We start from the raw sequence: 132764 nt of genomic DNA on the forward strand, positions 1-132764 counted from the left end.
CAAGGCGTTTTTTTGTTTCATCCACTGATTTTGATTGGTTTTTGTTTGTTTTTTGAGGCTGGTCGTTTTTTTCTAACTTTCATGAATATGCTTACAAATGGATATGGGAAAGGCCAGTACGTTCATGAACCTCCATCTAATCCATTTTTTCCTCTGGCACAGGTCTGTATAAATTGAATTCAAATTCGTTGTTCATTTCCAACGACAGTAGAATAAGTGAATAAACATAAATAACTGTTTAATTTTTACACTCAATTTTTTTAAGCTTGCACACACTTAAACTGCACTTTAACTATCTTAATCTATAACATGTATAATGAAATGAGATGACTAACAACTACTGCCCCTTCAAAGGGGCCAAGGTCCCCACTCAGGGGCCTCGGAACGGCTTTCAAAGTGGGGGGGGGGGGCTGACCATGCAAAAAATCACAATCATATGGTCATTTTTACGTTTTTGTACATGGTTTATGGAAAAAAAAGTGTGGGGGGTAAAGCCCCCTCTTCCCGCTTCCACGGCCCCAGCCACTCTCTGCTTAAATTGACCGATGAAAAGAACGTTTATTTACAATAAGATATAGTGAAATGGTCGTGAAAACTCACTTATCGCTTACTCAGTGTTGCAACCTTCCCCTCTCACTCTTCGATTATATAAACTAATTAATAACCTCCCCTTGCATTACAACATGCGTGCACCTGTTCGAGGACCCTGGATCAGTCTTTCTTGTAAATGGTGAGAGGGGTACTGATCGGAACGAGGGTTTATTAAATCATGGACCTACTAGCAGGTCCATGATTAAATAGAGAAAATGCAGTTATAATAATTTACTTTTAAATAAATATAATCTCGGTCATTTTTCGTTGATAGATTCGAAATATCTCTATTCTATAACGACAGGGATAAATTCATGTCAGTATCGTATTTACCTGGTGTTGAGAGTGCAGTATGGATGAATTTATTGCTGAAAGAAATCAATTCTGAATATCAAGCCTACATGTTCATACATGACCACTAGCGTACCTACGGGGGGGGGCAGAGGGGACAGACTGCCCCCCTGACGAGTCACAACCCATGCAAGGGACCTATCCCTGCCCCCCCCCCTGACGAGATTTTCGTCTGGTACGAAACCCTATATTTGTGGTTGAAGACCTTTTTTTTTGGCTTGTCATAATTTTGGGCGGACGAATTTGCCCCCCTCTGGAAAATCCAAGGTACGCCACTGTACATGACACATAAAGGATGACTGCACTATGCCAATAAATAGTACTGTTTTTAGGGGCGCTTTTATAAAAATAGGAATTGGAGTCTCGATGGGCGACATTTATCGTTTAAAGGCCCGCGAAATAGATCAACAAACAGCAAAAAAAAATATGCAGAAATCATAACCTTTTCACCGTTTTAAGTCAGAATAAGATCAGCGGACTAGGTTTTTTATTCTTACTTCATCATGTCTGGTGCCCGCAAAGCTGAACCGGTGTTGGCCCAGTGGTTGAGTCGCTGACCCTGGCATGCACTCAGCAGACGTCAGATCCAAATCTCGTTGGTTCTAATATTTTGTTGGACTTATTTCATTCGATCTAATTACTGGATGCAACCCAGAAATGCATTTACGTTACCAAACTTCCACCCCCTTTAGTATTGAACATTGCTGTGTGTTTTGATTATTACCCTTACAAACTGAATTTCTTTTTCAAAGCTGGATGAGGCGTTTCGTTGCTCAAATATTGGAACGCGCTCATTGATAATGTGACAAAAATATTGGTTTAAGTAAATCAGCAGCTACGGTCTGCAACTCACAGGTAAGTGCGAGAAACATCAGCATGGTTTGGCGATCAAGCATATCGCTCTGTCGTGTAATTTCATGCACGGAGGGCTGGATAACAATAATTTCGACAGTGGTGTATAAATTATAACAAAAAATTAGACCGAGTTAAGTTGTACTCAACTATGAATCGTGCCTTTGGTTTCTCTCACTTTCAAATTGCCTGATGTGTAATGTATCGAAACAACTGCATGGGAACGACTGATTTAATAAGAATGAAATGTTGTTGAATACGTTAACAATATTTTCTGCCGATCATTCAAATGACATTCTATCAATATATACTGTCTGTACAATTATAATTTTTTAAACATCGGTTGGGGGCCTGCGCTCGCATCCTGACAATTCATAATCCAGTCGCTCACTAAGTCCTTCATAACTTCATTAAACACTCAATAGAACGGTGAATGTAGGCACCAAGTGATATGAACGAATTGGCGTATAGATCAATAATTGTTATTGCATTTCAAGTTTTTGTATGTGACATCCTCTTAAACAGACAGACGCAAAAGAATAAGATATCAAATATTAGAAAGGCAAACACGGTGACATGACAGTTCTAATCATGATTTAGGTCATGAATGTGATACTTTACTGCGGCAGCGAAAATAGCCAGATTTTCTAATTATTGTGACGGTTGAATCAAAGAAATTGCAAGAAAACACATGACTTAACAAATCGGTTGGCGCCTGCATTTCTGTTTCGACACAACGACAATCAAAATATCATTCGTGCTTTTTTTTTTTTTACAATAGAGGAATCTAAATTTATTTGAAAGGCACTATGGAACGCCTCCAAGACAGCTCAGCACGGCGCTTTCCTTAAGCGATCCACATAATCCCCTTTCAGAAACATGATTACTCAGTAATGAAGAAGGATATTTCCTCTTCCATTGTCGGGGATAAGCATTCAATGACATTCAACCATTCAATATTTCACACGTGATTTCAAAGCTAAATCCCCTGACAAACGAATCAATTTCTGTGATCCCTTTTAGCTGCTTTTCCGGATAAACAGAGTACCTTTTCAAAACGTGGCGCGTTTCACTCGGCAGGTCCTCTTCTTAAAAAATACATTGCCCGGCGCCAACACGTCTTTTCATTAATTTTGTACATTTTGAAAGCAATACCCAAGAAATAAAGGGAATTAGATAAATAAATAGAGGAGAGAAAATAGCTATAGACATCAACACATCTTAAAAGATAAACAGACAGATAGATGAATAAATGTATAGAAAGGCAGAAATTATAAAGATATATAGATATATTGGTGTATATAGATGAAGAGAGGGAGAGAGAGAGAGGGAGAGAGAGCGAGAGCGAGAGAGTGTGGCGAGTGAATGAAGAGATATAAAAACAAATTGGAACATGTTGTAAAATAAACAGATAAGGGTGAGAGGGATAAATAAGAGAGAAAATAAGAGATCAAATAAGAGATAGAATATATAGAAATACATGTATAACAAGATATTTAAAAGAACAAAACGACAGACAGATAAATGAATGAAAAGGTGGATAATATAAAAGGAAGTTAAATAGATTAGGATAAGAAAAGCGAAGAGAGAGGGAGAGAGAGAAATGAGATAAATGTGCGTTTTCGGAAGTGTACGTCTGTATGCCCGAGGAAGAGAATTAATGTGTGTGTGGGGGGGGGGGGTGCGGCAATGCGCTTCGGAACTCGGCTCTGACAAAGTGCGGCAAATATTGACCGAGATTCACACACATGATTTCAGCCTTGATTGTCTGTTCCACTTGACCTTGTGTACATAGTATTCTTACCCCAGAATTCATATTTGATCGCGGAATAGATGATCAAAGGATTTAAAAAATATGTATGTTATTTATGAATGGGACGTGCGTGTGACGTCATTTTTGTCATCTCCAAGGCTCTGATGTGTTTGTAAAAGTTTGATTAAAGAACTTTTGAAGAAGAAGAATAACCGATTGTACCAGTTAAAAATTGAATTGTCATTTTTTTTTCATAATCATCATCATTGTCACTACTGTTATCGAAGTTATTGTCATTTTTCCGCATCAATAAAGTAATAGAATCATCATTTCATTCAGCAAATCATACAACAGAAAAATGAGGACAAAATCAGGTTTAGCTGGACCGTCGAGATGTGGAAATGTCAACCCCAAATAACTGTGATTCACAGCAAACTTTCCTTCCCGAACCACACCAGATGTTTCTTGTGGAGAAAAAAAGTAATGTAACAAGGTAAATTGAAGTGCTCAGTGGAATAAATTATGATTTCGCAAATAATTTCATGGATCTCTTGTCATAGAAATACGTAATTGTTATGGGAACATGGCAATGAGAATAAACAAACTAATGGAGCACGTGTTACATTCCAATACACACTCAATTCAATTTGTCATAAAGTGTTTACATCTCGAGAGCAAACAATACATTTCCTCAAGTCGTGTTGGTATTTCTGATATCGCCTCAAACATTTTTTTTTTTTTGCAATAAAGGGGTCTCCTCGCACATGTAAGAGACGATGGTATTGCCAGAATGGTTAAAAATAACAATAAGCGATACATTTTGGATCGAATAATACTGAGATATTACGTTCTCACAAAAGAGTAATATATCCATTCATGATATAAGCAATATTTCCACTGGACATTCAGCGAATTTATGTACAGAGCTATCGCTAGCAATATAGTGTCACATGTCTACCGCAATTCTGTCGGTTTTGATATTGTGGAAATATATATGGTAATTTACGATGAAAATAAATCTTGAGATTGTCTATACTATTTCACCTGGATATAGAAAAAAAATCCCCAGCTTTCCACCTAGCTTTCGCTCGTACTTGACTCCAAACTTGGACGTATGAAAAAAAGCGTACAAGTTAACAATTTTGGAAGATTTGTTTGACTGTGACGTGAATGTTAACTGATGTCCCACGGCCAGTCAGTCAGATCCGTCAGGAAAGGCAACCGTTATCAACTTTGCACCTATTATCATATGATACAAAAGGCTAATCAAAATAGCGATCCTCGGTTACAAAGAAATTACTCAGCTGAAGCATCAGTGAAGTTACGCCATGATTTCAACATTTCGTATTCTGAAATTAAACAGGTTAAAGCCACCTAGCTTCTGTGGCGTAATCGGCTAGCGCGTTCGGCTGTTAACCGAAAGGTTGGTGGTTCGAGCCCACCCAGGAGCGGTATTTTTTTTTTCAAATACCTTTTTTTATAATCTACCCCTTCCGAAGATAAAATTAATCTAAAATGAAAAAAAAAACGACTCGCATGTTATATTTATGTTTTTGTTAAAACACAGTGCGTGTAAAAAGGAAATCCAATTTCGAGGGTTTATTATAGTTAGAAATTACTGCGTAATTATGATGCATTTTGAATTTAATACAAGAATATGAGAGACACCTTACGAGTAACTCAAACACCACTCATGACCCATCCGATTAATGTTGAAGACATGAGACACAAATAACATTTTCCAAAGGTTTAATATCTTTTGTAAAAGGGATTTTCTCAGCATTCGTCGAATTCGTCACGCCATTTAGGGTTGCTGATTTGGTCGAAGTGACATTTAGTGGTCGGGTGCAATTTAACATTAATTTTGTTCATTAGGAAAATAATTTATGAATGGTCGAGTTCTATTTTAGCCTCTAGAAGTGAATTCACTTCTTGTCGAGTATTAAATTAGTCAATTTCCCTGCTCACGTTACTTAGGTTGGCCTATCTCTTTTGTTTCACCATCTTCGTGGTGTTGGATTAATAATCAACCAGTATATTTCACCCGGTGATCGCAATAAACCCATACCTCCCTGCACAGTCCAACTCCTTACAAAGACAGATGTCATATCTCTCACGTAAATTGTATTACGTTATCAATTCTCTTGTCATTATTCACGCCCCAATCAACAATACCACAGACTTGATACAAAACTATACCTGCTCACATTATTATTCAAGCAGCTTCTGTGGCGCAATTGGTTAGCGCGTTCGGCTGTTAACCGAAAGGTTGGTGGTTCAAGCCCACCCAGGAGCGATCGGATTTTTGTTGTTGTTTTTTCTGAAGCGATCAAATTTGTAAAAGAAATTCAACGGAGCTTTCGAATCTGTAGAGAAATCTTTGCATGGCAAAGAAACACGTTGACGTGTATTTGCTTCATAATTTTAACAAAAAGTTGGTTAAAAAAAATCGTCAAACCATTGCAAGTTTCTATTTTTCTTATTTTTGTTTTCATTACTGCAACACTGCTGTACTTAAAACAATACTTTGAAAATTTATCCAACAGTCTGCTCGAAACTGTTGTTGACGAAGCTGTAGTTAATGAAAAATGGTGGTGATTTTTTACCTGATAGCTAGGAAAGCGTGAATGCTTGTAAGCAAGCAACAAGAGGATCGACGGTTTAAGGTCCTCACCGAGGGACCTGGTAATGAGGATAAATGCCTAACCAAAGGGCACTAGCGCAGCAAGTGCATGGGAATCGAACCCAGGTCACCGGAATCCGAATCCCCTATACCGACTGAGCTATCACGCGGAAGGGGGATCTAAAACTTATCATATGGTAATTTTGGCATGTTATTGGTTTCATTCATGTCCATTCCATTTACTGGACCGACAAGTATTGTTGATCGGGGGGGGGGGGGTGAAGGGAGCCCCCATTTCTTCGCCAAAAGTCCCGTTCAGAGTGTTTGGACAGTGGGCGGCTGAGACAAATCTGGGGGATGAACGTGCCAAAAAAAGATCCCATTTAGATGAATATTTCCTCCCTTTTTTACATTTATACTGAAAAATATGGAGATATAGAGGCTGAAGCCCCCGGCACCAGATGCCACGCCCCCTGCTGTGTTGTTGTGATAAGTGTATTTTGGGATGATAGTAAACCAGCTACACTATGCAGTGTGAGTCAATGTGAGTGTGTCTTCTTATATTACGAGCGTGTGTGGGTGTGTGAAGATGGCCTGTTCTCGTCAAAACTTGAGGCGTGTCCGTCAAAAAATGCATCCAGCGTGGAGCAACGCTCCGTGGCAAAAGGCGTGAAGGGTATACTCCGACAACCTTGACAGATGATTTGAGGATGAAGATCAAGGGTATTTGAAGAGGACAATTTAAAACGATTAATAAAGAAAATGGCATCGATAATGCTGTAATGCATTGTATAGGACTTACAAACGAATCAAAATTAATCTGCAACTCAAAACAATCAAAATTATAGAAATACCGGGTAATTATAATTTGGTTTAATTTGGAATTACGTTATTTGAATATTGCTTCAAATTATCATTTTTTTCAAAGGGCTTCGAAATTGCATGTGTTTCCGACCATTTTGGTTACAACGGGTATCTGATCGTGATCGCAGTGGTCGTACAAAAGTCGCTTGGTCAATAGTGCGAAGGCCCTGGTTATGGGAACCTTTTTTTATGACGAGCTATAATTGATCTCAATGCAATCCTAAATGGAGATTTAGGATTAGTGAGTGATATAACCATCATCAAAATGAGTTAACTATCGGAAGGCTCTAGGATTTAAGAAAAAAAAAACAGTGCAATCTAACTTTACACTCGATCGTTTCGTTTTGGAGGTTAAATGGAAGATAAGCTCATTACGAGTTTGCTGGCATTGATGAAGGTGCGAAACTTTCATTGATGGAGGATTTAGGATTATTGTTGCCATATCTCGATTTTTGGGGCGGGAGGAAGGATGGAATGTGGGGATGAAGGTGTAACTTCCCGTAACCAGTTTCCGATCAGATACATTATTGAATCCAAGGAATGTGTAAAATATGCAATAAGTCTAAGTCCCTAAAACTCTTTAAATGGTTATAAGATCACGCTACACGTAAACAACATTATCATAAAAGGAGCACATACCGTAAACATATTTTTTGGATCATCAAAACGGGGGCATCTGTAGAAAATGTAAACGAAAAATATTGCTTCTCTTGCAAAGATACAGGCCGGGGTGTGTCCGAAAACACAACACCTGCCATTTTCATAAATAATGAAATGCGAAGAATGCGTTGTAAAGATATATTAATCATCGTATAACTACATTTGGTGCGATAAATGTTTGGGAAATGAATATGAACATTTTTTTTTAAATTACAGCATCCGTAAGAACATGCGACGGGGGAAGTTAATGGGGAGGGGGGGGGGGGGGTAGGGGTAGAGTTTCTCAAACTATTTTCGTATCTGTTCATTTAACTCGTGATGCAGATGTAGATCCCAACACATTAAGATAATACAGAGCTTAAAATATCCGGCAATTTCCTAAGTTCGACCATGAATAATTTCTTCGTTACGGAATGGAAATAAGGCCCGGCCTAAACTAAACTATTTAGAGCCGACACCTTGACGTGGATGGGACAGAAAACTACTTGAGAATGAAGCTGTAGCATCCTTTGTCCCCAGATTCGACAGATGGTAGTCCATGGTCTGAAACACAACATTTTGTGATTGATCGTAAAGCACAATTAAATTAAAGATTGATTTCATGGATGAGATTTAACTATATAATCAGTCAGTCGAAGTGCTCTGTGTAACCATAGTAACGGGACTCTGGTCAGTAAAACTTCGTACCTAATTTAATCGTCTGCATCATTACCTGAATATCCATCAAATCTTCTTAAGGGAACAAATCGTCAATGGCATAGCAAATATTTTTATCTGAAGGGGAGAAAGGGAGGGGGGTGGGGAGGTGGTTGGTCAAAAATCTACTTGTCGTCGTTATGGACAATTCCGGTTCCAGTACCCAATGGGTTGCTGTTGTTGCTGTTAGTGGTGGTGGTGGGGTGGGGAGGGGGGGGGGGTCTTCTGCCCATTCGCACCCGCGAATAAACTTATGGATGGGATCGATTTATACCATATCAATTTAATAATAGCTTAGTTCTTACCTTGGCATGTTTGATAATAGTCCCCGCAGCAGTCCTGTGAATATGTACAAGCCGCATCGCAGTAACACGACCGGTAATAAGGGTGGTATCCATTGGCAAAACATGTAACATCTTTACCCTCGCAACAAAGACGCTCCCCGTTTATCCCTCCCGTAAGACATCCGTTACCATACACCACAACGGGGAGCAGCGAAATGTACAGAGTTGATATGATGAAAAATGATGACGATCCCATCTTTGTTTAAATGCAATATTTCAAAATCAGCCAAGAAACGTATATGCAATTAGATGATATAAGTGTCGTATTCCTTGATCAAGTGCGATATATTCCGAAAAGTAAAGACTCCCAGATTATCACGGTACGACATACGAAGCTCAAACTTCATGCATGGGAAACACAAAATATACTTGAAGAAAGGAAAAGGTCATTCGTTAAGATACTAAATCAGCAACACCTGTAGCTCTCTATCCATCTGAAGTCACACCTATACTGCTGAGGTGCGAAATTCGAAATAAGATACAAACAGAAAAAAAAGTATACAACAAACTTTTCGATGTCCCACCACGGAGTAAATAAAGAACTGCACTAAAAATAAATTACTCAATAAATATCCAAGGGCTCCATGCAAGAAAATATGACATTTCTCTGTTCATCCAAAAAGCGTCTTTAAAAATGTTTCAGATTTGGATCCACCTCTGTTTAGACTCTATCACTAGGATTAAAACTTTTTTCCCAGGGATGCTATAGAGAGAGAGGCAAGCGATCACAAACGGACGCACAGGATATCAACCGCGCTGAGGTAGAGTGATAAATGCTCCAGATCGTCTGCTCGCCCCAACTGTCAAACGCTCGACTCTGATTTCGTCGAGACGCCAAAAAAACTTGACGTCAATGTTTGTGAGCGCGCCTCCATCGGTTGATGTTAGAACATGTTAATCATTTGCTGCGCTGTCGTCTCCTGGTGGAGTCTTTGCGGAGTCTTTGAAAATAGGGGAAATGGGGTCAGTTCAACAGTAATCACGGAGGGGGTAGGTTAGGTCATCATGTGTGTGAGTGTGGGGGGGGGGTAGGTTCATATCATCCACATAGTTCCTTGATTTTCATAGCTTGGATTGTTTATTTTCTTTAAATATTTGATATACATGCTATCATATCCAGAGTGGCAGTGGTTTTGGTAATTTTTATTTTATTTCCATATCTCTTTTGTGTCTATAAAATTAATGACATCAAACATCGAAACCATCTACAAGTAGATCAAAATGTCTCCAGCGGTCCTTAATGATGTTAGATCTGAAATTGTGTGGTCTGAATTAGGCCTATATGCTTCTGGCAAATAGAGAAGGGGGCACATTTTCATGAAGGCCTACATTAATTTCGTTTGTAAGCTTAAATCTACACATTTCACAAAAAGTTTATCCCAAAAATGAATATTTTGAGCACCTTTTCTGCGGGGGTTCTTTGATATTACACAAGAATAATTTTTAGGCTAATTTTCGCCCTATGCGTACATAAGCTCAAAATGTCATCACTAGAAAATGCCAAAGAGTTATAAGAGTTTTAGTGAAAAAAGAGGATGAAATTGAAATCGAAAAGGGGTATTGAGCAGAAAGAGGTGATAGGGTAAAAATAATAGAATAATGCTGATCATGTCCTTCTATTCTAAGATGCCGCCAGATTGACTCATCTTCCTCATCTACCTCACCACCGTGCACGGATCCAGGGGGGGGGGGGCACAGGGGGCACGTGCCCCTTCTGAGAAGCATAATTAAAACAATTTAATGTGAAACTATGCCATAAAAACGGAAGTGTGCCCCCACTTTTGAAATTGAAGACCTTCTTTTTTTTTGCTTGTCAATTTTTTTCGGGGACGAAAATTTGCCCCCCCCCCATTTTGGATCCGCCCCTGCTCACCACAGACATGCTAACTATCCGCGTCAATATGGTTATGGCCTACGAAGAAATAACATCAAGATTTTAGAACAAAATGTAATTGAACGCGATCTTACATATTTTCAGTTTACATCCAAAGGAGTTATCTGATGCAGAATGAAATTGGAATAGTAACGAGATTGAAATGGGCAAAGCAAAATCACGTTAAAATAATAACGGTCACATTTTCCCCCCATTATCTCGTCATGTGTTAATTTAGGAGCCCGTATAACAGTTTTGACGAAGCCATATTTCACATAAATGTTATTCCACGATGAACTGAAGACATGAGGAGCCGCTCCATGTCAAAATGCCACCACCATCACATCCATATTTCATGGGAAGTGTCGCCAGCCATTTTACAACCTATATGTGGTGCCGAAGAAAAAAACCGATGACTCGGGCAGAAGACGATCATGATTGTGTTTATTGGCGAATAGACAGTTTGAAGTTTACGATCGTAGTATAGAATCGAAGACGTGTGAATGAGCTAGCCACAACAAACCATATTTCTTCTTTCCCTCTCAATCTATTGTTACAATTGTACTGTGCTTCGATTTAGACGTTGATATGGCAACAGTACTGGCGGATGGGGGGGGGGCAAAGCCGGTCCGTGCCCCCCCCCCCTTGAGAGGCACAATTTAAAATTGGATATGTCAATATGCCATTAAAACACAATGTGCCCCCTTGAAAGTAAGGGGTTTTTTTGCTCGTCAAACTTTCCTCAAATGTGCCACCCCCCCCCTTTTTGAAAATCCTTGATCCGCCCCTGGTCATCTTATCATATCAGTTATGAAAATTATATATAACATGAAAATTAAACTAGTGTCATTTTGGAGGGCATCGATCTACATCTGCCTCTCTTAACCCAGGTGAAGTTCCTTTTTGGCAACTGTAACATCGGGGAGACCAGTTCTGAGCGTCATTATTGATACAATCAGAAATGAGCGAGCTCTGTATAAGAAGCGAATGGGTGAAATGAATTAATATAACCCCATTAACTGATACAAATAAATGAGGGAATGATTAATTAATTTATTTATTGATTCATTTATCTTGCAATCTATAGGCCTATTCATTTATTGATTAGTGAGTTGCCGATATCGATTCATGTGTTCATTTATTCATTTATTACTTTATTTATTCATATTGTCATTCTTTCATTCATTTGTTTTTGTATCCCCCCATTCATAGATAGATTGTGGCATTGATTCATTCATCCATTCATTTATTAATAAATTCATTTAACATTAAAAAATCTTCTGTCACGGTAGTCGATTCATTAATAATTATTATTTTAATGCGTATGAAGGCCTGAACATGCTAAATATAAATGCATATACATGTTTACATTCAATGCGTAACATATAGGTTGAAATTAAATATAAAATTATTATTAAGCATATTCCATTTGAATAATTCGAAGAGGCAAACTTATGCCAGTCAGTTATGAAATAATTTGAATGGAGCATGCAAAGAGTAATGGAATGACGATTATGAAAAACTGATAGACATTAACGAAAAGTTGGGGAATATATGGAATACTATGTAAAAAGGGACAGATAGGGCTGTAGGAATAGCATTAAAACGGGAAATACATTTTAGATAATGAAATATATAGTAGTATCCAAGAAACATTATCTGAAGCTGACCTAGACCAAAATGACACTCACATACACATATTGAAGAATTTGTCCGTTATGGTATTTGTGAAATATTGACCATGGTATCAGAGTAGAGGTGAAAAATATGGGCTAAACTTTGAAAACCGATTCGTCAGCCGAAAGATTAGAGCCGAAAGTAGGTCAAGAGGTCACGTTCATAGAAGGAGGTAGGCCTAAATAGACCCACGAAAGTTGAACAAGAGAGATTACAAATTTGTAGAAATAGTTCAGATGTAATAATCTTTTCAATGGTATGCACACTTGACCTTGTATACTATTTTAAAGGTACAGTTATACTTTTCAGGGGAAATTGATTTTCCTTTCTTCCCAAATGAGATTCCATTACATGGTTTTAACATGGATCTTCCAAGCATTAAGAGAAATAATACACCTAGACTAAAAAGATATGACTGAAAGAGTAGAAAAGATGCTTGTGATACGAACTTTAAATTGATAATAAAAATAAAATGCGAGAGGAAAAAAAACCATAACTAAAGTCAAATCTAAATGTATAAAAATTGAAAGAATCAAATTTCATTTAAGAAAAGTACAGTTTTATTCTTAAATATAATTTTAAAATTCCATCATTTTTTCTCGAAATATTGATTTATTTTCGTTCTTTCAAAGGTGTCACAATATTCATTACCAATCTTTAAAATGCACCAAGTTGATTTTGAACTTGAATCGGGTTTAACGAACAGAAACTGATAACCGCATTCCATAGTCTTGATAGGCCCAATGTAAGCAGAGAATAGATTTTTCTTATACATGCATACTTCAGCGGATTTAGATCTCAAAATATTATTTTCATATTATACTATGTACAACGGAATGTTATACATTGACGGTTGGACCTAACTGGGCGTTGGTACATTCTTTAAAAAAAAGGTTAAGTGAAAAGATGCCAATATTGACTCTTAAAAATTTTGGGAAACATACTGTCCACACAACAATTTGTTAAAACTTTTTCCAAATCTGGGTAATTTTCAACCAATAATGTGTGTTTTTGGTGAAAACTACACAGTATTGGTTGAAAACTACCAAGAGTTGGATAATTTTTCTATCCAATTGTTGTGTGGACAGTATGTTGCCCAACATTTTAAGAGTGTTGGGTTAAAAGGGAACATGCAAGTTTGTGGCGTACCTGTTTCATCTGTCATTTTTTCATAAAATGCATAAAATTTAAAGGTCAAGTCCACCCCAGGAAAATTATGACTTGAATAAATAGAGAAAAATTAAAGTATTATAGTGCTGAAAATTTCATTAAAATCGGATGTAAAATAAGAAAGTTATGACATTTTTAAGTTTCGCTTATTTTTCACAAAACAGTTATACGCACAACTCAGTGACATGCAAAGGAGAGAGTCGATGGTGTCCATCACTCACTATTTCTTTTGTTTTTTATTGTTTGAATTATACAATATTTCAATTTTCCCCAATTTGATATTAAGGACCAACTTAACTGAGCCGTAAGATGTTATAACAATGGTAATACCACATGTTTAGGGAGTAATAAAACTTTGTCTCACTGGACAATGTGGAGAAAATTAGAATAATTCATATTTCATGTAATAAAATACAAAAGAAATAGTGAGTGATGTCATTAGTTCCCTCATTTGCCTACCAAACAGGGTGTAGGGGAAGGCGGAGTAAGTTGTGACACTTTTTGCATTTTGCATGATAGAATTGATATGACTAATAATATTGTAGAAATAAATACCTTGCCTTTAAATTTGATTCTTGGGAAATCTTTTTCACCTATATACAACTTTCTACCCCCACACTGAAAGTCGCTGTGACCTTTGAAAAAAACGATGTCAAGTGGCACAACTTGCCCCATCTGTGGGGTAAGTTGTGCCACCTTCTGGGGTAAGTTGAGCCACAAAAACTACAAAACAAAATGTATGCGGGAGAACCAGGATGTCAATTTTTCATTTAAAGTCTTTTCACTTGCTAATTCTCTATAAATACTAACATTCTCTAAAAGTAAAAGAACTGTCACATGAATTTGCTCTTTTCTGCCTGCATATCAATGGCTTTTAAAGGTTTTTTTTATTTTCATTTACATTACCATAAGAATTACCATGGCTCAACTTGCCCCATGTTGTTTGGCACAACTTACCCCAGTCCAAACTTAATGCAATATTTTCACATCCACACATTTTTTATGTATCCATCTTGTAAAAGACCATGACAAGAATGAGAATCTATACCTGGACGAACAATATTGTTCTTATTTCTTTATTATATTTAAAGACATGTGTGTGTAAAAAGCAATGATCTATTTCACACCCTTTTTTACTTTTTTGGCTGAAATTTGTATTTTTCCCTCTAAAAAAGTACTTTTTGTTTCAAAGTTAAAAACAATGTGGTGGGGTTAAGGGTTATGTAATGGGTCATCGATACATAACACCACCATAATGTCTGACTCGTTCAGTATTGGCCTGGGGGTGGTGGCTCAACTTGCCCCTATGCTCAACTTACCCCGCCTTCCCCTACATATAATTGTTTTGTGAAATTAAGCGAAACTTAAAAATGGTCATAACTTTCTTATTTTACATCTGATTTTGATGACATTTTCGGTGTTATGCTTGTTAGATTTTTCTCTTATTATTCAAATCAAATTTCTGCTGGGATGGACTTGTCCTTTAAACAGCAGTAAAGGTTAGTTAACCCACCCAACAAGTATATTCCCTGAGAGTGGGTAAACCGTTTTGTAATATAAAAAATAAATCACTTTCAAATAAATCTACTTATATCATTTTTCTTTCTATTGAACTATCCAGTAAGAAAAGATTTGACGAGACACTCAGATTAGGTCGAAATTGTTTAGACCGTTGAAAATTCGCAATTCAATTCGAAATGCAGGGTCAATAAATAAAGGTTACTGTTTTCGTGATATGTGGGGTAATATAATAAAATAAATTTCAGAACTTGGCAAGTTTTAATACAATATTGTGATTTGTTAAATCTCAAGACCAAACAGAAATTTCCATTTGAATAAAAGGCAATTTCATGATGAATCTTGGAATATTATATTATATTATTGAGAAGTCGATGAAACGAAGAGTTAGTATACGAAAAATTGGATGTGGCAGCTGGCTAATGGACGCTGGGTCCAGCTTGTGCCCCCAGCAGCGTCCGGCGTTGAGTAGCCGGACCTTCTGTGGTCGACTATTGAGGAAGGGTGCCTGTATATCACGGGCTAAGTGAACAATAATAAAATAGGGACCAGTGGTGGTCGTGCGTCTCTAATATCAGGGACCAAGGATCCATTTCGCTGATAAGCCAAAGTCTTCAATGACAACCACCAGTTAGTTTGGGGCATCTTTGACATTTTCGTTATTATATCAGTACTGGTTTTTAACATGCTTTGTAGAAATACATTTTATTAAAAATGATTCAGTTTTAATGTCACATTTCATGAATATCTGTGTTATTCTTATTTATTTATTCATTTATTTACTGTTTTATTCGTCTAGAACAACAATACGATTCACCACCACTACCAACACCACCACCACTATACCAACACCACCACCACTACCACCAACACTACCATTACCACCACCACTGCCACCACCACCACCATTACCACCACTACCATTACCACCACCACTACCACCACCACCATTACCACCACCGCCACCACTACCACCATCACCACCACTACCACCAGGCAATATCACAACCTTCATTGTCATTCCATTGACCATCGGTAGCATCGTCCAACTATATATATATATATATATAATAACTATTAAATACCGCTATCATATCCACTATCCACCACCATCATCAAATACTAACAAGATCCCCATATAGTTATCACCAATAATATCATCATCGTCATCATCATCATGATTAGCATTGTTATGAATGTTGTTGCCATAATTTTTGAGAAATATTTCAATTATGGTTCATTTTCCCTTTTCTGAGAACCTCCATAAGAATATTAGGAAATATCTAATTATTTCCACCAATACCCCTTTCTTTTCTCGTTTTGCTGATCGAATATTCACCGTGATGAAAACATCCTCGTTTCATAGGAAAGTACAACACATATCCTTTTCGCCTCGAACATTTGGCAACAAACAATCTCGCTCTCAATGCAGTAGGTCAAAATGTGTTAATTCGTCACGCTGTTTTTTGACCGTTCACAAATCAGTTTTCTTCTATCAGCAATTATTGCTAAATTGTGTCCTCTCAGGATTCATATTACCATCGTAATCAGTCTATTATTCTGAATTTATTCACTTAACAGCAGAATTCACTGCCTTAGGATAAAATAAGTAGGAATTTGAGACGTTGAACGGTTCTTGTTCATGTAATCATAATTATAATGTAATTAGAATTATCGCATTAGCACTTCTAGCGAAAGACAGACACCTCAAGGGTTATTGGTATATTAGAACAGTGAAAGGGAGAGGGAGAGGGGGATTTTTCGTTTATTAGAGGACTAATGTTCACAAATTTTCTCTTAATTTAGAAACTTCTATGACTAATTTATGTTACTTTTATTGTTGAAATAATCAGTTGAACTTGAAAAGGGGAAAGAAATAAAGAAAAGGGGTCGGGGAGGGGAGGAGGGGCACCATCACCATGACTCTACATTCTGGTATGAAATGCAGTAGTTTCGTAGACAACCCAAGTTACTTCCGTTACTGAATATACATTTATCGTGTTTAATTGATAGACAAAGGAATCATTTGCGTAGGACTATGGTCGTGCTTTTATAATTATTATTATAATTATTTACAAGTTTTAATTCAACTTTGACTAGTAAGCCCCTTTAAGATTTAGTACCCCCCCCCCGAAAAAAGTGACCGTCACACTCCAAGTTTGTTGCTACATCATTATTTCTATTGTATATGTCTTAAAACGGTTGTATTGTGAAAGGTATAGAACGGAAACATGGTTGGGCGAATGTATTTGTCATGTACATTAATTTTGTTCCGGCGGCCGATCAAAATGTATATATCTGCATATTTTTCCACTTAACAATATATAAAACCACTTCTTAATGACAGAATGTTCTGAAAATGTTCTGAAGTATACTTGTGTGTAGCATCTGATAACCAATCTCTAAAGTTTTGAGATAAGTGATCAAATTGTCCTTTCACAGAAAACTTAAAACATTACAGAGAGAGTGCGCTATATACATGAATAAAAAACAACAACTAATTTTCACTAATAATCAACGACTGAAACACACAAACCCACACACAAAGCCTCTATAGCTTACTTTTGTAAAATTGGAATGTTGGATGATACTCCAGTATTATTCAAGCTATTGTGACCAACCAAACTATATGATGACCAAGGCTTAATGAAATAGTTTAATATCGGTCCCGAAGTATGCGTTATTTTTTTAATGTTTAAAACAAAATACAATGAACGACATCGTTAGTTCGTGGTTGTCCGGGATTAACCCACGTTCAAGTCCGTCTTTTCCCCATAAAAAATGAATTATCATTATTTTCCAGTACGTGTATCCAGCATGTAACATAATAATCCTGAATAATTGAGTCTACGAAATACAAATGACTATGTATCAATATCAATTTTCATTCAAAACATAATATTTCATTCAATTGCATACGAATTATTTCATGTTCATTAGGCCTGATTACTCCTTGCAGTGCTAAAAACTTAATTTACTGTAAGATTTAGAAGCAGAAGTCATTGATCTCAGAAAGTTTCAGGTAGCTAATATGTTCCTTCACTCATTTTGAGTAAGAAATTAGAATTTCGATCTTATTCGACGGGGCACGTGAAATGTTCGTCGCCAGTCGCATGGGGTGAACACCGGGCACCAATTAGCCCCACACTGCCGCAAAGTATAGAACCCGATAAAATGTTGGGGGGGGGGGGTGTTTTAGTTTTAAAGACATTATAATGTAGTAATGAGAATTTGATATTGCCACTTTAAAACACAATGATGATAATAAGGGCAAAACGGAGTAACAATACAAAAGAGACGAATATGAAAAATTAAAATATAATATTAACTATTTTAATGATTACATATCGTGAATTTGAAATGCATTATTGATGGGGGGGGGGGGGGAATAAAGACAAAAGTAAACTATTATCTGGGGAATAAAAAAAGGAAATGTCGTAAATTGAAGAGAAGGAAAATGAACGAATATGCTTACTTTAAATAGTATATAAAAAATGGTAACAGGTCCGATTTTGACAAATGATTGATCCTTCTCTCTTATTTTTCTTTTTTTTTCTTGGTTGTGAGAACATTTTTTTTTGGGGGGGGGGTGGGGTGGGAAGCGCCCAAGCCTCCCATCTGTACGCAATTGCAACACAAGGCAGGAGCGGCGCCAATGAGGGGTGGCAGGGGTGCCGCCCATTATGACTTTTCAAGTAGTGATTTAAAAGTAACTTACTGTAGGCCCTAGTAACTTATTGTATAGGCCTATACTTTTATAACTTCAAAAGGTGGTATTTACATATTAAGAAAGTGAATATTTGAATGAATGGTGGTGATCGCAGTAATGTCTTATCCTTCGATTTGATTTCATCTTTGGTCAAACTGATTTCATTTTTTACATATTATTTAAGAACGTGCTTGGACAGGGATCGCTGAATGCAAAGTTACCGCAATTTTATTAGATTTCACAGGATTTGTGGGAAAGCTGGCGACTTCTATGTTGACCTATGGGTGCAGAAAAATGGCGATGTTTAATCTTGAACACCAGCTCCAGAATTGAGAATGTCATTTCATCCGCAAATGGATACGCGAGTCTAAACAATGGATTGATTTCAAGTTCATGATCTACAGTCCCACGTGTAGAGGAATATGTTGTAATCTTAACTGGGGTATAATTTGTCATGTCACTATGTTTGTCTCGAGGGGGCAGCACGGATCAGTGTGCCCACCCATGGTGAGATGAAGGCCAAGAGCAGAGATCTTTCAGAAATGATTAACACCCCGATAACTTCACACGGAAAAAATAGATAGCCTAACTCTTTAAGTCAAGAGATCGTAAAGTAAACGTGCTTAGTGGAGGAATTGTTGGAAACCCTTCCTCCTTTGAAAAAAAATGTAATTTATGACCATCTACAATCCTGCAAACAAATTGTTCATTCGAAATTATAAAGTAGTAAATCCTATTGCAAGGGCGGAGCTAGAGTATTTGGAGAGAGAGAGAGAGAGGGGGGGGGGCAGATCAATCTAATTATGTACTAGTACCCTATACATTTTCTTAAATTGAATAATGTATTTTTTTTAGATTTATTGAATCAGGGGCGGCGTTATATGGGTGAGCAAGGGCGACCGATCCCTGTGTTTTTTTTATGATAAAAAAATAGGAGAAAAAGACAGAAAAGGGATGTTTCATACAACGTTCCTATACCGCCCTTTTTCCATACACTTGATTTTTATCTACCTTGTCTTATCTGTCTTCTATTTTTACTTGTTGAAAAATAATTGGGAGGGGGGCAGGCCTCTGGTGTTGCTCCTACTATATTAAATTGGGGGGGATATTGGAAAAAATTATGTCGGGTAAAGAAAAAGAAGTGGAGGATAGAAAATTAAAGGAGGAGTTGGAGGACGAAAGAAAGAGGAAGAATAACAAAGTATAAAAATTTGAAAAAACAAGGAAAAGATCCAAAAAAGATTAAGAACGGGTAGCAGATGATGGGTATAAGAAAAGAATGATGAGGATAAACAAGAAAAGTCTGAGCGAGAACTCAGACAACGAGGTACTAGTAGATTGTTGCACAGAAAGAAATGTTTTCATCTTCGAAAGATGTTGATGCATCTAACAGAAATAAAGAAGACAGTATTGCAGTCTGAACTTATACAGCAACGTCAAAATTCAATCAGTCATTTTGATAACGAGCTGCCGGAAGGGAATTTTGTAAATGGACTATTTTCTTCGCATTTTGAATTTGGCAACCCTTTCACATATAATAGTTTTGATGATTTCAAGGGAGAAAAACTGTTTTGCACACCTAAAATAATAATAGATTAATATAATGATTACGGTTATTCAGATATGAGGATGTGTCTTTATGATGAAACCATTTGAAATTGTTTTTGATATTTTGTTTCTCAACGTTAAAGCTCCCGAACGACTGCTGTTTATCCTCCGTTTCATGTCTTGTTTGCACTGGACATATTAGGTTGATATAAAATTTGTGACAATTTTCAGGTCAAGTGTGGTCCTTTTCAAACTATCTATCATCAATCTGTCTAACTACGGAAGCCAAGCGCTATTTTACTTGACGAGATGGGGAAGTACACTATAAATAATATTTGGTAAAAATGCTCCATGACGATATTTATGTGTCCAACCAACATTGGGCATTTCTATTTATCCAATGTGATGAATATTTTGCCCATTCTAAAGTAATTGCTTATTTTTTTTAACCTTACTGGACAAAATGGTTCCCGCATTGGGTAAAATACTGCCCCAAATTGGTCAGACATATAATCACCCTCGAGTTGGTTAAAAATTACCCAATGTCTTTTACAGTACATTTTACCTTGTATAAAGCCTTATCTTGTCGACTAAATTACGTTGTAAGTCGCCATGACACCATGTACATGTTTAAGAGTCAATTTGGTGAGGTAACTTATATGCGACCATGTCGAATAACAAATTAATAAGTCTAAATGATAAGAATATTAAGTCGACTTGAAAAGATAATACAAATCACATTATTCATCATACTGTATGTGTATTGGCAGTTTTAAGCATTAGTGCATGGCTGTCTTCTTTTCTGGTAGTCATGTAATATATACAATCAGTAAACTAAAAACATAAACGAGTCTCAGTGGGGTAGCACTTATTTGCGCCAATTCAAATATATACAACACATACATATCAATAATGGTGAGGTAAATGTAACTGTGAAACTGAAAATATATGAGAGGAGGGGGGGGGGGGGGGGGTCGAGAACACATTGAGTATTCAGGAATAAAAGCGCGCAGCCAGCATTTTATGACATATGAAAATGAGTTTTTGGTGCCTTCCCCTCCTTTCTCATGTTTTTTTTTATTCTTCAAAAAAGACACGTAATGAATTTTCATTTGATTTTACCTCCAACTCAGCTGCAAGAACAAACTTATCTATTCCACCCAGATTATCAAAATCCTTAAAAAACTAAATATTCTCTGCCTCATCCCATAATCATATATAGATACAATCTTTACGAGCTCCTCACTTGAACCAGGCATCAGACCCGACTTATAATTTTCGTATCTCGTTAAAGAAACAACCAAACAAAGGATTTTGCTCTCCCAAAGTCATTCATAAATCATCTTTTTTTTAAGGCACGCGACTTTATTTTGATCATCTTACGATAAGACCTCTCCATTCGCGAGAGTGATGGTTTGAAAGACCGTTTTGACGTACCCGACATAACCGTGGATCTTTATTTAGAACTGTAAATATACGAATGGCTCCCCAAATTGAAGACCAGAAAGTAGGCCACATATTTCTTCCAAGCTTGTTGATGGCCGTATGGTTTGACCTGTCAGGGACCAAAGATGATATCACTATATAGATAGTTCACTAAATGTAGAGTCATAACTAAAATCTGAATTTAAAAAAAGAAGATAAGAATATGGAAAAATATGAAATTGAAATTTGGTTTGAATATATTTTTTTCATATTGATATATCGTTAAAAAATAACACATTTTAAACAATACAAACATTGAGAAACTTTGAGAAGTATAAGTATCAGGCTTGATTTATGAGTTACACGATATTTTACGCCTCGTAAAGGAAAACGAAAAAAAAAATCGATTATAATAAATCAAACTAGCTTTAAAAACACACGGTATTCCTATCTCTTTACACAAATTATTAATCTAATTATATCAATTACATTTTCAACTCATTAATTATATCTTTCTTCTTATCATAATACTCAGGGGCCGCGGAAGCAGGGGGGCTGAAGCCCCCACTTTTTTCCAAAACCGTGTACAAAAACGTAAAAATTACAATATGACTGTGATTTTTTGCATGGTCAGCCCCCAACTTTGGGCCATGCCCCCCGCTTTGAAAACCGTTCCGCGGCCCCTGCTATTCTATAATGCAGGATTCATACCCCTTCATATCTCCCTGATTTTTATTCTCTCATGCTTTAATTCGTTTCCCTTCATTAATTTAGTGATTGGTGAATTTTCTTGTTCATATTCATTTAATTCAGTTTCTCTTTACATCTTTCTCAATGAAAGATGATAACGTGTCGTCTTTGATAGTCTAAATCTACTAGGATTAATCATGCACCTATTGTCATGATTGTCAGACGACATTTTGTTGATAGGTCGACCATCATATTTATTTATTAAGACACTGACAGAAACTAAAGGCCTAGATGGTCGCAATCAGTCACTTCAGTCAGTATTCATTCAGTCAATATTTTCAATTATCAGGATCAAAATATCGCGAAATTATATAGCTTTCCATAAAAATTTAAAGATGGCTGCCGATAATGTCAATTTGGACCCCATTAAGACTCAAATTTCGTGATGGAAAGATGAATATAAATCAACTAGACGAGACCTGAACTTGACACTTAACACTGTAAATTCTAAAATGTCGAATATGACAAGCTCTTGACATAAGCTTTGCATCACTTATATAATATAGATATAAAATATAGCTTTTGAAGGATAGTAGACAAATATAATCTCAACATTTTGGACATGTACATAAGAAAGTTAATCCAAAGAAGAATCTCTAAGATAACCCCTTTCCGTGAATTTTCAGTACTGAAATATCAGTATTTTCGTAAGTTTCAACAGGAATACGTCCACAAAATGGGTATCATGTTGTAAAGGACAAGTCCAACCAAACAGAAGTTTATTTGAATAAAAAGAGAAAAAATCAAAGAAGCATAACACTGAAAAACATATCAAAATTGGATGTAAAATAAGAAAGTTATGACATTTTGAAATTTTGCTTCATTTCACAAAATAGTTATATTCACATCCAGATCGGTATACAAATGAAGAGACTGATGACACCATCCACTCACTATTTCTTTTGTATTTCATACATGAAATATTCTAATTTTACCCTAATTGTCATGTAAAACGAAGTTTTATTCATTTCTGAACATGTGTATATATCATTGTTTTAACATTTTGTGATTCAAACAAGAGGGCCCTTATTGTTAAATCTATAAATTTGAAATATTGTATAATTCAAACAATAAAAAACAAAAGAAATAGTGAGTGAGGGACATCGACTCTCGCATTTGCATATCACCGAGTTGTGCATGTAAAGGTTTTATGAAAAAAATGGGCGAAAGTTTAAAATTTCATAACTTTCTCATTTTACATCCGATCTTGATGACATTATCAGTGTTATGCTTGTTTGATTTTTCTCTTTTTATTCAAATCAACTTTTTTTCTTGGATGGACTTGATTCTTTTTATGTCGGTGATATCAATAACTGTGCCTATAGTTAAGATGTAAATCTTTGATAACAGTTTCTCCAACAAAGGTACGGCGACCGCTCTTGGCTTAAATCAAACTACTGCAACCTAGGAAAAGATACAAGGAACATTTGAGTGTTTTGGGTATTTAGTTTCTGCTATACAAAGTTAGAGTGGCATATTGGCTTTGAAATTACATTATTAATAAGGCCATTCTCTCGTTTATTATTTTGTTCTTTTTACTCACATTTCATTAGTTTTTTTTTAATGAAAAAATATATCACAATGAAAAGACAAATGAAACTGGAAACTTTTATCGCTAATGTCTGGGACAATTTATATTCCAGTACCCGCTGATAGTAGTTTCGTTACTAATAATAGGAGATAAATGATACAAACGTGAATCACCTTGGTGAAATTAATCACTTTAATCAGTACTTATAATCATTCTGCAACACAATTGCGGTTTCGCTACATGGAGACAAGCCTTAATATTTGAGCATTTGTTAAAGCGTTTCATTCTATCGTTTGTGTCCCATGCTTATATATTTCGTGCTCCGAATGTATCTTTGTCTCTTCTATCCGATTCTTTCATGCAGACATTTGCAGCTTTGTTGCATATATCTTCCTCAAGAGAAATACATTGTTATTGAACTGTAAAAGACTAAGCATTTTTTTTCATCTGGTTATCCTGCGTTACTTAGAGATACTATGTTCATGCATTCCTCAAGAAAACGATCAGTCGTTCCAAGCAAAATGCAGTTCATTGTTATACTTTTGATATCAGCCTTAAAAGGAGGAACATCGAGTGTTGCTTTTGCTGAAGAGGTGGGTCATTATTGCCACCTAAGCACCGCAATTTCTGGGGTCAAAGCCGACTGCTCGCATCTATCACTTTCTGGGATCCCAACCGATCTACCTCATGAAACTACTACTCTGGATGCTTCCTTCAACGAACTGAAAGTCCTCCATAACAGTTCATTTACAGGTCTTCATCAACTTATTACTTTAAAAGTGGTAAAAAGCCACATTTACCACTTGGAGGTTGGAACATTCACTCCTCTTACCCACCTACAAACTTTGGTTTTGACTGGAAACTCACTGGCTCGCTTACCTGATAACATCTTTGAATCAAAGCAGTTCTTGACAACTGTGCTGCTATCCAGGAACAATCTTTCATCGGTACCCACTCGTGCACTAAACTCACTCCAGCTACGAAAAATACGTCTTGATTATAATTTGATCAAGAAGGTAGACTTCACTGCTTTCTCTCATACAAATAACAGAGCAAACATCACTTTAAAAGGGAATTCTATTTCTTCACTGCAGCCAATAGACTTTGAGCCCCTACAAAATGTTTCCCTACACAAACTGGACCTGTCTTCGAACCAGCTCCGTGATATATCAAAACTGATCTTTTCATACCTCAATAATGTCTATGATCTCATTGATCTTAATTCAAACAAATTACGAGAATTCAACCTGGACTCTTTTCTTGGAAATGTGACAATCGGTACCCTGTCACTCGCCGATTGTGGAATATATCTTATCATTCCACTGAAAAACTATAGTTTCATCAACGTCACTTTCCCTAAAATTGATCAGGTAATCTTGCGTGGTAATACAATTCGCGAAATCCCAAGCTCTGCATTTTGGGGATTGAGCCAGACGAGAAAACTAAATATTGCTTCAAACAAGATTTCTAAAGTTAACAATGAATCCTTTTGTGGTCTTGATTCCTTGACTAACCTATACCTTTCTTACAATAGAATATATAACTTACCTAATCAAATGTTTTCTTGTAATCCAGAATTGCAAATATTATTGATTGCACACAACAGCATACATAAACTAAATCCAATATTTTTCAGTGGTCTCTTGGCACTTCAGCAACTTGATATATCAAGAAATGGAGCAGAAGTTCTTGGCACGAAATGGAACAACCCAGCACTCTGTATTCTTGACATTTCTGGAAACGAAATTACACGTCTAAATGATAAAAAATTTGAGGGAAATTTGTCAAGCCTTCAAAAATTGTATCTATCGGGCAATAAATTAGATAAACTATCCCCCACGACATTCCAAAATGTACAGCTACTTCAAGAGATTTACCTTGGGTCACAACATGGAGGGAAACTACATCTCAATGGAGTATTCAGTAAAATGAAGAGTCTCATCAAATTGGATCTTTCTAAAACCAACATTACGTTAACCTCCACTTGCCAATTCAATGAAACAATGAATCTAGAAGAGCTACATCTTAATTTTACGAGACTCAATAGTACTAACCTCTTTGATATTGAAAGGCAATCATCCCTTTTTGATGGACTTGTTTCTCTATCAAAGCTTTACCTCCGGGGAAACAACCTAAACAATTTGGAACAGGGGACGTTCAAGTCTCTCTCCAAACTCTCTTTACTGGATATGTCTAAAGCACGCATTGTAGTCATAAAGTCTGGTTTATTCCATGGATTGAGTTCTTTGACATGGCTGAACCTTGATTCTAACAACATAAACAAAATATCTGCAAATGTTCTTTCTGGGTTGAATTGCCTGGAGTTCCTTTACTTCGGCTACAACAGAATAGAAGTGATCGAGAAAGACTCATTCAAGATGACTCCTAATCTGCATAAGCTCTCTCTTTCAAGTAATCGATTGACTAAAGTTGAGAAGGATACGTTCTTCCCTACCAACAGGACATTAAATCTTGATATTCATGATAACCCTTTCTCGTGCACCTGTGATTTAGCCTGGTTTATATCGTGGCTTGGTGAAAGCAACGTACATCTCAAGAATCCTTCTCAAACAGTGTGTTACAGTACGCCCATTGACAAATTTGTTGGCTTACCTATACTATCATTTGATCCAAAACTCTGTGCTGCTAATTTTGAGCTTCTGATAATTCCATTATCTGGCCTCATGGTTGGATTTCTGATCGTTCTGGCATATATCAATCGCAACCGGGTCAAAGATAAACTGTCCCCTCTCAAACTAGCAATTATTGATTACCTTCAAGTGGTGGAAAGCCTTGATGCAGATAACCATGCGTTTCATCTAAACCTCATGTTCCACGAGTCACAAGAGGAATGGGTCGACCAGATTCTTAAACCAGCAATTGAAGAGAGGTTACCGCATCTGCAGAATATCGTCTATGGAGACAAAGATCTCTGCCCTGGAATGTTCTATGTGAATGCCATCCAACATGCCATCGAGAACAGCTTCAAAACTGTCCTGTTGGTAAGCAACAGTTCAGTTGATGATGTTTGGATCAGAACCAAACTCCGTATGGCCCTGGAGCATGTCAATGACACAGGATTCGAAAAGGTCCTCCTGATCTTCTTGGAGGACATTGAGGAAGACCAACTGCCATACCTTGCCAGGTTGTTTGTGAGAAGAAACAGACCTCATATATTCTGGACAGAGGATGAAGACGGTCAGAAACTATTCTGGGCTACTTTCAAGAGAAGCATGAGAGTGAACAAAGCGATAAATAGTTCCATTCCATTTTAGAAAAGACGACAGTACCAGTTGGGTATATTTAGGAAGTTGGTTTGTGAGCAAGGGCCAAACTTGTGCCCTAGCTTCCAACATTTCTTCTTTTTTTTTGCATCAAACACATTATTTGGAGAACGCTCTTAAAGGGGAATGAAACCTTTGAAACAAGTAGGTTTCTGTCGAAACAGAAAAATCAAAGAAAAGGGACAAAGAAAGTTTGAGAAAAATCGGACAAATATTGACAAAGTTATGAACAATCACTAATGCTATGCCTTTGATGAACTACAAAATACCCCCAAAATGTATCTTTTGCTCTTTCGCATGATGATACAAACTCTTTATTCATGATGTATTCTTTAAAAATCTGTATCACATGCCCTCCTATAGAAAGAACACGGATCTACAGAAAGATGTGATAAAATAGGCAGTTTAAGTAAGATATATACTAAAGTAATGAGGAGAGTTGTTAATAAGTGACATCACACATATTTGTCGCATTGCCAATGTGAGGATCTCCATAACATTAGTGATCACAATTTTCAAATGCTCATAACTTTCTCATTATTTGTCAGAATTTTCTCACACTTTCGTTGATCTGTTTTTATGATTTTTCTGATTTTACACAAGCTATCTTGTTCCAATGGTTTCATTGTGTGGAAACATGTCCTTTTTTCTTTAAAAAGCTGTGCCCTGTGTTTTATAGCCCTTGTATGATCTTTCATCAGCTTCACTTCAGAAAGATCCTCCACAAACCCTTACATCTGCTAACTAAACAAACTTATTTATTGATAGGATATATAACCACTTCTTGTATCAGCAAAAGTTTTATGCAATGTGTTCTATTCAGTAAGTGTATTGCACAGTATATTATACTCTATGCATGATGACAGATCACTAACAGTTGTTAATCAGGTAAATTGCCAATTCGTCTACTGCCAACTCGTCCACTCACCACATGGTCTACTTTCATTTAGTCTAATGCCACTCTGTCAATCAACATTTCGTCTTACAACCATTTGGTCCATTAACCCATTTGGTCCAATCATCACTTTGTCTAATCACCATTTCGTCTATTACCATTTCGCCTCATAACCAGTTGGTTTAATATCCATTTCATTTTCAGTCACTCTGTACAATTTAACACTTAGTCCAATTAGACCACATGGTATATGGACTAACTGGTTATCAGATGGAATGGCATTACACTAAATGAAATGATGATAGACCAAATGATGGTAGACGAGTTGGCAATTGGACGAATTGGCATTAGACGAATTGCTTACTAAACAAAATTGATCAGGTACATAAACATTTTCTGTACAAGAGAAGTATGTTTATTTAATAGATTATAACTTTAGCTTTATTTTATGTTTATTTTCACTTGTATTTATGTATATATTATTACCATGTTTATGTTCTATTTTCTGTTTGTAAAGGATAGGGCTTCGTTGTAAGGCAGCTTTATTACTGAACCGAACTACCCTCTACTTTATTTATCATTCGTTATCATTTGTTATAAATAAATATAATGTATACATAGGTCTTCTCTGAATGGAGATGAGAAAGACTGTTATTATAGGTCAAGTCCACCTCATAAAAATGTTGATTTGAATCAATAGGGAAAAATCAGACTAGCATGATGCTGAAAATTTCATCAAATCAGATGTAAAAACGGAAAGTTATGACATTTCAAAGTTTTGCTTATTTTTCATAAAAAGTCATTTACACGATTTAGTCACATGCAAACGAAAGAATAAATGATGTCCCTCACTCACTATTTCTTTTGGTTTTTTTTTAATTCATTAATATTTCACTTTTTGCATTTTTTACAATAAGAACCAACTTGACTGAACCATAAAATGTTAAGCAATGGTAAATAAAACTTTGTTTCACAGGACAATGAGGAGAAAATTAGAATATTTCATATCTCATATATAAAATACAAAGAAATATTAAGTGAGTGATGTCATCAGTTCCTTCATTTGCATACCAACGGGATGTACATGTACCTGTTTTGTGAAATTAAGCAAACTTCAAAATGTCATAACTTCTTAATCTATATCCGATTTTGATGAAATTTTCAGTGTTATGCTTGTTGGATTTTTCTCTTTTTAGTAAAATCTAATTTTTGTGGGGGTGGACTTGTCCTTTAATGAGCATGCATTTTTAGGCAGGTTACAGTAGGGCAAGGAAACCAAACTTGTGATCTTTATAGACCGTTGGTATTTTTATACAGGTTATGACAAAAAATGAATATATGTTTCTTACTCGTAAAATAAATTGTCAATAACAACAAATATCAATGAGATAATCATAATACCATTAATATATTCAATTGACAAGGTACGATGAATTTGATAAAGTCTACACATAAAAAAGCAGAAAGAATGATGCCAAGGCTCATCTTCATAAACGTTTATTATCGATTCACATCAATCACAGATTATATAGCGATTTCTTTAAAGGCTGCAACTCAAACTTGAATTTAATCCAAGGGAGTCACTTCCATTGACTAGTGATATCATACATGACCCCAAAACCACGTAAAAAGGATCTCTTTTTCAAGATAGGGCATGTTACGTACGTAACGTAATAAGGGTGTCCAATACACTAAAATAATGAAAAAAAGGTATATATTTCGCTAGGAAAACTATGTGTTTACGGTCCAATTTGTGAGCGTATAAAAAAGACTCAAATATCTTATTTCCCCAACACTACGTGTTTAAGGTCCGATTTGAGTAAGGTCCGTGATCACGTCTGTGACGTAAACCCTCCTTGTTTAGGGGTCAAATCAGGGAATACTTGTCAATAGGTACCCTTTTTGTTTCCAATACTTGTTAAGGGTAGGGTTTCACACATCAATATTTGTTAGGGGGTGCATTTTCAGAACATGGAAAATACTTGTTTACGGTGCTTTTTGAAACACCCTGGTATCCATTCGTCAATGGAAGTGCCCCCCCCGCAGACTAAATCTAAAGTTGATTTTAGATGAATTGTTTGTAAAATAGGTTCATAGACCAAAGTGTCTCTATGTTAATTTAGAAACATTCAGCAAAATTACATATGGTGCACATTCACAAGAGGCAAAAATCAGGAAGGGGTGCAATACCATTTACGACACAACGGTGCAGATTCATAGTGTAACTCAGCACATAAACTGAGAAAGTACGATGAAAAAATTTGCAATTTTTTTCAAATGGTGCATGATATCTGCACAGTCCACGGATTTGTACCCTCCTGGTATGAAGCCCTTTGTGCAAATCAAGGTAAAGTGTTTTTGTTTCTTTACAAACATATTGTGGTATTGTAGTTATACATCAATTTACAATGCACATGCCATTGAACAAAGTGTAGAAGATCTTGATCAAGTCTCACAGCCTATAAACATAGAAAAAACATAAGTATTGCTGGAGCGAGCACATAATACACCCGCCTGTACACGGAAAATGGAGTTATTTGTCAGGCAAGAAAAGGGAAAGGTAGCGACTTGACCTTTTGACCTCAAAATCAATAGAAATCCTGGGATTCATGCTAGTATCATACAAACCAAAGTATATGAGCCTAGGTTAAGTTTAACTAAAGTTATCTCATTTACAAGGACTGCAGAAGTGTAAGATGTAAACACATCACTGTGACCTTGACCTTTGAACTTTTGACCTCAAAATCCATAATTTCTTGGGATCTATGCTAGTATGATACACACCAAATTATGTGATCCTAGGTTAAGTCAACTGAAGTTATTGCGTTTACAAAGAAAAGTTAACGGACGAACGGACACGGAGTGAGATATCATAATACATCCTGTCTAGGACGGGCATATAAACACACCTGTAAAACTTCTCTTTACATAATGAGAGCTGTGATTGCGGTAGGCCTGTATATTTCACAGTCGTAATAATCAATATGTTAAAAGTAAATCAAAAAGATAAGTTGACCTAATTGTGGGGCCGGAACACCTTGATCAGACAAATGGTTGGAGGGGCATAAAGGCATTGTGTATTTTTGCAAGTGTTTGATTCTCCATTTGTTTTTTTACCTGATCAGAATGTTATGGTGCTGCTAGCATGCTACCTAGTCTGCTGGGCAAACCCTTCGCTCGAGTTAAGGGTCTGAATGTGCAGCCTACTCATGCCTTGTGCACAGAAGGCTCTCGCGAACAGCAAGTTTTGTATGTGCTAGTCTTTGCGTGGAGGCATGCTTGTTAATCAAAGTTCCAATGAGGGTCTGTGCCTGCAGACTACATGCTACCCATGCATAATGTGTTTGCAATGGACAGTCCACTTGGGGAAAATGGTGGTACAAAAAAAGTAGCACAGGGCCCTTTTTCACAAATACTGGTTTATGTTGCACCAATGTTTATAACAAATTTACTGTCGGGCAACCATATTGAATGTTTTCAGTAGCTTAAAACTGTTATTATACATTTGATGTTATAACAAGCTTTATGCAACAGGTCACTGCACTCCTTTGCAGAAGATACAACAATTTTAAATAGAGAGCCACCATTTATTTTGGCTGGTCTGTTAGTAGCATGCTCCTACTCATTTAAACTTAAATTTGTCAGACTATTTAACGAAAATTGCATTGATTCAAACCAGGTGGAACATTATATCTCTAAGCAAAAATAAATGCAAGTACACCATTTATTGCACAATATTCTATAGAATTTGTACTTTTGTTCTCTTTATGACCTGATTCATACAGAATAACTCTGCTTATACATGTAGACAGTGATATAATTCATGACAAGGAGATGAGATAAGGTCTTGTACGTCAACCTAGTCAGGATGAGAAGATGGGGAAGACAAGAATACAAAATCCTGGATCTCATCAAGTAAGATTTTTCAGGATAAAAAGACAAGGAGACATGATCTGGGATCTTGTTGGGTTGACCATTTGGTTTGGATGGGCAGACAAAGTGAGAAAATCCAAGATCTTGCTTATGACTTTGTCACAAAGATAATACAATAAGAGGCTGTTCTAACTACGTTCCTAAAACTAGTTTAGTGGAAACTAGTTTAACGCGTAGTGAGAACGGTCAAAGCGGTCTTGGAAGCGATCTTCCAAACCAGTTTGGAAAACCACCTCGCGATGTAGTTTTCAAGATCGCTTTGCCTCGTTAAACTGGTTTTAGCGTAAGTGAGGACACAACCGTTCTTCGGGAAGCGATCTTCGCACATTTTGAGCGTGCTACTCCACACGACAGGTGTAGAATGCCTATGCTGCGGTTTCGAATTTCGCGCGAAACGTGTCACCCCACTGAGAGCGTTTCCATAGCAACAAGAGCGCTTTTCGTGAAGTGATTTTGAAAACCACTTTCATGTGATCAAGTGAGAACGCTAGCAAAGCGATCTTCCAAAGTGGTTTCCTGAATCGGTTTCCAGTAAAGTAGTTTTAGGAACGTAGTGAGAACAGCCTCTAAGACAAGGTGATAGATCTTAACAAATAGACTTTTTTGCTGGGAAGACAATAAATTTGTCAGGATGAGAAGACAAGAATGTAAGATGGATGATCGTAAAGTTGACTTGTCAAATTTGAAACATGAGGAGACAAATAGAAAAGATTCTGGAAAATGTCATGTTGACATTTTTTCAAGATGGTAAGAAAAGGAGACAACTGCCCTGTTGCATAAAAGTTACTATTACAGTAACTTTGCCATCCAATGATAACTACAATGGTAATAATACTGATTAGCCAATCAAGATCAAGATTTCAGGAAAGTTACAATTTGATGGCAAAGTTACTATTATAGTAACTTTATGCAACACGACGAAGATCCACAAACTTGTCAACTTGACTCAATAAATGTAAAAGTGAAAGGACAAAAAAAAACAAGATCTTGTATATTGCCATTTTGATTTTTTTTAAGAAGGTATGGCAAGGAGACAAGATCCAAGATCTTTTTAATCTAACTTGTCAAATGTGATAGGCGAGAATGAAAATAACAAAACTTTCAGGATGGTAATACAAGGCGACAAGATCATGGACCTTTTTAAGGTCATCTTTCCTGGGAGAAGAATAAAAGATATCCTGGAGCTTGCTTACTCATCTTTTCATGCTCATCATACAATCAATAATAGTTCATTAATAAATAAAGGTGAGGAGATAAGGGTGAGGAGAAAAGAAGAATAAGGAATGAGTGATAGAGAGGTACATTGAACATAAAACTGCATAAATGAGAGACTTTTTTTTCCTTGTCTCACTTCTTGTCTTTCGGCTTTACTCGTCTGTAGATAGTTTCTTTCTTTCCTTCTTCCTGGGCAACGTATCTAGCAGCTGTGAACAAGTAGTCACTTAACCTAAAGTTGAGAGGGGGAGAAAGAGAGCATGATTCAGTCATGAACAATATAGAGCAAAAAAGGAAGATAGACAGAAAGATTTACAGAGAGAAAAGGAGGGGTGGACAGACAAGACGATTCTGAGCAATCAAGAAAGAGAGAGAAAATAGAAAAAAAAAAACAAAGATAGAGAGCAATAAACAATAAACGCTAATCCAATAACAAGTGGAATGCCTCTGGCCGTCTCACCTGCATCACGCGGTTCAATATAGCAGCAGTGCTGACTTTGAAAACTACTTTAACTCGCACAAGATGTTCAGTGATACATGGTTACTCCTATGTCCACTTTTTATGAACTAGACCAATAAACTTACAGAGATATGATGGTTATTCAACAAAAATCCCAACATGGCCAAAGTTCATTGACCTTACATGACCTTTGACCTCGATCATGTGACCTGAAACTCGCACAGGATGTTCAGTGATACTTGATTACTCTTATGTACAAGTTTCATGAATCAGATCCATAAACTTTCAAAGTTATGATGGTAATTCAACAGTTACATCCAATTCGGAGAAAGTTCATTGACCTTTGACCTTGGTCATGTGACCTGAAACGCGCACAGGATGTTCAGTGATACTTGATTACTCTAATGTCCAAGTTTAATGAACTAGACCAATAAACTTTCAAAGTTATGATGGTACTTCAAAAGACACCCCCGATTCGGCCAAAGTTCATTGACCCTAAATGACCTTTGACCTTAATCATGAGACCTGAAACTTGCACAAAATGTTCAGTGATGCTTGATTACTATTATGTCCAAGTTTCATGAATCAGATCCATAAACTTTCAAAGTTATGATGGGAATTCAACAGATATCCCCAATTCGGCCAAAGTTCATTGACCCTAAATGACCTTTGACCTTGGTCATGTGACGTGAAAATCATGCAGGATGTTCAGTGATACTTGATTAACCTTATGTCCAAGTTTCATGAACTAAGTCCATATATTTTCTAAGTTATGATGACATTTCAAAAACTTAACCTCAGGTTAAGATTTCGATGTTGATTCCTCAAACATGGTCTAAGTTCATTGACCCTAAATGACCTTTGACCTTGGTCATGTGACATGAAACTCTGATAGGATGTTAAGTAATACTTGATTAACCTTATGGCCAAGTTTTATTAACTAGGTCCATATACTTTCTAAGTTATGACATCATTTCAAAAACTTAACCTCAGGTTAAGATTTGATGTTGACGCCGCCGCCGCCGCCGTCGCCGCCGGAATAGCGGCGCCTATAGTCTCACTCTGCTATGCAGGTGAGACAAAAATCAGAGAAAGAGAGAGACAGATTAAGAAATCTCAAGTGAAATCATAACAAAACAAAGAGATTAGAAAGAAAATGTCACAATTGCACTTTAATGCATTCTATGCTGATATGTTAAATATTTGTAAACCCCCCCAAAAAAAAAAAAAAATCTTGATCAAACTTCTGAAATTTACAAACTGCATAATTGATATTCTTGTTAAACCAGCAATACTTAATGGTCAAATCAAAATCATTTAGGTCAGACTGGAAAAGGTAAAGCCCTAAAGTGGTCAGTTATTCACCAAGATATCTAGAATTTCCTGATAAAGATGCACCATACCGTTCAGAATTCTTCTAGCAGGCATGGTCTCTGTGTCTCGCATGCTGCTGTGCTGGACTACCAATGCAATTAACCTGATGGGTGTTCTCAAGCATGGGGTATACAGTGCGTCCCACAAAAAACGAAACCGAGATTTATCGATGATTTATCATAACTTAGTCACAAATACAATAGACAAATGACCTACCATTTTAAAGCTTAGAATCTGCTCTTTCATCTGAAATTACTTAGGTTATTTCTCATTCACGCATGAGTGAGCAAAAAAATTTGAAAAGGGGATACCAAAAAGTCACTTGGCGGGCCGTATCTGGTTTTAAAAAGAAAACCACATTTCTAAAAAGTAATATCTGCTCTTTAATGTAATACCACAATTACAGAAAATGGTCAAGAAATAAAAAAGTTCTGGTCATTTGAAATAAGGCTTGTATTTCCATAATTTCATGAGATAAACGTGTTTTCACCGGTTTCCCACAGAAGCTTTCGCATGGTGAACAAAAGATTTAATGCATGGCTGATCGTCAACAAAACGGAGTGTCGAGAGAGTTTGAACGCCAGCCTGGAGAACCTCTTCATTCATCTAAGTAATATCAGATGAAAGAGGGGATTCTAAGCTTTAAATTGGTAGGTCATTTGTCTATTTTATTTATGATTAAGTAATGATAAATGATCGCTAAATCTCGGTTTCGTTTTTTCTGGGACGCACTGTATATTGATTCTTGATAGGCTTTTTAGATTCTAAAAAATTATGCCCAAAATCAAATACCACAGAATATTGATAATAATATTTCGCATTTATCTAGCGCTTAACACATCGGAACAACCTCTCTAAGCGCTTTACAGATACATTACCCCAGTCATCGGATCCTTGCATGCCTGCATACAATGTATGCACCTTCTCCACTCCCTGAGGAGCATTCCAACAAGAGTTCCAAGACTAATTGCTGGGCATTCTACATATAGGCTTTCACATCCTACCAGGTACCCTTTTAACACCTGGGTGGAGAGTGGCAAATTGTGAACTGACATCTTGCCAAAGGATGCTAGACCATGGTGGACTGATTCGAACACATGACCCTCTGATTACAAGGCGAGAGTCAGAACCACTACACCACGACGCTTCCACAATAAATACAAGACAATCAAAATGAATCAACTCAGACCCCGATCCGTTTTCCTAGTCTGGAGTACCACCTCTTCAAATTTGGGCTTCTTTAATTTCAAGGTCTCTGGATGGAGATCACCATTTTTCCCATGGTAAATTAAAAATTGTGACGTCAGTGACAAACTCCATCTCTAATGCGTTTGCCTATCAAAGATTCTATTTCACCATCAAAAAATCAAATATTCACATAAAACTCTTTAAAATATTGTTCCAAATATGTTGGATATTATATTCTATTTTCAAAATATGATTTGATGAATTTTAAACCCATATCTACATTTTCAAAATTGGTAATTAGCTATTATTTGCCAAATTTGAATATGTAAATAAGGGTGCAAAATCAATCTTTCAAAATTCATTAATTCGTATTTTGAGAATATAATATGAGTATATTTGATTTTTAATGGTAAAATAGAATATATTATAAGCATATTAGAGATGTAGTTCATCACTGATGTTACAGTTTTGAATTAACCCCGCAAAAATGGCCATCTCTATCAAACTTCGAAACTAGAGAGGTCAAACTTTGGAGAGGTGGTACTCCATACTAGGAAAACAGATTGGGGTCTAAGTGGATTTATTTTGATTGCCCTGTATTTTTCAGTGGTGATATATGGTATTTGAATTTGGGTTTCATTTTCCTTTAATGATTTCATCTAAACATTCAGATATTCTTTATTCAACAATAGGAAGTGAAAAAATTATACCTCTCATCCGTCAGAACTAAATTTCATCTTGCTAAAAAGTTTATTCATCCCTTTTGTTCAAAATCCAAGTACCAATAACTGAGATACAGTTGTAACATACATACCTGTTGATGAATCTACCAACTGCAGGATCAATTTCATCACTTGTGCAAAGAGGTGAAATGCTTCAAAAATAAAAAAAAAAGAGAGAAAATGATGACAAAATATAAATATGGTAAGTAAAATACACAAAATGCTAATCAAATTGATGTTTATCACTTGAAATATGACTCAAATGTTCACAGCAAAAACTGTGGTGTTAACCGGTGTACATAGAGGACCACATCAGTTATTTTACACCGGTGTTAAATTGGTGGTGTTAGTTTTACACCTATAGGTGTTATTACAACACCTTTTGTTGTTACATTTACACTCTTTGGTGTTATGTTTAATCTGTAGGGTGTAATTTTAACACCTCAGGGTGTGGTCCTCTATTAACACCAATTGGTGTCAGTTTTGACACCGCAGTTTTTACAGTGTTCTGAACGTCACCTGAATGCTAAGGTTTTGTTAGGAATCTGCTCCACTGAATGTTACAGATGGCACCATACCATTGCTAAAATTACAATCATCATACAAGGACCTCTCTCATGATATGGTAAATACCCAATAAACTATCAGTCACTATTCCAGTTTTCACTATATGTATGTAAAAAGCAGCCAAGGTGTGAACGATATATATTTTATTGGAAATGTATTACGTGGTTTTACTTGAAATTCATTTTGGTCAGGATCTCAATCCTTTTGTTGTTAACCAATATGTCATGCACTGTATAGGCCAATAACGTCAGGATATAGTCTGTAAATAGCTTTCTTATATGCAACAACTAATATTATCAAGAGGGTGCTAACTGCTAAATATCCTCAAATATGAAATTCATATTTTAAAAACAGGTCACATTTGCAAGATGGGAATGCTACTGGGATAGTACTCCAATATATGAATTATTAAACCTTTATCAAAACTTATGGCGGGGCATTAACATCATGGTGTTAAGAGTATTTTTGGCCACATCCAATTTACTTTCAGACAGAATCATTTCCCTCACAGACCTAGATTTCAAAAGGAAGTGGCTCCAAATTCTGCAATACATGGGGGGGGGGGGCAAAGGATATATTGTTTCATCGCCATACTACAGGCAATGCAGAATCTTTATAAACCTATACCTTCTCTCCTCCCCTTTCCCTCCATACACTATGAAATTAAGATACCCATCACCAAGTGACTTTTTAAAGCCTTTCTTCAAAGTGTTTTTACTCGCTCATGTGTGAATGGAGAATCGTCTGATTTATACCAGGTGAACAGGGAGATTCTAAGCTTTACTATCATAAATAATTTGTCTATTGTATTTTTGATTAAGTTATGATAAGTCTTTGATCATTCTTGGATTTATGTTTTTCTGGGACGCACTGTATAAGTATAATAATTTACTAGATTATTTTCTGGGACCTGTAAATCTCAAAATACCAACATGGAGTATGGATTACATGGTAATAAAACTGTGGCTAAATTTAGAAAAATTCCCCGTTCAGATCAGTCTACCAAAGGTTCCTTAATGCTTTATGACGACAGATATGAGACATATGCTGAGAAAAAAAAACAGCCTCAATTCAAACTGTTCTTTGGAATATTTCTTCATAATCTCTTTATACAGTGCGTATAAAAAAAGGGACAGATTTGAAAAGTCTATTTGTTTCAAATTATGATCTCTATATTTTGGTTTCAATAGGTGCTCTGAGTTCTTATCTTTTAAATGCCATTAAAATAATGGTATTAATAATACTAGTTTGTTCATGCTTGAGCGAACATGAAATGTTTTTGTCTGGGGTTAAAAAAGAGACTTGCGACAAAATGGCATAAAATGATAAGATGGTCGGACCCTAAATAAAAAATCATGACCAAGAAAAAAAGGGGGAAAGGAAAATACCAAAAAACATAAAAATTGAAATATGATATAATTTACTGAATATTATGTTAAAATCACAAAATTTGATATTTTAATGAAAAAGTGGAAATTTTTGGTTGCTCGCTTCACAACTTTTTTTGTACATTTTACCCAATCTGCCATATCTTGCTCCTTCAAAACTGACTCAATACACCATTGCCATTGAAAGACCTGAATCCTTTCCTGTTTGTCCTGTCAAGCATAAAATTAAACTTGGTGAAGGATTCAATAACCCCTTGAAAATAGGATTAATGTCTTTTATAGGTACCATAACATAATTTTGTTTCACAAACCAGTAATAAAAGGATTTGAATGATTACACATTCTCCCAATTAATAATGCAAATCTTCTTACTAGGGTGACAAAAAGTCTTCTCATCTTACTTATAAAGGAAAATAATTCAGGTAAATAAATAACTTTTTAAATGAAATTTGACAACATAATTCTTAAGGGATAGCAAAGATAATAAAAATATCAAGAGTAAGTCTGCCGATTAGCCAAAAGTCTTATCAAATTTCTCATTTCTGCCATCTTGGCGCAAGCCTCTTTTTAACCCCCCGACAAAAACTTCCCGTGTTCGCTCAAGCATGAACAAAATTTATATTTTAAAACAGCATTTCAAAGATAAGATATCAGAGCATCTATTAACACCAAAATATAGATATAGTGATTAGAAACAATTTTTTTATAGACTTTTCAAAACTGTCCATTTTTTTTTAATATGCACTGTATAGCACATATACCAATATTGCATGATCTTTCTTTGTATTTTGATTGATGCTGAAGAGAGGGAAGAGATTTCAGCAGAAAATAGACATCACATTGAGGGCTGTTTCACAGGGAATGACCTGCAATCATGCTTACATACCCTGTGCATATGACAATTAACTGTAATTTAATAAATGTTAATAGCCTACTGGTACACTTTGAAGCCTGTCTTATCAGGACAGATTTAGTGATTGCATATACAAAAGAAAAGTAAGAATTCGAATATTTATAACAATTTTTCAATATAATGCTTTCTGTTTGATGTGTTTAATGCGGCCTGATGCAGGCCAAACCAATCACGTAATTGTCATATAATTGGGAAACAAGTTCAACTCCTTTAATATTTCATGTAATTATAAATGTGAGGCACGTAAATAACTGCATAGATGCGTGCATGCATGGTGCTGTAATATTCATTTTATATGATTTTTGTTTCATTTCAAACATTTCCAAAGAACTTTAAAGTACTTTAAAGTAGTAAATTCAAACACACTTAATTAATCATTTCCTCTCACTGTTTGATATCTTAACTTTATTTACGAGTCAACTTTATGCATCTAAGAAAGTTTCTAGAAATTTTATTTTTCATGATCATCTACTTCATAAAAATAGTCTTCATTGGTTACATTCAGTGGCTGCTCAGGTCAAGGGGGTCTGACTAAAGGTCAATGAACTTGCCTCAGATGCAATTCTTGCTTTGAGGGGGCCCATAAATCAGTTAGTGCTATACACAATAGAAATAGATGATCTACTGAAGGATCATATCCAGTTACATTCAGTTCAAATTTCAGGGACTTCTGACAAGAAAATTGAGGATGATTATAAATAGGAATATTATGAGAGAAAAAAAGATTACTTCAGTGAAAATCGACACCAAAACAAAATGAGGAAAGCCTCGAGAAATATTTTATGTATGGATGCATACTACATGTACACAATCTTTCTTTAAAAAAAAGAAGAAAGGTTGCATTTTCAGTTTAAACTTAATTAAATTATAATTCAGCTGGGGGGGACAAGACAACCCTCACCAATATAATAGTTGAATATTCCTTTTAAATAATAAATTCAGGTGGTTCTCTTTGTCGTTTGTCTATTTTTGTTAAAAGACTTAGAGTTTGAAGAGATAATTTATAGGTAAATTGTATGATCACAAAAATAATAAGTTTTAGGCAAATGATTTACAATGCCATTGTTGACAGAGTTTTTTCATACTTGATAACAATAACTTTTGTTTTTGGTGCTGAATATTACGGGTACTAACAGCAGGGAATGCCACTTACAATTCCCTTCTACAGGTACCTTTCTTTAAAAGTAATATCCATGATGTAAGACATATTGACAAGGGTGTCCAAAACATTCCATTTGTAAACTTATACTATCACTTAACAGCTTCTGACTAAAGAATTTATGGACTTAGGAATCTTAACAATATAAATTTGATCTTTATTCACTCCACATGATGACATTTTGATGACTGTCACTGGCCTCATAATGTCTTCTAGTATTCCGCCTGATAACTTTTGACATCTGAACTTTGACCCCTAGTTGGGTGGCAACAGTGGCATGATGGGTAATTAAAATGGTCAATGTTTTATAAGTTGCAATTGTATTCACCTATCAGCAACCGATTCCAATAACATCACATACTTCTTAAGATAATGGTGATAGAGCACATAAATCCATGACAGATGTACTCATAAAATCAATGATATATTGAGGGAAAGAGAGTACAGAATGGAATGACCTACTTTTTTTTTATTTTGAACCACATTATGAATGGTATTTCTCCAAATTCCTCTCTATTCATATTCGGGAAATGTGATCACTACTAAACCAACATTCTGATATTGGATTTAGCTTTCTTTGAATAAGTTAACATATACATTAGATAAATAAAATGATATCAATTAGCAATTGCATGGCAATAAGATTCAGGGGGGGGTCAAAAGGTTTTCTTCATACAAAACGAAGGAAAGGATGAGCAAAGAATAAATGAAGATATGAATGGAGAAGAATGACACCCAGAAAACTGAAATGCAAATGAACACTGATGAAAGAACACACTCAATAAAAAATGAAATTATAATACAGGAGTAAATCATACAGAATCAAGGAATGAAAACAAAAACCTTAGTCAAATAGATATTCATCATCAAAGCAATATAAAAATAAGTCTTATAATATTTATAGCCATTCTGAATTTAGGACCATTGTTCTCTTCATTTATTTCTTTCAAAACACAATTTGAATACAAGAGTTGCTAAAGCTGTTGTACATGTATAATTTCTCACACATACATACATACATGTATATATAGAAAGTTTAGATAGCACTTGGAAATTAACTTTTGTTAGAACTGAATGCATTACCACTCAAAGATGCTCTCTTTGTCTCTGTTAATGTCCATATATATTTAGCTACTTTAATTTGAACTATTTTTCTGTAATTAAGTAAGGGAGGCAATACATGGAGAGTATTAATGATTTATCTGGGTATCAACACTCACCTTCTCTCTGCTCTTCGACATACTGATCTTGCGACATGGAGAGTGCTGCTAGCCTTCCCTCCCGACTGATGAAACACAGAAACAAAGACAAGAAACACATTGAATGACATGTTTCTTTTATTGCTCGGTTGTGTGTCCAACTAACTGTCAATATCCATTACACATACCCTCAAACTCGAACTTTACATAAAACATGCATGGGAGGTGTTATTGTTTTTGCACTAACTGCAGCAAATATATTGACTTTGCTTTTTTCTTGCATAATCATCATCTCCAATCAATAAGAGTAAAATAGTAGAGAAAATACTGGATAAGGATAGAAGAATGACAAACAATCTTGGCTGCAGTGGCTTATCTGTAAACTCTGTTAAGAGTAAAACCAAGAATGATAAAAAGGATAGTCACTTAACCATAAAAACTTTGTCGTTTGTCAGAAGGGAAAAATATATTCCAACAACTAAAAAAAGTTGCCAAAGATCTTTGCCATTTACAGAAGCATGTTTCCAATTCTGAGCACTCTACCCCCTTCCCCTTGCCCCTCAGGTATGCATTTGGGTAGATACCAACTCATGGTTAAGTATTTAGAACAGAAAAGCTTTCTGTAAATTTATTCCTAATCCATGGCAAGTTAATGATTATAAATTTTTTACCATATTTTCCTGCAATACAATACAAACATTCTGGCTTGATGCTTTCTCACACGGAAAGAGTTATGGATCAAGTGTTTGTTTTTTATCAGTTGGCATGCAACATGCTCTAAAGTCAGAGGTTTCCCATCAAGTACATAAATGTTTATGATGATGAACACCAGGCCACAAGCACCGATGGGGGTGGGGGATACTCAGAGGGTTGAGTGTGCCCTTTTTTGGTACCAAGTTGCACATTGTTTCATCCTTTTACAATAAATGTCCTTGTTTGGAGGATGTTAAAGAAATAGGTCCTTTTCTGGGTGATGGGCTATTTCTGTATATTTTAAACATGAAAACTTGATCTGTTTGGGAGTGAGAGCCGTCTACAAATTTCTCCAAAAGTTTTTGTGTCTCCCATTTATTCAAATCCTGGTTCCACCTCTGACATCAGTGTTGACATAATTCATCCTGGTGAATACATTCCTATTCAAGTACCATGACGTTCCACTTATGATAATGACTACACTCTAAGGCCATGTTCACATGGCACTGAGGAATAGCTTCAGTTGATATTCCACTTATAATGACCACACTCTAAGGCCATGTTCAGATGGCAGTGAGAAACAGGTCTAGTTCAACAAAATCACAAAGTGTGATGTAGCCTTCGATTCCATACACCGCTATTTATCAAATATAGGTATACTTAGTGAGTAAAAAGAATCTTGACACACCCAAAATGATTATTTCATCACTATAAAATGCCATGTAACTAAAATCCTCAGGTAAATTGGTTTGGTTTTGAACATAGAAAATGCTAGTTAGAATTCACTGTTCACACCGTAAATTAAATACCAGTATTCATATTTGATATCAGATCAGACTGTGATATTTCAAAAGTTAAGAAGCACAACGGTAAAATCAGTTTGGAAAAATGTCTAAATAAATGAGCTTTATATGTAAACAATGTTGATCAAATACAAATGTAATCATTAAATATTGCACATTCCTCATGGAAATGAATGTGGAAAAAGATCAAATGATTTAGGAAATGTAATTTTTTCCCTATATTCTCACCGGAAGGATGAAGTTTCTTAGTGGAGGCAGAGACGTCGTCATTTCATCTATCCAAGTCTCCAACATCTCTACGGTGTCACTGTTGAACTCCGTCATCGCTGGAACAAATAAATCACAACATAGTGAGCTATTGATATAGTGTGAACTGGACAAGAGAAAAAGAACAAAGATCATTAAATTTCCAAACCCAATATATAAAAACTTTGCCTTCCCCTACCTACCCTCTTTCTTGAAGAAAGATTGCTTATTTGTTTACAGGGGAGGATCCATGATTTAATAGGAGGGGAGGGGGCACTTTTAGAGAAAAGAAAAAAAAAAGACTCCTGGTGAGCATTTTCATTTGAAAAAAAGTCCCTTACAGGGGGTGGGGGAATGTACAGTGCCGCCTCTGCCCTCCCCCTCTCTGGATCCATGCCTGCTTAATGGTGTATATATCCTACCCACATCACATAGCTGAACTTAATAGATACCGAGCAGTATACAGTCCTTAAATGCACTGAGCAACTGAAAGGGCAGCTCGAGCTAAAGCTGGAGAAATAATGATTAATGATTGTACACTTTGGATTACTTGTCATGACCATAACTCTTTCAACCTTCCTACATGTATAAACGATTATCATTGTAAAGCTGATTAAATAAAGCACTGGTCAGTGGCATAATAGGCGGGGGGGGGGGAGGCTGCCCCCCTGGCAGATTTCACCGGGAAAATGAAAAAAAAAAGGGGACAAAAAAAAGAAAAGCGAGGGAAAAAGGAAGGGAAAGGGAAAGTAGGTTAGGAAAGGAGGAAAAGGAGGGGAAAAGGGAAGGGAAAATGGAAAAGAGAACAAAGAAGAGGGAGGAAATAGGGACGAAAGGTTCGAGAAAGGACAAATCATTTGATATAGGCCTATGTAATGCAATAGCATAATGGGAAATAAATTAAAAGATGACAAAATGGCAAACAATAGCGGGAAAAATGAAGGTAGAATGGAATTTGTCAAAAGCTAAATTGGAAAACAAAGAAAAGTGACAAGAAAAAAAAACTTAATAACATGACCGGGCTGCCGAGGATAGAAAATAAAGAGCGGGAAGAAAGATGGACTGCATACAACATTGTGCTATAAGCTTGCTAAATATTATGTAAATAAGCTACCGGGGCTTTGCCCCAGACCCCACTATAACGCCCCCCTGGAGGGACCTTTCCCACATTAAGCTTTACGTTCAATCACTGGCGTACAGGCCCGGGGGGGTCTTGGTTCCACACCCAAGAGAAAATAAAAGAAATTATAGGAGACAACATAGGAAACAATGAAATGTGTTATATGGGTATCTATCACATAATCAAAATTTAATTTCAATAGGCATTTTTTTCCAGCTCGCTTTGCTCCCTAGCGACTTTTTACAAATTTTCCCACATTGCTATATTTTACCCCCTCAAAATATTTGGTTCAACTGGGTTGAATAAATGTGTTGAGTAAAAGCTATACTCTGTATATACCCTCGATTTGATTAAAAATAGCGGCAGTCTGCGAGGTTTAAATGGCATTGATATCAAGAAGTTCCGGAGGCTCCAGATGGACCCCAACCGCATAGCACTGCTGTATATGAGTATGGAAGGGTTGGCCATGGTCCCCAAAAGTTCTACAACCAAGAAAAAAAGGAGGAAAGAACAGCAAAGGAAAAGCGTAGGAAATGATTTTATTTACTAAATATAACGTCCAAAATATCTCAAAGTTAAATTCTCATGAAGATGTGATTTTTATTCTCGCTCGCCTCGCTCACTCCGGACTTATATTAAGCAGCTTTTTAGCACATGCGCCATACTGCGCCTCTCATTTTTTTACTCTTCACACTACTGCCGCAAAGAATCTTCTTCACAGTGGCATACTAACCACAAAAAAAGAATGGAAAGACAGAAAAGTGAAATATATTATTCTCTGGATATCATGTCAAAATCTATCACAAAATTGGATTTTTTGTATTAAAAAAGTCAAAATTTTTGCTCGCACACAACTTTTTATTTAAAGATAAATTCTGCCTGATACGCAATGTTTGGCCCTCTCAAAATTGTCACCTCATTACACCATTACGCCTGTTCATACCATGAGATGACCGGGAAATTTGTGTCTCTTGCCCCCCCCCCTGGCCACCGACCCCTGTTACGCTGCTGGCACTGGTTTACATTGACTTGGACTACAAGCAGCTGGCCTACTTCTCGGATATTCTAATACCACACAGACTAAAATCTGTTTGGTCTTTGGTCTAATTGCTGTTCAGTCTACACTACATTCGGCCTAATACCCACTTAGTCTAATTCTCATTTGGTCATTTGCCCAGCTGGTCTAATTTTCACCCAGTCATTTGCCCAGTACATATTAGGCTACTTCTTTTACTTTGTGAAATGAATATCTGGTTCATGAACAGTTCATCTAGCAATATTGATGAAGCGGTATTGGAAAAAGCAGATATCAGATGAGATGGGTATGGCCTAACCAAAAAATAGACAAAATAGTGAATAGGCTAAATGACGATGAGATTATGATAAGTAGACCAACTAAGAGTAGAAAAGAAAAAAGAATGCGTGAGGGATTGCATGAAATGGAAAGTAGATGAAGCAAGTGTTGACAGATAGGCAATTTACAGAAGCACTTACCCAGCTGATTCTTGGAAGCTAAACTCTTAGGAGTGGCAATGTTGGAACCTGCATCTTGAAGAATGCATTGAATCTGAAACGATGAAAGCAGCATCGGTATAAAGTCCACCGCACTCAACCAGTTTATGACTGTTCTGTGACTGAGTGAGTGGAGAAGAATTGCAAGGTAGTCATAAGCCTTGACAATGCACACCTTGCGATCCGACTACCCTGCTGTCTGCGACTAACGCCATAGCAACTGAGAAAATTACGCTTATTACTGCGTGTTGCATATCATGTACGCGTCGAGACTCTGCTGTCTGATTGGATGGAAGTTGGAATGAGCTTGCGATCCAGTTGTAAGGATTCAACATGTCAAATCCTTGCATGATGTCTCTGACCGGTCTGCGACTCTCAAGCTGACAAGAGCTGTGACGTCACATTTCCCCTCACTCAGTCGCAGACCAGTCGGGTCGTAAGGTGTGCAGAGGCCTTAAGAATGCATGATGGTATGAACATGTGTTGAGGAGGCATGCTTTTAAGGAGAAGGGCTTTTGAGGTTGATGTGGACCGTTCATGGAGAAACGGATGACCAAAGAAGATGTGGAAGAAGAAAGTGGAGAAAAATAGGAGGGTTGGGCTGAGGATGGAGGATTAACTGAATAAGCCAGTTCGTAGTTCTATTCTGCGCATGATGAGAAGATTCTGCGTATGATTAGAAGGACATTTGTACCAAAGTGATATGGTGGTTTACTATTTAATGAGATAAGAACCAACTTTGATGTCTTGATTATTCATACATTCTTTTGAATTGTGATTTTTTATTAGATCCACAAACAGCAACAATGCGTCCACTAGCGACTGGTATTTCACAGTTGGCCAAGCACATTGTTTTAACAACAAGCTATTTGATTCAAAGTAGAAATGCAACATAGAGTGTTCATTGGTGTGCTATTCTAGTCACCTGGGGAGCGTTTCATCAACATTTTTGTCCAACAAGTTGTCAGATCTGACAATTTTTCTGGATTTTGATTGGCTGAGAAGCACTGTTACTTTGGTAACTGTCGGATAAAATGTCTGACAAGTCCTTTCATGAAAGGCTCCCCAGGTCTATTCAATTTTCTTCATCCTGCTATGTAAGGGCCTGATAATGTACCCTCTAAAATGCTCAATTGTATATCTCGCTCAATTGCACCCCCTTTGACTTATATCATTAATCAGTCTATACTTTCAAGCACTGTCCCTAGTCAATGGAAGTTAGCGAGAGTTACACCAATTTTTAAAGGAGGTAGTAAATCATGTTTTGATAACTATCGTCCGATTTCCGTTATTTCAGTCTTGGGCAAAGTTATGGAAAAAGTAGTACACGACCAATTGATGCATTTTATAACTAAAAATAATATTCTAACTCCGTTTCAATCCGGCTTTAGACCCAAACACTCAACGCAAACTGCATTGATAAATGTAACTGATCAATGGCTTTCTTCAATTGACAAAGGGGAATTAACTGGCTTGGTTATGATTGATCTAAAAAAGGCCTTCGACACGGTGGACCATTCGATCCTGTTGGATAAAATGAAAATGTATGGATTTGACCATCACACCACTGAATGGTTTCAGAATTATTTATTTCAAAGACAACAGTTTACGTGTATTAATGGTATATCATCTCTTACAAGGCAGGTAAACTGCGGTGTGCCACAAGGCTCATTGTTAGGGCCCGTATTATTCTCATTATATATAAATGACCTACCTGATAAATTACACTGTAAAGTGTCTCTCTACGCGGACGATACATGTATATTTTATTCTTCAAAAAATCCCGAAGTCATAAATAATAAGCTGAATGAAGATTTATCGATTATTTCATCTTGGCTAAAAGATAACAAATTAATCATTAACACCACAAAATGTGAAACCATGTTTATTGGTTCAGCCCAGAGGCTTAAGAAAAATGAAACCGAACTTAATAAATGCAAAGTATGTATTGATGACTGTGAAATAAAAAGAGTTCGTGTTTGTAAATATTTAGGCATATATATTGACGAGTCTCTACTCTGGAACGATCATGTCCAGTCTCTATGTAAAAAAGTTATAAAAAGCCTATATCTCCTTAGAAGAATTCGTTACTACATTGATAAAAAAACTGCTCTCTTATATTACAAAAGTATCATCCAGTCTCAATTTGATTACTGTAGCACGGTTTGGGGTAACACGGGTAAAAACAATTCTAAACAACTCCAAATTTTGCAAAATAGGTCCCTTCGATCTGTTCTTAAAGTGGACCATATGTATCCCACTAAAGTATTATATAACACCCTAAAACTTGATAATCTTGAAGACCGTAGATCAAAACAGTTGGCTCTTTCTATGTATCGTGCCGTCTACAAACTTGCTCCTGATTATATTTGCAATACATTTTCCATTCGTAACACACCCTATAATACCAGATCTGGAAAAACCCAATTAAGGTTAACGCATCCAAAGACGAATTATGGTAAAAGATGCTTCGTCTACCGAGGTGCCCAAATATGGAACTCTATTGAAAAGAAAATCCCTCCTTGTATCACTATACATTCCTTTAAAACACATCTTAAAAACATGCTCATCCTGATTATTGATGTTAAAAGCTCCTGCATCATCCCCCCCCCCCTCATTTCAATCCCTTAGCCCCTGCTTGAGTTTAGTTTATCTTTAAGTTATTTCTCTATTGTTTTACATTTATTCCTTGCTTTTAGTCCCCCTATTGTTTTTATATATATTTTGCTTTTATTATCATATTGTATTTTGTTTCTTTCGCCTTTTATTGTATGTTCTTATGATTTATGTCATATGATTTTGTGTTTTTGTAATTATCATGTTTGATTGTTTATTGTACATTTTTATTGTTGTGTGTATGGACCCCTACGAAAAACAGCATGTGCTGATAGGGTGTTCCATCCCACAAGTGGTAAATAAATAAATTAAAAAAAAAAAATGCTCACATAATATCTTGCTTTGAAATCTGCCTATCAAAACGAAAGAAATGAAAGGTCATTTGACCAAAATTGACCATGAAGTAACTACGAACTGGTATATTGTATAAGGTAAAGGTTGTTGAAGGGAGTGTGAGGGTTTTTTTTTCAAACTTTGGACAACTGACTGAGTGTTGTAGTTGTTATGAGGGTAAAAGTGGCAGTGCTAAAAAAGGTGCTTGAATGACTGAAATAACTTTGTTCTGCTAAAAAATGCACAATTCTAAATGGACACACAAATATCATGAGATGGCGCTAGACTAAAAAGGTATAAACAAGAAAGGGTTCTGGTTTCTTTAGAAGTAGGCTCCCATGTGTTTGGAATAGAAAAAGACCCATCTTTTACACAAAAGGAGTGACATTATTGTGATAATTGGTGATGTTAGGTGGAATGGTGAATATATATCACTTATTATAATAAATATTATTCAAATGGAGGTATGCTCATAAGGCTGTCCAAGCCAAAACTTCTTTTAGTTGGTAGATCAACCATTAACGCTTTCCACTTAAACAAAAATTAATAGAGCAAAAACATAATGTAAGTGACACTAATCATTGTAAATTCATCACTGTGAATCTGACTTAAATGAATGCATATTCAAGCAAAAAATTAGAATAAAAATGAAAAGTTAATGGCTTCTAAATTGATGAGATAAAACTTGAATTCCATCAGGCAACCTCATTTTCCTTATACTGAAGAGTAGTTGGACTATGTGCGAGAGTATAATTTAACTCCAAATCACAATCACTGTAAAAGGAAATTACTCAAAATTTAAATCTCCATTTCAAAAAATTAATTTGTATCCATTTGTCCTTTTTTATTGTTAAGCACTTACAGATTAATTACTATCAATATAAGCACTATATAAGCTAAAAAGAAATATATATTTAATTAATTACCTCCTCTAGCTGTAGATTTGTCGCTTCTAAATTTGATTCCAGCACAAACTCTCTTGCAAGCCTGTGAGAGAGAAAAATAAAAACAAAAATACTAGAAATTGAGAAGAGTAGCAAAAAGGGAAGAAAAACATAAATCTATGGCAGTATAACAAGAATTGCTGTGCATTCACCAATGCTCGCATGTGTTCTGCTACAAAAGAGGGGGTGAAATAACTGGTGAAAATGGGAAGTCAAGCAAGCAGTAGAGAGGGAGAGCGAGAGAGATATATATATATATATATATATATAAAGGGGGGGGGGTGAAGGGTCGCATTTAGAACGAGAAAGAAAGGAAAGAATTTAAAGTACACTGGTAAAAGGCAGAGCAAGAAACCAAACATATTGTACATATATAGCAAAAGTTTACATATTTCTATTTGTTATCGATTCCTTACCCTATCTGTGAGGAAAGTTCATCTGTGGCCCCAAGAGCTTCAAAGACTTGATCATTCTTTGGCCTCCTGTCCCCAGCTATCGTAACAGATGTACCTAGCACAAATCAAAATGAAATCAAGAATAAACTGATCAATACCACTTCGTACAAAATCATTATTGCAGCATCAGTACAGGACTGAACCACTTCCCAGATCACTTCTATCAAGTTCTACATAAACAATATTTTGTTTCTATCCTGGCTAAGAAGGTGCATCTAACCAGTCTTCCACAAACCAGTCATCTGTCTCCTGTCCCTCTTATTTATTCATCTTCATCCTGTATGCGTGGGGAGCATTCATCTTCCATAAGCCCCAAGAGCCTCAAAGTCATAGTCATTACCAAAGTCATAGTAAGTCATTAACTGTATTATTAAAGGGGAAGTTCACCTTGACAAAAAGTTTATTGTAAAAAAAGCAGAAAAAGTGATAAAAAATATTGCCGAAGGTTTGAGAAAAATTCATCAAAAGTTATTAGAATTTCAATTATTTGATTTGTGACGTCATATCCGAGCAGCATTCCTACATAGCGAATGGTAAAAATCAATGAAATGTCATTTTCTCAGAAAATTGAAAATGGTTTTCACTGTACCTTTTGTATATCAATAGATCATTTCACACCTGATCATGAATAGGAAACAAAATTAAGTCATCAGGAACCATACAAAATTTGAAATTCATGCATTTTATATTTATACATAACACATGGAGCAGCTGCTCGTTTATGACGTCACAATTCCAAAACTTTGAACTCTAATAACTTTCTTACTCTTAACAGATTTTCCTCAAACCTTCAATATTTTTTTACAATTTTTGGGGCTATTTTTACAACAAAGTTTTCTTCAGGGTGAACTTCCCCTTTAATACTCAAGGGAATAACCCTTTTCTCATGCACTACCATTGACAACCATCACTCCACACTCAAACAAAAGAAACACTTCTAAAAGAAAACCATTTCATCTTTGCACTTTTTTCTTTTACTTTTGAAGAAATGGTTTATGGAATATGATATGAATCAAAATCACCTAAGAGTTTAAAGAAACCATTAAGAAAAATCTATTTTCTGCATCCTGTTGTTAAGAAACAGCATGGTTACATTTGAAATGATATGAACATACATGTAGGCTATATGTAATTTCATAGAGAGGAATAACACTTGTAATTGATCCTAAAGTGATTGTACAAATAACTACCAGTTATATTTAAAATCCTGAAAATATTAGAGAACCCCCCCCCCCCACAAATCTTGTTCCCACACATATATTAATTTTGATAAATAGATCTTTCATTTACTTATCTATCTATTCATTCATTCATTTATTTATTCATTTATTTATCTATTTATTTATTCATTTATTTATTTATATATTTATTCATTTATTTATTTATCTATTTATTTATTTATTTGATTGATTGATTTTATTCATATATATACATCATTTTCAACATTACATGATATTCATATTAATATAATCATTTATATTATATATATACATGATTGGAGCATCTTAAGCTCTATGAGCTTGATAATGATGTTCCATGAGAAAAAAAAATACAAAGATACATAATTATACATTGGCTTAAATAATATATTCAATGATGCAAACATCAACAAAGAGTAAAAAGAAGAGCGAGAGAGTTAGAGTGAGGGGTGATAGGAACAGAGTGGGAAAGAAAGAACTGAATAGAAAGAGAGAAACATGAAGAGAGTTTTAACAAGATATATAACAAGTCATCATGTTTGATAACAAAGACTTATTTACTTATTTATTTATTTACTTATTTATTTATTTTCTATCTATCTTTCTATCTATCTATCTATCTATTTGTTTAACTAATGTATGTGATGTTATTATTTACCGTATTTACTTATTCATTCATTCATTTATTTGTATCCATTCATCCATCCGTCCATCCATCCACCCACCCATCCATCCATCCATCCACCCACCCACTCACCCACCCATCCATCCATCCAAATGCACACCCACCCATCTACCCACTGATCCATCCATCCACCCATCCATCCACCCATCCACCCACCAATCCATCCACCCACCCATCCATCCATCCATCCACCCACCAACCAATCCATCCACCCAACAACCAACCCATCCATCCATCGATCCATCCATCCATCCACCCACCCACCCACCAACCCACCCACCCATCCATCCATCCATCCACCCACCCATCCATCCATCTAAAATTACAAAAAAATCAAAGTTAAGAGATAAAGGAAAATAAAATTGGGAACAAATCAAAGTGGAGTTTGAGAAAAGATGAATAAATAATAAGAATGTTATGAGCATTTGAAACTTGAGACCACCAATAGTAGACATCATCCCATTGGCAATGCGACCAACATATATGTGTGATGTCAGAATTTTATAAATCCCCAATTACTTAATAAGTTACATATTGTCACTTTTATCAAGTCTATCCATAGATCAAAAAATTTTATAAAATATATAATGGACAAAAAGTTTGTAATATCATTAGAATGACCAAACATATATGCTTTTGTTTATATTTTCAAATTTCAATGTACAAGGGGAGAGTTGTACTTCTGTGACATCATTATTCTTGATTGCATTGCCAATGGGAGCATCTCCATAACAGCATTAGTGATTTCGACATTCAAATGCTCATAACTTTCTTACTGTATTTCCAATTACTCTAAAAATTTCATTTATTTGTTTGATTTGTCTGTTTTCATACTTGTAAGCTAACTTGTTCCAAGGTATTCAATCTCCTTCAATCTCCTTTTCTCCTGAAGATTGATTATATACAATATGTACATGTACTCACCCTTATCACCAGTTCTTGTATAGATTTTAGGTACTTTACTCTCTGACCTTTTGTCAGTTGATGATCCACTATCACAAGAAAAAAAATATATTGAGAAGAAAAAAATTAGGATCTTACTTGTGAAGCTGCGAGGCTTGATGCACTAGCAGATCCGGAGGGGGGGGGGGGGGGGTGGGGCATGGCGCCCCCCCCCCCTTTTGAGAGGCATAATCAAAATTTGTAATGCAAAAATGCTGTTTAAACAGAAGTTTGCCTCCTGCCCCCTTTTGAAAGTAAAGACATTTTTTAATTTTTTTTTTATTTCTATTTGTGTTTGCTTGTCAATTTTTTCCTCAGGAAAATGTGCCCCCCCCCCCCCTGGAAACTTCTCGATCTGCACCTGGCTTGATGGATTGTGTTGGGCAAGGAAAATGATTTAAAATAGGAAAAAAAATCTTCAAATTAATAATGCATGTGCTCTTCAACAATAATTTAGGCCCACTTGTAGGCTATCCATTAATTCTTTCTGATTTTAAAGCTGCAAGTAATTTTTTTCAAGATTTTTTCTTACAGTAGCGGTGCTCGCTCGAGTGGAAACTTTTGTTGATATTCATTAGTGTAATTTACTTTCAAGAAACTATTGAATACCAATAGCACAAAATGTAGCACTAAATTAAGGCATGACTGCAATGAATGAATCCAGATGTCATTGATGTCATAATCCTAAAAGGATTCCATTAAAATGCATTTCAAAACACATTTTCACTAAGTTTCATCATAATCTTTTAATAAAAACATTTTTAGTATAAATCCTCACGTTAATTCCATTGAAAAAACATATTCACTTACTCATGTAAGATTATGACATCAATGGCACCTTTTTTCATTAATTGCAGTCATGGCTTACTGTGGCGCAAGTCAAAATTTATAATATTACTGCAAAGAATACCTACTGTTTATCCAAGCATGAAGACATACAACATACATGTAATTTGGTATCAAATTATTTGAGAGAAGATACTCTGTCCAGCCATATAGTCCTATAATAATTATATGTCCATGACATTTTCTTCCTTAAATTGTGGATTTGTGAGGTGTCAAGGTTTTTTTTTTACTCACATGGTAGAAATGTTGATAAAAAAAATCACTTCAAATTGAAATGGCTACAATACAGGAATAATGGTAGCCAAACTCATTCCGCTACTTACTAGGGCTTTTTCAGGTGACGGGCGTTCCATTTTCAATTTTTGGTGAAGGCTAGTGACAGTGTAGATCTAGTATGTAGTCAAATGCGACACGATGAGAACAAAACAATTTAGATCTAGAAAGTGTGTATATTTGAGTTTTGTCAGACGTGTATCAATCAAATATGATTATTTACGTCTGGGACCGACCTTTAACGTCACCATCCGAAAGACGTGACCAGGGCTCGAACCTCTGCATCAATTTGTAACTTCCTCACAGCTTGGATTACAGGCGCACGCCACAACGCCCAGAGAATTACAATTAGGGATGGTATTTATAATAACACAACAAAATTTAAAGTGCATTTCTAACATTCCCAATCAGACAATACAAATATTATCATTTGTGCTTTAGCTTAGGTTAATATTTTAGCAACTGAGTGAGGAATTGTTTTAATGTTAATCAAAATCAATTTGACTTTGAGGACAATTCTAAATCCAATGATGCAGACAAACTAATATCTAATTCAAAGTAAAATAAGTCATAAAAATTAGGCACTTCTGAGCTGACTGAACTTAATAAGACATAGTCATCATAGGATGGGGTTCGGGTGTCCGGACACTTTATATTTTTGAAGCCTTTTTTTTGTCATTGGATTACACTAAATTATATCAACATGATCAACTCAATAGTTCATCTTCTATTTTGTTGTCTATAATACTTCCTAACATTTTGTACTAAAAATTGATGAAACTTTGCCTGTAAATTTTTCCAAATGACTTTCTAAAATTGATCGTCCTACACACAACCTGAACCTGTCCGGACACACAACAGCTAGGATTATAGTGTAACGCCACGGCTAGATCTAGACATCTATATATTGCAAATGATATTCATTGAGACAGAAAAAGTTTGGGCTAAATATTTCTCCAAGGCCAAGCCCGAAATTCCCACCTGTTGCAAGTGGCCGTAGAACACAACAATCTATGCAGCTGGCGCGGGAGCAGTTGAGTTTTAGCCGGGCTTCGACAATTATTACGCCGACAGTTCAGGCGGGAACAGCTCTCATCACTCCGATAAAAGAAGCTACAAATAAAATCTGTCGCGTTTCTCCTTGGTAACATATAAATGCTTCGACTTTGAACACTCAATGATGTGATATGAACTGTTTTCAAAGTCCGCATGAAGGCAGTCATATTTCTGGCTCTTGGATTAATTTTGAAAGGAAATTTATAAAATTACCAAATTAACCTGCACAAGTTTCTTAACACATGGGACTGTATCATTTATTCCGAATTGGAGTGCTTCCCTTTTTTTCAATCAATAATATGTATTTTACATAATAAAAGTATTAATTAAAATTGTTTGACATATACAATCTGAGTTAAAAATAAATATTCATTAAAAATTGGATTTATAATAATTTTCAAAATATTAAATTCAATTTGGATTTTCAGATAACATCATTTTTTACTTGAAGCAGACAAATTGGACACTATTTTGGAGGTGTCCACTAGTAGATCTGGCCTGCCACGGGAATAAAAAAAATATATTTCCGTGCATATCGCTTTATCCTGCTGCTGACAAAATTCTACGCGATACACAGGGGCCGTCTCTTCAAATTATAGCAGTTACATCTTAAGTGAAAATAAACAAACGAAGTTAATCATTTGATATTGGTGAGTATAGAGCTAGAGTCATGAGTGATGAGATTAGCTTATTAGATGTTGTGAACTTGTGGAATCGGACATGGGACTTTGGCTGTGTGTTGTTAGCGTTAGTGTTATTGTTACTTAATTTTTTCTTAAAATCAAATCAATGAATGTCCTGCCGTTTATCAATGAACTTCGAAGTTCAATTAACTTCTTGCCTGGGCTTGGCTTGCTTTTTTTATGTGGTATTCATGGTATTGGAAATTACAGATTAACAGGGGCCTAAGATGCTAATAATAGGGTTACCAAAAGGAAAATCTAAGTTTTTAAATCTATGTTAAAAAGCATTGAAAAGTACCTCACCTGAATCAGCATACTCAAAAACCCCAAGTGAATGACTTTTGGTATATCAAAGAGATCTAATTATCTGTTAATCTGAGGCTAAATTAGGTCCGAATTGTGACAGTTTTTGTGTACAAATTTGTAGTTGAAATTTCGTCGACACGCATGCACAAAGCTCGGCACTGAACGAGGGATTGTGGGCGTGTCCTTTCTCGCCTCGGCCTATTGTTACCCAAATAACGAAAGTACGTTCATCGTCCCAGTTAGTCTCGGATCCGAGCTTATCCAAATACACAATGATTAAAAAACAACCCAAAAATAAAAAGAGAAAAGAAGAAATAAACGGCTCAAATGCAGTCGTTTGGTGACGGATAGTATGCTCTGACATCTCGCTGATATAAGGATTAGACATGGCATAAGTTTTATGCTATGATAACTAAAGCATGGGGGGGGGGGGCGAGGGCACTCTGACTTTCAAAATTATTAATTCTTTAAACATCTATATCTAGACAAGGGAGGGTCCAGGATTTTCCAAAGGGGGGAGCATTATTATCTACGGCAGTCAAAAAAATTTAGGGGGGGCACCAACATTTTTGACAAAAAAAGGTTATCAAAGGGGGGGGCGAAAAAAAAAATTGCCCAAAAAAAGTAACGTCCCCCCATAGGCAGCGCGGGGGGGGGGGGGGTCGTGCCCCCCCTCTAATTTTGAGGTGGGGGACGATCGCCCCCCTAATTTTTTTGTTGATAACCTTTTCTTTTTTGCTTGTCAATTTTTTTTTCGTGCGTGCCCCCTAAATTCCAGTGGACCCCCCTAAAAAAATCATGTGGTTTCCCCTAAAATTTGTGCTGATAAACTTTTTTGGGGGGATAGGGCTTGTCACTAAAGTTTGGTGCCCCCCCCCCTCCCAAAATTTTGCTTTCCGCTGCCAATGGTCCCCACTTGAAATTTAGGGGGATAAGGCCTATGGAGGGCACATTTTCCCGATACAAATTTGATATGCCTTAAAAAATGTTTTTACCAAAAATGGAAAGTCCTTTCGTCCCTAAAAATTGACAAGCAAAAAATAGGGCCTATTAACAAATTACAATATTGGCTCTCGATAATTATGCCCCTTGGATCCACCAGTAATCTAAGGGGAATTTTTTATAGTTTTGATATGGCTACCTTCTCGGAGGGCGTCCTCGCCGCGGTAGCTGGATAGTGCTGCAAAAGAGTAGGCTTTATACTTCTTTTGCAGCATTAACTGACACTCCGAGACTTATAATTTTACCTTATACTTAAAAAATGAATGATACAAAATAAAACATAAACACTTGTTTTTAGAGTAAGTTGATGTAAAAATATATTCAGTCTGGGGCCATTGGCGTAGCAACGGTGGGCCGGGGGCATCTGCCCCCCTGAGATTTGGGGCCCCTCCCCAGGTCCCCCCCAGAAAAAATTGGAAGAGAAAAAAAAAGTAAAGAAAAAAGGGAGAAAGAAGAAATAAAAAGGAAAAGAAGTAGAAAGACAGAAGAAAAAAGAAGAGAAAAATAAGGAGGAAGACGAGTGAATGAAATAATGTGAGGGGAAGACTTGCAATTTTTAAAAAATCTTTTCATGTTACTATATAAAATTTTTGCTGGCGCTTTGCGCCATAATTGCCTGTTCGATGGGATTCATATCTTTCTCAATAGGCTGATGTGGAGCAAGTTTTGAAGTCAATATGCAACACATATTTTAGCTCGGACATCGAGCTTTCATTATTTTTTTTCATTTACAAATTTAATTGCTCTGTAAAATGTCCGTTTTATGGTCTACATTATCAGCATTTTAAGCTCATGCTGCGTGGTCACATTGTTTGATTTGCCAAGTTCATATTGTCTACGGGTATTCCATAATGTTCATTCCATTCAACAATTCAGAATGCCCAGAATTTAGGTCTGAATATAAAACATGCGCGATAGCGTGCACGTTCTTTATTTAAAATGTACTTAAATTATTCAGTTTTACATCAGAATATCAATAATTGTCTGCTCACGCTTCACGATCGCATTATTAATGATACCCAATTGACTATATCCTATTTATGACTTACAAAATATGAATAGAGTGTCCCGCTTTTAGGTCTAAAATCTCAGTTATCTTTCTCTCGCGCTTCGCGCTCGCATCAATTGTTTAGTTAAATACCTATCAGCTATCCCATTAATTAATACAAAAAGTGCTCAGAATGATCACGTTTTTTTAGGTCGGAATGTCAAAAAATTTGCTCGCGCTTCGAGCTCGCATTATTGAAATATATACCGTCTTCATGGGTAACTGTAAGCAGTCCTTAACAGGTCTCTTTTCGATAAGGCTAGAACAGTTGATAAAAATTTATGTTCAAGCTTGGGGGTACATACGAATCTTGTTGAGGATCACACATAACATTGCCCAGAAAATTAAATTTCAGGAAAAATACATTAAAGTATAAAAAAAAAATCGCTCGCGCTTCGCGCTCGCACTTTTATGAGATTATTTTATGTTTATGTTGTTTTATAAGAATAAAACTAACAAGTGACTGATATAGGTGAAGATAATTTCGGGCCCAATCCCCTATTGGCGAAATTCGGATCTCTTGTGGACACATACACACCCCCTGAAAAAGCAAGGACCCTGGAAAAAAATCCTAGCTACACCACTGTCTGGGGCATGGAGACTTGGAACTCTGCCCCATATCACTGTGCTTGCCTCGCTCGATTTGTATCATAAAAAAAATGTTTCCACATTAAAATACAGATCTAAGTACAATGGCCAGAAATGTTAGTACGAATAAGCTAGCAGAATTTGTATCATACCACCCATATAATTGAACGCCAACGAAGGCGTTTCTAAAACCTGTTTGTTTTATCCTACTTAGTCTCTACTTTTCCGCTAAGATCTATCCCTTTTGCGTGTCACATGAAAGTAGTTTTGTGTGCAGATCTAGCGTACCGGTAGGACCACATGCAGTCATTAATAGGTCTCTATTTTTTTTCAACAAATGATGTCTCACTCACGCTTTCTTTAAAATTAATAAATTAGAGTCCTTGTATATGGTCCTGGGAAGTGGGGTGCTCGGGTTGTGACCCCCAAGATTTTTTTTTTTTTAGCTGGTGGTGCGTTTTTTTTTGTACACGTACGACAGGGGGAGTGGAGCAAAGTTGAAAGTGGGGAAACAGAAAAGGGGCACTTTTTAGTGATTTTTTAAAGTGGGGGCATTGAGCTCCCACCTATCCCCAGGATCGCCGCCCCTGAACCAGAAGCACCATCCCCTGGAAATCAGTTTAGTATGATATTCGACCAAAATCAACTTATCTTTAGAGAGATAATTTCTTTCCCTTGGCTTTTTTTTCAAAGCCAGCAACCCCTTTAAAAGATATCTCCTCGGGCAATCCTCATGATTATCTAAAAAAATAGTGACGGATGTATACCTGGTAATCATATTACTAGCAGTGGCGGTATTGCCACCCCCTCCCAGTTTTTTTTTTTCAAGTAGTTTAAAACAGAAAGAAGAATGACATTGATTTTTGTACCGCATTATATTTCATTAATAATTTCATTGGTAGAAACACACACACAAAATTCAAAATTTCATGTTTAGCCCCTTTTTCAAAACTATTCCGCGGCTCCTTGAAGAATGGAGAGATGGATGAAAGGAGAGAAACAAATAGGATGAAGGGGTTGATTCAGCTTTCGTCAAGGGGGGGGGGGCGAATTCTTTTTTCACCCGTATTTTTCCCCAAGCGGCCGCGCGAAGATGATTTATATTTGTTTCTTTGAAGAAATGTTACTTTTTAGCTTTTGTCTTATAAATCAACATAGATATATAACCCTTTTTATTTAGTGCCAGCGCAAAGCGCGAGCTAATTCATTGAAATAATTATTTTTTGATCCACAAACTTTGAAATTTCTGGGCAATGTTTATCATGAAATAAAATGTTTATGCAACTAAACAATTACTAAGAACGCAAAGCGCAAGCAGAATTGACATCATATATAGGCACTTTTTGTAACTTAAACAGGATAGGTACGCAACTCAGCAACTGATGCGAAGCGCGATCACAAAATTTGAAGATTTAGACCTAAAAACGAGACATGTCTATTCGTGTCTTTTTACATCATGCAAGGAAAGGATTTTTTGCCCGGGGATTTTTGTATACGTTTCGAACTGATCAAAAAGGTACCTGTTAAGGACTATTTCACTTAATGGAGACGTTACTTCAACAATAAAATAATGCAAGCGCGAAGGGCGAGCCCGGCGATTTTTTTTGGACTCTTCTAAATAAAAAATGGAAAATTTAAATCAGTTATTGTGACCATGAACAGGATCGTCGCTATAAAACAATTAATGCGAGCGCCAAGCCCGAGCAGAAAAAAAATCGAGATTTAGACCTAAAAAATGGGACACTCGATTCATGTGTTGTACATCATGAAAAGGATGAGTAATAGGGGTTCCTCCTACATTAAAAATGCGAGCACAAAGCGCTAACATAATTTTGTTTTTCTGAAACTGGATAATAATTATTGAAATACTAACAAGTTGAGTATCTGGATAAACATGCGCGCGCGTGTTTCCGATTTATGCCTACAATCTAGGCATTCTGAATATATATTTAATATACGAAAATCCAAGCGAGCACGAAGCGCGTCCTTAAAATATTTGATATTCCGATCTGAAAAAAGGATAGATTTCAGATCAAGTACTTTGTGAGGTGCATTTGGATCGCACTTAATAAAGAGCTGATATAGATTTGACAAAGGATCGGACCTGAAAGTGATGAATATTTTTCTATTCCTCTTGTTAAGCGCGAGATGAAACAAAATGGACAATTTAACCATTAAAATTAATATCTGATCTATTAATGCCTAACGACTTACCTATTCAAGCACGCACGCTCAATGCTAACTGATATAAGATTTTGAGAAATTTATGAAATAGGGCCTTCATGAAGAGTGTAGGTAGTCCACAAATGAAATAATGCTCTAGGGCACAGCGTGAGCTAAAAATGTTGATACTCAGATCATAAGACAAATATTTTACAAAGCACTTTTTTATTGATTCGTGATACCTCGGTCACATTTTTTTCTAAGGTGAGTAGAAAACAGTTGTATTAAACATTTTTTGTGTGTGCCAGCTAAATATTGGTGGTTTCAATAAAAAAGAATGAAATGGCTGTTTCGACTTTCTAGTCAGGCAGCATATGTCATGATTTACCGGCTACTTCGACAAATTGGCTAAGTCTGATTTTTCACTTTTATGTGATTGGTGACATCACAAGGAACAACTTCCAACTTGGTGACAAATTTCTAATGGTCATCTTGACCATGTTAGGGGTCAAAATGTGGTCAATAGGGGTCAATTTTTTAAATTGCCCCAATTCTGTCAAATGACACATCAAATTGTTTGTCTTGTTATACTGAACAAAAAAGTGTACACAATCATATACTCTTGACCTCCCGTTAAAAAGTTATGACCGGAAATGTCAAAGGTCAACGAACTTTTGTTCAATGGCAAATTACACTGAAGGTGTTAAGAAAGCTCATTTTTTCCGTGTTTTTATGCATGTGTGTACTTTTTTATTTTCGATTTTGATAAGTCCATCGTCAGAAGTCCTTATCCAGAAGGTATAATAAAGGGTCAAAACAAGGTCAGGGAAAGGTCAAAAGGTCAACAAACTTTCATTGGAGGCCAAAATACACGTCTAATATAGCGGTTAGAAGTTTAGAAGTCTTATTTTTCGTGGGTTTTTTTATTTTGAGTCTATATCTAAGAAGATATTTTATATACAAAGGGGTCAAATATGCTTATTTAGGAACAATATAGATAAACAGAGATAGACGTCGAATACATTCAGTGTGGTATGGTATTGCAGGAATACTTTGAAAAGACTTGACAAACCCTTATGCCCTTAAAATCTTATGATCTTCAAGATGTGATGAGTGCAACCAGGGTGTTTTTTATTTAGGAATTCAATTCAAGTTCAGTTCACTTTCCATTTTCTAATCTTTGATATGTAAAGAAGTATTTCCTTCATTTGCTTTGTACAGAATATCTTAATTAACAGAAATTATTGTAATGTATTGGGGTATAAGTATAATACTATGTTAACAGAAAAAACACATCGATTGATCAGTGCTCCCAGCTCCTCAGAAAGATGCCCAACATTTTATTTGGATTATCTTGCAAATAAGATAATGAGGTTAGGATTGAGGATGATAAGTTGGGCTTCAATTGCTCCTCAATTCATTCTAATGTCTGACGGTCATATTGTTTCTGACAAAGAAGCAACATCGTGTATGCATGCTCATTGTAGTCATGGATGTCCATTATGCTGATGTAATATATTCTGACCATTACTCGATCTCTGGAGTCAAGAAGGACTATATTCACATTTATGGTTCATGTGCTGTTCTAAGCTTATCATTGGGCCCTTTTGCATTTTGTAAAGTGAAAATTTATAAGGATTTCGTGCATACTTTTGGTCAATTGCATTTATTTTTTAGTAAAAATGCAAGTCTTCACAATTTCTGGGGGCAGCTGCCCCCCCCCCCTTCCCGCTGCGGTATGGCTGTGGTTTACTTCAATTATATAATTATTCTTTCTAGTAACATGCAGGTAATTCAGCAAGTAGGAAAAAAACAAGAGCGATTAAGTTTAGTTTCACGTTGTATGCTCTGGAAACACACACTTGATAAAATAGTACAAGCCGCGTTAATGTCAGCACATAATCAGGAATGTGTAGTCGTTGGCTCCAGAGATCGAGTAATGGTCAGAACATATCACATCAGCATGATGGATACCCATGACTACAACGATCATGCATACACGATGTTGCCTCTTTGTCAGAAATAATATAACAGTCACACATTAGAATTAATAGCAATTTGAGTCCAACTTATATCATATCATCCTCATTCCTTACCTCATTATCTTATTCGTAAGTTAATCCAAATAAGATGTTAGGCATCTTTCTTAGGAGCTGGGAGCACTGATCAATCGATGTGTCTGTTAACATAGTGCACATAATTATATTCCCCAATACATTACAATACACTCTCTATTGATTAAAATATTATGTACAAAGCAAACTAAGTATTAAATGTATCTTTACATGCAAAGACGAGTAAATTGAAAATGAACTGAACTTAAATTGAAGTCCTAAATCCAGAAACTCGGAAAGAGCTGGTTGCACTTATAACATCATGAAGATGATTTTAAGGGCATAAGAGTTTTTCAAGTCGTTTCAAAGTACCACACTGAATGTATTCGACGTCTATTTCTGTTTATCTATTTTAAATAAGCATATTTGACCCCTTTGTATATAAAATATCTTCTTAGATATAGACTCAAAATAGAAAAACCCACGAAAAATAAGACTTCTAAACTTCTAACCGCTATATAAGACGTGTATTTTGGCCTCCAATGAAAGTTTGTTGACCTTTTGACCTTTCCCTGACCTTGTCTTGACCCTTTATATCTTCTGGATAAGGATTTCTGACGATGGACTTATCAAAATCGAGAATAAAAAAGTACACACATGCATAAAAACACGGAAAAAATGAGCTTTCTTAACACCTTCAGTGTAATTTGCCATTGAACGAAAGTTCATTGACCTTTGACATTTCCGGTCATAACTTTTTAACGGGAGGTCAAGAGTATATGATTGTGTACACTTTTTTGTTCAGTATAACAAGACAAACAATTTGATGTGTCATTTGACAGAATTGGGGCAATTTAAAAAATTGACCCCTATTGACCACATTTTGACCCCTAACATGGTCAAGATGACCATTAGAAATTTGTCACCAAGTTGGAAGTTGTTCCTTGTGATGTCACCAATCACATAAAAGTGAAAAATCAGACTTAGCCAATTTGTCGAGGTAAATGACATATGCTGCCTGACTATTCCGCACGGCCGCGGTACAAGCAAATGTGACCGAGGTATAAATAAAAAAAATAATAATGAAAGTTCAATGTTCTATAGCTGACTGTAGAGTATATGTTTTGTATTTTGACTGCAAAGCTTGAAATGTCAAGCTGATATATATCAGCTATTGAGCAATATGTACTCATCGAAAATGAGCAATGCGAGTGCGAAGCGCGAGCGAAAATGTCAATTTTGCATGTTTTTTTTTTAAATCATCAAAGTCTATCCCCTCCCTAATTTTATTCACTTTTCTCCCTCCCATTCCCCTCTTCCTTTTCCCCTCTCTTTTCCTTCTGTTTCTTCTTCCTTTCTTAATTTTTTGGCCAACGGGGTGGGGGGTGACCGGCCCCCTGATCCCTTCTTTGGTAGCGATTGTGAAAGCATTTGAATTATTCACCTCACAGTGCATGTTAAACGGGGAAAATAGGAAATGGCTAATTTTGAAAATCATTAATGTGATGGAGCCCTATTCAAGTTTATTTTCATTTATATACACCTTGACAGGGGCTGATCCAGGATTTTCAAAAGTTGAGGCATTCAATACAAAAAAATAAACAAGACCTAGTATACTAGACCCCCCCCCCTTTAATAGGTGAAATTTGCTAGGAAAAAAATCATCAAAAGTTGAAAAATAAGTCCTCACTTGAGAATGAACGACAAAATCCACTAACAAATATTTGATATATTACGGGAGGGGGCACCTTTATTTTTCTCCCCTTTCCTTATTCCTCATCCATTCCATAGGCAGATCCAGGTGCCGGACCCAATTATGGGCGGCGGCACCCCCTCCTACTGGCGGTGCGAAAAATAAAAAGAAAGGTATATCATGCTGTTTTGTTAAAGAAAAAAAAATCGGTTTTTTAACGGCGCCGATCGGGGAGAAAAATTGTAGCCACCCCCCATTAGCAAAATTTTGATCTACACTGGGTATTTGTCTGTCGTACCTCTGAGTAAATGAAACAAAAAAATCAACAAATCACCGTTGCACTATAGTACTAAAATTTTTGCGAGTCTTTATTTTTTAAATATTTTTGTTTATTAATAATGGAGGTTCGCATCCCGAGAATGTGAAATGAAAAAAAAAAGAAAAAAAGTGCACTTAATAGGAAACACTAAACGTCCTTTTCAATTCCAATTAACTTAAAGTCCTTTAAATAAAAAAAAAACAAGCATCATTTTTTATACCTTAACTTGTTCATCACGAATACAATGAAACCGATAATTATTTGCTTTGTTTTCGATTAATCTTTATATCATTAATTCACTTAAAATAAAATTCAAACATAAACAGGAAAACAGCACAGAAAATAATATAAAAAATGAATTGCAGTTGTATAAAACATCAGAGAAAATAACATGACAGCTAAATTCTATCTCGACAGGCACACTGTTCATTCGACCATAAAACAATCGCGCTGTTCCACTCTTTGTATACCCACAACTCTATCAGTATTGTTTCATCTTCATATGTCCTCAATGGCAAGGACACCAGCATAATAAATTCACTTCAAATAACATTCATACATACATATACAGGAAAATATCAAAGAAAATAATATAACAAATCAATTGCAGTTGTATAAAACATGGAAGAAAATAACATGGCAGATGAATTTTATCTCGACAGGCACACTAATTCATTCGATCATGAAACGATCGCGCTGTTTCACTCATTGTACACGCGCAACTCTATCTGAATTGTTTCATCTGTCCTCAGTGCGGCAAACACTAGCAGTGATGATAAGTGCACAAGTTGCAGTTGGACGTGCGCGGAGAATGAATTAAATTCGGCGGCTGAGTCAAGTCTACAAGTCACCAACGAACTTCACGATAGACCACGCCTACTTGCCGAGGTAACCAACGTTGATTGACGGCCCATTTAGTTTTTTGAGTAGTAGGAAAAAGTGCAGGCATGTATAAACTTCATTTTAATTTGAATTCATTCAAAAAAAGCATTTTTCTTCTAATATAGATGTTTCCAAAATATTCCATGTGTAAAACATAATTTTTAAAACATTTATTGCTATATTTTTGTAATGAAAAAAGGATTTCTTACGCAACAACAAGTATGATATGTGTGGGCAAGAGAACTACCGTTTTAGTCATAAACCATATTTTTTATGATTTTATTGTGAGCCTACTCAAAGGATTTTCGTTTATTTTTTATGAATTTCTAGACCATGTTCAACAGCGCCATCTCGAGCTTGCAATAATGCATGCGATCGCACGCATTTTTCTCCATAGCGAATACACGCGACGATAATCGTGGATTTCTCGTGGATTTAACCTCCAAACGTCACTTTCGATACCACATGAAGGTAAGACACTTCATCCCACATTAGTCAAATTTAATATAGACAACAACGAGCCTAAAATTTGTAACTAAGATGAACTAATTTGCTGAGGAAAAGCATTTCAATGCTCATTTTTGCCATCGAGAACAGACGATGGGTGGCAATGCGCACGATTTACGCACTTGCAATTGGCTTTTCATTTGCCCATAGGCTTTTTGCTCATTGGATCGGCCGACCTTTTGGTAACCCTACTAATAAAATGACTGCATCGTATTGTAATGAGCAGTGATGAGTGTAGAGTGTAGACAGCTGGCAGCCGTCTGCTTCGAGGAGTTTTTAAAATTTTTTTTTTTTTTTAATTTCTCCTCGTACACAGACGGCTCGCTATCGTGCAGCCAATTTTACAATGCAAAATCCCCCCGTCGGGGCTCTTCAATTTTTGTCTTTAATCAATCAAAATTTTCAAAATTAACGCAACCGAAATGCAAATTAAGATTCCCTCTTGGAATTAATTGCCAAAAAATGGGGGGAAAATCAGGTTGAAAGGAACAAAACAGTGACTAACCTTGGCTGTCGTGCAACTTCACTTCCTGTTTTATCCGAACTTATAATACATAAATATATGGCCATTGAGTCCCCTGTACAGATCGTGCTAGAACTTCGGTCTCTGTATTTGGTGAGTGAAGCCAACGGAGTTCAGCTAAACAACCAACATAACAGAGACCAAAGCTTTTGGTCTATGATGAGTGTGGCATGATTATTGTGACTTGACATTGGGATTGTGTCTGACTGTCCGTCAGTAGGCCTAACTTTAGTTACTAATCATATTCATGACATAAGTGACTGTGGCTGAACAAGATTTCTGCACATTTTGTACTAGGATTCTATCTAGGCCTTTTCCCTAATTTCTTCTTGTGTCAGCATTTTTAGATCTGAAAAAGTTAGACCTAACTGTTACAGTTGTACATGTAAGCATAGGCGGCAGAAGCGGGGGGATGGGGGGGGACATGTGTCCATCACAAAAATTTCAGATAGACCCCCTCTAATTTTTTTGGCTTCCTCCCCCAATGTATGTAAGTTAGGCCTAGGCTAACCCTTTTCCTTTCCAAATCATGCATGGGGCCCTAAATCTAAAGCTACGCACCAGCGAAAAAAATACACGGGGGTGGCGGGCGAATTCGCCCCGGAAATGCCTAAAGTCACCCTCGAATTCACCCAAAATCATGCTTTGGGGGGCGAGATGAAATCTTAATGTCGCCCCCAAATTATTGCCAGGCGATAACAACTCACTGGCCCACAAGCGCCAGAGCGACGAACGATTCCTATTCTGTATTAAATTTTTTCTCAGAGGCTGGAGTAAAATCTCTAAATGCAGAGAAAACCCACATCAGTTTGTAATTTTACAGTTATATTCGCTTTAATTTCATATTAATATCCTAAAATAATGTGAACATATTTTAGAAATTGGGGCACAGCCACTGGAAGTACTATTTTTTTGATGATCATAAATCAAGTGGGTAGCTTTAGGACCCCTCCTACAAAGTACATCGGGTGGCAAAATCAAGAGGCGTTTCGAATACATGGCAGGATTTTCATGTTAATGAGTTTTGTGATATTTTCTTCTTGGTTAATGATCTTTAGAATGTCTGCCACCAAAGTGAAAGATGCATGTAATTTGTTCAAATATTTAAATTAACATATTTTTTATCATTTGTAAACAAAGCGTGTAGCTTTAGCCCTCCCCCCCCCCCCCCCATCATAGATCTAGACCATATGCAATTGTGTGTAGGGAGTCTATTACATGTACATGTAGATCTATAAGTGATTGTATTTATACCTACATGTACTGGCTTTGTATTACCAAATGCTCGTTTTTATGAATCAGAAATTAATTTCAATACGCTCAAAACTTTGCAACATCCTTCCAGATGGAACTAGAGTAGAAAGATGATGAAATTGGTCAAAAACACATTTTTCAATATCATATAAAAATAGCTCAGATATCAGTGATTTTTGTTGTTTTTCAATTATTTCCACAGAAAACACACATGTGGTCAATACCATTTTCAAGTGACCGAAATATATCACATGCAAAGAGGGTTGTGATTGGAAGCTGATATAATAATAATACATAAGATTTATATCGCGCACTTTCCATCTTGATTAGATGCTCAAGGCGCTTCAGAGCAGAACAACAAAAACTATTTACATATACATGTCTGAACAATAAGTCAATGTCTATCAAAAAACACTTTTATATAGGTATGTTTTCAGGTTGCCCTTGAAGGTGGTCACTGAAGTCTGGGTTTTCAAACTGTGTGGGAGAGAATTCCACAGGCTAGGTCCTGCATGAGCAAAGGCCCACTCCCCGCATGATTTGTTAGCAACTGGAATTTGTAAGAGATTAGATGATGAGGATATCATAAGGATTTCGGCAAAACTTTTTAAAAATGAAATTTGCTGGGTATACAATCCACTACCATACAATACACTATTGTGATTTAGTAGTTTACTGTAAATTATGGTAATGACATTTCTGGTACACTTGGGGCTAACTTCAATTAGCACCTTGCTATAATTACCAAATTTTTTTGTTCATATGTGATGTATTATTTCATGTTATTGTACCCGACAGTGAGATTTGGTAATAACTTCAATCAATTCCATGCAATATAGATCTACATTGTAGGCTAGTTGTCTTGTCTTTCTGTTAATGCCCACATTCCACAATTATCACAATTTAGCGCTTGAAGATTGACTTTACCTTTTGAAGATTTTTGGCAGGTGCAATACACTGGATAAACAGTTACACTGTACATGTACAGTGTACACTAGTCTTTGACGAATAGTCTTTGAGGAATGAATCACTGTTTCACTTGACAATGAGGAGAAAATCAGAATATTTCATATAATAAAATACAAAAGAAATAGTGAGTGGATGACATCATCAGTCTCCTCATTCGCATACATATGTGAAATTAAGAAAAAACTTTAAAATGCCATTTAACTTTATTATTTTACATCTGATTTTGATGAAATTTTCAGTGTTGTACTTGTTGGATTTTTCTGTCTTAAATATTCAAATCAATTTTTTGTTGGGGTGGACTTGTCCTTAAATTCTACACTGTACTTCAGATTCCTGTCAGAAAGTGCCTTATAGTGTTCAATGTTCACTATTAAAAAAAAATAACTTTTGATCATGGCATAGCTGATTGGATGGCTTCCTTCATGGTAATTTTCTTGTCTTGGTTGCCCACCTGCTCGGCTTCCCTTTACTATAAACAGTGATTCTACGGGGGGGGGGGGGGGGCTCTCAAATTATATTTTCATGGGGATGTGCCTCACAAATCCCTGAAATGGGGGTATAAAGAACTGACTATGTACAAGGGTAAAATACGGGCTCTTGGGAACTAAAAATATACTGGGCGGTGTGAAAAAGGGTCAACAGGATCGCGGTACTATTAGGGACAGCACACGCAAGTGCTGTGCAACTGGGCACTAGCCATGCTTGGTGCGGGTAAAGCTGTGCTCGTGGTGGACAATTTAGGCAGGGCTGAGGTATTTTGTGAGTGGGGCGGGGCGGCCGCTGAATAGAACTTTTGTGATTCGGAGTATCTAGGGAACTGAAAATTAGGTCTGAAAAAAGGGGGTCTTCAAAGGGGCATGTCCCTGTATCACCAATGTATGTGAGTGCCCCCTTCCCCACCCCTACCCCGATTGTACATGTTGTATGATGATTTTCACCTGAGCTTTCCAGTATACATGTTGTGTATGTACACAAATCTTGTTAGAAAATCAGGATTTCCTGTTCTGTCAATTTCCTGTGAAACCTTGTTTTTGTATGCTGTGTGTATTAAATATGCAACATGTTCATATAATGATTATACTCTGTGCCTGTGAATTGTGAAATTTTTTGTTGTCTTTGCTAGAATGTGATTCTGTCCCAATTGTGCCATCATATACTATATCATTAGTCCAACATTAATTCAAATTTCCAGAAATTGATTTTTCAGAGCCAAGAAAGAAGAAAATACTTCATATTTCCTTTGGGCTAGCTTTTGGGTATATGACAGAAGTAAAAGACATTTGAATTTGGAGTAAACAGCAAATTTTTGAGAAGTTTTTTTGTCTGCTATACGGTCAAATGCTTAACAAATGGCAAAATGGTTACCTTGTATTCTTGAAAATAATCATAGAAAATCTAAACAAAGCTTGTGAGGTAGGTAGGACACTCGGACCCCCAAATGGTTTATTTGGCACTTGGCAGGGGATTATGTGAAGGAGGTTGTGTTAAAGGAGTGTCCCATAACAACAGTTTAGGACTTTTAACAAATTTATTTTGCAGAATGCAATTCTTGCTATGTTGCAGCTCTAGAAAGTTCTAGTTAATTGAGTATGAAAATATGATGGAACAAAAAGTAAAAAAAAATGTAATTTGCTTTTTAATGTAAAGTTGTTTATGGGATATTTGTTTCCAATGTCAATAGAGAAAAAGATATCAAATTTGTGTACAAAGTGAATCTAGAATATGACTTTGAAGAATGCTCTATAAATTGATTTATTCACCTTTTCCAGAGTTAAAGACTGCTTTGATCAGTAAAAAGAATGTAAAGCTAATAAATTGCTGTAAATGGAGGAATAAAACAAATTTTAAAAAAATCAAGAGAAATACTATGAAATGCCTGTATCATGATGTTGAAACGTTGAAACAGTTAATTTCTTTTATCATTCTATGTTTCAATAGAATATTTCAAAAAGAAAGAAACTCTTTATTCCTATATTTGAAATCATTTGAAATTTAAAAATAATGGAAAAATTGTGTGTACTTTGGGGTTATCCTAGGTCAAAAGGTCAAAGGTTAAAATATACGTTTCATTATTAGGAATTGTCAGAAGTTTTATCCAATCAAAATCAAGGATAGTTGTCAGACAAAAATTTTGATGAAACACTCCCCTGAATGTATCTTGTTCTCGTGATGCTTAGGAAGTGTCTCATGATTCAAGTTCAAACTTGCCTCATGTGTGCATACATGTATGGGACTAATGGGAGCAACAATAATGTGATCATGTGATTATTGTGGGGCCATGAGGTTGAAATTCACAGAGGTCATTTCATATTCCTGAAAATATATTGTTCTCACAATAACTAAAGAACTATTTGAGGTTCAACCTCAGACTTGGCTCATGATTTTATTTTGCATATGAGAGTGGCAGTCATCTGATTAGACTTTATTAGGGTGATTAGGTCAAAGGTTAAACAGATAATTTAAGAGACTTCTTAGGGATCACTTTTGATTTTGTTTTAGAATGAAGATGACCTGAGTGGATTTGAAGGTTTTTAGAAGTTCGATGCAGCTGTGCATGTAGGAGGCCTACATGTATACCCTTGGTCTGGCAATCTAGGCATACATTTCGACTGCATGCAATCAAGAAACCATCTACATGTAGTTTCAAACCTCAGGACCAGGTTTTGTATAATTTGTAGAAGAGTAGAAGGTTTGGTTGGGCTATTTGGAGCAACATACTCATATGCAATGTATTTAATTGTATAATTTATTATGATGAAAGTGATAGCTATCTTGTAAATTTACACATATTTTTAATTTCATTATTGTTTTTTGTAGAACTTCCTGATGTGAATAGCTCTTATTGGAATCTTGATGATCGGACACTTCCTGTTGGCAGCTGCAGTTCTCTCTCGCGGAGGAGACGGGAATCTCGGCCCTAATGTGCAAAATCGCTCGTTGCCTAATATCTGCAGAATAACGGTCATTTCCTCTTGAGTGGGCTTGTTGCCAGTTTTGACAACAGGCTGTAAATAGTGTATTGCTGTGTAAACCAGCTACGTATGTATGAGGTTGAGTCCATGGCATGCTGTGCTTACTGTGGACAGCGAAGAACAAGTGCATTGGAACAATACATCAAGAGGCTTGTATTAGGTCAGTGAGTTAAAGTTACTGATCCTTCCACTTGATCTTGGTCATGAACAAGGATCGTCCACATTTGGTAAAGGAAGAAATGATGAACAGGAATGTGTAACCTATTGAAATATACAGACACAGCATTTGGCGAAGAGCTGCGGTGTGTTTTGATCGGTTGATTCGTGCGGAGCTGCAGACGTCAGGATGAAATTCAACGAGAAGAATGTATCTTACTTTGCATCATGCAATTCGCCAGTCGATAAGACTGGATCTTTACTCAAGAAAGCGGATAATCACCGCAACTTTCAAAAGCGCTGGTTTGTGCTGAAAGGCAATTTGCTCTTCTACTATGACAAGGAAGGGGACAAGGAACCCCAAGGGGTCATTATCCTGGAAGGATGTCGAGTGGAGCTTGCTGACCTGGAGGACTGCCTGTACTGCTTTCAGATTTCTTTCTCTCTGAAGGATTCACGGACGTATGTCATGGCAGCCACCAGCCAGGAAGAGATGGAGTCTTGGATGAAGGCCTTGTCTTGCTCCAGCTATGACTACATGAAAGCCATGGTGGACGAGCTTCAGAAACAGCTCGACGATCTTTCACATGGAAATAGTGAAAACTCTCCCGCTATGGTTATCCGGACATCGGTCATTCAGAGTTCTGAGGTCCCTGAGGCAGATGGTGCAACAGGCAGATCGGCACCTAGTTCTATTCCTGCAATACCCGAACATGTCTTGGAATTACCCCCGAAGCAAAACATGAGCACGTACGAGCGGGGCAAGACGGAATCACTTGCTCATAAGGGGGCTCCTCGTCAGAGTGCCTATCAAAGAAATTCATTGCCATTTAACAATTACAGTAACCCCTCTTATGACATTTGGGACCCCCTTGTTTCTTCAAGCAAAAATCCACCTGAACAATCAAATGGAGCTGCAAAGCCGATACCCCAATTTGTAGTCGAGCAAGATAGCAGTGATAGTGAGGATGACGAAGTAAAGCCATCAGATTCTGCAAACAACTCTAACAAGAATGCCCAAACAGACTATAAGGCTGACCAGACCGACGGTCAGCATGTGTCTAGGTTAGCATCAAAAGGTCGCAAGGTCATGTCTGTATTCTATGAAAATCTCAACATGCCTCTCATGTCGGGGTCCAGCGATACCAGTCCCAGACTCACCAGGAAGAGTGTGTTTGGCCGGGGAGGCAACGCCGCTGCACAGGGTCCCAAGCAGGCCCAGGCTGGACAGTCCGTCTTCCATGTCCACAACGAAAATGTCAGAACTTTCTCAGACATGCACGAGGAGTTTGGAATGCTTATTGTGAGAAAGATGAATTTGTTCCGTCAGAGGAAAACTTCAGGATCATCTTGAACTTAGGTGACTAATAGTTGACTTGGAAGCTTCAAAAGTTCCAGTTTCTATCATTTATATGTATTCTTGTGAATGGACGAAGTCCAGTAGAACATGAGCTGTGTCGTTGTCTTGACCATTTCAAATCCGATGTCGACTCTGTGTTTAGACCATTGATATAAAAAAACCTGGATAGAGCAACAACACACTATTTTCTCTTGTGTGTGCTTGTGCATGTTGTTTCTTACGTGTTGGTATGGCCCCCACATACTGTTAATTGTGTCATGGAGTATTTTTTATTCAGCTTCAAGGTTGTTTGTGCAGCAGCATACACAGAGCTCTATCTAATTGTTTTATATCAATGGTTTAGATCTGTTATGTCTGCCAGGGCAGTGTTTCACAATGTTGTAATAGTTGCACTCTACACTTGTTTTCCTTTCTTAGATCCTACATTAGATTTTTAATTATTTTGTTTCCCATCAGCTTAAGTTGAAATCTGATATTTGTTGATTATAATTCTAATTTTTTATCTGATTGGATAAGTTCAATCATTTTCAAGGTTTGATGAGGATTACAGTATTAAAAAAGAAAGAGAAAATAAGGGTATATGTACATCTCATTTTGTACAAGGAAGGGTTATTAGTCATACATTTTTGTGTAACTTTCAAACAGGTTTCTGAAACCACCCTGGGTCAGCTTCTAATAATAGACCTACATGTATTCATAACATGTAGCCTATATTCAAATTTACATAATTAAAACAAATGTATTGTTCTTGGCAAGCTAAAAGCTTGCAAGACAAAGCAACTTGTAAGTGACGTGGAGCATTTGCCACATTAAACCCTTGAAAAATACACTGCTTCCTTACATAAAGTATATAGAAAAAAGTCTGACATTTTTATTTGAAGTAAAAAGAAAATAGATGACTTGTTTAAGATACATGTAGAAGTATATTTTGTGATATGTGTGTATGAGGTTGTTGAACAAGATACATTTGGCTAAGTGTATAAGTTTATATTGATTAGAATGTGAATTTCTAAGAGGCAAGATCAGAGCAACATAATACAAAATGGCCTTGCACTGGATTGGTTTTGGCCATGAGGGGGGGTGAATTTTAAGCAGGAATTCTTACTTCAGGAATAGTTTTGTACCCCCCTTCCCCTTCTGTCTATTACGACCATGTTTACAAAGATAACTGTATACAACATGCTACTGTACGCATTATATTCAGCACTTTGGCTGTTATTTCTGGCTTGTGTAAAAGACATATATTCAAACAAGACTGTGTGCTAGAACACCCTGGAGTTTAGTTATGTACCTTGAACATCATTGGAATCTCATCATTTGTTTTTCATCTCGGTCTGAAAGTCTTTCCCCAGTACACGTACCTGTATTGAAAACTTAATCAGTTTAAATACACAGAACAACAGGTAAAATGCAGAGTAAAAGCTCTGTATTTAAAGTTTTTAATGATACATGTAGTTTTGTTATGGCAATTTTTATCCTAGATCATCAATTTATATCATTTACATGTATCTCCCGATATAAAGATATTTTCTGCAATGTTCATGAAATAGATTTTCAGTAACGTAATTTTGTTGATTTGTACATTTTCAAGAGTGTTGAGACCTAGTGGTTGATCACTCACTGGACTTGAAACAGAAGGTCACGGGTCCGAATTCCAGCCATTGCATAGTTTTCTTCAGTTAGAAATTGATTCACATTTTGTTGCACTGAGTTCAGGTGAGGTAAATGCATACCTGGCAGGAATTCATTCCTTGGATGTGTGCTGTAAAGGCCACAAGACTTAGGCAAGAATGAGTCTTTTGGAAGCTCATAGAGATATAATAATCATAGCTGATATGCGCAATTGTTATTACTGTTTTTTAGGAGTATTCTTTGCATTTGTTTTGACCATTGAGATTTGCTTTTATGTACAATAAATAAATCCTAAACTCAAAAGTAAAATTTTGAGAAATGTTACGTTTGTGTTCTAGCAAGCAAATGTTTTGAAATGTATTATTTTTTAGCTTAAATATGTAAATGTATGATATACGTGTAGGCAAGAGAAAGTTTATTTGATTAAGAGCTTAATAGCTTCATGACCTGAATTTACAAAGATGTATAGCCTGAATTCATTCAGAATCTATGCATTATGTATGATCAATTTAGCCTTTATTAATGAGAAAGGTTTAACAATAAACAAAGAGATTTTGTTACAAAGGCTAGAATTGTATGTGGCTATGGTTTAGCAGTAACGAGCTTTTTATTATGAATAAATCAGCCCATTGTTTATGTTTCGGAATTTACATAAATAGTGGCATATATTCCTTATAGCAACAATTGAAACAAAACATGCAGGAGGGGGGGGGGGGGTTCTGCCAGTGGTTAGAGCAATATTCGTACATTGCAACATGTATACTTCATATCACTGTTCAGAAATCTAAACTCAACTGTCTTGCCTTAACCACCTTGGCATTTCCAACAATTATCGGGTTTATTTTCATTTTGTCCAATGCCAATTTTTCCAATCGCCAACTCGTCTACTATCATTTGGTCTATCATCAGTTCATCTAATATCCACATGGTCTAATTGCAATTTCATCCACTCACCACTTTGTCTAATAACCAGTTGGTCAAATATACCATTTAGTCTAATTAGACTACATGTAAGTGTTAAATGGGCAAAATGAATTAAAATAAAATGAATATTAGACCAACTGGTTATGAGACGAATTGGTCATAGATGAAGTGATGATTGGACCAAATGTTTATTGGACCAAATGGTTGTTAGACAAAATGTTGATGTACGGAATGGCATTAGACTAAATGAAGGTAGACCATGTGGTGAGTGGAATTGGCAATTTACCATTATTGGTCTGCTTTCACCAATGAATCGATCCCCCTTCAATCCAAATTGTGCCAAAATAAAGCACAAATAAGTAGTTTACTGTACTATAAATGACATAATTATTATTTGTTGTTGTCTTTTTTTTTTAGATTTAAGGATGTAGGAGTAACAAGCCACTACACATAGATAACTAGCATGGCCTACAGTATAAAAAGTCATCTTGATATGTACTTGATAAGGGATTTGTTATTTTGTTTTATGGTGTCAGCCTGAATGTTCCCAATAAATGCGTAAAACTGTTTTCAGTTTGCTTGGCTGAACTTCATTCATTGAAATAAATGAGCAAATTGCAAACTTTCTTTTCAGATTTATTAGGCATGGCTGTAGCCGAATGTGTGTGAGTCCATTTAGATTTTTTTTTAAGTATGATGGAAAAATATTGATAATGTTGATTTCAAAATGATATTTTGCTGTGGTACATGTATATAAAACAAGTATTTATCAGAGCTTTATATTCATACATACTGATGATTCTATTCATGAAAGTGAGACGATACATTTAATGGGATTTATTACCAAACATTGTTTAACCAAAAATAATTGGAGTACATACATGTACATGGTGCTTTTAGGGAAAGAGTATACTTATCACATGCAATTCATTATACTAACAATTTCGTAAAACATTATAGGCAAGGCTTAAGTAAATAATAAAACTGCAGCTTTAACTTTTTTTATTTTTACTTTGTAGTAGCTATTTGTTTAGAAGTAAGAAAAGGCCAAAAATTGCTTATCGATTTGTCAGTGTGCAAATTGATCTACATCTTTGTGCACCATGCAATGTGTTGCAAGAAAATATTTACAATCAGTTGCAATTGCAGTTGCAAGTTACAATTGATGGATCAATTTTAACTAGAATTCTTTTCAATTATTGTAATTTAAAAGAAAACATGCAGATTAGGCAGTGAGTGCAAATTTGTAGTAAAATGTAATTTCTTACAATACCCTATAGAGTGAACTGTACATGTAGGATGCAACTCATAGAGGGGGATTAGACATACATTGTTTACATGAATTGTTTACTGTTAGATTCATACAGTATTTGTAAGAGGAGTGGGAGGGGAAATTCCTGACCAAAGTAAATTACATTTGATGTATGTTGACAAGTCATAACAAAAGTCATCGTTCAAATGCGGAAATTGGAGAGCGTTTGAAACTGTAATAATTTACAAGCCCCCCCCCACCCCCCCCAAAAAAAAATAAAAAATGGAAACAAACTCCCCAAAAGAAATAAAACTTATACATTACCACTGCAAGTCAGATTTATGGAATGAATTAAAGATAGGATATTGGTATTATTCCCCTTTTTAAAAATTTCAAAGCACATATTGCATTCAGAGAATGGGAATGGGGTTATTTGAATTTCACGTGTTAGTATTATTTTTATTATTATTATTATGTTATTATTATTGTTATATGATATTAATATCATCATCATTAATAGCAGTAGAATGTCATTATGATCACTTATTTTCATAAGTGTTTTTATTCAGTAAGCATTTACTTATAAGTAGTTTATTTCTCTGAACATCTTAAGGAAGGTGTGGTTTTTCTCTGAAGAATAAAACTCTTTGAAGTGTACAGGAAACTCCAATTTCCCCCTGAAGTGACCAAAACAGTTTCCCTTTCTATTTGCACTTTGCTGTACACTTGTTCCATTTTTAGATTGATGTAGTGTGGCAACCATAATTTCTATGTAGTCTGAAGAAAAAACAGCCCATTTGACTTGATAATTGCTTGGTCTCACATTAATGTTGGGATCAATCAGTCCAATTGTGATTGTTGACCATTTATTTTGAATATTGAAAAATTTCCTCAGAAGTTAATGTATTTGATTTTCCTTAGTAATCTATTCCCTATTTTGTCTTTGACACAAATGTTATCTTATTCATGTATTGTGCATGTTATATTTTTGTTTGTAGCACTTCAAGCTCTTCATGTTTAGTCTTTAAGATTATGTGATGAAGATGATGATATATGGACTTTTTCTTCTTTCAAGCACTATTGTACATTTTATAGTCGAGGGCCCTCAAAGAGCAGCTTCATCACCTTGGTTTCCATTCCAGGGGGGGGCATTTCACAAAGCCGTTCATAAGTTAAGGGTGACAATAAGAACGACTGGTGATCCATTCTTGTGGTAAATGATATTCACCATTTAATGTTCATTGGTGAATATTTAGCACGTAAGAAAGGATTACCGGTCATTCTTAAAGTCGCTCTTATCTTATTGCCCCTTTCACAATTGACGGTGCGACTGCTTACAACTGTTGCGATTCTGTGCAACATATATTGTGACCAAATGATCGCAAACGATCAATTGTGAAAGCCCCTTTACGAACAGCTATATGAAACACCCACCAGGAACCCACAACAAAAAGCCCAACAACAATCCTATAATGTAATTTTAAAATTAGTTGTACAGCGTGATCATTGCAGCTACAAAAAATGTGTCTTATGGTCAATTTTAACTACTGTACTGCCACAACTGTAGGCATATTGGTGAAAGATAATGACACTTTAATTATCGTGACATTATTATGTTCCTGCTCTCTTTGTTCATTCATAAAATGCAGTGATACAAGTCTCAAAGTGCAAATACTGGTAATGAATTCACATATGTTGTACATCCAGGGACTGAGTAAAATTGATTTTGCCAATTTTTTTTTACTCATGGGAAATCTGTGATATTGGAAGAAAAAGTAGTATGTGTACTTACATGTACATGTGATATGAATTTACAATGAATGACCACTCGGACACAATTGCCCTTTATTGAGCATTCAGACATTATAAATGTCTTGAATTGAAACAAAATATCAGTATCAGAGCATTTTGACGAAAAAATATCCAGCATGTGCATGTGTGTCCTGTATCTTCATGCTGTGTATGTGTGATACACAAGATTTTGAATGATGACAAAGCCGCCTTTTCTAAGTAAAGAAAATATGAATTTTCATGTACTATAGACATTATGGAATTGAAGTAATAATTGGATTTGAAATTAATCCAGATCAGCTGAGTAAGATTTAGATTTAAATCTTTTAAGACTTAGTAATAAGTCCATAGGATTGAAATCTAAATCCAGGAGGCAGTGGTCATTCTTGACAGCTGTTCGGTTCCATGATATTTGCTCTGGCGACAATTTCTCCGCTCTACATCTAAATTCCACACACTAATCGAATGACCAACTTCAACCCTGGGTTAAAACGCTATACCCTACCCTAAACCTTACATGAAACCCTGTTGCAACCCTAACCCTATTCTTACATCTCAGATGAAATTAAGCTCGGAACAATTGTTGCAGGAGCAAATGTTGTGTCACCAGCTGTTCTACATTCGATGACAGTAAATACAATTTAGATATTTTTTTCATTTCCCATATATAGGATCGTGAAGATGAATGTAAACAAAACTTTGAAGGAAAACCAAGAAATAAAGGGAATAAGAAATGTAGATAAGCTGTTTGAATGCATACAACTCTGTATTTTTATGTGATTGTAAAATGTTTATTATACCAAATCAATTTATATGAAGCATGATTACAAATATTGAATTAAATAGTCTTATAGCAATTTATCTCTTATTCATGACTCTAGTCATTTATTTGTTTGTTTTGCCCACTTTTATACATGAGGGGAACCCAAATGTTTATTAAATGGAGTAAAGAATTAAATAAGAGACCGTAGAATCTCTTCTAGTCAAAGAAAAAGTGATGATGCAGCCCTTTCAGTGAAATTCTGCACGGTTTCAAGAAGAAGTGGCATGTATCCAATTCGAAATATCTGATATGTATTATGGTCATTGTTATGTATTTTCAGATGTATTCTCATCCAATCATCATTTAACTTTCAATTGAATTAAAGGGGAATCCAACCCAAATAAAAACTTGTTTTTATAAGGAAAAGAAAAATCAGACAAGTTGATAGGTGAAAGTTCGAACAATATTGGACAAACAAAAAGAAAGATATGAATTTTTAAAATTTGTAAAAATTGGTAATCACTATACCCATGGAGATTTCAAATTGGCCGCATATTGGATGTCAAAGTGATTTAAGGCAAGGACTACTCTTCCATGTACTCCAATACATATTATGGCTAAAATGTCATTTTCCCCAAAGTTTTATTTCAAATTATATTTTTCTTTCATGAGGACATAAAACAATATACTACATGGGTTATATTTAGATTACTGCCCCAGGGGAATGGGTACTTAGGAGAAAACCACAAATCCCTGATAATAAAGTACATGGCCTATGGGAAAGTTGTCCTTGCCCCTTGTCATAAATTACTTACCCAGTTGCCAATTTAAAATCTACATATCTCAATTTTAAAGCAGCTACAACTTATTATTTTTGTCCAATTTCTTTCAAACTTTCACCATTCTGTTTAATTTATTTTTCTCCTTCCCAACACAACATTTTATGGCCAAGGCTGGATTCCCCTTTAACACTGAATCGTGAGTGGGCAAGCCTATATGTAGTCAATCCTTTGTGTGGTGATGGGAAGGGGGGAGGGTAGGAAGATGAATGTAAATTTGCCCCCCCCCCAAAAAAAAAAAAAAAAAAAAATGGAAGATAGGACCAGTGCAGGGACGAGGTACACAAATCGATGGACTTTAGACGACACTTTCTGGACCTAGATCATGAAACTTGGACATAAATAGTAGTAGTAGTAGTAGTAGTAGTAGTAGTAGTAGTAGTAGTAGTAGAAGTAGTAGTAGTATAGTAGTAGTAGTAGTAGTAGTAGTAGTAGTAGTAGTAGTAGTAGTAGTAGTAGTAGTAGTAAACTACTTTGCAAAATGCCCTTGAATCAATTAAATTGACATGATAGTGGCTGAAAATTATTTATAAATTAAACAAGAATTTTCCGGTGAATTTTACTGCTTACTATCCAGGTGTAACGGTATCAAATAAGCATGAGAAAATACTCTATCTACATGTAAAGTAGCGAATTCAGTATTTTCTAAATTTCTAAAATCTTTTTTTTACTGACTCGGTATTCTGCTCACGATCATTGGATCATTTCAATAACATCTTATCAATAGCGCCACCATCATGACCATTAGATCCACCACCTAGATCTACCTAATATGATATATCCTAATATATTATCGAAAACTGGTGCATCTCTATTAATATAATTCAGTGTCATAAATTCTCAATGTTTTATACCTCAGTCACATTTTCCCGACGGTGTCCGTACGGGGCGAGTCGAAAAACAGCCGTTCAAGCATTTTTTAATAGCTACACATACTAGGTGGTTTGAAAAAAAAAATGAAATTGCCGTTTTCGACTCACCGTACGGCTGCCGTAGAGCAAATGTGACTGAAGTATTAATCTCATGAACTTTCCTCTCGTCTCCCGTGAAAATTTATAAATTGAACCTCTAATTGACATGGTGGTTCTTGGTCTCGCTTGATGTGGATCAACAACCGATTTTCATGATTTTCATCAGCTAAAGCAATTTTGATTAAAAAAAATCATACTGCGAAAAATCAAATAATGCAGCCATTTGATAAAATTAATATTTGCCTTTGACAAACTCTTCCAAATCATGTATCCCTGTGAGGGACGACATGGGGTGGGATTAAGGCTGCATGGGACCCCCCCATGATTTTTCAAGGACAAGTAGTGAAAAAAGGGGGGGGGGGAAGAAAAAGAGGATGGAAAGGGGCAAAAAGGGCGAACCTTAGTAAAAAGTATATACTCTAAATAAGGCTGTCACTCGGAGGCAAAAGACATACAAAAGGGCATTTTCCCGCCTTCTCCTGTCGCTCGCGGCCCCTTTGTTTCATTTTTAAAGTTCCCGGCTCCTCTTTTCTCGTGTTTCGTTAAAAAGTTTGAAAGTATTTATTTCTTTTACTAATTTTTCAGTAGAAAATAAGTTTCTATTTTTATTTCTTTTTATTCATTTATTCGTTTCTGCATGTCATGATAATGTACATAGTGTAACCATCACAAAATTGATTACATTGAATTTTACATAATAATATTGTATAATTATGATGATTAACATATGATTAACATAACATTAACATAACTGATTATAACAAGGTTGCAGACATGCAGTGGTATGAAAAAATAAGCAGATGCTTGAGCTGTTGTCAGACCTTTGGATATATGAAATGCATACATAAATATGAAAACAATACTGAAAAGTCAAAACTAATGATTACACAAAGAAGGAAAAGAAAAAGAAAACACAAAAAACAACAAATAAACAAATTATTATGTTCTAGAAAATGATAACTTTCCCCTCCTTTAGTACTGAAATACCGCTCACTGTAGAGACCTCGCGAAACTGCAATATAACGGTGAAAATTCCATAACTTAAAGAAATACCAATTTAAATAAACTTCATCAATATCAATTTACGAAATATGATATTTATGATGGAAAACATGCAACAAGGTGGCAGGAAAGTATTGTTAAAATGTAGTAAATTTCTGGCAACATGCCACAATACTTTCCAGCGTTACTGTTTTATATTAACACTTAATTTCATTGGGATTTTTTTCAATATGTTTACCTTATTTGGCTGACCGTAAAAATCAAGTGATTATTTTTATGGTTTCTCCGTTATTTATTTTTTACAGTGCCGGCGTCCACGATACCATAACTGCTTCTTTTATCATACACATCCAAGGCTGTAGCCAGAAGCATTATTATTATTTTTCTTTTTTTTGGGGGGGATATACAATCAATTTGCCAACTAAATTTGGTGCGACAGCGCCAACGTACGTGCGTGCACACAGGGGAAGCCTGATGGGGGTGTGGCCCCCTCAGATAATGAAAGATTTTGAATTTATATAGAAATGAATTCGTAGCATTTGTTAATTATTTTAAGTTGAATTCCAGATATTTGCAATATAAAAATACACATTTTGGATCAAAATGGAAAGGCTACTGTGCCTAAGTTGGTAACTTGCAGGTAGTCGTCAGAAAACATGGCTCCACAAACTTTACAATGAAGTTTGACCCACTTCCGTTTCTGAAGTTGCTCAGGTTGATCCATTGTTGACAATGGTCAAACCTGCGGCGGAACGTATTTTCGTATTTTTCAAATTTTTAATTCTTTTGTTTTTCGGGGGGGGGGAGATAAAAAGGGCACTGATATGTCAGAATTTTGATGCAAGCAGATATTTCCACCATGAGATTATCATTTGTGTGAAGTAGTTGCGTGTTTTGTAGAATTCAGTTGAGCAAAGCGTTTTAGAAGTGATTTCTGATTGATAAAAAATATATAGGCTTTATTTTTCGGAAGAATTTTCAAATCTGAAGTTGTGAAACTCGCCTTTTTTCAATTATCGCCCTGATTAATGATTATTGTTAATTGCATCTTCGCGAGATGTTGCGAGCGCAAATTGCAAGCCCAATTTTTTGGACATTTAATAAGACATTAAAATTTAACATTCCAAGCAGTTTTTGTAATCATGAAAAAGATGTGTATCTAACTAAAGAATTTACGCGAGCTAGACCTGATTAGGACTGCATTTTAGTCACTGGTTAATAGGATACATACATCTCACCACTCGAATAATGCGAGCGCGCAACGCGAGCCCAAAAAATATATTCTAACATGAAACTGGACATTCTAAGCATTTTTGTAACCAATTAAGGACAGAATGAGGATCTTACTAAACAATAATTGATGAGAACGCGATGCGCGAGCAAAAAAAATTGATTTTCTTATCTGAGAAAATCTGTTTTACTTCAAAAAGGTATTTCATTTTTTAAATAGGGCACATTTCATTTCAAAAAAGGAGAAATCCCATTTTGAAAAGGGGCATTTTTTCCTACGAGGAATTTAGGAGGGCAAGTACCCTTCCCCCCGGTTCCGCCGCTCATGCAAACCTGTTTCAACGTTCAGGATCATAATCAAACAATTTTAACGGTATCTATTATTATCAGGTTAGATGATTAGCAGCAACCTTCTACAGCAAAATTTCGTAAAAACTGGAGGCCTTGTGTTTTTTTCCAACTGCAAACTTGTTCATTGTCATCATGAATTTGCTAACAGCAGATTACATGGCTGAACATGAGTTACCAGTCTAGGTCTTGTTTTCTGTTCTTTTCAGATCTGCATTTTGCCGACTGGGCAGTAATTGTACAACACTTTACCGACTGGTAGAGACTAGTGTTTTGCCACTTTAATAGGCCTACTCCATAATTTGCAAACTATACTACGGCTTTAATTATTTAAAGCTCAACTTTGCAAATTCACCACACCTCATTCTTTACCTACTCTTGCTTCTCCTTATTTTGCAAAACTACTGTGTACGTCAAATTGTCTTTAGTAGTGGTATAATAGACCATTTCGTAGTTACTTCATGGGCAATATTGGTCAAATGACCTTTCATTTCTTCCATCATGATAGGCAGATTTCAAAGCAAGATATTACGTAAGCTTGCCTTACATAGCAGGATGAAGAAATTGAATAGACCAGGTGACTAGAATAGCACACCAATGAACACTTAATGAAGGTATTTGTTGCATCCCTACTTTGAATGCATATCTTAGCATGTTGCACAATGTACTTGACAAACTGTGAAATACCAGTCGTTCGTGGAAGCATTGTTGTTTTTTGTGGATGTAAATGAAAACGACAATTCAAAAGAATATATGAATAATCAAGACATCAAAGTTGGTGCTTATCTCATTAGATTGTAAAGCACCATGTCACTTTAGTACAAATGACCTTCTTCTGTTCATGCGTAGAATCTCTTGATCATGCGCAGAAAGGAACTACGAACTGGCTTATTTGCAAACTCCTAACCTTTTTTTTTGTTGTGGCTTACTTTGCATCTTAAAGCTCCATTTTTTTGTCCTTTGTATTTTCTGACAGGTAGGGCCCTATAAGCCTGCCTACATGGACTTGGATTTACCATCTGGTAGTCTTTACTCTATAGTCTACTTTCTGTAACATTCTTCGAAGATAGTACCACTATCAGGTTTATTTTCTTTCTTTCTCTCTCTCTCTTTCTTTCTTTCTTTTGTTTCTTTTTCTCTCTCTCTTTTTTCTCCCCTTCTTCCATTTTGCCAACTGATAATATGATTTTGCCTACTGCAAGGAATGTGTGTGTGGGGGGGATGTCATACCCCCACCCCCTCTCTAGCTACAGCCCTGCATACATCTATTTATAAACAAAATAACGATACTCCAGAGAATAGACAGAAAAGCAAAATTAATTGATTTTTATGTTTTCTTAATAGTTTATTGGAACGTTGTGATCTAATGTTTACATTCTTGTGTAGTTTTTTTTCCGCGCGACAAACAGCATATTCATGCGCTGTTTGTATTCATTATCACAGGTTTTGAAAACGAATGGAGACAAATATCGTTCACAATGAAAGTACACACGTATAAAACACTTTCATGCATGGAGCAATACTTGGTTTCCAAAACTTTTCCAAGGTTATATAGTACTCGATAAGCTTCATCTCAGATTTTCATGACGTCATCTTTACTTGGTTGACGTCGCTTTTTTTTATAACGGAGCACGTGATAAACAGACGACTCATGGTTGCGTCATTATAGTTTGTGATATTTCGCCTAATATTGTGTTAAGGAATCAAGAATGCGGTCGGTTTTCTTTTTTTATATAAAAAATGACAGAGCATTCCAATAGAGAATGGTGACAGTTTAGCATAAAATCGCAAAATATCAATAACATATACTAAGCAAAAGATGAAAGAAACAATGGTTCTTTACTTAAAACAGCGTGTCATCTCATAAAACTCCATACTTCTTCAAGTACCTGTTGATGGCATGCGTGACAATATCTGCAGTTATCACACATTATGTACACATTCTAACAGATTTACACAAATCGACGCCGTCTAATAAAATGCTCAATGAATACGACTGCTCTATTTCCATTTCCCCCATTCAACCATAATACCTATTTGATATCGAATGAGCTGGGTTAATACTACTTTTTCTGTCTTTTACACAATGTTAGAGGTCGGCAACTGTCTTTAAGAAGCAGTGAAATATGATCTTAAAGGTAAAACAGTTAAGACAACACTTCCAATCTGTTTTTTTTGTTTAAGTTGTAATATACATGTCACACCTATTAAATAAATGTACCAGGGGCTCGTTGCAGAAATTGTTGCGATCAAACGTAACTAAAAAAAATCTTACGCAGCTTGATTTTCAGCCAATAAAGCACCTGTATTCGGGACTTATACGCTTGATATTTTGACTTGCGTTTAAACGCAACTCTTTCTGCAACAGGCCCCCTGATCTGTCCTTTGAACCATTGCACATCTCAATTAAAAACAATATATATAGATAGAAATTAATATATACACAACATGCCACTGAAATAGAAATCCATTTCATATCTATAAGCGATTGAATTCGAAGACTTTCCTAACAACATGAACTATGAGTCTAGAGGCACGATGAAATTAGATTTGATCAAACGCCACTCACGCCAAAAATAAAATCAATTTATCAAAATGCGCATTATTACATAATGTTCGCGCGTAGTCTTCCCCATGATGACGTACGACAAAACATACAAAGAAAGGAAGCCAAGTTTGCAGGATTCTGGCTAAAGGAGACTTATACAAAAATAAAGTTTGAACAGACTCGGGAATGAAGAAAGACGAGGAAGGGTTAATAGATTTAAATATTTCTATAGTAAACGGCAGACGACGCCCATCAATGCAGAAAGGACGAGGAAAAGATTTACAGAGATGATGTTTCCAGAGTTGTTGTCTGCACTGTATCCCATACCGGGTTGCGAGGGATTCGGGTAGCCGTTCCTCAGGACCTGTCGACCGTTCAGGAGCTGTACGGGTCGGAAGTTGTCTTCGATGTGCATCATTTCAAGTTGACCGCTTGGTTCCATAAAGAATCCTTGGTAGAGTTCACGGAACATGTCAAGCTGAGGAAAAAGAAAAAAAAAAGAAATTAAATTGTATAAACTTTATGGGATACATTTATCGTTTTTAAATGTAGGAAGAGAAAAAATAGGCCTTATTTTATGCACTCTCTTAAAGCAGCTTAGCCTTCAAACACATTTGTCTTGTTGGGAAATATTGAAAAAAAAATCCCATCTTTCCCTCACCTGATTATGTGAGAGATGAATGACGTCACATCCGACGGTCCACGTTACACTTTCCCAGCACTTGGGAACTGTCAGAGAGCCGTTGTATCTGTAGTAACATGAAAGGTCGCTTGGCAACATATCACGGAGGGGTAGGTGTGCGTAGTATTCTACCTTGGTATCTGTATATGAACGACAATTATAGAAGAGTTAAAAACCAAATATGTAAAGTCAGTAAACATTATGTATGCGACTATCTTTCACAAGGACTTGATTTTTATTTCATAGGAACCTAATTGACCAGACCCAGTAGGTGTTTCATAAAGCTTATAGTAAGTACGAGCCCCGGGTATGAGCAACCTTACGTACGAGTGGTGATCCTTGTGGTAAATGATATACTCCAAATTTCCATTGATGTTTTATTTAGCGTCTTAGAAAGGATCACCAGTCGTTTGTTAAGCCGCTTGTAACTTACGAACAGTTTTATGAAACACCTACCCGATCAGGGCTCCTCACACCGCACTGATCTGTTGAAGTAGTCGGTCAAGATCAGCAAGGAATCCGGGCCGAACTACCATTATCGGCTAGGTCTATCTTGATCTTCATCTTGATCGCTCTTGTTACCTTTTTGAATTTTTTGAATATTTCCAAAACATTCAGGTAGTTATCCAGGCCGTTGTCGTCGACAACGTTGTCGACCCGACCGTAGACATGATAGATGATTGATCCGGATTAGATTCCAGAGCTCGACCGACCACTCCTACACAAAGGTTCACGAACCGATGACCTGATCTGATCTAATCATGTTGGGGGTATCAACAGTGGCAAGCAAGCTGACATGGCAAAGATATCTGTGATCTAGACCTTGAATTCGCTCTTTCGAGCAATGGTCGGGTCGACAGCTTTTCTTTATTTCAGGTCTTTCGCTGAAATTTTTTCCGAGTTCTGTAATAAGATGGGAAGTGTGTTGAAAACGCCAAAATTCAGGAAGGATGATTGTGCATACATAAATGCCGAACATCGGGGATAGTTTTTGTACGGTCAGAATATAATTCAGAGAATTACAGTTGTTTGGCGGATTAAAATTTACAAAGCAAGCACGCCGACCAGTTTAGTTTTGTACCAAAAGTTGTTTTGAAAACCTGGAGTTAATGCGTGTGCTCTGTAATGAGCCGAATGAGCCATGAGATCTGCAATTCACAGTCAGTTCGGCCATCTTTGAACGCAAATTCTTGGTATTTTAGGAGCTTACTTTATTCCCTTAAAAGGTGTTGGAGGGTTCATATAAATGTAATTTACGATTTGTTACCCGTGTGTTAATTACGCATTAGTTTTTATCATTTGCTTCTCCTCCTGTCGTGTTAAAGGCCCCCTCACACCTAACCGAATTGCCTGAAATATGCATTGCGATGGCTGGTGAAAGGCATTTATTTAAGAAATCGCTTTCAATGGTAACTGATAGTAAATCATATTACCCTTCGTGTTTGAGTTCGTACACCTTCTGAACTGACAGTTGCAATTTATTCGAATTCGAGCGGAAATTGTGAACATGTTTAAAATTTCCCGACGAATTGAGAAATCGTTGGTCATCTGTTTGAATTCGCATCTCTTATTTAGTCTGCGGTAATCGTTAGTTTAGCGTTCGTGTTTTATTGTCGGACATAGTCCCTCATCGCGCTCTTGCCAAAGTGGACCGATCTCGAAAGAACCCGTAACGAAGAAACACGATGACACAACGAACAAGATTGCCCGATCTATTCCCTCGTCTTCGTTTCTAATCGCACGCCGTATCAAACCATTGCTCACTGTTTGTTCGTCTTATTGGGTTTAATCAACCCTTCGCTCGCCTTCGGCCGCAATTTTTCTACAAAAAAATCGATATCCTTCGCATGTCATATTTATCATTCGCTTACCATTCGTTGATAAAATTTGACAATAGTTACTGATCGCATGATTTGACTGATATTTTATTTGAATTCGTTGAATTCGCGTGCATTTCGTTCATTTTCTCCATTCGTCACCCTTCGTCCGCTTACGTTCGGTCAGGTGTGAGGGGGCTTTAACTGCGGCATGAAGCGACTGTACACTGTTAAAATCATTTAAACAACGCTGTTTACTATGTGAATCGCACAGTAGTTGTTTAAACATTTAAACAAGTGTTCAAAATCTTAAACAACACAGTTTAAATTCAAATATTTGACTATGAATAATTTAAGCATGGTTGTTTAAGATTTTAAACACTTGTTTAAAATGTTTAAACAACTACTGTGCGATTCACATAGTAAACAGCGTTGTTTGAATTGTTTTTAACAATATGCAGATATATTATAGATTATATTTCTATTTTCAACGACTTCTAGCCAAAGCTAAGATGACGAGGAGAGTATCCAGACACTGGCTTGTAGTTTCTCGGTCAACTTTTTGTCATGTTAGTAAACAGTTATTGTTATTATTTTAAATAATATCTTCTTTCAACGTGAAGTCCACCCTGACACCATGGTTCTAAAAGCAGAACAATTATAGAAAATATTAACCAAAGTTCTATACGAACATCCATCGAAAGAATTAATAGCAAAGAAATTAATATTGAAAGTTTTTCATTTTTGTGTCATCTCAGGCAAGGAGCTGTCCAGGAAGTCATATAACGTAAATTAGATACATTTAATTTGTTACTGATTCATTTATAAAGACTAAAATAGTTTCTTTTTAATCTATAGACGTATGAGTGAAATAGGTCTAATAAATGTTTCTTTTCATACAAATGTAAAAATAAAATGTAAAAAATTCAATTTTCTGACGAATGACATTATGACGTCACAAACTTAGAAATTTAAGAATGCATAACTCGGTTAATCTCTGATGGATCATTTCCGAACCTTTTGTCAGTGTGTTCCTGTACGTTTTTTGCATTTATTAAAATCAACTTAATGTCAGTCATGGGCGGAAATTCCAAGGGGACGCGTTCCCCTACCATTTGGAAAGGTGACACGACATGAAATGTGCCCCCTACTGGTCTTTGTGAAAATTTGTGATAGAAAAAAGTTTTTTCCCAATTTCATCTTTATCTTTGTTTTACTTGTCAAATTTATTTTGGACGAAATGACCTTACATTTTGGACGATAACTTTTTTTTGCTGGTCAAATTTCCAGGGGGAAATATGCCCCCTCCCCCTTGGAAAATCCTGAATCGGTCCCTGGTTCTTCCTACCGTTTGGGAGGGATTTCCGCCCATGATGTCACTGTTGGCTTACCCTTACAGACGGAAAGAATTATATCTATTTCTAAAAATAGGATTTTATGACATTCTTTATGAAGGAGTAACTAGATCATACATGCTGAGAAGCCAGGAGTTCGTACAAAATAAAGGCGAAGCCATAAGCACAAAAATACGATTTTAAGGGAGAACAAACTTTATTTACTGTAAACTGCGATTGGATGTATTCTACTGCATTCCAGTGCACTATACTTAGGGATGGTTAAAAAGCAAGGGAAAACTCTAAATGCAAAGAAGTTGGGCTACAAACAAGTCGAAGGTATATAAGGTTGAAGGTAACGTTAAAAAAGGATTGTATGTAGTATGTGGAACACACTTAGAATTTTTTACAAAAAATATCAAATTTGAAACTTTTTCTGCAACAACGGGAACTTCTTCACGGGTTAGGTTCATGCTGCTGAACTGATTAACCCGATCAAACCCAAATCAACCTTATCAAGCAGAATGAGACTGATAAATAGGGTCGGAAGAACTGGCCTGATTGGGTTTATTCAAGTTTACAGATCGGCAGTGCATCTGAGCACCCTTCTTTTGCGTTGTACCTTAAAGGAAACTCCTGGGGAGCATTTCATCAACATTTTTCTCCGAAAAGTTGTCAGACCTGACATCTTTCCTTGATTCTGATTGGCTAGAGTTACTGTTACTATGGTAATTGTCGGATAAAACAGAACTTGTCGGACAAAAACCCTTCATAAAACGCTCCCCTGTTGTTGCGTTTGGGGTGCAAATTTGTAGATTTTTTAAAAATTCTTAATGTATAAAGGATTTGGGCTCTGAAGATGAGATTATTTTGGGGGCATAAAATGTTTGCCAGTGGTCATTTTGGAGAGTGCATAAAAGAGTGAAGCTGTATGAGATGGGTGACATAAGTAGCTTTGATAAAATGTGATTTTTATATCGTGCTGATTAATGATTTAATTTGCGATGAAATGGTTAATATTCAACAGGTATTTGTTTACTAATTAAACTTAATTAAAGCCTGGTAATGCGACCATGCTACACAGCGTTAGGTGATTAAAAGCATGTTAAAATACCGCGTCCATTATAATGACGCTTTTGTATGAAGCAGGGTTACAATATTAAAACTATCTATAATATTATATTAATCAGTGTTATTTTCTCAGTTATTCGATAAGAGTTTTGATAGTAAAGACATTCCAACAAACCGATTATTAACCAGACAAAATAATCGAATGTGTAATAAACTCATTCAATAAAAAGATCTTTAGACAAAAAAATCATAGTGAAGATTTTTGCATGAAAGAAAAACACATATTTGTGGTCAACATACGACGTTGCAGATGCGGACGCGGAGCTCAGCCACGCGGTTCGACGCATTCAATGATTTTATCGACAATCTTTTTAAGATATTAGACTTTGCGTTAAAAAAGCTCAAATTGCTTGCATTGCGAATGCTGACGTTACTGCGAACTATATCACGAAATATTAGAATTTCCATAGTACCCATTGTAACCCAAAATTGTAGTTCTTTTGTTCATATATATATATATTTCTAAATCTTCTCGATGAGAAATTGCGTATCAAATTTTTCGGAAATAAACTCTTATAATATGCATGACATACCGCGATTCTTATTATGAAACAAAGTCAGACGTTTTTTTTATCAAATTTGCAGAAGACGCAGACAGCTTTGGAAAAAATGAAGAGAGCGATATATCAAAATACTATAGTCTTTTAATGACTACGTGAGCATCTTCGTACAATAATTGCATACATGACGCAAAAAGAAACGGGCATAATATCAAAATTTACGATTTGTTTCTTCTCCTCCGAAAGAAGTTGGCATTGCGTTTGTGGTTGCCTTGCGATGCAATTAAAACGTGGTTGAACCATTTCCGTCTCATCCTTTCGGGAAGAGACAATGGAATGTTTCGAAGCCCCTAGCTCATATTTTTTTTGGAAATAATAGGGTAGTCGGGGATAAACGAATAAATGATGAAGAAGCGAAAAGCTGGAGAGTGTATATTGCTTCATGCAATCATATAGGGATAATTGCCGGAGAAGCGAATGACAGGATCAGCTGGATACACGGATGGGTTGCCATGGGAACGAAATCCATCGCAATACTCACCTCGGAACTTAACATTTTCTGTGATATCAAGGAGTGGATCAAAGGCAGGGTTATCAAAATTGCCACTGTCCTGTAATCAATGAACAAAGAGGTAAAGTGTAAACTGCGTGTTTAATCGTAAAACAAATATGTCAGGTGCAAGTACTTACTTTTTCTTCTCACGCCTGCCGTGTAATCTAATATAGCATCGTAAGCAGTATTTGGAATATCTGTGGCCTAAATGGATGAAATACGAAGAATGGGAAAACATGATGGCGCCACTGATGAAAACAAATTATGGCTACATCCAGAAATATTACACAGTAAAAAAGAATTACACTTTGTTTAAGCCTGTCACTCTGACAAGTTGTTTAAACTTTTTAAACAACTGTTTAAAAAGTTTAAACAGTTGTTTAAAAATTTTAAACCAAAGTGATGGGCTTAAACAACGTGCTTAAAATTTCAGACAGCGTTTTTACAGTGTAGTACTACGACCATAACTGCTGCTGCTGCTGCTACTACTACTACTACTACTACTACTACTATTACTGTAATACTACTACTACTTCTGTCATATTATTACTGTTGCTGCTGCACCACGCACAGTAAAAACGCTGTTTACATTTTTCTACAATCTTGTTTACTACATGAACCTTACATTAGTTGTTTAATAGTTTAAACAACCAAGCACAATGTATTAAGAATAAAAATATACAATATTTAACTTTGTTGTTTCAGAATTTAAAAAACTTTTAAACAACTACTGCAAGACTTTTCAATAAGGTAAACAGCGTTGTAGAAAAATTTAAAACAACATTTCTAATGTTTGCTGCTTCATAATATCTTACTACTACAACGACCATCGACTACTTCTAGAACCCCCCCCCCCCCCATCACCCCCTCCTTCTACCACTACGTGCTGTTGTTGATATACCCTTCCTTCATCACCGCATCCTCAATAAAATTTCGCCAAATTTGCCACACCGCGGAACTTTGATGATAACGCAGAATTGGCTGACAACGATTGCATAATACAGATAAATGTCCCCAAATTAAAAGAATCCGCGTCATGGATGATAATAAGAGAGTTTTCGCATTTACCACGGAGCCATTCTTTGCACAACGAATCAATTCCTTTGAAAATGCAAGTCATATCACAAAGGAGAGCTGAGAGGCCTTTGTCGAAGCCCCGGCCCCCCGGGGGGGGGGGCACCTACGTTGACGAGTGGATACCATGCGCGACCAAAAAAACACGTAAAAAGGATGTCTTTTTCACGATAGGGCACGTTACGTACGTAACGTGATAAGGGTGTCAAAAACACAAAAATAATGAAAAAAGGGTATCTTTTTCTCTAGGAAAATTACGTGTTTAGGGTCGATTTTGCAGGGATGATAAAACAAAATTAAAATATTTTATAAAGGATGTCCTTTTTGCCCCAACACTAGTCGTGTTTAGAGTCCGATTTGCGCGAGGTGTAGAAGGTGGGGTCATACTAAACCAAATAAGGTAAAGCCGACGACCGAAGGACCCGTAACAATAAAACATTTCTGTACTTGTTTAGGGGTTCATTTCGGGAAATATTTGCCAAGAGTATCGTTTTGTTTCCAATACTTGTTAAGGGTAGGGTTTCACACGCCAGTACTTGTTAAGGGGTGCATTTTCAGAATATGAAAATTGCGTGTTTAGGGTGCTTTTCGAGACCCCATGGTCGCGCATGATATCCACTCGTGAATGGAAGTGCCCCCCCCCTCCCGGGGTCGAAACTTGGTGGACCAGGACAGCAACGCAGTCTCTTGACTCTGGACAATGACAAATTATTTGCAATAGTTCGTCCGGATGATCTGCTGTTCCGGTCCACCAACTTTCGACAAAAGCCTTTCAGCCCTCCAATGTGATTTGACTTGCATTTTCAAAGGGACTGGTGCGTTGCAGAGAGTGGCTCCGTAGTAAATGCGAAAACTCTCTATGAACTTCCCTCAGCAGGTGAAAGGTCTCATTGTAGTCTATTCAACTTTGTCTTCAGAGCTCCTTTCACATTTTTCTTGGTGTGAATAGACAAAAGAACGTCTGTGTGTGTGTTACAAACACTTATTACATAAGTTTCGGTTTCTTTGCTCTAATTCAATATGAAGTAATGTATTCACTAATCAAGATTCATTCAATACTTTTCATGCATCAGAAATAGGGTTTAGTTGACACTCTTCATTTGTATTTTTCAGACTGTGCTTATAGTTCATGATTACCTTTTCAAACATTATTTTGATGATTATATCTTCAACTAAAATTCCAACTACTTCTACGTGCATGACGAATTCTGATTCCTAAGCAATATAACCTTATTGTGATGCGATCGACACTGGGTCTTTTTTTCGAAGCTGTTTTAATGTCAACGAATGTCTTATAACTACAAGAAATGGTAATAAAGTAATTACAATTTGTAATGATTTTACTCCAGTTTGATATTACGGAATATTAATTCTATAAGCGATTTATAAGTGAAAGATTTCGCTAGTCACTGGATATAACCATATAAGGCGACAAACCTGAATAAAGTATCCGAGAACTGCTAAGCCATCTGGTTGCTTCATTGCTTCAGCTATACTCCTGTATTTAACGTTGTAATGAACAAGATGAAGCTATACAATGAAAAAAAAAATAAGAAGATCGTATAAAATTAGATTCAAAATTAGATTTGTCTGTGCCTGTAACTATGTCAAGTACTCTTATTATCATCATCAGTAAAAAAAAATAGGCTCTTTTTTCTTTAAAAAAAAGAAAAGAAAGAAAACATATCAGCAAAAAAATATTTGAAATTATTGAAAGTCGAAACTATGCGGCCCGAAAGCATAAAAATATGTCTCTCTATATTTTTAGAAGTATTTGTGTGTGTGTGCTAAATTGCGGATTTTTCAAAGAGCATCAATAGTACAAAACTGTCAAGTTCTACATTTAAAGTGTCCCAGTATTCTTGTGCTCTGCATATTTTCCTGAGTAGATGTGTATAGGTTCGAAGATAGACCTCCATATCAGGAGCAGTCATTCGTTGACGGGGGAAAAAAAGGTTAAACTGGTACTTTTACGGGGTAAAATCTTAATCGAAAATCACTGGGAGTCTACTCTATCCTAATCAGATAAACCTGTTCCTAGTCACCTTTTGTCTCTGATCTACTTAAGTTCTCAGCTGATTATACGACATTCTAATTGTTATCAATAAGGCAATCTGAGTCAATTGAAATATAGCAGACTCTACGGTTACAGCGTTCCAAATCAAGTTTGAATAGACGCAGAAATAAGAATGGACACTCAGACTGCCTCTGCACGATTGCGACGAAGCAGATTCTACAACATAGAAATATTGTCAAAAGCCTTTCTTGACAAAGCAATCTTTCTCGAAAATCGGTAAATCAAAGCAGCAGTTTTGTCCTGGACACTGGACAAACGACATATTTGCATTTTTTTTCATCAGCTAAGAATCTTGTGACGATCAGCTGCCCCGGGTCACCAATTTTCGTCAACAACCTCTAAGCTGTCCTTTGTGATTTGACAGGCATTTCCAATATATTTACTACGTTTGTAGAATCCGCGTCCCCATCGCAATTGCAAGAAAAACTTGTTTATCTATTTATCATCTCCTTTAAATACAAACAGTATATTATTTGCTTACAAGCAAACGCATCATCGAACCACATCAAAGGCATTATATATGATTTTACCATGACGTACTTTTTGAACAGTTTGAACGACATTGCCGAGGTTGATTAGACTGTTTCGATGATGAAAAATGATGCTTTTTTTAAGGATGCTGATCTGAATCCTTGTTAATTGATAAACCATCTCAAAACCATGGCCGGTCATTATACTTTAAAAATAACCGTTGATTAGTGGTCATTAAGGCTTTTTTTGTCGAAAGTTGGCGGACTGGACAGCAGATCGTCTTTTAATGGTCTTTCAGTGGTCTTTCGATGAAGTTTCAAAGTTCTTATTAGTCTTTGACTGATCTTTCGACAGTCTCTCGAGATTTTTGCGGAGATCACTGTAAGGCCTATGAGAGATCATTGAAAGGTCAGTGAATTATCATTGAAAGACCGGGCAAGGTTCATGGAACGAATTCTCAAAGATCACTTTTTGCATAAACGATCTCTTAAAGACCACTGGAAGATCTCTATAGGAAAAGTCTCAGACCAGTAAGACAAGAAACATCCTTGAGTCTTTTAGAGTTCATTGATGGGGTCTTTCTGAGCTATTCCACAGAAATGAAAAATTTCAGTGATCTTGAAGACTGCTGCAATACCTTGCCAATGTTTGGTCTTTCAAAGGCCCTTCAAGGGTCTCACCTCTGTGGAATAGGGGCCTAATAAAAGCGTCTGCGTAGTTATTGCGAGAACTCCCAATTAGTAAATCTACCCGTCGTGTCAATGACCGGTCCAGACGATTCTTACCTCGGCAGAAAATGGTCTTCCGTCGATGGTATGTTCTGATCCTTTTTCATGAGAGGCTCCCCAGTGGAAATGAAGTTGAGCTGGTTTAGCATCGAATGGAAGTCCTCCGCCTCTCAGTACGTACATATTTTCTGTACTTACTTTCACTATGAAACGAAATCAACGAAAGGTTTAGTACATTCAGATTAATAAATGACACTGATTACTCATGATAATAAGTTTCAGGTAATGCAGATTGACAGTTTCTGATTTGTCTCCTTCTCCCGTTCGTTTTGTGTTTGAAACGTGATAAGGTAAACTTTACTGCGATCATGGCTATTTCATATCATAATTTAAATTCACTTTGGCCTATTCATATCCTGCTCACTTGTTTAAATTCTAAATAAGTATGAAATTAGTATGTGAAATGTCGAACAAGATGCAGAAACGCTATTAGGCCTATACTCAGAGAAATACTTACAAGTATGTCCATCGTTTGAAACCTCTACTTTGGTCGTAGGAGCTCTGTTGTACCCATGGAGTGACCGAGGACCGTAATTATTGACATGGTTGTCCGTGGTGAACATATGTTCCGGTCCGTTCATACCAAAAGGCTGCAATGGATTTCGTGTTGGTTTAGGCCCCATGCGAAGGTTTCCGAAAGGATTGCTCCACTGTGGATGTTCGGTTCCGACGTTGGGTTGCACTCCTCCGTTGCCGCCTCCCCATCCGTTACCGCCTCCCCAACCGTTTCCACCCCACCAGCTGCTAAACCAGCCGTTACCGCCACCAAAGCCCTGACCGCCGTGGCCACCGCCACCTCCACCGCCACCACCACCTGGCTGTCCCCCGTTGAAACCATGGTGTCTCCTACGGGTTGGTCGACCGTAATCCGTTTGAAGACCCTCGAAGATGAATTCCCCGAGGTTAGACTGGATGGCATCTTGGGATACGATATTGATGGGTGATTGTTTTTTACCACCGCAATGCGATCCAGGTATACTCGCCCAGTGATCAGGTCCTGGAATAGAATTAGTGAAGATAGTGAGAAATGGGAATATAGAATTATGAGCCTTACACAAAATAGGCAAATACATGTAAGGAGGAAAGGGTGTATAGAGATTTCAGCAAATGAAAATTAACAATTATATTTTTTCTACTTAAGGATTGTGCTACATTTTCTGCCCTTTTTTCTGTTCTATAGACCTAATTGATCCCAGGATCTGTAGGATGGGTACAATATTATTCTAATAAAAGTAATTTTCATATATGAATGCATGAATGACTGAAGCCTGCATTGTGTGTAAACGTGACCCTCCCCTGTTCCATAGATGCAGGCTATGCTACAATGGAAACACTCCGTCCCTCGGATATGACGATAAATGGAGTCCCCTTGTAGAGGAAAGTCACCACCATTGCACAATAAGAACCCACTGCACTATTCCGATAAGAGTAGGGGGAAACCCCGCTATAGTGGCCCACCTGCACCCCCACCAGTTATACAGGGAGTAGAGACCTGCGGGTCAAAGTCATTCATTTTACTTTTCGCCTCCCATGCACAGGTGACGCCAAAAAATTATTATTATCAATAATAAGAATAATAATATTTATAATAATAATGACAATAATAGTAATAATGATGATGAGGATGAAAATAATGACAAAAATAATAATAATCATTATCATCAACGTCACCACCATCATCATCATTTGATCGTCAAAATGGATATGATCTAACGGAAAGGAGAGATCTAACAACTTACCCAGTGGGCTGTGGTGATGGTAGTTCCAGTTTGCACCTGTCATTGAAAGAGAAATGAAAATAAAGATTGAATCGTAACATTATGGACAAATCAATGAAGCAGAGCATTCATCATACTGTCTCCCCATACATCACATGTAAATGACTATACTTCTAAGATATGTACATGCTATCATATCCGAGGTTTCAAATACCAAGCCCTAGCTAATTTAGTGATATTCAATGAAAATATTAGCTCTGTAAATACCACGTAACAAACAACGGTACGTCAAATGTTCGAAGAATCTGACGATTATGTTTGGCAAAACATATATTTACCTATATTGGGTACTACGATGCCCTTCATGTAAAATGAATTGTTCCAGGAAAGAAATTTTGTATTAAAAGACCCCAGATGATTTGATCATTCTTTTATAGTACCCTCTAATATTTTACAAAATACCTTAGTGTCCTTTATAATATGATTGAACGTTTAACATTAATATACTTCGTAAACTACCATGCATTTACATAAATAAAGATATTAAGTTCTGGGGGCCGTTTCATACAGCTGTTCGTAAGTTAAGAGCGACTTTAAGAACGACTGGTGATCTTTTTTTACGCGCTCAACCATCGCCAATTAATATATCGTATACCACAAGAAAGGATCACCAGTTGTTCTTAAAGTCGCTCTTAACTTACGAACAGCTTTATGAAACACCCACCTGGTATACTAGGAAGAGGGTGTTATGAAGGACAAAGAATAACAAACGTTGATCTGAGCAATATGACTGCGTTCATGGTGTGCATGGTGTGAGGAGTGTGATAAGCAGATTGAGAAATGATGTATTAAACGAGTGATTCAATCGATGATTAAATCACTGATTTGAAAGCTGATTGGCTTGGCTTGTGGTTGTAAACATTAATAACGTATACAAATCAAATTTGGCAAGCATGTAGACAAACAAAACTAAAAATGGTTCTAATTATTAGTCCAAACGAATTTGTCATCCAATTTATTTTTGTCAGTTACACGTGGTGATATAGGTGATGTAATCAATCAAGAGAATGTTCTAATTCTCGGCCTTTCCTTGGATTTGTGGCTTGTTACTTGTATTAAACGTTGTGACATTCTAGCATTTAGATTGGTTAAGCGTCATGAACAGAAGGTGGTTAGGATAATTATCAGTAAGAATTTGAACGTGACAGTTCGTCAGACTTTACGGTCATCTCATCACGGAGCTGACTCATTTAGCCCTTGAGTCCAAAGAAATAATGACCGGCCTTTTCTCATTTCTACGAGGTCACTTCTTCTTCTTTTTCTTCTTCTTAATTCGCCTCCTTTTCTCCTTCTTCTTTGTCTTCTTCTTAATTATCCTCCTTTTCTCCTTCTTCTTTGTCTTCTTCTTAATTCTCCTCCTTTTCTCCTTCTTTTTCTTCTTCTTCTTTTTCTTCTTCTTCTTCATCGTCTTCTCCCTTTCTTCCTATCACCCCCTCTTCCCTCTCATTGGTAAGATTGCAAATACAGAATGACGTCAAGAAATTCTCTTGACATTTCTCAGGAGCTGACTGCGGAACCGATCCCCTGATCTTGTCGATAGGCCTAGCCGGCTGTATCCATTTTCTTATTTTGCCGATCAAAATCAAGCCATCCCCCATTTTTCATAGTTCAGTTTGTGAGGTTTGAGTATCATAAGTTGCAGTCATGTTCGTAGTTAATTTTGTGTCTCAGTTATTTTGGCCACTTTGCGACATGGATATGATAACTTAAGTTTAGATCAATTCATCACATAGAGCACTCTATAAAATATTAAAAAGAACTCAAAATCATGTAACAAAGACAAACATCATATCTTTCGGCAACGAACGTTTGCCTAGAATGCCAGCCGTTACATATAGAGGAAGATCGTCGACGACTCTTGAGTACGATCATCTTTCGTAACTTAAGGAATCCATTAATTTATATCTCTTACGTGCCTAATGACCTAACTTCTCAACAGTCACAAAGTCTTGTACATTAACAGGGGATTTCACCTCGGATTCCTAATATCTCTTCTCAAATACAACGGGTTAGGATTATCAGCAAAGGCAGCTGAAATCGGGTTAGTCAACGACATGACAGATGTGTAAAAGCCTCAAGTCGTGACTTTGTAAGGGGCTGCAGAAAGTTGGATAGTGGATAATACTAAAGATCCATCATCGGTCATTACCGGATTAATTTGGAGGAAAAGGGGATACCTTGACGTGCTCCGGTGAAAAATTATATCACATTTCTACACGTGGCCGGGTAATAAGGGTCCATGAGGCTGTATGACTCATTCTTATCAAGTATATGGTTAATTGGAACATGGAGGTCTTTCTACCTCCATGACTTGAACTTCACCCGCAACGCTTGTACACAGTCATGTCGGACAAGTAGTTCTTTTAAGTGTCTGTAACAGTAAAATAAATGAATAAACATTATCCAGACCATGTAGTCCAAGCTTTCTGACATTCCGAAATATGTAAATTTCAATTTCTATTTCTTAAAAATCACTTTATCTAAATATGTCCAGGGGTATGAGGGTAAAACAAAAAACGATAAACTCTTTACCTTGATAAGCAAGCGAAATCATAATACTCAGAGAGTACTTTATATTTTTCTATTTGTGGTCTCCATGTACTCAACATATTCAATGCTTACATTAACCATTAACTAAGAAGGTGCAAACGGGCACTCGTTTAATCTATAAGAAAAACTGCAGCATCATGCTTGTTTCCTGTGGGACAGCGGCGTTACGGACTTTCTAACTTCCTTCCCATTGACATTACATGCTATCAAGGACTTTCTTGTAGTAGGTCCATGATGTTATCAAGTAATGATGTACGAAAATGCACGACACCTACTTGTAGACATGTGACCTTTCATTGCCAAAGCAATCCGTGGCATGTGTGACAGATTGAAGCAAGAGGATGCCTCCATTTACAGGGATGACGGGAAGTCCGTCAGCATGGTCAGTATGGCCTAGGTGAAACTCTGTGAGAAGACCTCCATTGGTATGCATGCATTGGTTAAAGGGTTTTCTCTGTTTGGCATCGCCTGGGTGACTTACAACGGTGTCACTTCAAGAAACCTCTTTGCTTATCTTGAAAAAAACAAATCACTGTACGTGTCGGAGAACTTGGATAGGCAAGCGGACAAATTACCCCCAAGATAGTCCCTTGGTCATGGAGAAGAATCCAAAAATACCTCTACTACATTGGCTCACCCTAAACCCATTTTAAAAGTGACTAAACCTCACGTGGCTCTCGATCAAGGAATCATATGCTTGATTCCCATTCCACATATATCACTTTCCTACTATTTTTAGAAGTTGCAATTTATGTTTGAAGTAAGTGTCTCCGATGTTCACACGCAACCAATAAAGAGATGGTGTTATATCATTTATATCATAGTAGAGAAAAAATATGCAATTATATTTTTAAATCAAAAGCCTAGATTCTGTCAGCAATTTTTCCATAACTCCAAACTCTCTCTTTAAATGCACATAATCGGAGGCAAACATTGGGGTTTAGGCCTTCAATTTCAAATTACATGAGTCTGTACCATAGAGATACTGAGGTCAAGTAGATCACTTTAATTTAAGCTGTAAAGGGGTCGTTTCACTTTGTGAGCAGCAGAATTGAACAATTCTAAAACTAAGATGAAACATTGTATGAGTACACGTTTTGTCCTCAAAAACCATAAAACACCCACAATTTTAATACTCAAAAAACGATAAATTTGACTCAAATAACGATTTATTAACCTGAGTTTGATAGCCGTCTCCGAGACGCATTTAACTTATGCCCAGTTTTCTCAAACTCATTGTGCTGACTGCCTTCTGTACAATGTAACATTTACGGACAGAGCATAGAGCTATAGCCTATGGACAGAGTAGCCTTTTTTTTTACACTGTACATTAATGCATACTGGCTTCATCCAGAGTTCATTGAAACCATTAACCTTTATAAACCAACCCTCATCCAGTGTTAAACTTTGGTTTCCATATCCAGTGTTTAAAATAGCTCCTGTGGATGATTCTGATAATTTGAGGATTTTGGACTGGTATTATACACTCTATAAACTTTTTGTTTAGCCCATTTTCAAGAACTAAAATGAATATCTATAAAATCAGCCGTTTAGGACCGAAAGAAACATGGGCTCCTATACAACTGGCCGATGGAATGTTGTTGAAATAATACAACAGATCTTTGTCCGGCTTTGAAGTCGACTTTGTCGGTGTGACGAGACTGTGATTTAACAATACATTTGTACTTGATACTGGGAAGGTCAATCCAATTTATGTTAATACTACCTCTAATGAAATTGGAGATATTCTATAATTTTCATCATGTTGCAAGCTTGAAGTTTAATTTCCGTCCTCGACACACCTATAATTGTCTGTTAAGATTTTTTATCCTGCAATATCACGTTCTTCCTGTCCAATTTCGTTTGTAGCATGATAAGTTTGTTTTACTGCATATTTAAAAAATGAAACCCAACAGGTGTTCTAAGCAGAAAGAAAACGACGGGATAAAAAACTGAATATTGGTGAGTATTACGAGAAGATTAGATACGGCTTAATATTTATAGTTCATTATCAGGTACGCTTATTAGATTATTGCATTATCTTTTTTTTCGTTGATTATCGTTATCGTCATGATGGCCCAAAATGTTTGACATCTGTTTACTTCATAACTAGAGTCAGTTTATAAGACAGAGGGTGAGAATGCAAACAATATTTTCACAATACTTCCATAATGAAATTACATAAGTCATTTTCCGTAAATATAAATTGCTTTTGGCGGGAAAACTTCCACACAACATGCATATTATCCCGAATTTGGGTGTTGTCGTCAGGAGACATATCGTGGTGCCGGAGTTTAGACTGAATAGGGGTTATCATGACAAGAAGCAGACGGGTTGATTGCATCATCGGGTGTGTCCCATAGCCCTTGTTAAGTGAGGGGACTAAGGGGGAAACCCTAACAGACAAATTGACGCGCTCTTTCCTATCAATATTTCTAATATAGTAATCAAACTGAATGTAAGAAAATTCAAGACAACGTCCACCTTACCTAACACATACCCAATTATTTAAAATGTCATCGGCACTCCTTGTGCAGGTCTGTAGGTTTATAATGTTGTTGATTCATTTAACCATTGGTAGATATGTTTGTCACAATGGATACATTATTTGAAAATTCATCAGCAACTGTAACTATGCTGATGATATTGGAAACATCCTAATTAAAGTAAAATTGGCTCTAAATTGTATAACTCAATTAAAAAATCACATGTCTATTGTTTTGGAAGTCACCATGAAGCCATAATTGTGTTTCGTTAGAGAATCAAGGCCCCATTTCGTTGTAGAGCTGATCACATCCCGAAGATGGGGCACACGATATTGTGACTCTAGAAAATTCATTGGCATCAACTGTGGAATATCCATTCCTGACTTGAATGTATTACCAAACAATGCCATGAATTTCTAAATCGGAATACGAAGACAAATGCATTCACCTTCTGTTTAAGTCATCACTTAACTAACTTACAATGACGTCGATGAAAAATTGTATACTTATGTCATCTAAACTGCTTACCTAATCTAGTGCATTAATCCTAGAAGGGATCTTAAAGAAACATGCTCGTAGGCGATAACTTCCTTTTAACATGTAGAAGAACTATTCCCTGGGATGTGCCTTTTATAGAATGTTTCATGATCATCTGTTTATCTTGTTTGTCAAGTAAAAATATTGTCGCATAATACTAAACATCTGATTTACTCTTACTGATTATGTGCACATTAACCCTTTAAAATTAGTAGATGAATATAGGACTTCATATTGTTGGAGAGTTTTACCAGCGAGGTTGAATTTCAAAAAGTCTTTATATTTTTGTCCATTTTATTTCATTTTATTTAAAATAAGTTTCAATAGAAAGTAAACATTTATATCCATCCTCTTTTGCTATGCAAATGTCAGAAATCAAATTACGATTATCTGCGACAAAAGTTTAATAATTGATTACTCAGAAAATGATCTCAATAACAAATACATCTATAAAGCTGTTCTTAGTACTGCTTGTCCTTACATTACAAGCCATGTTGATTCATTCTAGACGATACTTTGACAAATTTTGACAAATCCCAAATAAAGTCCTGAAGACAAGTGCATGCAGTCGGGCACGGTGTCACTTTTATAAACCGCCCATTTTAATGTCATATCACTCAACAGACAGCCGAAGCGGCCATGGTCACTTAATTCCTGCAACCCTTGGATGCGCAGAAACTCTTAAAGTAGAACCGTCTTTGACAAAGTTTTAGGCTATATTTAGTTTGTTTTCAACTTCTCCAGGGACTACAGAATCCGTAGGAAAAAGGCGTCCTTGCGTATACATCCTTATAAGCATGGACAGGCGTTTCCTTAGCAGCAGAGTGGCTCCCTCTGAACAGTGTATGTGTTCCTTGAAACAGACTCTCCCCCTTTTAGCAGAGTGAATCACTCAACTTGTCTGGTTAAAGGAATACACGTGCATCATACTGGAAAAGGTCCAAGGTTTCAATTCAATATCATGAAGGCGAACCTTTTTCAAAACCTGTAAAACCGTGCGACATGACCGTTTAATGACAGGTTTCGGGGTCTATATCGGTTTGAGCTCTTATCTTACCCCATCCCCATATATCCTGGTCCAAGTTGTCAAATCATACTTAAAACAGCCCAATGTAATGTTCAAATATTCCTTCCAAAAATACCGATGCCCATATCTATATAGATGTGTGCAAATAACCTAATCTTGGTAACCAAATCATTTGTGTAAAAAGCAGAAACCCCCATGGTGGTGGAAATAAGAAAAAGTTTCAGACAAGAAGTACGAGATGGTTAGATAGTATTATCATTGACCTGAAATCTATGTAGGATCTACAGGTAAGTCTCAATTGGCGACTGTTTTGAAACATAACTGTAAAATGATTATTAGTATTATGAGATTTACTTTTTGTCATGTTTGCCTAATTAACCCTAATTACTTGACGAATTTATCCGCCATTCCAATCATAGTAAAAATACATTTATAACATAAATAGTATATGAAAATGTCGATCCACATGGAAATAGAAAAATACATTTGTGGTATGTAATGGAATAAATTGCTTCTACCCTATACCTATTCGGCCTATAGCGTTCCTATTATGTCTGAGTGAGACTTTGATAAACAAAAATTTGCTATTTGCTTGAAAAATTGCCAATATTCTTTTCCAATAAATTTCTACGTTATTTTAAAAGAATTGCTATTTGCATTGAATTCCCCTTGGAAGACAGTTGGACATCAAAACTTCCAAGAAGTGGTATAGGAATGTTGGAATTCAACTCTTCAGGCATGGCCATTGGATGTGTCGAAGTATTACTCATAAGACTTAATCATCAAAATGAGATAACAGCCGGACCAGTAGCCCATCATTTCCCGCCAATCAACAATGCGATATTAGTAAGGATAAAAACTCATAACAGGGAAAGTCATCACCAGAAAGGGTTTCATTAGGAGTTCCGCTCAAGGGTCGAATCCTAATGGACAAACGAACAGTTCCTACAATGACCTCGATGTGTTACTAATTGCACTTTGGTCGAAATTCCACTTCTTAAACTTTCTCAGAAATGTTCATTGACTTCACCATTTTTCATTAAACAGATGCGGCCTTTCATTTTTTTAAATTTCAGAAGTCAGTACAAAAAAATACTTAAATCTCCACAATTCATAAGATATATTATTCAAAACGTTCCAAGGTAATTATTGAGGCATGCGATAAGTCTAGAATGTGTTTTTTTTTAACAGTGTGATTTCATTATTTGTTTTCTTATAGTAATTAATCGTTCGTAAATTGCAGTACCTCAAAATATTGACTGAAATATAAAGTTGCTACTCGGTATCATATTCATTATTCATTGAAAAGATATTGAATATGCAGCAAATAACTAATGTTGCCGAAACAGGAAAGCCACAAGAAGTAAAAGGGTATCGGGTGTATATAACTATGATTAACAAAAACAAAATCACTTTTTCAGAAGAGAAGGGTAAAACCTGAAATGGATCCCTTGACATTTTGAAGAAAGTTCTTGAGACCTTTGGGTTTAGCCTACTGAGAAACCCAGAACATGGGACTGGAAAGAAAGAGAGCTCGGGTTTCCCCCTGCTAATCATTGCCGGATACTAATCATTTTCAGGGGATATCTTTGTTGTCCATATAGAGATTCTACATTAGCAGCTGCACAGCTATAACATTATCGAGTTCTATATTGGCTTCACGGATAATTTAATTCAGGGAGGTCCCTGTATGACGAACTGCTACTTTGCAGGGAACGTATTGAACTAGTTTTTTCATGCACAATGGAAAGAGCATCCAAATTGACAGTCTGAAGATCGTTTGCTTTCAAACTCAACAGATAAGAATCCATTAGCTTAGATTTTAAAGAGTACAAGCGAAAGGTTTAAAACAAATCAAGATAAAAGAAAAATCTGCAACATAAAAAAAGGAAGCCACGAAGAAAAGGAAGAAGAACAATGCGAGTGTGTGTTTCTGTATCTGCCATTTCTGCCATGCTCAATACTCACTTAAACATTCTTGACAGAACAACATCAAAGTTGTAAGGCTGAGTAAAATATATGTATTCATGTTGATCAGTTGCTTGTTTGGCGATCCAGCGCTCCACCTTCCAATACAAATCCTCACAAAGTACAAAGTACGAAAAACTGGGTAGAAAAATAAGATGGTTTCAATCCTTCACGAATGAACCAGCACCCTGAAGGACGAAAATGAAATGGTTTTAGCTCATCCGGAGCACTCCAGACCTGCAGCTAACACCGACTCTTCCCCTGAAATGATAATTAAAGTCGTTTCCACAAGGACCGAGGACGCTATCTGGAATGATAAGGTCCTTCGTATTTCCAATGGTTGGTACCAAGTGGAACTCAGGTTTGAGACCTGCCTGTGAAGCGTTCAAACCAGACAAAATAATATAGATGATGCTCCCAAAGCGAGCGCTGATTTATATTAATCTGCCGCTCGCCGGTATAACGCATCGCATCGCGCTGCGCAGAAGTTGTGCGTTGATTGGCTGAAAGCTGTCGGCTGGGTGTGAGAGTAAAAACTCTTTACTCCCCTGTGCGAGAGATCCCTCCAAACCCACGGCGGTTGCGCGGATATCGCATGCAGTTCGACGGTATGACGAGTTACCCTGACGCTCCTCACAACTCCCTCTCTCTCCTCAGTTGCCGAGTCAACATGCTCAACCGCCAAACGGAAAAGGAGATTTCAGAGACTAAATTTAGAGGCGCAGGTCGGGGGGAGCTTAATGAGCCAGATCCACACGAGGGCAACTTTGTTTTTCCAAGAGAGTGGAGACTTCGTAAGATGAATGACAGCTTATAACATGATACATCTTCAATGAGTTCGTCCAATGAGTTCATTAGGAGGTGAATACCACATTCCCAATTTCATACCATCAAATATGTATAAAAATCGCATGAATTCAGTAATTTCACAAATCCATATACTGGTCAATCCAGCGGCAATTTTTCATAAATTGGAGACTAAGGATTCCTCATGTTATTCTATTCAAAATTTTACATACTCTAATAACTCTAAAAATATTGGGTAAAAATGCTCCATGAGGGTAATTATGTGTCAAACCAACATTGGGCATTAATATTTATCCAGTGTGATGAAAATTTTGCCCATTCTAAAGTGATTGCTGCTTATTTTTTTAACCTTACTAGACTATTCATGCTTACCGCATTAGGTAAAATGCTACCCAAATTGGTTGGACACATAATTACCCCGTACTGGTTATAATTTTACCCAATATTTGTTTTTACAGTGCACTCAAGAATTCATTTTCTTTTGAAAGTGCACAATTCTTTTTTTTCTTAAAATGATGATGTTTTATTGTATTCCCTTGCAATGATATTACCCATTTCCATCTGTAAGCTCATTATTTTGTTTATTTTTGTTTGTCATTGATTTTTTTTAATTTTTATTATTTTCCCATTTTTTAGATCATAGACCTACTTCAGTTGCTAGGCTCGATAATTCCAACGTGAAAACAGATCACTGTGGTTTACATGAATTGGGATGAGAAAATCTAGTAAAGCATCATGTTGACATTTTGCTATCAGTTGATCTCTATCACGTATAGCTGCTATAAATACTCCCCGTTAATGAACATCAATTGTCTCTGCGTGACATTGATTATCCGAAAGCAGCCGAGAACGGAAATTTTTAATAATTTTTTTTATTAGAGAAAGTCACGTCTTAAGAATATGAAAAACGATTTATTCGATTAATATAAAATGATTACATAAATTATCAACGATAAAGTTATTCCCACACTTACAAAACTTTCAACTAATTTTGTATATGTCATGTGTGCATTACGTAACAGTAGAGGTATTTTGATTGCTGTAGTTACATTATAGTTTGTGTTTTTCAGCACTGAATCAAAGCTGGACAGAAGTTGCTGAACGGCAATGGGACTGGACACCTACAGAACTATAACAAAACATAAAAAATCAATCAAATCAGTTTACAAAACTTTCACGTTTGCTTTATCAGTGTCCACAACTTACTTAACAGGTGGCAAATCAGTTGACCACAGGATTATGTTACAAAGCCTATTAACCCAAGATGATGCATAGGGGGGCATCATACTAGTGATATGACCATGGATTATCGAATTACTCATCATCGCTGAGGCAAACTCCTAGGTTCAGTTTTAAAGGTAGATAATTCAATTCCTGATATTGTCACATTTCATGCATAACATACAAACAGAAACTGTCAAATCGTCTTCGACTTGTAATGACCTTTCCCCGACATGCTCAATTTCCTAATTTTTAGCACTGGGTCTGCTGTCGTTCTTGCATCATGTCATATTTAAAGTGTTTTCGCAATCAATCCTAGTACGCAGCAAATGCATTAAAAATGCAAGTCCAATCGCATTGGAAACCCGGGAGATCTTTGTCGAAAATTGGTGAATCGAAACAGTACTTTCGTCCGACGTTACGGAGCTGACCAAAAATTGCAAAGATGTCGTCTGCCCAGAGTCACGGACGAAACTACTGTTTCTATCCATCTACCCTCGACATCATTGTCATGAAGGACACTTGTCGATATCATTGTCATGAAGGACACTTGTCGATGGATTCTTTACGTTCCAGAAAGAGTCGGTGAAGCTGTTGCGAGAACTCCATAAGCACGCGATCGCAGTACAATAATGAAAAGCTGAGTGCGTTAAGAGAGGTGGTCCGGTCCCGTAACAATGCGACTTTTCTGCTGGAAATGATAAAAAAAAACATGAATCTTAAAATCCACGACCGAATCATATTTAAGGTTTTGTTTCTCTATTGCATGCAGTGATTAGGGCTACTTAAAAATGAAACAATAGATAAGATGCCCTCGAAATGAAACAATGGGTTTAACATGTTTGAGAGTACAATGGAATGACTCAGTATGAAAACAGGCTTTTTTGTAAAGGCCCGGTTCAGGCAATCGTGTCCTTATAACGCACTTTATGACAAACAATCTAACACAATCAAATACATATTTTGTTGAATGACGAGGTGTTTTTCATTCACATTGCGTTATTTCCTGACTTTGCGATGCGTCAATAGCTGACATAGCCACGGACAGGTGTACTAGCAATTACAATTACTCAATAATCTAGTTTGTTATAGGGATTTTGTTTTAAGATTAAAGATGAAGTGAGACAATGGTCTAGCTATTATCCTGATTAATCTGGATTAAGGCTTATTCTCGAAATTACCAAGTGTTTGACGCAGGGCTGGCTATCATGGTTTGAGATGAATATTCGGAGGAAGCTGTGAACGAAAGCTAGCGTTGAGCAGGATAGCAAGCTGGGAATAACCTAGTCTGCGGGCACAGACCTCTGGTTTGAGCAATAGACAAGTTCGTAGTTACTTCATGCACAATTTTGGTCAAATGACCTTTCATTTCTTTCATTATGATAGGCAGATTTCAAAGCAAGATATTACGTAAACATGCCTTACATAGCAGGATGAAGAAATTGAATGGACCGGTGACTAGAATAGCACACCAATAAACACTTTATGAAGGTATTTGGTGCATTCCTATTTTGAATGCATATCATAGCATGTTGCACCATGTACTTGGCAAAAAGTGAAATACCAGTCGTTCGTGGACGCATTGTTGTTTTTTAAGGGTGTAAATGAAAACGACAATTCAAAAGAATATATAAATAATGAAGACATCAAATTTGGTGCTTATCTCATTAGATCTTAAACCACCATGTCACTTTAGTACAAATGACCTTCCTCTGATCATGCGTAGAATATTTTGATCATGCGCAGAAAGGAATTACGAACTGGCTTATTTTGCATAATGCAGAGTCTGAAATAGTGAGACTACATTAGCAATCATCGGTGCTCACAGACATAGCCTTTGTTGTCTAGTCTTTACTCTAGACCTTTTATTGGTTAAATTGTCAAATATGAGTCTATGCGTGCAGACTAGGAATTACCCGACCTGTGCTTTGGCAATTAAAGGTCCGAGGACATACATATACCATATAATCATACATGAATGGTTGATTATTATGCAATCGTTGATTATAATGGATCATCAATGTGAATCACGATTAATGCATCAATTATAATTTTTATCCCTTCTCAACAGGTGTAATATACTTTTCAAGGGGCCCAAAGCAACTTTCCCAATGTTGCACCTGTTACTTTGGTAACTATTTAAGATGGAATGTGAACATGAACATATTAGTATTACTTAGAATACATTAGTACATCGGTGTCTGATAGCTTTGATATAAACAATAATAATGATAATATTAACAATGATAATGATATTGATAATAATAATGATGATAATAATGATAAAAATAATATTAATTATAAAACATGACTATAATAATACTAAAACACGTTGGATATGTCTCGGTAACATTAGTGGTCCTAAAGATCAAAAGCTCAAAACTTTCTTATTGTTTTTGTCATATTGTTCTTAAAATTTCCTTGATCTTATTCTCTAATTTGTGTTACTGTGTTAACACAACTTACTTGTTCCTAAGTTTGCGTTCTCATTTAAAGTAACACTGGGATTCTATACCTTCTGTACACACCCATTACAATGATGGTGTACCTCTTTAAAAACTGACATGTCCTCATCTGAGTTTGAAACGAAAATCCATCCCTCTCGCTGACGAAGTTTACATGTCAGAAACGATTGACACTTCGGAGACCACGATGCAAACACCTTGGACGGGCTTTTCACTCCCATGTCAAACACTGACATGTATTTCCTGAGTGGACAGGTCACCGCAACATTCTCTCTGTATTATATTATTAATCCTCCTCCTTGATGAGTAATATTGGTCAGTTACAGGTGTAATTTAGTACAGGTGGGCCAGCGTCGAAGGGTACTAAGATTCTGTTGGTGCGTGAGAATGTATATTACCTCTCCCGTAATTTTGACTATTTACCTGGTGTTCTGGTGGGAGTATATATATAGGCAACCATTTTGGGGGCACTTAAGTTAGCAATGGTGTAGTAGTAAACATCCTACACGGTAAAAAAAAATATAACGTTCTTTTAGTATGTCACTCTTTCAACAAGATGTCTAAATTTTTTTGTAATTATTTAAACTTTTAAACAACTTGTTTAAAAAGTTTAAATCGTAGTTGTAAGAGTGACGTGCTTAAAATTGCAAATAGCATTTTAAAAGTGTACCCAATTTGTAAAAAGATTATACCTAGTACTTAGGGATATTTTCTTCGACAAAGTGAACCTCTGAACGGGAAGGCAAATACTGTATAGTTCATCCAGAGTATGATTTAGGCGAAAGGCAGATTTCAAGTTTACATTAGAGATAAGACAAAACCATTATTAAATATCGAAAGATATCAAATGAGAATCTCCTCCTATCTTGTGACTACAGCTTAGCACGCCTGATTTTCTTCTGAATATATGATGATGGTCCTGATATTAATGATATAGAACTTAACAAAAATTGCTCAATTATAAACCATTGTTAAATTCATGTGTTGTCATTAGAAAGAAAAAAATATCCTCAGGGTTTTCATTCACCTATAACAATGACGGTTCTGGATACACGCAGAAACGTCATTGTGTCTATCAAAGTGTACATCAATCTTTGATCCAGTGTGATTATCACTCAGACGTTTTTCAAAAACAAGAATATGATATGATTATGATTCCGTCTTTATGGTGTTATAGGTTACCCCGTGCCATCCAGCGATATTATCATTTATTTCCGGTGGCGCCGAAAATAACAGTGGTGATGAGGTTCGACCATGGAAATGTACGCGGCACGCGGAGTCCTCCTGCTGTATCATAAGAACGGCACTTATCTCATGGCTTCTCAAATTTAGCAACAAATTCGTGGTTTTTAGTCATTAATCCTGGCCTAAATGCGCGTCTCACTTGAGACGAAAAACAAAGATGTATTGATCACATCTTGAACTCTAATTAACCTTTCAACATGAAAGTTTCGACACTATCGACGACAGAGTCACATCGAATAAAAAGTCGAAACTGGGTATCTTTCGTTTGTCCATGGACAAGTAAAGGAATGAGGAAATTGGCGTTGATAGCGGTGATGGTGATAGTGACTATGGCTATGATGCTGATGAAGATGATAAAAGTTACGAATAATAAAAGGTATGATGATGACAGTTAATGTGATTAGGATGATGATGAGGATGAGTCTCAGAAGATGATGTGATGATTAGGATGATGATATTGAAGATAATTTTAATGACGTTAATGGTGACAATGATGATGATATTGGTGATGACGATCATTCTTGTACCCATAATGTATTCCCAGTTATTTTGATTTTCATATGCCCTTATTTTTCGAATTTGATGGTAAATAGAAAAGAAGAAACTGAACATTCTGTCTACTTTTGGTGGATTTCGATAAAAAGAAAATCTTTATTTTCAATTTCTGATGGAATTTCTTAAAGATTGAAAGTACTGGATATGCAAATCTTATGTTTCCGAATTCCAGAAACTTTCATAACCATGAAACTACATGGCCCTTAGATAGTAATTAGACAAATGGAAGATAAAGTCCTATTAGCGTGGAAGTGTCGTGGTGTAGCGTTTTTTACTCTCGCCTCGTAATCAGAGGGTCGTGTGTTCGAATCCCGCCATGGCCTAACGTCCTTTGGCAAGGCGTCAATCCACACTTTCCACCCAGGTATTAGATGGGTACCCGGTAGGATGCGAAAGCCTATGTAGTATGCTTAGCAATTGAGTCTTGGAACTCATGTTGGAATGCTCCCTAGGGGTTGGAGAAAGTGCATACATTGTGTGCGGACTTTCCAGGATCCGATGACCGGGGTGATAATACACGTGAGTCTTATATATATGCGGATTGTTATTATTATTATTATTATTTTTATCATTATTATTATTTTGATTATTATTATTGTTGTTGTTGTTAAAACAATGAAAATGCTATGAATCTATTGTATTCTTAAAACCTGAAGGTTTTATTGTTATGAATAATAGAATATCATAGGATCGAGCTTTACATTAGAATAATTAAGCAGCATAGCAGAACCTGTTTCGTGTAAGAAATATATCATTACGTAACAACACATCAATCATCCACTAACGAGCGGAATGAATTAGCGGATGAACTGCACCCTTTGATTGGCGCAAACATGAGGCGAAGCCAAATCGTGAATTGGTTCTTTAATAGGCCATTCATTGTCTGAATGCTATTAGGTGGGTGATAGATCACACCTGTCTTCGTGTGCAGGTAAATTGATGATAAACCCTTCCGCCAAAAATGGACTCCCTTGTCTTAAGAAAGTTCTAGAACTACATCTTTCATTTGTGATGTACTTGTGTATTTTCTTGGTGACGTACGAGTGACGCGGGAATAACGCAGATGCTACGTCACATCTTCAAGAACATTATATTCTAGATATCAACTCCCACGCGTTTTACGCGTGACGCTGGTCTCGGAGGCAACAATCATAATTAATATCCTTGATATACCAAACAACGGATCTGCTAATGCCAATTCATGCAGGAGGGTTAACTGACTTTCCATCAAAACGTAAGGAAAAGTGCTATAGCGGCACTCCTTTGAGTTTGACGTGAATACCAAGAGTGAATATTATAAGATGATAAAATTGATTGAGAGCTCTCACGTGACAACATGGGCAAGGAATTTGTTTGGCTAACTTGTAATTTCACTTATGACCAGTCATTTATAAAGTATAGAACCAGGTATTGTTCTGTTTGATATTATACTCATTTACCAAATGGCCAGTATCCACATTATTACTTTATAAAACAAATAATTTACACATCGATTTGTTCTGACATTAGTGTGATTAAGTTAATTTGTCCCTTGAACTGATTTTGTATCTTGCATGTTTGAATATAAAGCCTGACTGATGTGTATCATGATACACATTTAGGCATTAGTGATTTAGCAATGAAATAACATGAATTTTTTGTTTATATTTCTATTTCAAATGAATACTAGAAATAAATTACGAGATGGTATTGGTTATACATCTATTGTGAATGTTTCTTTTAATTTATTTTTTATTCTGAACCAAAATCAAATCCGAACAACAATAGTTTGCCATGAAGTATAATATCTGACTCAATGAATACATGTCCCCTATTAATGTTATGACAATTTTGACGAGATTAGGCATCATCCGTTTTACTTCCAAATCACATAAGGTAATGTAAATGCATTCGCAACTTGGATCTACGACAAAAACATTTTTTTAGTATCTAAAAACATTTCAAAGTGTCAAACTATATATACACACACACACCCACACACCAAAAACCAGGGGTGGCGCCAAAATATTTTAGATATATGGCGGAGCCTGACGAACTATAAAGGTTTACCTCATTTTTCTGTGAAGTTAATAATTGGGATATTAGAAGGTTTGTTTAATGGCTTTTCTCTCTTTTTTTTAAAATAATTTCCTTCTCGTTTTCCCACTTTTTGAAAACCATGGGGGTTGGGGTCGTCAGTCTGCCCCACCTCACAAAGTGCTGCCCATGTCCTACATGGCGTTTCAAATTGTCCCAATTGTGATAATCCATAGCAATCAGTGTGATTTACACACTGTAAAAACTATGGTGTTAAAACTGACACCAATTTGGTGTTAATAGAGGACCACACCCTGAGGTGTTAAATTACACCTTAAGATTGAACATAACACCAAAGAGTGTAAATTTAGCAACCAAAGGTGCTGTAATAACACCTATAGGTGTAAAACTAACACCACCAATTTATCACCGATGTAACATAACTGATGTGGTCCTCTATGTACACCGATTAACACCACAGTTTTTGCTGTACATGTACACGTAGGTAAAAGATAGTTTCATTTCATTTAAAGTTCGGTTGAAAGAGACCACTTAACTCTTGTTTTGTTATCTTCTTTTCGGGAGGGGTTGTAAATTATAAATCAAACCAAAAATATAAAGATAAAAATCAAAACTATAGCAAAGTGAGGAACTTATCTTGACCCTGCGGAAATCCATGCTAACTCCATGGGAACGACGCATCTAGCTGTTTGTAATATAAAAAAAAATAAATGGGTGTGGTAATCCTGGTACTGAATGCTTTAATGCCAATTGAAGAATGTATTTTACCTGTAACATGGATCAAATAATACTTTTGGCAGGTATAAAGCGGATTATTTGCAATCAATTACCTTCCTGTGACGGTAAACAAATGGATTCAATTTAAACAGGGTATCACAGTGAAAGGCAGTGAGGAGAATATATTTTTAGAAGGATGAAGGTGTGCTCGACTGACATAGAAACGGATGTGAAAAAAAACATGTCTTCAACAATGTTCACCTTAAACGAAGAGACACTCTTTTCAAGCAGGTAATTATAAAGCGGATTATTTGCAATCAATTATCTTCCTGTAACGGTAAACAAATGGATTCAATTTAAACAGGGTATCACAGTGAAAGGCAGTGAGGAGAATATATTTTTAGAAAGATGAAGGTGTGCTCGATTGACATAGAAACGGATGTGGAAAAAAAACCGTCTTCAACAACGTTCACCTTAAACGAAGAGACACTCTTTTCAAGGAGGTAATTATTCAACTTTTGAAAGTTACAATTAGGTATGAAGCGAAAACAGTATATAGATCATGAAGAATGTACCAATTTTAGGTTTACAATGACCATATCAGTTTCTTGATTCTTCTAAAAAGATAAAGGTGAATTTGGATACTTCGGAACATATTTTTAAGGGCTTCGACAACCTCCTCGTGTTATTCTTCAAAGTTTAAAATTTTTAAACGAAGGGGACACAACACGAATAGACCTTAAAAGTGAATTCCTATATATACATTCGTTTGTAAATAAATTTTAAAAAAATGACTGATTGGAACACGCCAAGTCCTCAGAGCCCCTACAAAAATTTAAGCGTGCCGCATGCTAGTAACTAGCATGCGACTAGCAGGGCGGTCGCTTAATAAGCGAGTGCATGCTAGCGAACAGTCCTTAAGCGCTAAAAGATCGCGTAACTATTACTCTGCACGCATATTACACGCATGCTAGTTACTAGCATGCCGCAAGCTTGCGCAAGCTTGTCGCATGCTTGCCGCAAGCTTGAAAATTTTTGTGGGGGAGGTAACGGGGTAAAAGGGCGAAGTGTGGATTCGTCGACGAGGATTTTGGGTTATAAAGGTATATAGATTTAGATGTTTTTCGGCATCATTTAACTGATACTGAGTGACAATATCATGACAATACTGTTTGCTAAGAAAAAGCATTTTTTAATTGATTGTCGTGTAACATACGTTTCGCTTTTGTTTTTTCAAACAATCCTACAACTTCCAACCACCAACCCAGTGAACCCGCCTACCCTCACACGCAATAATGTGGCCGGCCAATCACCCATAAAACGATGCAATCGGTTGCTCTTGATGCGACCTGAATATCAAGTTTCCTGTTCCAGAGGTATATTTAACTTGGAAGATTGAACATGAGATGAGATGACACCATTGTATCATATACAAAACAGTCAGCAATTCATGTGAAATTTTAAGGTCCTGTAATTGATGAATCACGCGCATCGGGCAGACGAGCCTGAAGATCAACGCGTCATGGATTGGGTCTAATACATCCATGTTCTGTCAAGCTTATACATCACTCAAATCTATTTTGGTGAAAATTACAAAGCAATATCAAATATAGAATGACCATTCAAAAACTTCCCAACTGTGTTGAAGCGATTTATTTCATTTTTTACTTTTCATAAAAATGCCAATTCAAGACAATTCTGAAAATTGCAGAAGAGCGTCAATATCTAATGGCTATAAGAATTATAAGGTTTGGGTAGACTTTTTCTATTTTATTGAGATTATTCTACATACTTTTGAAAAGTAAAGAGATGTCGCTCCAGGTACCTATCTAATTTTCAACATATGAAGAAAAATCATTCATAAATAAGAGGCTACCCTGTTGCAATAAAACTGAAGAAAAAAAAAATCCACAAAACATCCAAATTAATTCACACACTGACACACCCACACATTATCAACGTAAACTCACACACATAAACGCACGTCCGGCAAATATCACGTCGTCCTATTGCAAACTTACATGGCCCACACACATAATTTTATAAGCACGCTCACCAACCCCAAGATGTTTTTGCGTAATAGGATACACTATAAGAAATCAGTCTTGATTGGAGCCATCCCCATCAGACATGTCAGATGTGAGATTCCTATCATTGAGGGGCTATCAGTTCCGATGATTTCATTTTTCATGTGAATAACTTGAAATAAACGTTTACAGCAAGACTACTAGAAGTGGATTGACGCAAGGATAATCACCTTCTTCTTTTCGGCTATGTTCTACCTTGTTCTCCATCTCCATCTTATACTCCGTACTTCGCAGTGGCGTATCTACATTCAATCCCTAATAATACAATGTTAAAAGACATTAAGAACCACGGATAATATTTTGAGGAACGTATACAGGAAAGTATAATAATAACGTTGTCTCTTTTTTTCTCTTTGCTTTGACATTTGCAACCTATTTCCTCACGATAACTGACATATCACCTAAAAAATGTCAAAGTCATCCTCACCATAATGACTTTGCACATACACAACTAACATTCGAAATATATCTTCTGTAGGAAAATCGGAAAAGTGAAAACACAAAATCTTTTATACAATATGGAAGAATATGTTCAATTTTTAAATATGAACATTTAGCTCCCTTTTTTAATGCCCGTGATATTGGACGGAAAAAGGCATATGATTCAGGCCACACTCAAAACGTGACGATTCCCTCGACAAACGGCACAAGACCTCACCCTCCAGTCGTTGACAATGTGAATAATCCAGCAAAAGTCATGCAATGGTATGGTTGGTTACAAGCAGATGGAAATTAAATTAATCTACTGGATCTGTGCCTTTAATTCCTTCAGACGAATGGCACAGGAGCATGTGATCTCATACAGACTTAAAATTGATCGTCAACTTCAGCTATTCCGCAAAAACAGGTAAATGAACAAATCCAAACGGTCATGCCCGTCGTATTAAATAGAACAAATGGCAGTAGAGAACGTTATAACCATGGAATGACATTTGATTTCGACAATCAGGCAATTATGATATATTTGTAACTCATATCTGCATAAATATTGAATGGCATTTAAGGTCACAATAAAAGTCATTCAAAACTCTTAACTCGAATGAAATGGAAAGAAAAAGACAGAACACATTTTGTTTATCCTGTTACTGCTTGTTTTTATTGTCTTTTCAAAGTATTCATGGTTACCACGGATACAGTTACGTTTAATTTCTTGATCATAATTGTCTGTTAATAATCCATCAAAACTTTTACGAATGGCGAGCTTGTTTGTGTTAAGAGTACTATTTGCACGACATGCTACTCAATGATATCATCCAAATGTTGATGGAACATGATGGATAATAATTATATCAATTCAGTTCACAATGTACTTTTCCATGACAATAAACTTTTTGGAGCATTACAGGATACCATTATGGTCACTGCATCCAATGGCATGAATCGCCATCATGGCCAGCTGCATGATCTTGCACACCAATAATGCCATTGTTCAGTTGGAATCATAACTTTCGTCTAATTGGTATCGAAGCTACTTGATTACATAATAAACCATGTTATATTCAGACATTTAGAATTACAAAACACATATGGCATATTCTTCACGATATAGCTATTCGCTTAAGAAATTCAAATTCTATAATTTATACTTAGTTAACAGATCTTATAATGAAAATGCAATTGGGCGAAAACCCAATCCCGCTCAAAACGTCAACGTTTTCATCCAGGTGATCACCCAATCCGGTTGTTTTTTCCTTTCGTCATGCAAGAAATATTAAAAGAACCATATTGCTCTATATTTCACTTATCTATGATCAGGTCTCGGTCCCTTGGAAAGCTACTTTAAATCAGTATTCAGCTTACACCTCGGAGGGAATCCACTTGACGTTATATCCTTTCCTCTCTTCTCTTGGGGGTTTGGTGTTCAGTTAAGAAACCGGCCTAGTGACCTTCCCTTTCCAGACTTGTTTAATCTAGACAGCGGGTTTCTTTCACCTAGCATCTCAAATTACCGAACAACTATCCCTTATCTAAGACAGGATTATTTATCTGAGTGGGAAAATGCAAATCATAGCTTCAGTTTTCGTAGCATTGCAGTGCATTAAGCAAAACTATATACATTAGAGTTATAAGAAGAAGCACGTACATGTAACTTATCCCTTTTCCCTTATCCTTTTTCTATGCCTGATTAGGAGTACCCTTTTTGATGACAACAATGTGCGACACTTCCTGTATATTTTTTGCATGTGTAACCGTAACCTTGATAGTTTAAACCATTAAACATAATAAGAGAAACCAGCAAGCGAATCTTTCTTCTGAACATGTGATTCCTTTCATCATGTTCATGAACCCTGCCTATGTGTTGAGAGTTTGCGCTTGACCGCCACGCTTCGTCGCATGGCCCCTCCCTATTTTTCATAGTAAGGGCATTTTTTACTCGATGTAATCCCGTCAAGTCATCACGCTGTCCCCTGTAACCTAGTGCTGAACTCCCAATGGATAAGAGTGGCGATCTTATACCGACAAGAGAAAACAGACCAAAGCTCACATTGCCCGATGGCCTTGCGCCATTTTTAACTCCCCTTGATGTTTTGAAAATGTTGTTGCAGCAACGGGTACACATTCGCATGCTCAATGGAATACCTCGTTATGGCAAGTTTTAAAAGGTGTGTGTGGGTGTGTTTGTGCGAAGAGAGGAATGGAGAGTTAAGGAGAGGTATGGAGACTGTGTGTGAGCATGTTTTGTATATCATTGCAGAAACCGCGGAGGACAACGGGATAGGAGAAATAATTTTACCATAAAGTGTTTTATCAACTAAGATGCGAACATTAAATATATAAATATTAAGTTTAGATATAGATAGGATGTATGGATTATATGGATATATATTTATACTTACTCACATACTCATATACATACATACATACATACACACATACATACAAACATACATATACGAATAATTTAGAGAGATGAGTAAAGAAAGATAATCGATGGAAGGAACGAATGAACAGCTGTTATACAGCTGGAAGGACTGAATACGAACAGCTGTTATATAAAAATGAAATTAAACCTTCTATTTTTGACAGAATTAGAACGAATTATGATCTTACCAATAAGGAAATAGAAAGTATATTTTTAAGACTAAGATATTGCACACTGAATAGTCGATTAAGGGAGTTCCAGTATAAACTCTTGCATAATATTTTATACACTAACCACCACCTTTTCCGTTTTGGTCTTATTTCGACCAATTTATGCTCATTTTGTGAAAAGGAAGAAGAAACGTATGAACATCTATTTTATACTTGTGAATTTTCAAAATCACTTTGGGATCTATGTGCAAGAAGTTTAAATTTTGAAATAAATAAATTTAGTTGGCAGGAAATTCTTTTCGGGAAGCAGGAGAAAAGTAAAGGTAAATATCAATTAATTAATCATGTCTTGATTTTAGTTAAATATCTTATTTACAAAAACCGAGAATTAAAAAAACCTCCTTCATTGATTGAAATAAAAAATAGTATTAGGGGGGATCAAAGAGAAGAAAAGAAATTAGCAACAAAGAGGGGGACTCTTACAATCCATTTATCTAAATGGGAAAACTTAAATATTAGACCATGTATTGGAGCCCAGAGCCAGTTCTCCACCGGATAGGGATGGGGTGTTCAAGGGAGGGTTGGGGGGGGGGTAATGTCAAGGGCTGAGTTTGTGTTTGAATTTATTTGGGTGAAGAGGCCGAGGTGATGGGTCAAAAATAAATATGCTGATGGCTTCAATTCGTTTAGGTTTTATTAATGATTTATTTATTCACTTTTGTATTTGGAAAATTTCTCTTATGTTTTTTATTTGACACTGGAAAAAAATCAATATGTTGGAATTTTCTGTAGAAGTTTCTTCTTGATGCATATAATTATCATCAATGTTATTTATAATTATGTATTGGAAGATGTCTGACATTGTGTTTTATTGTAACATTCATGAAAATATTATGTTTCAAAGTTCTATTTGTTATATATATTTTATTTTGTATATGAATTGAAGTTGTCAATAAAAACTACTCAATACAAAAAAATGAAGTGGGTGGAAAGAAGGTAAGACAATTGAGACTGCCTGGTTTAGAACCGCAACGGTGTGTTCATAGAACACCCACCTCACTTCTGAAGATAGAGCTCTCTGTATAGCTTGTGACCATAACCTGAACCTTTTCCTTCTGGGACCATTACTGGGGAAGTAGATATTTGCCAAGTTCACGCTACTAAAATATTTTCCATTCTGAAGAGTGTACAGGTGAATATGCCAAAGTGGTATTAGGTTGAGCATGGGCCTCCATGAGGTTGTTCAAAATCATCTATTTTTATCGCAATAGTAACGTAATCGGGAATTCACTTTCCTTTCCCCGTTCAGCAACCTGTTTAGTCAAGTGGATTGCTAAGTCTCATTCTCTCATTTGAGCATTCAGCCCATAAACATGATAATAAAATATTCCTGACAATGAAATAAAAGTCATGTTTTTTCCAAGTGAAGCAAACGTTGATTGCAGCTACACAAGTAAAATTTTCTTCTCGTCTTCACTAGGTTAAGGATATCTGTAAATGATGACGGATGAATGTATTCCCTTATACTGATCCATGTATTATTTCCGAATGGAATATGATCGCAAGTGTTGCATTTTGATAAACAAAAATATAATTAAAGTTTCAAAGATTATATTTTGACATTAATTCTTATTCTGATGTTAACTGTTTAAAATGTATAACAAAAACAAATCCAAAGGGATTTCATTAAAGATGTAAATATCAATACTAATCTAACTATATTATTGCTTTTTACACCTTTTATTTGATAATTATAGTAACACATGAGATTTATTAGACGTCAAATTCACTCTGTGTTCAAGCTGCATCGGCTGGGCTAGCAATTTCAGTGACAAAAACATCTATGTTATTGTAATTTTGCCTCATATTCGATTGACATTTTGGCCGGGAATACTGAATATGGAATCGTATTATCTGCTTGCAATTCTCCGCTTCCAAATATTTTTTAAGGTAACCTAGAGGGTGCAGAATCTAATCAGTTGGAACATAACTGAATTTCCAACTTGGTCCAAAAGAAGTATGTCTTTTACGTTAATAACAACCTTGCACAGTGCACGGGGAGTTGACATATTTGGGCCTGCCATATATATGTCAAAACGACATTTTGGAAGTCTTTTTAGATCTTGTGTTGCTACTTATCTCCCATCAAAATGACAGAAGATCCTACCAGACCTAGACCAAGACAGCAGGCTAGCGGAGATAACTGATCATTTTGTATAGTCCATGACTAACTTGGGGATAATTTTTAATGCAACTAGATTTATATTCTTTGTATTTTTACAGAAACGTTAAAGAAGAATGACGATAATGACGAGTGATGCATTCATTAATTATTTTCCTATGATCTTTCGGATTGATAAGTTGATGTATCTGATATTACACAATATTCGAGTCCACTTGATTCAGCAAGCCTCATGTTAAATGTGATGGTGAATGTTGGAGTAGGGTTTGGTGTTCATAACTAATTAATAAACACAATTTGACATGCGATACATGTATCACATGCTTCTTTTGATAAAAAATATTATGTGTGACAAAGTAGTCATTTACAATGAAAACATTCGGTTCCACATAACACACTCATACATATACTGTAAATTTAAAAAGAAATTGATAGGGATCTGGAAATGGCTCTGTAAAAACTGTAAGTGTAGTGACGAATTCTCTAGATAATAAATAAAAACAATCTATTCATGTTTATGAAAATATCAAAAGTGTACTAAACATTATAAGTGTACTACTTATTAGCATGGTAAACTAGATCCTGTTTTTATTTTCGTTATATTTCTTGGCTGTACACGCGAATAAACAAATTGCATAAATATGCTTAATCTGGTACTTGGATACCCGCCATTTTGGCACCAAATTCATGCGTAGCAACCAGAAGTTATCCATTGCATTCATATTTTAGCCATCACAACATTGAATGAAATAATTACTAATGCTAAGTTGAAGTAGTTTTGCGTAAACTTTCTTTCCGTCCCCCCTTTACCCGATATGGCCTGTTTCCTATTTCGGAACTGAAAATGGGTACTTGCCAGCGATTGATATGAAACAACCGATCGTATCTTAGCATTTTATAAGAAGTCCACAACAAAACTGTCAAATGTCTGGTCGATTGTGGTCATATGACGCAAGATAATATTTGGGACCACACGGGAATATTAATAAAATAATCCAAAAACAGGCTGAAATAGATATATCCGTGAGCTTCGCTGAGAAAAAAAAAGGTTTTAAATAACCCCATGGACTATCAAAAAGTAAAATTTTATCCCTAATTTTCTGCGGTGGATGAATCAGTAATGACGAATATTTTAGATCCTGTTATGCAGTAAGGGACCTGGAAAAGGGGTCTTTTATAACAGCAGGTGCGGGCAAACCTGTAACACTGTAACGAAGGGTGTGGTACACGGTATGGGGGCACGTGTTTGTGCGTGAGTGTTTTGTGCTTGTTTGTTTGTAATGAGTGTGTGTTTTGTGCCTGTATGTATGTAATGTAATCTTCCTCTTAAAGGCTTGTAGAGTTTCTTATTTGATTTGACATAATATTGATATTAACATGATATAAATATTGAGGTAATTTTTTTTTCACAAAAAAAATGTTTCACATTGTTATAGAAGAGAAATTTGGCAGTTTGATTTCATTTGTAATCATTTTTAAAATATTTGTAATCTCATTGATATTGATATATTTATTTGTTTGATTGTCTATTGATTGTATACATGCAAAGAATCTTTATTTATATGAATTTTGATTGTCAACCTATTGTTTTGAAAGAGGAAGAAAATAAAATATTATTTAAAAAAAATGTGTGTGTGTATCAGGTGCCCGAATATATGCACAGTAATTGAGTTTATTGTAATAATTTCTACACATTTTTTCAGTGATCCGTAACCTGCCTACAAATCAGAGACCCACATTAAAATAGTAAGGATTATCAACATGATCATGATCATAGAAGACTGAATCTAAACCGATAATAACTTCATGCTCTATATAAATCAATCACAATTGTAATTGATGAACGACGCATAATTATACAGCTCAAATCCTCGACTCTGATAATATAACATACATGTATATAATATATTCTATATAAACGATTAATTGAACTGCAATTTATACCACACGTTATTCACAAATAGGATATCAAAATTGCATAAATAATCATAACAAAAACCACGGATCACAAAACTGTAAATGGTTTCACTGTTGTCTGCGGGAGTATATATAAATACATTATATTCATCCTGTAATAATTATTACAAACCTATGAGAGATTGTTTTGAAACGTAATCCAGTCTGTCTGAAAATGAAATGCTCTTCCGTTTTCCTTTCAATTTGGCTTTCTGAAAGGATTTATATTGAGAAGGGTGGCTCTAGGAGATATGGTATTTTGTCAAATGAAAATGTTTTGATGAGTCACACTTTTATGCTGAATGGCGAACATGATAATTCCTTACACAGACCATGGACCTATACTAGAAATAACCATCATTCAAGATTGTAAATCTTCCACGAATGTTGTAATGTTTTGAGGTTTGTTACCTCATGAAAAGTTTATAACTAAAAGTAAGTAAATTGCACAACTTAATGTAGGTAGAAACAGCTGGACATTGAAATATGCATTAAGACAAAGAGTGAATCAGTATAGGCTTTCAATAGAAGAATACTACCTTCTGGGGCCCGTTGCAGAAAGAGTTGCGATCAATGCAACTAAAAAAAAAATCACAACTTGATTTTCCGCCAATGAAGCTCCCGTATTCGGGACTTGCGCTTGATATTTTGACTTGCGTTTAAACGCAACTGTTTCTGCAACACGCCCCAGATCAGGTATAATAGGGAGTTTTCGCAATCATTACGCAGACGCTTTCTATTGTCAAAAGACCTTCGTAACAGAGCAGACTTGGTCGAAAATCGAATAATCAAAACAGCAGAGTTGTTCTGGACAATGGACTAATAACATATTTGCAGTTTTTGGTCAGCTCGAGACTCTCTTCATTGCGATTTCACGGGCAGTGTCAATATATTCTGAACGTTCCAGAAATTGTCCGCGTAGTGGCTGTGAAAACTTTCTAATGTGAAAGAAGACTAGATAACATAATTTTTTTTACAAATGGCTGTGGGTGTATAAATATATTAAATGATCAATAAGAGTGTATTTTCCATTTCCTTTTGGATCTCCAAAAAAGGAAAGACGACAATTTATCTGCAGGAGTCCAAAATTTGCTACATTTGTGAGCATTGACTATTTAGTGATTTACCCCCTTTAATAAAATAAGGAAAAATAATGCAGTTTCAGAAACATGTAGAATGTTCGCTTAAAGCACTTTTGATTAACACAATTTTGAAAAAGCGAAATAATATCACACAATAATTACGAGTTTTCACTTCAGTCTAAATGGGTGTTAAATACAACATTTATTTTATGTCATGAAATGCAGTGAACCTCTGCATTAGCTCCCAGACGAGATATAGACCTGCCAATTACAGACAAACCCACTATGTTTGCAAATATGTTACTTCGAGCCTACAGTTTTTATCAAGTCAATCCCAATTATATGTGTTTTGATGTTAAAGGTTCAGTTGTGCATGTCGAATTATGAAAGCATGACTGAAATGTAAAAACTTAATTGTGCAATCTTTCATTCCATCTGACGATGACTTCAAACTTTAAAAGTCATTTTTTTTCTTTGTATTCTATTACTAAGAATGATCATTGGTGGCGGAGCAGAAGATTATCTTTTGTGTTGGGGGGGGGGCGGCTATTGCCCCCCTATGATCAAATATGCTAGATTTTTTTTCTGATTTAGTTTCGGAACGTAGGGGATATTGGTGACAGAACAAGAGATTCGATGACTGGGATAAAATGATTGATTGATTGATTGAATGGTTTATTTATTTCAACACTCACTGAAAATCGCAGCCAAAGGCTGAATTACATTCAGTTGACATATGGTTTATATACAGACATTTTAAAAATATACAAATTGGAACAAAATAGCCAAATATCAAAATTGTTCTACAAAATAATTATACATATATGAAATAAATTGAAATACTCAGCATATGAGAAGAAAGCCTCAGAGAAAGAATAAAGTACATAGGAAAACATGTTAGAACGAAAGACGGAATGAAAAAGAGGAAGACAGGGAGACAGGAACAAAGTTAGAAAGTTTAGGTATTTAACAAATATGGAAAAAAAAACATCGGTAATAGTAATTATAATGCAACAAATGGAAAACTGAGGAAGAAACAAATTATATTGGAATACGTGTTTTAAGCCAGTGCAACTAACGTAATTCGGAACATTTCAACGATAACGAAAAATAACATCTTGAAGTATGAAATTATCCAGGTAGGTATGATTTGTCATAATGAAATTATTTTTTTCCATAAAGGGCTATTTGGATTAAAAAAAGAGGTGCCTGAGTTGTTTAATTAATAAAGCATATAGAGAACAGAGTTCTTGAGTTCTTTAAAATAAGTGTTTGTATTTACCTATGTATAAATCAAAATAAACAAAATATGACTATCAAATGTACGTTACAATAGACAAAATCGGGAACATCCAGTGGACATAGTGAGGATTTTTATGCGAAACAAGAATGCACTATTTGAAATTGTATCCCATTCTATTCGTGTGATAGTGCCGAAACCCTGTCTCAACGGAGAGAAGGATACGGAGGAAACGTATTCGAGTAGTACAAAGAAATTCTGTTTTCGAAGAATACAATGAAATTTGTTGGATTGATATTGAAGAGGAAGTGGTTTATAGTAAATCTCACATTGAGTAAATGATCTATTTTGCCTGTTGCTTGAGGCAAATGTTGATGGAAAGGATTTCTTTTGTTTAAGGATGGGATATTGGCATTCATTTTTTAAAGGCATAGTCATGTTCGAAACTGAACATGAAAACCAATTGATTTACACATAAGGCATTTAAGGGTCTACGCATACACACAAACACACTCTCTCTCTCTCTTACATACCCACTCTCTCTCTCCCTCTCACACACACATACACACACACACTGCACACATACACATACATACCCACACATGCATTCACACATCCATCCTTACAAATATTTACAGGGACCCGTGAACATATGGACCTTCATTTGGTAGTGTCCATAGAAGTGAAAATAGACAGCAATAAACAGGCAGAAAGTCACAAATGAATCTCCTTAATTTCCTTAAAGATTTAGTTTCGTACTTCCTATCACGATAGCTTGGCAATATCCCCCTCAGGGTATGTTCGTATGGTAGCAGACTCATTGTCAAGGTAACAGTCATTGTCACGAGGTAGAGTGTATGTTTGGTCTTTTTTAATTAGAAAGCCTGATGAAAATAGACTGATTCATGAAATGGTTCAAACAGAAATCTCGTAACCTCGAGCACGACCACATGTTTGTCACCTCATCCTCATTATAAGGAGCAGTGTACTTATACATTCCATAAGGTATAGGGGAAATAACACATCGTTTATATATTTCGGCTCAATGAAGAGAGTATGGCAAAAAAATATGAATAAAATATAAAAATAAACACCTAAAAATGAAAAGCTTATGCATATTATATATTACAGATCATATGGGTGATTATCGAAATAAATCATAGTCTGGGGTATGGAACATCTACCCCTATCTCTCTCTCTCTCTTCTTTGTCCTACCGTATTTTAATCTCTATCACTTATCCTCGATTCATTATTTGCATTTCATGATTTTTAAGGGAAATGTGGAACATTTTTTTATTACTTTTTTTCTAAAAATATCCCTACGTTGACATTATTTCTTTTGGAATTTAATCTCCACGTTTACCTTAAATCATTACTATCAAACTCGGTCCTTTTTTTATTCCTTTAGGTGTAACATTTTTCGTTTTGTTTAAATTCAGTCTAATATTACAGTCTATGAAAACTTTTAAAGTGTCACTAAAATCGTAATTAAATTCCACGTTCTACCTCATTCTGGATCTGAACGTGATTTTTAGACTCAGTTTTTGCCTGTACATGAGTTCATGTGGGGAAACTTTCGGAGAAATAAATTCTTTAATATCATTTGCTTGTCAACCAGTTTGTTTAAAGCGGATGTAGACTGTTTGAGTCACTATTTACCACTATAACGAAATCCATGTGTGCGCCAAAGATTATGTCAGAAGAAGCAACTTTATTCGTACTTTGTTTTACAGACTAGAAAATCATGTTTGATTATTTATATATTTACGTCAGTTTTTTTACACGCATTCATATCAATTCCCTAAGAGAGAGAGAGGTTTTGCTGGAAAAAATGAATCCTCATTTTAAAAAGTCATGAAGAAGCCACTAATGATGAAAGTAGAAGTGATGAATTATAATAAAAATACAAGATTGTGATAGTTAAACGGATAAAGGAATTAGTATTTTGTATAATCATAGTAGAAAAAATATAGACATGCTTGATTAATATGTTGTTTTTATATTCAAATTTCAAACTCGAACATATCAATATACAATGAAAACGAACATGAACTACATGAACATATAGAAATATAAACAATTGCATGGTATTTCAAAAAATACATAGTACATGCACACACCAAAATTAACAATGATTGGCTACAGCAAGTGCACATACATTTATACTGGACAACAATCACACCAGCATGCACAACCTTTCACATGATCACACACGATCTAACTAACCACACGCAAATATACCCACGCACACACTCAAACACGAACATACACACATTACTTTATATATTGATCATTCATAAATATACCTACAATCATACTATTTCCCTTTTTTTTCTCTCTCCCTCCCCTTCCTCTCCCACACACGCACACTCAAACAAACACACCAACACCCATCACTCTCTCTATATTTCCTTGAAATTAATTTGTTGTATATTCACTGATGAGTTAAAGGTGATTTGGAAAAAGGCCGGTGGGTTTCCGCGATCAATCCGGAGGAAGCGACCTGAAATGAGATCTGTCATCGATTGTTATCTCTTAACTGTGTCTGCGTTTCGATCTGATCGATGAAAACTGGTCACCATCCTCAAAATATTTCTTCGACTGCCTTCTCAAAACGATGACATTTGGGTTAGTTTCAGGAACCAAGGGCGCCGGAAGCGGGGGGGCAGGGGGGGCACTTGCCCCCCCAAATAAAATTTGGGGGGGGCAAAATCTCGTTTTGCCCCCCCAAAATTTTGCCCCCCTGAAAGATGAAAAATGAAAAATTATTTAAGGACAAAAGTAAATGAAGGCACTTTTCTGCCTGAAAATTGTCATTTCCATTGTCAAAAATGAAAATTTTTTGCCCCTGACGGGGCAAATACATTATCATAGTAAGCCTCGCGTCTTTTGACGAACAGTTCATCTGTGAAACATAGCTTTGATAAGCCCCTTTTCCAATACATATCTGACTAAAAGCGAATGGCAAATTGATAGTGGTCCACCAATGATTAGGTTTATAATTCTATGATGCTGGCTGTGTCGTCTAACAAACGCGCGGTCGCCCAGAAACGCTCAGACCGGACCCGATATAACTAACGCGCGTGAACACTAGTTACTCGAGCAAGATATGGAATCTATGTCATAGCTGTCAAGCCCAGAAACCATAACATCTCGAGAAACTTGTTTCAATTATTTCATTTTCAACTAAATATAAATTGAGTTAATACAGTGATAACAAGAGAGCGTTGTTGGCTCAGTCGGTAACGCGTCTGCCCGTCGAAGTCGAACCAAAGATCGTAGGTTCGAGTCCACCCTGGGCGGATGACTGAAGTCAGTGCGTTGTGTGTAAACGTCTCTCCCATGTTTCATAGATGCAGGCTATGTTACAATGGAAAACACTCCGTCCCTCGGATAGGACGTTAAATGGAGGCCCCGTGTAGAGGAGAGTCACCACCTTTGCACGTTAAGAACCCACTGCACTATTCGTATAAGAGTAGGGGGAAACCAGTGTCGAGGTCCACCTGCACCCCCCCCCCCATCAGTTATATCGAGAGGAGACTTGTGGATCATAGTGATTCAGTTTGCTTTTCGCCTCCCAGGAACAGGTGACGCCAAACAAATAATAATAACAATTCAGTGCCCTAAAG

At 36.2% G+C, this 132764-nt stretch overlaps 4 protein-coding genes and 2 non-coding genes across 7 annotated transcripts; 4 read left to right on the forward strand and 2 right to left on the reverse strand.

Moving 5' to 3' along the window:
• The first annotated feature begins 4924 nt into the window (after positions 1–4924).
• On the forward strand, positions 4925–4998 carry TRNAN-GUU. The gene has a single exon. It is a non-coding gene; the product is annotated as a tRNA-Asn (tRNA).
• Positions 4999–5769: 771 nt separating this feature from the next.
• On the forward strand, positions 5770–5843 carry TRNAN-GUU. Its single transcript has one exon. It is a non-coding gene; the product is annotated as a tRNA-Asn (tRNA).
• Positions 5844–25434: 19591 nt separating this feature from the next.
• On the forward strand, positions 25435–27380 carry LOC121406902 (toll-like receptor 13). The gene has a single exon (XM_041597775.1). It carries the CDS (start codon positions 25492–25494, stop codon positions 27208–27210), a length of 1719 nt encoding a protein of 572 aa, XP_041453709.1. The 5' UTR covers positions 25435–25491; the 3' UTR covers positions 27211–27380.
• Positions 27381–32543: 5163 nt separating this feature from the next.
• On the reverse strand, positions 32544–56236 carry LOC121408536 (corrinoid adenosyltransferase-like). The gene is made up of 9 exons (XM_041600025.1): positions 55881–56236; positions 53763–53830; positions 50916–51009; positions 50482–50542; positions 46589–46661; positions 43957–44054; positions 42254–42318; positions 37099–37158; positions 32544–33494 (listed from the first exon to the last, which is right to left on the reverse strand). The coding sequence occupies exons 1-9, from the start codon at positions 56120–56122 to the stop codon at positions 33395–33397; spliced, it is 861 nt and encodes a 286-aa protein (XP_041455959.1). The 5' UTR covers positions 56123–56236; the 3' UTR covers positions 32544–33394.
• A 224-nt stretch (positions 56237–56460) lies between these two features.
• On the forward strand, positions 56461–75910 carry LOC121408537 (PH domain-containing protein DDB_G0275795-like). Its single transcript, XM_041600026.1, has 2 exons — positions 56461–56605; positions 72764–75910. The coding sequence occupies exon 2, from the start codon at positions 73265–73267 to the stop codon at positions 74426–74428; it is 1164 nt and encodes a 387-aa protein (XP_041455960.1). The 5' UTR covers positions 56461–56605; positions 72764–73264; the 3' UTR covers positions 74429–75910.
• Positions 75911–86506: 10596 nt separating this feature from the next.
• On the reverse strand, positions 86507–108939 carry LOC121408538 (carbonic anhydrase 1-like). 2 transcript variants are annotated; one of them, XM_041600028.1, is made up of 8 exons: positions 108508–108939; positions 99901–99936; positions 98619–99158; positions 98159–98304; positions 96263–96355; positions 93740–93809; positions 88396–88556; positions 86507–88212 (listed from the first exon to the last, which is right to left on the reverse strand). In XM_041600028.1, exons 1-8 carry the CDS (start codon positions 108566–108568, stop codon positions 87961–87963), a joined length of 1359 nt encoding a protein of 452 aa, XP_041455962.1. In that variant the 5' UTR covers positions 108569–108939; the 3' UTR covers positions 86507–87960. The 2 variants fall into 2 exon arrangements, with proteins under 2 accessions (XP_041455962.1, XP_041455963.1); XM_041600029.1 differs by lacking the exon at positions 93740–93809 and adding an exon at positions 93889–93955.
• Between the last annotated feature and the right edge of the window lie 23825 nt (positions 108940–132764).

The sequence above is a fragment of the Lytechinus variegatus genome, chromosome 2 (genome assembly GCF_018143015.1).
Source record: "Lytechinus variegatus isolate NC3 chromosome 2, Lvar_3.0, whole genome shotgun sequence".
NCBI classification, from domain to species: Eukaryota; Metazoa; Echinodermata; class Echinoidea; order Temnopleuroida; family Toxopneustidae; genus Lytechinus; species Lytechinus variegatus.

Coding starts and splice junctions, on each gene's coding strand:
- LOC121408537 (XM_041600026.1), top strand. CDS start 73,265: ATGAAATTCAACGAGAAGAATGTATCTTACTTTGCATCATGCAATTCG.
- LOC121406902 (XM_041597775.1), top strand. CDS start 25,492: ATGTTTTCTTGTAATCCAGAATTGCAAATATTATTGATTGCACACAAC.
- LOC121408536 (XM_041600025.1), bottom strand. CDS start 56,122: ATGACTGCCTTCATGCGGACTTTGAAAACAGTTCATATCACATCATTG. Junction 51,010..53,762: donor TACAAGAACTGGTGATAAGG/GTGAGTACATGT, acceptor GATTTGTGCTAG/GTACATCTGTTACGATAGCT. Junction 50,543..50,915: donor GAACTTTCCTCACAGATAGG/GTAAGGAATCGA, acceptor TCTCTCTCACAG/GCTTGCAAGAGAGTTTGTGC.
- LOC121408538 (XM_041600028.1), bottom strand. CDS start 108,568: ATGAATACATATATTTTACTCAGCCTTACAACTTTGATGTTGTTCTGT. Junction 99,937..108,507: donor GTTCTGTCAAGAATGTTTAA/GTGAGTATTGAG, acceptor TTTCAATGACAG/GTGCAAACTGGAACTACCAT. Junction 88,557..93,739: donor AGAAAATGTTAAGTTCCGAG/GTGAGTATTGCG, acceptor GTTCATATACAG/ATACCAAGGTAGAATACTAC.